This window comes from Leuresthes tenuis, unplaced genomic scaffold (assembly GCF_036924035.1).
Source record: "Leuresthes tenuis unplaced genomic scaffold, fLeuTen1.0.hap1 SCAF_14, whole genome shotgun sequence".
Lineage (NCBI taxonomy): Eukaryota > Metazoa > Chordata > Actinopteri > Atheriniformes > Atherinopsidae > Leuresthes > Leuresthes tenuis.
Genome location: NW_027325368.1, coordinates 34,176,234 through 34,320,412, shown reverse-complemented (window position 1 = coordinate 34,320,412; position 144,179 = coordinate 34,176,234). Strand labels below are relative to the sequence as shown.

Genomic DNA, 144,179 nt, shown 5'->3' with positions numbered 1-144,179 from the left:
AAATTGACGACATGCTTGTGGAAGTTTCTTGTGGAACACGTTTGTTTGCAGCTCTCAACATCACGTCTGGTAATTTGGCTTTCTTATTTGCTGAGAGCTTGTTTGGTGTGGCTGTGATCTTTCGTTGACAAGATGTTGCTGCCACAGTGATGTCATGGTACTGCTCAATCTTCGATGGATGTTTCCTCTGTAGATATAAATATTATCTCAGGTTCAAACATTACTTCATCCCATCACTGTGATTAACAACAAAGGAAAACACATTTAAAAAAAATTATTTAACCACAGTAACAATTTGAGCTAATCTTTGGTTGTTTAGCATAGTATAAAATAGTGGTAAATTGATAAATAATAAATTATATTGATCAACTGATATATCAGTCTAGCGCAAGGGTGTGCAACCTTTATCATTAACTTTTTATCATTTTGCCCCCTCTTCCACCAAAGAAAACTAGTCTGGAGCCGCAAAACATAAAGCAGCGCATAAGCTTTTGTTTAATCTGACCTTTTACAACAGAATACAAAAGCCAGAAGAGTTGTGTAGGCCTACTTTGAAATAAATTAAACTTTGAACTATGCAGGCCTATTTGAATCCTTCCCATATTTGCATAAAATTGAAATAAAGACTATCCCACTTTAATATAAATAAAACATTAAGCTGCAGCTTAATGTTTTAAAATATTTTTATGAACAATTCTTTCATGTATTCACTGTCTGTGAACAGCTTACTCCTCCTTGAATGAATCTGTCCATGCTGAATTAAACGCTCTATTTTCTTCTGAGACTTTTCTTTTTTTCAATTTACTCATGGTTAGCTTACCCTGTAAGCTCAAGAAGCCACCTGCAGAGTGTGACACTTCAAGATTTACAGGTATAAAATAGAGAAAACCAAGTATAGGTAAGTGCTTGATTCAAGAATATCAAATGTTACAATCTGTGGGGATGCCAAACCCTCACACTCTCCTTACCAAGGTGTCATCAAGTGTTAAAGTTTTACAGTGTTTTCAATCTGTGTTTTGAATTTTTCTGCATAATCTCTCTGGATGTTCTGTTTATTTAGTGTTTTGCAGTATTTCTCTGTCTGAGGTCTCAAAGTGTTTATTTGCATTCATATATATGTAAGAGGATGTTCATTTACCACAAATTCAAGAGACGGTTGAGAGAATTAAGGGAACCTGGAGAGTCAACGTTGATTTGATCTGAACTGTTCCATGTGTTGTTTCTTGCATTAAAGCGTTAATACTGACATTCTCATGCCAACACCATAGTCGAGGAGAGCCCTTTGAAGACATTGCCGGTTATTTTTGATTTTAGAGATTTGCACAGTATTTACACAATGTGCCAAGAGGGAAGGAATGAAAAGGATAAAACGGTTGATTACTTCATGACGAGTGATTTCATATCAGGTTTCAAACCTAACCAGTAAACCCATCACCTACTTAATACACTGATCCAAACATATTGTATGTCTCTTGCATCAGATCACAGAATACAGGAACACCAGCATCATCATCAGCTCCTCAGACAGCCTGCCTCATGACCTCATCAGCTTCTACACCCGCTTCGAGACCACCAGCGACATCAGAGGGAAAAGTCACTAAACCTGGCCCACCAACCCCCCTGCCTCTCCTCCACCAACAGTATCCTCTGTTGAGGATAGCCCGCTTGTGAAAAGACGTTTCCCCTGAGACGCAGAATGTATATTATAGAAGAGAAACACATTTCAGGACCGCTGACTATCATCAAAACAGACATATCCTGTGATTTTTAGCCTCCTATTTAATAGAGGTGGAACAATATCTGACAGTAATTTTCTCAGCTGTCCAGATGTGCTCCCACTGTAAAGGGTATAATATAATCATAGAAAAGTGTGTGTCGTGTGTTCTGATGATACAAGTCAACAGTGTAAATCTCGAGCATGTGGAATATTTTTTATATTGATAGAGGGACAATATTTGACAGTACAGTACATTTTTGAGGCTGTGGTGGTTCTTTAATAGTTTACTGTCTAACACACATCTGGTCTTCTATGATGACACCACTATTTCCTCAAAATAAGTTGCCAGTGAGTGTGGTTATTAAATTTATTTTCCTCCGCTCAGTCTCAGGACTAGCTACCATTTTGCAACAAATCACATTCTACCTGGATAACAAGTTAAAGATAATGCTAGTTGTCCTGTCTACAATCCCTATTTACCTGTGATTGAGAATATGGTAAATGGACTTGTACTTGTATAGCGCTTTTCTAATCTAACTGACCACTCAAAGCGCTTCAAACACTACACGCCACATTCACCCCACTCACACACACTCATACAGCACGTCTTAAGATACACATAACTACGTGCTTTCTAACCATCCATACACACATTCATACCCTGATGGATACAACGTGGGGTTCAGTGTCTTGCCCAAGGACGCTTCGACATGTAGCCGGGGAAGCCAGAGTCGAACCACCGACCTTCCGATTGGTGGGTGACTGCTCTTCCTCCTGAGCTACAGCCATATGGGGTGCACACTTGACAACACCGTTCTGCTTAAGACATAACTAATGGATGAATGGGGAAATCCCACTTTCTAAATTTCAGAAACTGGTGTCTATTGTTCGAAAGTTTAAAAACTGTAAATGAAAGAAGTTAAAAGTGGTGAACTCTTGACTGTATCAGCTTTTCACAGTAGATTATCAAGCAAATTCACACAACCAGACGTGTGTTGTTAAGCTGCTCTCAATGTACTGTAGTGAGATTTTTTGTTGTTGTAAAGAATTACATTTTGTTTCTTATGATCTTTTTTCCTGTGTCAACATTTGTGAAATTAAGGTTTTCTTTAAATATGCCACTGTCCTATCAACATTTGCAGGAGTGAGAAATGTCCCAACAATTAACCACTTAAATACATTTTTAAAAGTACATCATATTAACTTTGAAAATGGTAAGAGACTTATCAAGGTCTAGACTGAATCCAAACTGGAGTTTGGATATCACTGTTGTCATGAAGTAGCGCATCACTCCCCCTCCGACAGCAACATCACCTGAAATGAAATACTGAAAATAACACATCATCAATTATAGAATTTTTTGGATTCCATTCTCCAATATAACAATTCCATACAAGATACTTGAGTGGTATAAACTTTACTGATACATTTATTTTACAAACTTTATATTACTTATCAGCAAGAGTGCAATGAAGTGGACATGTCCATTCTTGCTGCTGTTTGGAGAATGAAAGAATGTCCCGTTCCTTGTCCTCTTCAGAGTCCCCCACATCCCTCCTCATTCTAAGTGGTTTCCCTGTTTGATGTTCCTTTAGCAGCTTCTCTTTGAAAGCTTTGGCAGCTTGAGCTGCTTCTTTAATAAGCTTCCATTCTAAACAAACAACAACACTAAAGTTATCTATTTCAGAGACATGTTGTGAGTTGGGATGTTACCTGCAGATACAGATATCCTCTCAGTTTACGGAAAAGGAGGAAAATTCTGTCCATGTCAACATGAGACCCATCACCTTCAGAATCTGTCACAAAACTGAGTTGACATAAAAACAGCATTCTGAACTAAATCTAATTACATTAACAGTTAGAATATATAACCCAGATGGGCGCACCCCCACCACTGCCTTCACCAGTGGGAGACCCACGCCTGGACGTGGCGTCTTGGTCGCCATGGATCTGGCCGCCCGCCAGACGGACCCAGCGTTTGGTCCTTCAGAGCCACTCCCTCCCACCCTATAGGGATGTCTGGTAGCCATCCTTGAGGGGTGGGGGGTTCTGACACGGTTTACGTTCTGTTTCATGTCTTGCCTCATCATTTCCTGTTTTATTTTGAAGAATCACTGACTTTCTCCTCTCGTTTCAAGTATCTTCCCCTTCCTCCCGTGTCAAGCGTCTGATTGTCTTCTCTGATTCCCAAAGTGTTTCCACCTGTTCCCCTTGGTCCCTCATGTGTTCAGATAGTCTGCGTCTCCCTTGTCTTGTGCCAGTATGTTGTCTCCTTTCATGAGCTACATTACCAGCCTTGCCTTGAGCCATAGTTTGTCACAGTCATAGTTCCATGAGCCTGCAGTGAGCGATCCTCCTGCAGAGCTATCTTGATTTCTTATTTATTCATAGTTTATTTATTAATAACGGTAAGTTTCATAGCCTTGTTTTGTTCCACTTTTTTGGAGTGTTTTTGTTCTTGAGATCCTTTTCACCGCTGTTAAAAGTGTGTTTAAGTTTACAATTAAAGTTTCATAGTGCCTCTGTTTTTAAGAGCGTCTTTTGTTTAAATCCGCCTCATTAGGAGAGCGTGAGAATTTGTTTGTTACTGTTCATAGCTTTTCTGTTTTCCTCCTGGCATGGAGAGTTTTTATGTTTGATAACTTTCATGCACTCGACCTCACCCATAGTTACTGAGGAGAGTGCTTAGGACTTTCACAGCCTTTCTTTTGCTCTGCTTGGAGATCTTGCCCTGCCTGTTGTCGCAGACAGTTGCGTCACATCGGTCCCGATCAAGGTCCCCGACTTATGTGTGAATGCAAAATGAAACAGTTCCACTAGGGAAGGGCACTTCTTAGAACTAAATTCGAGGTGGACAGTTCTTAGAACTCTCTGTCCAAATGCGCCTATTATTTAATGGTGTATTTAATTTTGGCACTTTTAGTCCTCCATAAGAACAGACTGTTAAACTAATTGCCTCAGTTTTACAGGTATTTGTTTGCTATAAAATCAAAACCTTGTTTCAATGTCTCAGAAAAATGCAGTCAAAAGCCATTGAGTAAGATAGGTGATTAGCTTGCACTAGGTAATGTTAGCCTTAGCCAATGGCTTCCACATATGATGAAAAGATAAATTAAATAACTTCAGTAGTTTGTGTGACATATTTTTTGCTAACAATGTGTTTTGATTTGCACAAATTTAAAGGGGATGAGAAAACGTTTAGTCTCATACATGCTTAGCAGTCATCAGGACAGCCAGACAACACGTCGCCTCAACTTTGAGAGTAGCATTTGGTACAGAGAAAAATCATGTGGAAATGTAAGTTGTGTGAGATTTCTATTTCTATGACAGTGCAGTTATTGAGACATTACAGACTATGTCATGGCCAGTATTCCACAGTTTCAACGTTACCTTGCCTGTACAGCAAATGCATATGTACATTTATAGCTATGAGACCTGGTATGTTGAGGATCTGCGCTGCTGTTAACTATCAAATCAAAGTAAGGGCTATACACTTACCTGTGTATGCCAGATAATTGACCAGATACTTTTTTTGCCAAAGTTTCAGACCAACTAATTCTCATAACTAAACATTTAATTCCAGTGTCATTCAGTAACAGAGCAACACCTCATCCAGCAGCTGACCAGTGTTACTGCTGACCTGGAGGACAAACATTTCCACATGGACTGTCTTGGATACATTAGACTGTACATTTAAATGATATTTTCAGTTTTCAACAAAGACTTCACAAGATGTTATAACAAAGGTGGATGGATGCAATATGACAATGTACTGAATTCTGTGAAGTAGAATATTTTAAAGAGAGCAGTTGTGGTCACTTTGCTTTTTCTTCTTGTATTACAGATTTCCTCAACACAGAGCAAAATGGAAACAAATGACATTTTGAAACTTAGGGTAATTTTTTATGTCAATGCTGAGAGGCTTATTTTGCCGCCTTGTCCTAAGAGCATAAATGACCTCATGAGGTGAAAAACAATTTGAACTTGACTTATGACTTGCGCCTTTAGTTTCAAGACCCAGAATTTGACAATGCCCTGTGCCATTTAGTTAACACAGAAGATCTGCCACCCAAGGCAACCACTAAGGCAGTGTTTTTTTCAATTCCGGTCAATGTTTTCTATGTTTCCCTCCTCCACCACACCTGATTTAAATGATCAGCTCGTCATCAAGCTCTGCAGTGTCCTGATAAGGAGCCATTTATTTGAATCAGGTGTGGTGGGGGAGGGAAACATCAAAAACATGCAGGGCAGTGGGTCATGAGGACCGGAATTGAGAAACACTGCATTAAGGTGTCACAACCGGTGGCGGGGGGGTTGTGCGTGACGTGGTGGAGAGAGGACCCAGATGCAGATATCAAAGAAAAATTTGATTTATTTACAAAAGAACAAAAAGCATGGCTGAGCCGGATAACATGAAATCTAAACTGTAGAGCAAAACAACAAGACTATGGCAGTGGAGAAATGTGAGGTAAAAACCTGACCTGACAAACCTGAAGAACATGGAAATCGTGGCGTGTGGTGAGGTGAGGATTTTGCACCGAACTGAAGAGAACCTGGAAACTAAATACTGTGGTGAGGTAATTGGAGATGGGATGCAGCTGTGAAACAAAGACAGGTGACTTGAGTGAACCTAATGATCTGAAAACAAGACATGATAAAAAAAACAAAACTCAAGACATGACATGATGAGAGCGAGATTTCGGTGCGGAAGGATAGTTTGGTGGAGTGCGGTAAATTCAAAAACAACACGAGAGGAAAAAAGTGAAATAAGGAGTGTTTAACATCATCACTAGAGTATAGAAGGTAGGTAGAAAAGTAACTTACGGAGAGTAGAGTGGGGGATATCGGCCGACGGCCTGTACAGGTCCGGTAGCGATATCCTAGCGCTACTTTTGGTAAGCGGGTGTAAAATGGAGGGGGATAGAGAGAGTTGTAACAATACGGAGATGAGTGAAGAGGAGTTTGAGATTGATAAAGAGGGTGGTGAGTGGGAGCAAGTAGGGAGAGGAGGAAGGGGTAAAGGGGAAAGTGGGAGAAAGAGAAAGAAAGAAGATAAAGATAGCGTAGAAGACACGGAGAGTGAGGGACAGGAAGATGAGGAAAGGAATAGGAAGAAGGGAAACCTTAATGTTGTAGTGAGATTTGAAGGTGAAGGGGGAGTTAAAAAAATGGATCCATTAAAAATTACAAAAATAATCAGAACACAAGTAGGGGAAGTCAAATACGCTAAAGTGTTAGGAGATGGAAACTTGCTAATCGGGTGCAACACAGATACACAAGTGGAAAAAGCTCGGAAAACGGTGAGTGTAGGAAAAATGAAAGTTACAAAAACGGTGAGAGTTGGAGAGCAGAGAAGTTTTGGATGTACGGGAGTGATAACAGGGGTTCCCCTTGGAATCAGTATGAAAGTTGTAATAGAAAACATGAGAGTAAGAAATACGACAGTTAAAGATGTTAAAAGAATGACAAGAGGGCCTGAGAAAAAAGAATCAGAAACAGTGGTTATAGAGTTCGATGCAAAAACTATCCCAAAAGAAATTTATTTTGGATTTATGAAGTATAGTGTTAGAGAATTTGTCCCAAAACCAATGAGGTGCTTTAACTGTCAAGAGTACGGACATATTGCTAGCAGGTGCACAGGGAAAAGAAGGTGTGCAAGGTGTGGAGGGGACCATGAATATGGGAAATGTGGGACAGGTGTGAAACCAAAATGCTGTAACTGTGGAGGAGAACATAGTGTAGCATACTGGGGATGTGAGGTTATGAAGAAAGAGATAACAGTGCAGCGGATGAAAGTGAATGAGAAAATATCGTATGCTGAAGCTGCCAGGAGAGCGGGAAAGGAGGATGATAAGCAGAAGCATAGAGAGAAACAAGTGGTGACGGATGTTGGGCAAGAAATTGAAAAGAAAATGGTGGAGGAGAAAAAAAGATTGGTGACATTTGTAGCAGGGGTCATAAATGCGACTGCAGATGTTAAATCTAAAACCGAAAGAATACAAATCATAGTCAAAGCAGCAGTGCATGATCTGGGTATGAGAGGGATACGATGGGAAGAAGTGAGAGACGAGTTAAGTGTTCAGGCCAGTCAAGATTCATCATGTATTGGATAGTATTAATAATAATGATAATCCTTCAATGGAATGCAAGAAGTCTAATTGCTAATGGTCAGGAATTTAAACAATTCATATATAGTCAGCAGGAAAAACCAGACATATTGTGCATACAGGAATCATGGTTAAAACCAAATTTAGATTTTATTATCACAGGATACGTGGCAGTCAGAAGGGACAGGGAAGAAGGCGTAGGAGGTGGGTGTGTCACGTTTGTTAAAGAGGGCATTCCTTACAGGGTTATCGATATAGGAGTTGAGATGGAGACTATTATAATAGAAATATGGATAGGGAAGAGAAAGTTGGCAATAATAAATTTTTATAACCCATGCAGGAAGTTGGATATAAAGAAACTGGAAGAAATGGGGGGCAAGAGCAATGGAAATACAGTGTGGTGTGGAGATTTTAATGCACATAATACATTGTGGGGGAGTGAGAAAAATGACAGTAATGGAGAAATAGTAGAAGAAATGTTAGATGGACAGAATCTGGTTTGTGTGAATGATGGAAGAGGGACAAGGATAGATGTAAATACTGGGAAGGAGTCGGCTATAGACCTGACAATAGTGACGAATGTATTAGCACCACTGTGTGACTGGAATGTGTATCAAAAAGGGACCATAGGAAGTGATCACTACCCTATATATAATAAAATAAATATAGAGACAGTACAGGACACGGAGAGAGTAGGGGGAAGATGGATCTTAGAAAAAGCGAATTGGATAGAGTTTACAAAGGAAAGTGAAAAAAATCTGGATCGGGTTAATGATAACGTGGAGGTGGAAATGATGGAGAGAGACATAAAGCAGGGGATTATATCAGCAGCAGACAGATGTATACCTAAAAGTTCAGGGAGAAAGAAAAACAAGTTAGTACCATGGTGGGATGAAAAATGTAAACAAGCAATAAAAAGTAGAAATAAAGCGTTTAAATTAGTTAAAAGATACCATAACTTTCAACACATGATTCAATATAAGCAAGCACAAGCAATGGTAAGGAAAACAATAAGACAAGCAAAGAGGTCGTATTGGAGGAAATTTTGTGGATCGATTGGGAGCAAAACTAAGATAGGAGAAGTATGGGGAATGTTGAGGAAAATGGGAGGGGATAGGAAGGATTGGACTTATCCAGTCCTGAGTTCTGGAGAGGAAGTGGCTATAACTAATAAAGAAAAGGCGGAATTAATGGTTAAAACTTTTGTTGCGGTGCACAGTTCAAATAATTTAACTGAGGAGGGAAGAAATGGAAGGAAGAAAAAGAGAGACGAATACAGGGAGGTGTTAATAAGAAAAGAAAGTAGAGAAAACGAAATAGATGTACCATTTACAATTAGAGAAATGAAACGAGCAATAGAGAATACAAGAAGGAGTGCGCCAGGCAAAGATGGGATATGTTACACTATGATCAAACATTTAAGTGAGGGGGGATTAACAAAGATATTAACATTATTCAATAAAGTCTGGAAAGAGGGGAAAGTACCACGAAGTTGGAAGGAGGCAATAATAGTACCAATTAGGAAGCCGGGGAAAGATCATAGTAAGACAATAAATTACAGGCCCATAGCACTAACATCCCATATAGGTAAGATAATGGAAAGAATGATAAATGAAAGAATGATGTATTATATAGAAATAAGGGGATTGGTAACTAGACATCAGAGTGGGTTTAGAAGAGGTCGGAGCACTATTGATCCAGTAGTATGCATTGAAGATGATATAAGAAAAGCACAAGTAAATAGAGAAACAGTGGCAGCAGTGTTTTTTGATGTGGAAAAGGCATATGACATGTTGTGGAGAGAGGGATTGCTAATTAAAATGCATCGAATGGGAATTGAGGGAAACATGTTTAACTGGACTATGGATTTTTTAAATGAAAGAGTTATACAAGTTAAAATAGGGTCGGAGGTGTCAGAGAGCTATGTGGTAGAGAATGGCACACCGCAGGGGAGTGTGATAAGTCCCACGCTATTTACAATAATGATAAACGATATATTCGACAGTGTACCAGCAGGAATGGGAAGATCTTTGTTTGCAGATGATGGGGCGTTATGGAAGAGGGGAGGCAACATAGATCACATAGTTAAGAAACTACAGGAAGGGATAAATCAAGTGGAGAAATGGGGAGAAGAGTGGGGTTTTAAATTTTCAGTGGAGAAAAGTAAAGTAATGTTCTTCTCAAAAAAGAAAATTAGTGAAAATAAAAAGTTAAACTTGTACAGAAAGAACTTAGAGAGAGTAAGCAGCTTTCGATTCTTAGGAATGATAATGGATTCTAGATTAACATGGAGGGAGCATGTGAAGGGAATTGTAGAGAGAAGTAAGAAAGTATTGAATATTATGAGGTGTTTGGCTGGGTTAGAGTGGGGTGCTGATTTTACAGCATTAAAATATATATACATAGCATTAATAAGGTCTAGAATAGATTACGGTTGTGTGGGATATGGATCGGCAGCAAAATCAGTCCTCTCGCAAATAGATATAATTCAAGCCAGAGCATTAAGAACTTGTCTCGGAGCAATAAAAACAGCACCAATATGTTCACTACAGGTTGAAGCAGGAGAAATGCCATTATGGCTCAGAAGAAAACAGCTAATAGCCAACTACTGGGTAAATTTAAAAGGACACAAAGAAGAACATCCAGCAAAGACAGTTCTGGAGATGTGCTGGGAAAAGGGGAAGGAGGAAAAAACGAGTTTTGGGTGGGTCAGTGAGGGTTTAGCAGAACAACTAAAAATACAACATGTGGAATTCAGCCCAACAGTTCTTTGGACAACAATACCAAAATGGATGCTACAAGAAACAAATGTAGACTTAAACATGTGGAACATCAAGGAAAGAAATAAAACAGCAGATATAGTGCAGGAATTTTATAACTATGTGGAGGAAAAATATAGAGAATATGTGTATATATATACAGATGGGTCCAAAGAACAGGCAACAGGAGTAACAGCAGCAGCAATGGTGGTTCCCATTTATAATAAGACAATTTCAAAAAGAACATCAGATCATTTAAGTATATATGCAGTAGAATTATGTGCAATATTGATAGCAATTGAATGGATGGAGGGGGTGAGGGATAGGAGAATAGTTATATGTAGCGATTCATTTTCATCACTCTTAAGTATTAAAAGCGGAACAGCAAAAACACATCAGGAAATTTTATATGAAATACAGTTAAAAACATCCAGGTTAATGCAACAGGGGAGGGAAATAGTGTTCATGTGGGTACCAGCTCATGTAGGAATAAATGGAAATGAAAAAGCAGACAAAGCTGCTAAGGATGCAGTAAAGAAAGAGGTGGTGGAAATGAAAGTAAAATTATCAAAAACAGAAGGGAAAAGTTTAGTATGGAAAGAAATAAACAATCAGTGGAATCAATATTGGAAGAATCAGGAAAAAGGAAGACATTTATATAAATTACAAAGTATAGTAGGCGAGGCAGGGTGTTATGGACAGAACAGAACAGAACAAGTCATTATTAGTAGGATAAGAATAGGTCATTGTAAACTGAATAATACACTTAAGATAATGGGGAAACATCCAACTGGGCAGTGTAGCTGTGGGGAGAAAGAAACAGTGGAACATGTGTTGATAGCATGTCCCAGATATGGAAGGGAGAGGGAAATAATGAAGATAGGGCTGCAGAGGGCAGGAATAACAGAATATAATTTGAAAAACATAGTAGAATCTGCTAAGTCTAAGGAAGGGAGGAGAATAACAATAAGATTCTTGGTAAATACTGGAATAATTAAAAGAATATAGAAAAGAAGAAATAAGAAGGGAAAAAAAGAGAGAAATTTAGTCCAGTAGATGGCGGCATATGCAACACCAAGGATGCCAGCTGCCATTAAACATCAAAGAAGAAGAAGAACATGACATGATGTAAGGTGGTTAGATTAGTCTATTCAGATTTGAGTTTGACCAGTACAGACGACACAGTGTTGCACTCTGATATTACTGATATTACAGATTCACCATAGTGTCTTTGTCGGTGGCCAGATGTTTTCACTGTTCCACCATTCTCCTATGAAGTGGATCAGGAAGGTATCAGGTTGACCGGAGTTCAAAAACACAATATACTGGATGCTATGGCTGCTGAAATATACAAAACTAAACAGATTGGCAAAGCTGCAGAGGCACTTGTGTGCAAACACCCACACCTCAAAGAAAGTGGTTCAAAATCAGGATATGATGGGTGGAAGGACAGCTTGCGCTTAAAAATGGGCAACTATAGAACTAAATTGAGTGGGGCAGGCATAAAAGACGTTGCTGTGAATACAAATATCATCAGCTGAACCATAGATCTGAGTAGGAGGGCAGTGTTTTTGAGCTTCCATTGACAAAAAAAGTACTTTTAAACCCTGCTTACTAAAGATATATAATACAAATAGGTTATGAAACACATTCAGATGACTTAAATATGGATGTGCAATTCAATGTGGAGAAAGAGTTTACCTTTTTTTCCCGCTGCTGGTCTTTTCCACAATCCAGATTGTTGATTAAAACCAAACACGTGCTGCTGAATGACCGATCACTCACATAGATCAGAAACAAATTTATCAATTCGGCTCATTACATACATAAAATCTTTGGTCCAGTTACAAAACAGAAATTTGTCTTTTAAGCAGATTTAATTATTTTTATTTTTATTTATAGATGAGAATAGTTAGATGGGTATACTGAACATTTTTTGCTCTGCAGGATGAGCTGGAGGCAACCCAGGGAGAAGCAGTGGCTCTGGTCAACGATGAGGAGGGACCAGCTGGAATACCTTTGGAATCACACCACTTGTCAGTTATCCTCTAGGTTCAGGTGGTAATGTCTCACAGATCTTGGCCTGATGCACTTGTGATTTTGTTTGGACTTTTCTAAGCGCTCCATTTGAACTACCCTGAGAAGCTGAGTGGATTCTTTGAGTGTATCCAGGTTGTCCTCTTAAACCTTGATGATGGTAGAAAGCAGCTGAAGTTGCAGGCCTTGAGAAATGAGCTTGAATGAAGTGGTGTAGGTTTTGGTTTTTCAGGGCACATTAGAAAGAATGTTTTATCTAAAAAGCTCGTCACTGATATGTGTTGGATCAGGTGCTTCACTTGAGGAAATGCTGTTAGTTCAAATTGGTAGTTTTCACCATTGTGATTTCATATGGAATTTGTTGTATTTTCTGTTTTCAACACCATGTAAAATGATCTTCCATTTTGTATTCTGCCATATTATTTTTCCAGTAGATTTCTCCCTTTTTCAGTGTTAGTTTCTAAAACTCAAATCAGTCAGCCTCTACTTTGATGTAAGGACCATTAACAACTTCTTTCACCTAAATGACATATTTAGAGGTTTTTAGAAGTCTGTTTTTGACAGCATTATTGCATGTGGTAGTTAAATTACAAAATAGAATAACATTATGTTGTAATTCAAGTTGAGAAATCTATACAAGGTCATTATGAAAAGAGAAGAAAGTGCTATTAGTGGAATTACAAAACAGTTTTTGTGTTGAAGATGTGAGGATCAGCTTACTTTGAGGCTTAGCATTTTATTATGTAATGTCACTGTTTTATATACCATTTTGCAAGTGCCTTGTAATGTTAATAATACCCATTAGACAATTGGACATAAACCTCAGATTTATTTTTGGGCTCTAGTTTCCTTAAAGCTGACCCTGCCATTTCCAAAGATTTTCACAAAGTAAGCTGGTTGATAACATTTTTTAAAGTAGCTTGAATATGGACTGAACATAAATTCAGTACTGTTAATGAGCTAAATGTCGAAAATTAAAGTTAGGACTGACTTGAAAAAGTTTACAGGATTGTTGTTCATTTTGGACATGGAAAATGTAATGTTCAGTAATGAATTTAATTTCTTAAAATAAATGGTTAAAGTTGTGTAAAATATTGTTTAATTTGTGTTCATTCAACTTAAACTGTTTAAGGCAATCAGTTTCCTTAAATTAACTGAGTAAACACTGCAAAGCAATGAGTTGTCACTGGAATGTAAAGATTAATCCCAACAAAGATAAACAAAGCAAGCTCAACTTAGGTGTAATAATTTGTGTAAAAAAGACACTTAAGTTAATGGTACTCAATTCATATGAGTATGAGTACCATTAACTTGCCAGACAGACCTGGTAATCCCAAAACGAGTTGTGAGGCATATCCACGAGGTCTTTAACTCGCACCTTCAGGAGGATTTTGGGGGACATGGAATCTAATGGACCATGTTTAGTACCTTCATTGTGGATGCTGCCTCCAAGAGATGTGGCCTGAAGTTTGTCAGTGCCTGTCGTGGCGGTAACTACAGGACCTGCTGGTGGACCCAGGAGGTGAGGGAAGCCATCAAGCTGAAGAAGCAGCTGACAGATACCAAGCAGCTAACAGGGCTGCCATATTGGTGGTTACTGAAGCTAAAACTCGGGTATGGTAGGAACTTGAGGAGACTGTGGAGAAGGACTTGTGGTTGGCTTCAATGGTGTTCTGGCAAACGATTCGATGGCTCATAAAGGGAAAGCAGGGACTTCCCCAGGTTGGTTTGACCTGGTTGGAGAACTGCTGACCCAAAGCATTTTGAGGATCTCCTTAATCCGGCTGGCATGTCCTCTGTTGAGGAGGCAGAGTAAACACAGAGAAAGACTCATCCATCAGCGTGGTGGAAATCATCAAGGTCGTTTAAAAAGGTTCCCAGAAGCTTCCCATCCTACTACAGAAACCAGGAAAAGACCCCATATATAATAAAGGGTAGACACTCATCCACTAACACTCGCAGGCTAATTAATCTCATAGACTATTCTACTATCAACAACCTGGAAACCACAATAGTCTCTCTAGATGCAGAAAAGGCATTTGATCGAGTGAACTGGAAATTCTTATTTGCAGCATTAAACTAATTTGGGTTTGAGTCATACTTCATCAGCTGGATAACGATATTACATAGCGCCCCAAATGCAAGTGTCAGGACAAATGGTCAAAGTTCTCCAAGCTTCAGTCTGCAGAGAGGTACAAGACAGGGTTGCCCACTTCCCCCCACACTTTTAGCTATTTTCATCGAACCTTTAGCAGCTTCTATCAGACAAGATAGAAATATTAAAGGCATCCAACCCCAAAATACTGAGCATAAAATTAGTCTTTATGCTGATTGTGGTGGAAAAATGATTATTCAGGCACTGTTAAGGTATAAAGCACTCAGGCAGGTTTATTGGACTGTTCTTGTACAAGAGAGAGCAAGACTTCAACACAGAGTACCTGTGTCAGAGTGTTGCTCTGACATGCAGTTTCAGTGCATGTCGTATTATACCTGAACACAGGAGAAGGAAAAAATGTCTATGTATCAAACTATGTAAGCTAACTTCTTCTTATCTCTTGATTAGCTGGATGGCCTTGAGGAGTGGCAAAACAGAATGAACAATGAAATACAGAAATGTTTGATGGGAAACATCTTATACCTCTAGTACCTGGGAAAGAAGATTCAGTCTTATAAGTGATGCCTGGGAAAAGGAGATTCAGTCTTATAAATGACGCCTGGGAAAAGGAGATTCAGTCTTATAAGTGATGCCTGGGAAAAGGAGACTAAGTTTTACAAGAGACAAAAGATATATTTTGCTGGAACATCTTGTGCATCTAATGCCTGGGAAATAATATCAAGTCATACAAGTGATTTAAGCGTGATGAGACATAAGCATAATGCTAAATAAAACACACTTCCCTCCTTTTGATTATAGTAAAACCCCTTTTACTTTAGTATACCTGCGATCACTTTACAGTCAGGAAATATTAGGTATTTAGACATAAACATTTCCTCTAGGCTCTCAGATTTAATAAAGCTAAATTATGTTAAACTTTTAAAGACAATATAGATAAATGGCCATAAAACCATCTGCTACTTCGTATAAGTCACTAGATTCATGTATCTCCAAATTTCTGTGGAAAAACAAACCACCACGTATTAGTTTAAAAACCCTACAGAAGACCAAAGACAGTGATGACTTGGATTTAACCAATTTTCAATACTATTTCTGAGCCAATAGGTTATTAAGTAGATCAAAATGGCTTAAACCTAGCCCACTGGATGAACCATGGATTAATATAGAACAAGCATTGTGTGATCAGCACCTCTCTGACAGCCTGGTGGGAATTTCTTAAAATAACAAAGTCTTCAATTGTCCCATGTAAGCTTACACCCATCTGGAACAATCCTGACATCCTGCAAAACAAAAGAAAATGCTAAACTTTACTCTGTGGAAGATCAAAGGAATCAAACATCTGGAACATATGATCCAAAATGTAAATTTTATTCAATTTGATGAGCTCATATCTCAACATGGGATAGGCAGCAATAAATTCCTAGAATATCAACAATTTAAGTCTAGAATAACTAAAAAAATATCCTCCACCAACCAGACTTACAACTCCCGATTAGGGTAGCAGAATTTCTAAGCATCTGCACCCCAAAACTACTATCAAAAATATATAAATTATTGTCTAATATAGATGACACAATTTCTCTACCATCTTCAAAATTGGAGGCAGATTTATCCATCAGTTCTAGTCATAGCTTCTGGCCACAAATATGTTTTAACACCTTCAGAATGACTCGAAATCCTAATTTACAGCTCATACAATACAAAATCCTTCATAGAACACACTATACAGGACAAAGGATGTTCAGGATGGGTCTGACACACTCAGACATCTGCTCACATTGCACAGATAACACACCTGATGATTATGCACACGCTTTGTGGTTCTGTGAGCCTGTCCAGAAGTTCTGGCTTGAGTTCTGTGCGGACCTATCAACATGGCTAAAGTGTAGCATCCCTGTATTGCAAAGAAAACTATTCTCATGAACTGGAAAGCGAAGAACAATCTGTGTATTAACCAGTTTAGAAATGTTCTTTTAGATTATATTAGCATGGAAACAATGTCTGCCTCCTCAAAACATCAATTGGCTGAATTTAATTCTCTCTGGTCCCCTCTGATTAGCTTTATCACATAGTAGTGGTGGTGGGTTGCTGTCCGGCCGCTCTGGGCGGTTGGGTGTGTGCTGGGGGCGCTGTGTGGCTTTGGGCATCTGGTGGTCTCTCGGGTCGTGGGGGCCGGGTTGATCATTGTTGGGGGGACTAAGTGTCTGGCCTGGTTGGCAGTTTTGGGGGCTTGCGGGTGGAGCTGTCTTGTGGCGTGGTCACTTAGGGGCCCTGGGGTGGTGGCCGAGCCACTCTGGCATTGGTGGTGGTGCTGGGCCTGGGCCCTGGTGTCCGGGAACTGCCTTGTGCCTCGAGGGTTGCCCTGGACACGCCACAGTGTGGGTGGGTTGGTGTGGGTCCTGGAGTTGGGCTGGTTGCTCTGGGGCCTCCGATGTGTCAGCAGGCTTTTTTTTTTAGGGTGTTGTGGTGTGCGGTGGGGTGTGGCTGTGCTTTTCCCCTGTTGGAGGCAGCCTGGGTGATGGTAGGTCTTAGGCCCGGGCTGCTGTTGGGACTGTGTGGTTTGGTTGTTGTTTTTTTTTTTGGGATGGGGTCCTTCTGGGTGCACAGTAGCTCCCCGAATATGGTCGCTGCAGGCCCCAGACCTGGTGGACGTGAGGCCCTCCTGCCCTGTGGCTGCCTGGGGCGGGAGTGGCCGGGAAGAGTAGTTGATCTGCTGGTTCAGGGCCTGTGGTGGCTGGGGGGCTGCTGGCCCCCGGATGTGTCCACTGCGCAGTTGAGGGAGGGGGAACATGAGCGGATGCGTGTGCTGTGCTACTGTGTGTGGGTGTGTGTTTATTTATTTTTTTTTTTTTCCTTATCTGATTATGTGGTTACTGGGACTGGGACTTGCTGTCCTCTGGCCTACTTGTGCTGTACCTGATGGGGGGCAGCATTTCCTCTCCCACCTGTGGGCACGTCTTAACTCCTCGGGCTTTCTGGGTTCTTTGCTCTGTACACTTATACACTCATAACTAAGCACAGTTATTATGTGGGACCTGTGCTATATGTATTGCAAGTTCATGCACACACACACACACACACATTCATTAGCCCAGTAGCAGGCTCGCTAAGCAGTTGTTGTGTTGTCATGTGGTTTCACGTCATCTATCCACAGTTGTGTTGTATATGATTGCTGCTACTTGTGTTTTTTTTTGTTTGTTTGTGTGTTTGTTTTTTTCTCTGCTGGTCTGCTTACAGGTGCCCCTGGTGGCTCTGGATTCCCTACAGAGCCCATGGAATGTCTTCTGTTTTTACAGGTGTAGCAGCTGGTTGTCTGATTTTTCATTCATGATTTTTCACATGATGAGATTAACTCCATTATAGCTATAGTTTGGTTCTGCTCCTTATCTGAGGGTAATTATCCTTGGATATATGGCGGTGAATGAATCGAATCACTGGCAAAAAGCATGTCATACCCCAGTACGATAGGTGGCGCTGTCCCCATGTCAGCTATCGCTAATAGAGCCACTTCCTGTTGACGTCTTCACCACCAACAACAACAAAACTCAGGCATTCGAGAAAGATGGTGAACGACGAGCAAGATGAAGCTACGTCCCTCTACATTTCGTTTATGATGAGCTGGTTATGGCACAGACGCGATGCACAACGGCGCATTGTATCCATCGCGTTGTTTATTTCTTTCCAACGGCGGCGACAACAGTAATATCGTCTCCTTCAACTTCCAGGTGACGATCGTGGGAAAATATCTTTAGCATGCGCAGAACGCTCGATCCGATCCACTGTCGTCTACATGCATGTTCAGTGTACATTTGGATCGAGTTATCCCGGGGTCTTAATTCGAACGCAAGTAACCCGATCCGATTCAATTTCTTGTCAGATTAAGGTGTCTGCATGAACTGAGTAAGTCAATCTTATTGTAATTTAGCCATTAATCCGATCTGATGGCACGCATGTAACCGCACTGACTGTTTTCTCTGATTGTTTCTTTCTATTTCTGTTCCTCTTTCCGTGCTATTACATGCTAAGTATTGTAATAAGAATAAATAGATAGCAGTTGATGGGGACCGGAGAGTGTGTTCCAACACTACTCAGCCTCCCCTGGAAACATTACTCCAGGGTGTTGGAGAGGAGCACCCCCCCTTTTAATTATTTTGTTTTATGCCAGTCTGTTACAGCTGCCTCAATTATGCTTTTCTATGTTTTTTTTGTCACCTGAAGACGTAAGGCATGTTACCCTTGAGTGTTCTCCTAAGTCAGTCACAAAGCTATAAGAAGAACTGCACACCAGTTGAAGATTCTGACTTTGGAAACAAACTCTGCAACCTGACAGACATCAAAGATCTACCATCTGATCGAGCAACATTGCAAATTTTGTTCATACTGCCAGATCCAGTTTCTGACTCCACATTAGACACTTCAAGCTTGAGTTCCCACAGTGGTTCTTCATCAGTGGAATGGCCAGGTCCTTTTGTAGTTCCATCTTTCTGTCATGATGTTGAACTTCAGCTGACTGCAGCAAATGATGCCTATGCAAGGGACAGAACAGTGATGGATATCCCCAAAAGCATCAAGAGTGAGATATTGGTAAAACTAGCTGACATAATATCCAAAACCACTGCCTATTAGAGAACAGTATGAAAGTGGAGCTACTGCTCTAGTAGCAAAGCACTCTTATCTCAGAGAGCATGGTTCTGCTGGAGGACAGTCTTGCTGGGTATTTAGCTTGAAATTCAAGGTGGGCAATTACCGTCAGAGGTTGATCGCAGCTGTTGTTGTCAATAAGAGAAAAAGAGGACAGGCTGACAGAACAGCAGTCCAAAAATCAAAAAAAGGGGGAGATCCACTATTTGCCAGATCCCTCAGAAGGAGTTAGTGCAGTTACATCAGAGGAGAATCAAAAGATCATGTTTCTAGAGGTGCAGAAGCATGATCCAGACCTGCTCCAAGATGAATTGATGACATCAATTGAGCTGAACTGGAAGGCAAAGCTTTCGATTTACTTATCCAACTTTGTCCAACCCTCACCAATGATCTGGATAGGGGCCAAAAGAAGGAGATCACAGATACAAGCAGCTAAAATGGGTTTCCTTCGGACTGTGGCTGGGCTTAGAGATAGGGTGAGGAGCTCGGACATCCAGAGGGAATTTGGAGTAGAGCTGCTGCTCCTCCGCATCGAAAGGAGTCAACCCAAACCTTTTAGAAGCAGGTAAGACATGTTGTGGGGCAGTGTGTGTTTATATCAGCGACACACTGTACCAGAATGCCACAAACACTGTTTTCAGCTGGCGGAGTTCATCTTCATCAAGTGCTGACCCTTCTATCTACAAAAGGAATTTACATCTATTCTACTCGTAGCTGTTTACATCCCTCCTGGTAACACCAGGTATAGGAGCGAGTCAATGAATTAACTCTACTGATCCATCAGTGAACAACAGACACCACAGCCAGACGGGTTCCTCATCACAGCAGACTTCAATCATGCAGATTTGAAGATTTTATCACCCAAACTACATCAACATGTGAACTTTCCAACAAGAGAGTACAACTTACTGGACTTGGTGTACACATCCTGAAAGGGAGCAGACAAAGCCTCCCCTCTCCCCCACCTTGGTCTCTCTGATCACATCGCCATCATGCTGAAACCTTCATACTCCTGCACTTTACTACACCATTTGCCGGTTGTCACCCCTGTTGTTGCCAATTGTCAGACATTGTCATATCTGCTGTTGATCATTTGCATGACTGTCTATGCATATTTCACAAGCTACTCTATTTTGCACATCCTCTCTCTGCATTACCATTACTGTATTTACACTACTGCCATACTGTACATAAGCTCGATATTCATTTTTATTTCATTATTGACTTTCTTTTACAATTATATTCTTCTTTGATACCTCAGATTCTTTGATACCTCAGGTTCATTGCAAAATCCTTCTGTCACAACCGGGGGACTGGGGTTGTGCGTGGCGTGGAGGAGGTAGGATGCAGATATTTTAAAGGGAAGCTGATTTATTTAACAAAAGGAACATAAAGTGCGGCTGAGCAGGATTACAATAAATCTAAAGTGTGAAACAAAACAAACAAAATGTGACTATGGCTGTGGCTATGAATAAACATGAGGCAAAAACCTGACGTGGAAAACCATGAACAGAAATGACGGTGCATCAATGTTGATGAGGATTTTGCAATGAACCTGAGGGAACCAGGAAACTAAATACCGTGGTGAGGTGATTGCAGATGGTATGCAACTGTGAACAAAAACAGGTGACATGGATGAACCTAATGACGTGGCAAGGGTGACTGGGGAAAACAGCAAAAACGAATGACTAAACAGAAAACTGAAAACAAAACTATAATCAAGACAGGAAAATCAAAAACACAAAACCCAAGACATGTCAGACTGTCACTTCTAAGTACCTTGGAGAAGAGCTTTTAAGTCAGGAATCCCTTTTTATCTTAGAACTGATTTAGATTATACCCACAGCTGTTCTTGATTTATCACCAACTATCACATTTCTTAGAGCTTGGGTAAGCACTCATTCAATTCAATTCAGTTCAATTTTATTTATAGCGCCAAATTACAACAAATGTCATCTAAAGACACTTCAATAATACAGTCCAATTCAAGCCAGTTCTAGTTCAAGTTATTGTAATCATAATCCAATGAAATCCAAATAATTTCAATTAAAATAATCCAATTCATACATACAAAGTCAATTCAAAAACAATATCCTAACTAAAGAAACCAACAGATTGCACCAAAACTTCTCTTCAGTCCAATCTCCTGTCCTGAGCGTGCCTGAGGAGACTGTGGAGAGAAACAACTTCATTTTAACAGGAATAAACCTCTGGCAGAACCAGACTCAGGAAGGGCGGCCATCCGCCTCAACCAGCTGGGGTTTGAGTGAACAGAAAAGAGGGGACAACAAACACCATAACACCATTCAAAGGATATCTGTTGGAACAGGGAAACACAAGTTAATAACCACAATAATGTCACATGTACATAAAATCATATGAGAAATTAAACAAGGGGGAAAAAGAGAGCAAAGTGAGGAAAGGTGTAACATAAGATAGGTGACTATAGCAGCTTAACTATTCAATGTTTCAGGCTCACCTGAGTCATCCTTAACTATAAGCTTTATCAAAAAGGAAAGTTTTAAGCCTAATCTTAAAGGTAGAGAGGGTGTCTGCTTCCTGAAGCCAAACTGGCAGCTTATTCCACAGAGAGGGGCCTGATAACTGAAGGCTCTACCTCCCATTCTGCTTTTAGGGGCCTGATAACTGAAGGCTCTGCCTCCCATTCTGCTTTTAGGGGCCTGATAACTGAAGGCTCTGCCTCCCATTCTGCTTTTAGGGGCCTGATAACTGAAGGCTCTGCCTCCCATTCTGCTTTTAGGGGCCTGATAACTGAAGGCTCTGCCTCCCATTCTGCTTTTAGGGGCCTGATAACTGAAGGCTCTGCCTCCCATTCTGCTTTTAGGGGCCTGATAACTGAAGGTTCTACCTCCCATTCTACTTTTAGAAACTCTGGGAACAACAAGTAAACCTGCAGTTTGGGAGCGAAGTGCTCTGTTAGGAAAATATCTTACAATGAGATCTTTAAGATATGATGGAGCTCGGTCATTAAGAGCTTTGAGCACTCAATAGGTTAATAACAACCTGGTTGCATAATAACAAACTTGTAACTTGGACATGGCATTCCATGTTATGAATTCATGTGATACAATAAAATAATAATTTTCCCAGTATATTCACCCTGTTTATGCTGATTATCAATCACACGTCATCATAAAACAAAAGTAGTAAAAAAGCATGTGGATATTATATTATTGTCTTACTTCTTACAATTTTAAATGTAATTTATAGGTTATTACACTTGTGACATGAAAGTTTTGGCAATGTCCACCTTTTAGTGAGAGTAATCTGAATTGCCCAATAAAGTTAGTTGAGTAGATGGAGATTTGCCATGTTGTGGGCAGAAAGCATCACAGGGCTTTGAAGCCCAAAATCAACAAAGTGAGTATAGAATTCTACGCCATGATTAAAGGAACCAACGCAGTCCATTTAATTAATCCTGAATCATATCTTTAAACAAAGCGTGTCGTACAGCAGTCATACTTTGTAAGGCTTGGTGTGTAGTACCACTATCAGTGGTCTTCTTCAGTACAAGTACAACAGGAAGTACCAATTATAGCACAAACTCTTCCTTGTGAGGCAGTGAGTTGATCCAAAACCATTCTGTTTTGAAGAGAAACTAATCTCTTGGTTTCACATGTGACAGTTCATTTTCAATTTTCCGTACCACTCATCGTGTTCGTAAGGTTTACATCTGCTGTCATAGACTCATTTGATGTACAATACAATGTCATTAATCGGTTTGAATAATTGGTTTGAACAGATTCTTCTAAAAAAATCTGTTTGGGCTGTGTTTGTTGTACATGGTTCAGTGCAGGTTTGCAGATAGCCCTAGATGGACATAAGGCTTTCACACTTTATGTTTTTTGTCTCATCTTAAAACTTTAATTCTTTAAGAGAGTTAGATTATTTTGTTTTTATTTTCATCCTATTAGGTTTCTTTTCTTTATTCATTCTAATTTTTTTAAGTTTTTGTCTTTTATATAGATTTTTATGATGCCTCATTTTTTTTAAACGAACTGGATAAAGTCTAACTTCAGTTTTTAGTTTTTATATCAAATCCCCCTTTCGAATATTAGCTAGACATTGTTTTGATACTAAGATTTTAGCTTTAGTTTTCTAAAATGTTTGTGTAGCTGGTTACAGGATTAGATAGTGGCTCTGGACTCAAGTGTCCCGATGATGTATATCTCAGTTAATTAAATAGAAATACTTATTTTGGAAAGTCTTGCTAAACTATGATTGATCTACATGCCCCACTACCACATTGAAAATCTAGTTTACAGTTTACTGGACAAAATGCAATCAAGACAAAACATGTCTGTGATGGACTGGCGACCTATCATGGGTGTCATCCTGCCCGATGACCACTGGGATAGGCTCCAACCCCCCCAGGTTACAGGCAACATTTGGTTGTCTGTCAATGCATCTCCAAATACATATGTAGCCTTTGCCCATTCTCGGTTGTTGTTAACAAAGGTTGTATTCTCAACTAATAAATTCATTTTGTTGAAAACAGCCAGCATCCTTAAATGATGATCTTAATTTCAGCATTTTGCTGTATGTCTTGGATCACTGTGTGTGAACAAAGAACAAAACAGATGATCACCAAAATGAGACCATTCCTCATCTGAACTTCAAAATCGATATTGTACTCACTTCCTTCAACGACACGTCAACAGTTTAAAGTTGATAGGAAAAACGGTTGTCAAGATAGATAAATAGAAACAAACCTGCAGAGATGCATATATTTATTACTGCCATTGTATGTTTTGATATTTGATATTGTGCAAGTGTTGTTTGTAAGCTGATGATATTTTGAAGCTAATTTCATTCAAGGAGCATAAAAGGAGAGATTAAATAATGTGAAAATTAAATGAAAAATTATTTTATTTTATATATTTATATTTCACAAAGGAAAATTGCATATCCAAAGGGAAATTATATTGTATGATATAGCAAAGCAGTTTACCCAGCTCTGACTGTACCTTCAAATAAATATATTGAAACAAAGCGTTGAAACATTTAAACATACATGTAAAAATACATATTATAAACATAAAATACAAATACATATTTTGAAATTCCTTACCGGAAAGACGGTTTTGGCTGAGGTAACTTTGAGGTTTGCTGCAGCAGAGAAGAGCAGAGCAGAATCAAGGTGGAGGAGTGTGACGGACTGAAACGATTATCGACACCTAGTTACACGAAGAGCAGTGAGACTGGAGGGTGCCTTTCCTCTGAAGATCGCATACATTTACACACCAGAAATAATATGTATCTTGACGTTGATGTCTACACACAAAGTGAACACATTTGACGGAAACCATACCTGGACTCGTATAAGGACACATTTTCTTGAAGACCAGAAATCACGGTTTTGGTGTGAGAGAAGACACATCTTATCAGAAGGCTCTGACCCTTAAGGCACACTTCGGCATTCGATGGAGGTTCGCCTTTAGGGGCTTGAGGACGAAAAGGAAAACAGGAACGCGCTAAGCATTTAGCAAAAATTACGAGGGGAATCAAGTATAGTTCACTGTCTCCCGATAACGGGAGAGACCACCGGCTGCTCGTGATGTCTCGTGGCAAGGAGCGACTGAACGGCGGTACAGAGACCAAGGACAGCGTCACTCTGCTTCCCTGCTTTTATTTTGTGGAGGTAAATATCTATCTATCTATCTATCTATCTATCTATCTATCTATCTATCTATCTATCTATCTATCTATCTATCTATCTATCTATCTATCTATCTATCCATCCATCCATCCATCCATCCATCCATCCATCCATCCATCCATCCATCCATCCATCCATCCATCCATCCATCCATCCATCCATCCATTTTTTAGTCTAAATTCTCCTCCTCTTTGTCCTGTTTTTTCACCCTCTGCAGACTCCACATGATTTCTTTTGCATATAGCAGTTATTCATACAAACATTTTGAAGCCATTATTTAAAAAACCCTGAAGACGCTGTAGTCATTCAATGATTAGTATTACACAGTAATGGTCACAAGTTATGGTTTGGCCTACCTGAGATCTGTGTTCCACTGACTCTTTCACTGTTACTGTTTTTCCCTGTTTGACTAACAGCCCTCCAGTAGGTTCAACAATATGTTTTTCTTTCAGCATTCAGCAATATTATTTATATTATCAATAAGATATCAATATGTGCTGCACAGTATGTTGTTTCGGTATCAAAGTCACTGTGTGCACACGTGCAATAGTTACATTACAGATCATGAAAAGTCAAGTAAGTTAACTCAGGTATATCATCTTGTTTGATTTTGCTTTTCATGGTGTAGTATAATACCATATGACGAAAAGTAACAGTAATAATAGTAAAAACAAAGTCAGGACAGCAAAATAAATCTGCTGGAAGGCAGAAAAAAATTACAAATTGATTTTGAGATAAATAGAAATGCATTTCATTCCTACAACAAAAAAAATAAAAAAACAGATAAACTCACATTTCCCAATTGATTAATAATAATCTGCCCTCTTATTCTCTTGATGAAAAACTAATTAATCCCTCCAAATCCACACTGGCTGAATTTCTCTCCACGAACAAATGCAACAAAGTTACAAATGTCCTCCTGGAAAAATGTTCTAATACTGCAGATGATGAATTAACTTCAAGTATATGTCATCCTTTTACCAAAATATTGCCACAAGCTCAAGGTTCACATTCTCACCTGTAAATCCCAGCGATCTGGAAGGTGTCTGTAATCCTTAACTATAGACATGCATCCAATCTTCTTTATCTAAATAAATTGTTTGAAAGAAATTCTCTAAAAACAACTGTAGGAATATTTTTTGAATAACAACCTTTATACTTACCACCCTGTGATGGACTGGCGACCTGTCCAGGGTGTACCTCTCGCCCGATGACCACTGGGATAGACTTTTAGTTCTACTAGATCTCACTATTACCTTCTACACTGTCGATGAAGACATTTTGATTTGAAGACTTTATGATTCAGTAGGTCTGTCAAGTCAGTTTCTGGTTTTCAAATCAACAAAAAGAAAAATTCTCTCTGGGGTTTCACAAGGGTCAGTTCTTGGTTCACTTCTCTTTATCCCTAGCATGCTCTCACTTCATAATATCATAAAGAATCATATTATATATTACCATTCATATGCAGATTATATACAGTTGTACTTATCTTTTTCATTTGATGTGACCTCCGTTCAAAAACTCCTAAAATGTATCAGTCATATTAAATGCTCGTATGTAAAGAAACTTATTAGAACTGGAGGAGACGAAAATTTTATCCTTGTAGAACTTTCCACCCCTTAAGATTATACATGTATATATCTAAAGCTAAAAAGTTTTTATCAGAAACTAACTCGTGAAAAATGTCATGTCATTCATTCATTCATATTGAACTGATTGGATTACTGCAACACTTTATTTGCAGGAATATCAAAACAGTCAGTAGGATCCAAATTCAAATCTTCTGAGGGTGCTTTCAGGGGCTTCGGTCCAGATCTCTGGAACAAATTATGTTCTCACCTGATGTCCATTACAGTTTTGTCTACATTCAAAACTAAACTCAAAACATTGCTATTCTCCCAAGCCTACAAGTATTGTGTGTTTGTATGTATGTTAACCTGTATTGCATTTTCACGTGTAAATTTGTTATGTGTGTGGTTCTCTCATACTTTGTCTATGTTCAGCGCATTGGGTTTACATGTAATGAATGTGCTATATAAATAAAATTGCCATTGTCAAAAAGAACAACATAATTCAATTTTATTTGGAGGATGTCTTAGATACTTCCTCTAAAATCTTTTATTTTTTCTTATTTATTTTCTCTTCAAGTGCTTTGAGAACACATGTAGAGAATTGACGATATTTTAATAAACTGAATTTTATTGAATTATTCTTCTCCAGTTATTCTTGTTCACCTTTTGAAAAATACATTATCTTCAAGCTGAAATGGAAAACAAGGCTAATTATAGTCTTGAGTATGTATTGAGATCAAACATGTAAATTTGGGGTCCTGGCAGGTTAATAACCAAGTTTTCTTACTGACAAATAGTTTACAATGTCCCACACAGCTCTGTTTAAAGATTTCAGTTATGCAGTACCTGTCAAATTGGTACAAATTGGCAAATGATGATTACTGCAGAAAAGTAAAATATCTTTGAAACTCATCAAGTGCACTACTTTATACTTGCTGCACACTTTGGTGTGCAGAACAGGTGTAATTTAACTGATGGAGGGGGTTCTGGAAATAATTCAGGTGGCAGAGTTTTTAACTAGTTGCAGTTCATGGATGAACTTGTCAGGTAATAAGTAATAGCAGGGATAGCAGTACTGTTGGGTATGAGAGACGGGCGCAGACATGAGATGTTACGTAGATGAAGTAAGTGACATTCCCTATGTGGGACAGGAATGATATAGTGCTGTCAAGGATGACACCCAGACTCTTAATGTGGGGAGAAGGGGAAACTGAGGAGTTGGGTTTAGTGGACAGGTAGAGCTGGGTGTCATCTGTGTAGCAGTGGCACTGAATGTCATATGTCCGGAATATATTGCCAAGAGGGAGGAGGTAGATAAGGAATTGGAGAGGTCCAAGCACAGAACCTTGGGGTATACCAGAAGGGGGGGAAGGGGGTATAAATTATTTGATTTGGACTGCGTACGTTCAGAGAGATATGATTCAAACCAGTTCAGGATTTTATATAAGCCAATGACAGCTAATCTGTCAATGAGGATGATGTGGGAGATTGTATTGAAGGCTGCACTTAAATCGAGGAGGGTGATGATGGTAAAGAGTAAATGGACTTGTACTTGTATAGCACTTTTCTAGTCAAGCTGACCACTCAAAGCGCTTATAACACTACATGCCACATTCACCCATTCACATACTCATACAGCACGTCTTAAGTCTGTACATAACTTATGTGCTTTCTAACCATTTATACACCGATGGATGCATCGGTAGACAACGTGGGCTTCAGTGTTTTGCCCAAGGACACTTCGACATGTAGCCCGAGGAAACCGGAGTCGAACCACCTTCCGATTGGTGGGCGACTGCTCTTCCTCCTGAGCTACAGCCGCCCCACAATGGCAGTGGCATGAGGAGGTCATTGGTGATTTTGATAATAGCTATTTTAATGCTGTGAAATGGGCGAAAACCAGATTGGAATTGGTCATCCAAAATATTGAAAGAGAGGGGATCATGAACCTGAGATGCAACAATTTTTGCCAGGATTTTGGAAAGGGAGATTTGAGATGGGATGAGGGTTATTAAAATCAATAGATCATCATAGCACCAGTTTTCTTAAGAACTGGAGTTACAATAGCTGATTTGAGAGATGATGGAACAATACCAGAGAAAATAGAAGTTATTAGAGGGGTCAGAGAAGTAGGGAGAGTATTGAGCTGGCAGGTAGATAGCTTAGATTTGTGGATGAGGTCGGACATATAGAGCTATTTGTACGTGGCTGTGGTGGGACAGCCACGTAACTTGGTTTATACTGACAAAATTCAGAATTAATTACACATTTTTCCCTGTTCTCATTTTATTCCAGCCACAGCTGCTCTGTCTGCTGCATGTTTTGTGTTACACACTGCCTCACCATTCTGCCAACTTTCTGGCTGCTAGGCAACATAGCCCTCTGAATGGAGTGTATTTTTATATCTCTGTGCTTAGGGCTATAGACATTATGAGGAGGAAGGAACATTCGTACTGGAACTCACTTTCCTCTGTGCACAATGCGCACAACAGGCTCTGGTTGATATTTCTTTAAAATGATCATCACGTATTCCGATTGTCAGCAATGCATCATGTAGTGAATTGTGGAGGATTAAAGCACATATATGATGTCTTTCTTTATGAATTAATTCAGATCACTATTGTTGCCTGTATATGTTATACTGTACATCATATGTCACATACCGTATATTATATATTTGTATATGCATCAGCACTGATGATGTATATACAAACATTTCTCTTGGAGCTACAGTAGTTTGATGTTATTTTGGTGCAGTAAATTGAGGCAATGGGCTTGCAACACAGTGTTTTTACATCCTACAAACAAAGTGTCCTGGTAGTGGTGGGAGTAGCTTATTGTCTGGAACACTTCATCATTGATGAGAGCATTATTACACTTTTGATGTGCCACTGTTAAAGATATTCAATTGACACACAGAAAAGACAGACGCTGTTGCAATCTGTCTATATTTGAAAAGCAATATATAACAAGTGCTACAGCCTTCCAGCGAAACAGAATGCTTTTTTCTCATAGTGTTATGTCCTTTCACCATAAAGAAATCATGTCATCCTACCAGGCACATTGCATTTTTCACAAAATTGTGGATGGGAGCAGTTTCTTTTATAAAGTCAGACAAAAAGCAGAAACTGTAACTGTAGCAACTGTAGGTCAGTTGCCTTTATGCACCAATTTCTCCTGTTCAATTGACTGACATGCTGTTAAAAAACAATGCAGGGCTGCAGCTAATTATTGAATCAAGCTAAATCCTGCATCAAGGAGGAAAGTTTGGACAGTGCTGTTATTTAACAAACAGAGCACGATCTGATGGATTCCGTTGGTCAAGTGATCATAAGCCACCATTTAAACAAATAACCCACTGTTACTGTGCATGCTGATCTGTTATTATGACAGCAACAGTTCAGACTTAATAAATATTGCTAGGTCCAACCTCATGACATTGCCATTGCAAAATGTTTTCCGGGTAAAAATGAAACAAGGTGCTAATTTTTATGTAACACCAGCATTTTCATTTTCAGTTCCCATCAGATCAATGGAAAACAGCGCATGACTGAAAAGGACATTAGCATGAAAATGTCTTTTTATTAAGATCTACAGTACGAGTCAAAGGTTTGGACATCTTCTCACTTAATGTTTTTTCTTTTTCTTCATGACTATTTACATTGTAGATTCTCACCGAAGGCATCAAAATTATGAATGAACACATATAGAATTATGTAGTAAACCAAAAAGTGTGAAATAACACTAAATGTGTTTCATATTTTAGAATCCTCAAAGTAGCCACCCTTTGCTTTGTTGACAGTGCTGCAAACCCTTGGCCTTCTCTCAGTGAGCTTCATGATGTTGTTACCTGAAGTAATTTTCAATTCACAGGCGTGCCTTGTCAGGGTTCGTTTGTGGAATTTCTTGCCTTCTTAATGGGGTTGGGAACATCAGTTGTGTTGTTGATGGTCTCTACATGCATGGTTCCCACTGTGAAGTATGGAGGAGGAGGTGTGATGGTGTAGGGGTGCTTTGCCGGTGTCACTGTTGGGAATTTATTCAAAATTGAAGGCACACTGAACCAGCATGGCTACCACAGCATCCTGCAGCAACATACCCTCCCATCCGGTTTGCGTTTAGTTGGACCATCAGTTATTTTTCAACAGGACAATGACACCTCCAGGCTGTGTAAGGGCTATTTGACCAAGAAGGAGAGTGATGCAGTGCTATGCCAGATGACCTGGCCTCCACAGTCACCTGACCTAAACCCAATCGAGATGGTTTGGGATGAGATGGACCGCAGAGTGATGGCAAAAGGGCCAAAAAGTGCTCAGCATTGACTATTTCAGGTGACTACCTCATGAAGCTCTTAAAGAGAATGCCAAGAATGTGCAAAGAAGTAATCAAAGCAAAGAGTGGCTATTTTGAAGAATCTTAAAATATCAAAGCGTTTTGAGTTATTTCACGCTTTTTGTTTACTACATAATTTCATATGTGTTCATTCATAATCTACAATATAAATAGTCATGAAAAAACAAAAAAAAAACTTTAAATGAGAAGGTGTGCCCAAACCTTTAACTGGTAGTGTATATTTGAAGTGGTTAGTGAACATTAACAAGTTGTACAATGAGGAGGCATGATTGAACAAGATTATGTCTGTTATGTAATGCCATAATCTATTATTAGCTGTATCAAGTTTGTACAGATGAAGCCCCTCTCATCATAAAACAAGACAAGGTAAATGAATAAATAGATAAACAGACAGATTAGACATTTTAGATAATTTTTGATATCAGGTTGTAAGGTCACCAACAAAAGTATATGGGGCCAAATTACAGGTATGACATTTTTAGACAAGAAAATATAGGTTTAGGAACCAAGGGCAGAGACTGGTGCAGAATGTCAAAGTGTTTCCTTTTTATTATTATTATTATTCTCAATTTTTAAGACCAATAAAATAAATAAATAGCAGGTAACTCTAAGATGATTAAAACGATGAGAAAAAAGTTTGGGCTTGAAAGCAGTACCTAAATAAAAACAGCTTTGTTTTTACTTAAAACAAGATTAAAGATAAAAAATAAACACAATAAAACTGAAAAGGGTAATGGTCCACAGTTAAAAATGTCCAAAGGCATGTATCAAAACAGAGTACTAGACAAGGACACACTGATGGATGTTGTTGTGTAGTCCCATTATCATAGTCTGCCTCATTTATAAACAGTAGGGGAAGACTAGCCTGGGGACGGTTAGGATGACAGTAGAGACAAGTACGAAGAATGGCTATGTGAGTAAAATAAATAAAATAAAGGCAAAGGTAACTTCAATGATTGGCACATGTTTATTCAAGTGCTGCACATCCCAGAATATTACATAGTAGCAGAAGTTTGATGGACCGGGAGCAGCAATGAACGTACAATGGATTCCTCGACTGTACCTACACCACACATGGAATGGGATTCCCCTAATCTACCCAATGCATGACAGAGATTCATTCAACATGTGAAACTGCTATTCTCCGGCCGCTGCATAACAAAGATGAAGAGCACAAGTACAGTTAAATTGTTTGTGGCTCGGTGGTAGAGGCAGAGATATTTACAATATTACAAATGATATTACAGTTGAGGTAGACGATAAGGAGGTGCAGAAATAGCAGCAAAACAAGCTCCAACAGAATAATATAAAGACTGTGTGGTCAGGGATGAAAAATAATTGCAGCCTTTAAGAAAGAAGGAGTATCAGACTTATTAACAGAACCAATGAACATGTCTAATCAGGTCAGACTAATGCCCAGCATTCTCCTCCTTTCAACGATACAGACCCCACACCTTACCTGTAACTTTCCTGTCACACGTTTATAGTGTCACCCTGCACCTCAGTGATCAATCTTAACTTAAAACAAATAATTCTAGAATGCGCCTAACACTAAGCTGGCCTGCAAGTTGTGGTAGGTCCGCTTGTTTTTAGTCAAAATTTGTATTTTTTTGTGATTTATTCTGAGCAACTTTTTTTGCACAAAAGTTTTTTTAGCATTTTTTCTTCTGATTTGGAATCTGTGCTGCTCCATAGGATTCTTGACGTATTTTTTAAACTGTCCAACATCTGTGATGATGAGTTGCCGTGCCAACGCATGACTTTTCTTTTTACCAAAGCTAGTAGCTAATTGAGCTTTCCAAACAAAGCCAGAAATAAGACACCAAATCCCTGACAATTTAAAGAGGAAAAACTGTGGGTGTTGGGGAGGAGCTGGACAGAAAAACAGGTGGAATAAGGCAAATGGACCAGGTCTTCCTTCGATATTATTGGGAAATAGTTTGGAACGCTCAGGAAGGCACAAAAATTATATTGAGGACTATTAAAAACAGTTGAAAAAGAAGACAACAGAGTGCAAAGAGGTGTACAGAAAAAAGCTGGAAAGCAAAATAATGTAAGAGATGAAAAAGATCACAGGCTTTAAGGTGAAAGCGGATCAGGCGAATGGAAGTCTTGACAGAACTGATGAGCATGTATTTCAATAGGTTCAGCTCAGATCAACACTCAGCATACTCCTCTCCCTCCTCCAGCAACCTTCTCTGAAACCTTCTCTGCCTCCCCTCCAGAGGCACAATACATCTTATGTAAGTGTCTAAGCAGTCAGGTGAGGAGGCAGCTGGAGAGACCAAAGCAGAACAAGGATGCATGTCCATATGGTGTTAGCCCTGGGGTATTGGGACTTGTGCAGAACAGCTATGTGGGATTCTACAACACCTCTTTAACCATAGCCTGTTAGGAGAAAGTAGCAGTGTTGTGGAAGGCATCCTGCTTTGTTCCAGTACCTAAAAAATGTCAATTGTCTGTCCTCAATGACTACAGACTGGTTGTCTTAACATCCCATATATTGAGAGTCCAGGAAAGGCTAGTATTAGCTCACCTAAATGAGCAAATAAAAACATTTCAGGACCCACTACAGTTTGGTTATGTTACTTGAGTTGGTGTTGAAGATGTCATTTATCTGCTTCAGAAAGCCAACTCTCATCTGGACAAGGCAGGTGGTGCAGTGAAGATCAAGCTGTTTTATTTCTCCAATGCTTTTAAACACAAGTCAGTCCGCTCTGTTATGTAAGAAGCTCCAGAAAATACAGCTGGATACCCCCACAGAATTATCTGGATTATTGACGACCTGACAAATAGATCAGTTTGTGAGACTGAAGGGTTGTGTGTGGTCAGTAGCACAGGAGTACCACATGGGAACTTTAGAGTACAGTCTACAGAGCACAGTCTACAGAGCCAAGAGCCATTTATCTTGGCTCTGTACACCTAAGACTTCCGGTATAACTCAGACTCCTGTCATCTCCAGGAATACTCTGATGACTGCAATTGTTTGGTGCAGGGAACTGGTTGATCACATAAAGAACAACACTGACACCCCCTTAATTATAGCTTAATTTTAAGATAAAATATATTCTAAATTGAATTCAATTTAATTTTCATTTCATTAATCCAACTTCCACAACATCCTCAGTATCAGGAAATCTTTCTCTAGTAAGCATAAGAGGCAGCTGGGGAGACTTGACCAGATGGTATCAGCTTCAGGGTGCTAAAATCCTGCGCAGATAAACTGTCTGGGATCCTATAGCACCACCTCAGTCTTAGCCTGGTTTAGGAGAAATCTCCTGTGCTGTCATCTGCAGAAATACCCAGATGTCTCTGCAACTGTGAGGTGTGTTGATGATGGACAAATAGCTAAATACAGGGATCTTGTCGACCACTTTGTTGCATGGTGTGGAAACAGTAGCATCATCTTGAATGTGAACAAGACAAAAGAGATTAATGTGGATTTTAGGATGACCAGGATTACACCAAACACTAATTCCATCCTGGGACAGGAGATGGAGGTAGTTGAACACTAAAGATATTTGGATGTGCACCTTGACAACAGACTAAACTGGAAATGCAACACTGACCAATTAGCCTCTTCTTGAGGAAGCTTAGGTCATTGAATTTTCAGTATTTTCTATGTCTGTGGAAGAAAGTTTAATCTGCTTTTAAGTAATCTGTTAGGGCACCAGCAAGAGAGCTTGTGACTCAAAGAAACACTTCTGTGTTCTTAAATATGCTCATAATATAATTTCCCACGGTGACAAATGTGTAACTGACAAATTCAGGCGACAATACTTGTTAATATCTCATCCAACTTGTGCTCAGACTGAAAGCAAACAGAAGAGCTGTAAACAGCTGTCTTAAAGCACCTCCCTCCACTGATTTTTAGTGATTATTGTAAATCCTCTGATCATTAAATGAAGGAATGAATAAATAAATAAATGTAATACATCAGCAGATTGTTTTTCATGTTGCTCACCTTTTCAAAGAAGAAAGAAAGAAAATTTTCACAATCCCTTTTTTAGGTCATAGAGGTGGTGTCATCAGTCCTTGACTAGTTCTAGGCATTTGAACATTTAGTTTATTCATGAGGTTAGGAAAAAGACCACATCTTGTATAAGTCCTCAACTTTTCTTCTTGCCATGTAAGTCTGTTTTTCCAGTGCTAAATTGGATGATAACTTTGTAATCCATTGATCAGAGGTAGGTTCCTGAATCTCCTTCCATTTTAAGGCAATTACACTTTTAGCTTGTAACAGACAGAAATGAATTAGTTTACATTCCTTTACAGTCACTGGGAAATCCTCAATGTATTTGTGCAACAAACACATCTTAGCTTCAACTGGAACAACCCTTCCTGTCAGTTTTGAAATTATGTCAAGAACCACTTTCCAGAATATCTGCAGTTTTTGACAGCTCCACATACAATGTAGCAGGGTACCAACTTCTTCCATACCTTTGATGCCGTAGTCAGGAATATTGGGATTAAAGTGGGGCAATTTAACTGGTGCGATATAAGTCCTAAGCAACCTTATATACTGTAGGAGTTTGCATCTTGTATATTAAAGTTTGAGTTTGGGCCAGAAGACATTCATCCTCCCAGTCCTCAATGCTGATGTCTGACAGTTGATCATTTCCCCATGCAGATAGATAAGAGAGAGACTTTTCTTTAGAACCTGCTAATAGTAAACCACTGCCATCTAAGTGATTTATCATGAGTTGTTCAATGGTGGATAGTGAGGATTCCAAAGTGATTTTAATTTGGGATTATATGCAGCTTCTTAGTTGCTTGTACTTAAAGTGATGTTTCCCAGGTAGGTAATTGTGTGAATGACATTACTTCATCATAAAGATCTGTTATTTTGCTTAGTCCTCTCTTCATCCATTGTCTGAATCCCATGTCACGCCTCCCAGGAGTGAAGTTTTCATTTACCCATATAGGTGGGAAACAAGATAGTTTGGGGGCGTCATTTAAAAAGGTATGGGCTTCAAGCCATATTGTCAGAGTGTTTTTGAGTAATGGATCTTGTGTGCGTTTTCTGAGTATTTTAGCAGAGTGCCAATTTATTGTGGAAGTGGATGCTTCTGACTCTGGGGTAGGGGCAGTTCTCTCCCAAAGAACAGAGGAGGATGGTAATCTACATCCCTGTGACGTTTGACACCCTCAGAACAAATTTATGATGTGGGTAACAGAGAGCTTTTGGCCATCAAATTGGCATTAGAAGAATGGAGACATTGGCTTGTGTTACCCAAACAACCATTCTTGGTCTGGACTGACCACAAATACCTAACCTACCAACAAAATGCTAAGAGACTGAACTCAAGACAAGCTCGTTGGGCCCTGTTCTTTGGTCGTTTTGATTTCTCTATTTCCATATCGACCTTTCTCTCCTAATGTTAAACCTGATGCTCTGTCTAGACAGTTTGCTGCTGAGGAATTACAGAAGTCAGTTCGTATCCTGCCTCATACCGGCCAAGTGGGGGGAATCTCCTGAAAGTCGGAAAACCAAATGCGCCCGAGGATTATCCTCCAACCCAGATCCAAGAGACGGTCCTCAGGATTGCAAGTATGTTCCTGCTTCTGCACCTTCTGCAGTTATCCAGTGGGCTCACACTTCCAAGTTTGCTTGCCACCCAAGTATTCAAAGATCCATAACACTGGTTATTTCTGGTGGCCTTCCTTAGAATCTGACACCCGAGAGTATGTCAGAGCCTGCCAAGTCTTTGCTCGCAACAAGAGCAGCAGCTGTCCACCGTCTGGTCTATTACAACCTCTACAGATTCCAAGCCACCCCTGGTCACATTTCTTTGGACTTCGTCACTGGGCTACCGCCATCATCCAGTAAAACCACTATCCTCACTATCATCGACTGATTCTCTAAAGCTGCACATTTTGTTCCCCTAGTTAAACTACCCACCTCCATGGAGACTGCAGACCTCCTGGTTCAACATGTTTTTCAGCTCCATGGCATTCCATCTGAGGTCGTCTCGGATCGGGGACCTCAGTTTACCTCAGAGGTATGGAGATCCTTCTGCTCAACTCTAGGATCCAAGGTCTCCCTCAGTTCTGGCTTCCATCCTCAGTCCAATGGGCAAACTGAACAGCTGAACTAAGAGCTGGAGGCTGCCCTATGCTGCATGGCATCTTCTAATCCCACTACTTGGTGTCAGCAGTTATGCTGGATGGAGTATTCCCACAACTCACTCTCCTCTTCAGCCACTGGCATCTCTCCGTTCAAGGCATCCTTAGGTTATCAACCACCTGTTTTTTCTGAGGAGGAGAGAGATTTGGATGTTCCGTCAGTTCAGCACCAGAAAGGACTCGCCGCACCTGAATTCACACTAAGGCAGCCTTACAACATACTGCTGAATGCAATCGGTGTCAGGCAGATCGACACCGTCGACGAGCTCCCCAGTATTCTCCAGGCCAACATGTATGGCTATCTGCTAAAGACATTCCTCTGAAGGTTTCTCATAAGAAACTGGCTCCCAGATTCATCGGTCCCTACGAAATAGACTGTCATCAGCTCCACTGCCGTCCGGTTGGAATTACCTGCCACTTTTCGTATTCACTCTACTTTTCATGTCTCCCAGATCAAGCCAGTTTCTTCTAGCAGGCTGTGCCCCCCGGCCGACGCCCCTCCACCTGCCCGGATCATAGACAACCATCCTGCATATACAGTCCGGAGGATTCTGGATGTCTGATGCAGGGGTCGTGGCCAGCGGTATCTGGTCGACTGGGAGGGATATGGTCCTGAAGAACGCTCCTGGGTGCCTCACCATCACATTCTGTATCCCTCCCTCATCCCAGAGTTCAACCATTCCAGAAGGGGTGAGTCTTCTGGCTTGCCTAGAGGCAACCGCTGAGAGGGGGATAACTGTCAGAGTTGTAGACTATGTGTTGCAGGTGGGGCAGAGCAGGTCATGAAGAGTGTCAGGTGGAGTCTGTGAAGCTCCTGCAGCACACCTGTTGCTCATCTACCTTCATCAGTCTAAAGACTGGCTGGAGCCACAGACGACGCCAGATTGTCTTACTACCCTTGTGATAAATCCGGTTCCCGTTTAACTTTCTTAACAAAGATATCCCTCGCTCCTTACCTTTGCCTTCTCTTCCAGTTACTCCCCGTTGAGATCTTCGTTCCTGGAATCCTGTTGGATTATAACTCCTTTGATTTTTTTTCATCATTCTACTCCGTATCTGCTGCCTCTCATGCCTGCTCGTCCCGCCTGCACCTCTGAACAGCTTCACACCATCTACAACTCTTGGTACCCCTCGTGGAAACAACTAAGAATCCGTCTGCTTCACATTGCGGATTCCCCTTGGACTTTTTTAACAACCACTCTCACTATAGTGACCCACCAGACCAGAATCACCTGGAAACCTGTTTACCTATAAATCATTGTAAATAAAACTATTCTCCGTATTACTCAGTCTCAGTCTGCTCTTGGGTTCAAACCTTATTTGTGTATGTGGCTACCAGCAGCCATGACGTGAACATTGTTGCTACTTCTTGGTTTTTATGAAGCAGCCAGCAGAGTGACGCTTTGATTTTCTTCAGCTTGTTTTGGAGTTCAACTAAAGTTTCAAACCTAGTCTTCTTTTCTTTTCTTTTTTTTCCCTTGTCCTGTCCAGCATTTTGGTAGCAGAATTGTAATCTGAATACCTTTTATGCCAAACAGATTTGCTTTGCCATGGGAAGCTTTATAAATGTAAAGCTCCCCTTGATGCCCATCAACCGCCCATTTATCTATTTTTGTTTACATTATATTACATGTAATAGAGCTGAACCAGACCGGGGGACAAGGAAAGAAGAAGAGTAAACAGGACAAAAATAGTCTTCTAACTTTCTTCAAAAGTTAGAAGGTCTAGTTAGAAGACTAGGTCTTCAAACCTAGTCTTCTAACTTTCATACAGTTTAACTTACAGAAACAAATTATACCTTAAAATGTAGGGAATATGTCCTCTTTCAGCCAGTGTTACTACCAAAGAGATGACATTTATAGAATTTCAGCTATAAGCCTCCAAGCAAGGGAAAGACTTCAAACGCCTCCATTGACTCCAGTAAAACCACATCTTCCAGAGCTTTCACTCCATTGAAATAAAAACTACATTACCGCGTCCCTCTAACCCTTCTGGTGCTCACATTGTTAAGATTATTTTCATGGCTCTTATAGATTTCTCTGTCATAGTATCAAGGGTTGCAGGGTGGTGTGGTGGTTAGCACCGTCACCTCACAGCAAGAGGGTTCCAGGTTCCATCCCTGCCTGGGGCCTTTCTGTGTGGAGTTTGCATGTTCTCCCCATGTATGTGTGGGTTCTCTCCGGGTACTCCGGCTTCCTCCCACTGTACAGAAACATGCATGTCAGGTTAATTGGTGACTCCAAATTGTCCGTAGGAGTGAGCGTGCATGGTTGTTTGTCTCTGTGTGGCCCTGTGATGGACTGGCGACCTGTCCACCGTGTATCCCGCCTTTCGCCCGATGACTGCTGGGATAGGCTCCAGCCCACCCGCTACCCGATTGAAAGTATAGAAAATGGATGGATGGAGTATCAAGGGTGCTTACAGCGCTTACCTTCAGCCATCTTCTCCTCCTTGTCCATTTTTGTGTGTGTGTGCTTGTTAAGCTGCAGCTGTTTACAAACATTCCTATAAGTGCGAGGACATCTCTCTTCCACTCTACTGTTACATTTTACACAGCAGCCATTTTAACAGTTGCTAACTTGACCTTTGACCTTCTTCATAGAATACTGTGCTGATTAAGAATTCAGCAACTGGTTTTCTACTAAAATGGAAAGGTTTTAGCATGGTCAGCTATCCCCATTCAACTTATGAGCATTCTCACTGCTGTTTCACAGGAACAGCTTTTTCTAGTTTTAGTTTCATTTTCACCTTAAAACTTATTAGTGCAAGAATCATGTTTTGCTCTTCATTGTGTGCATCAAACGTTGAACATAACCAGAGTAGTTCACATGTACTTCATTTGGGGAAGTGCATGAGGGTTTTTTGGGAGGGAATAGAATCTCTGTGTCCTATTTCAGACACAAATGACTACTAGATCAGAGTTAAAAAATCTCTCGCTGGAACACAACAGGGCTGAACAAATTGGTAAAACTGAAACGGGCATTGAATAGGGTTAAGCAAATGAAGGCTAACATAATTTTCCTACAAGAAACTCACTTGGTTGAAAATGATATGAATAGATAAATTATATATATATATGTATATATGAAAATTATATAAAGAAAAACAAATGGCCAAGGCAAGTTCATTCTGCTTTCTTTTCATCTTGCACCAGAGGAGTAATAATATCAATTCATAAATCAATCCCTTTTAATCCATAATTGGCGGTGATTTTAATTGTGTGAGACCTGAATCCTCACAATAAATAAATCCAGTAGAAGAGAGAAAAAGAAAAAAAAAGCACATAAAAACTGGAATCCAGAGTCTAGCTAACTCTTATTAGCACAGTAAGCAGTAATAGATGCTTGAAGGATATATACCTCTCAAGCTTATGTGTAGTACGGCTTCCATATTTCAAAACGAATATTTATTCATTAAATGTATACAATGAGGATTTTCAAAATAAGGGTATCCATATAATGAATAGAGAGGAAATAAAAGACAGTTTGTCCAAAGCACAAATCCTCCGTGGTATAACCATAGTGATTTTCAGATGTTTAGTTACCTTATTTACCTGATGTGCTGTTGACGGCGGCGTAAAGAAGTTCAGAAAAGTAACGCACCTTATTCTGTTTTCTGGGTGCTGTATTTTCACAGTCTTTACAGTTCATAGGTCTGGGCATTGAAGACCGGTTCGTATTAACCTGGCTGACCCGGTGCGCCCACTCAATTACTGGGGTGGGGGTGACAGTGTTATTCAGTACCTTGGGGAGCCAGTTTTTCAGAAAACTGCACATGTTGGGGCTTTCGGTTTTCTCAGGAAAACCTGCCAGTCTCAGGTCTTCTTGTTCTTGAGTTTCATTGCGTAGTATCTCCATTGCTCCTTCCAGTTGTTTAACTTTTTTCTGGAAAGTGGTGACATCCTCCTCTGTCTGTGATATTCTCTCCTCCATTTTTACCAATTCTCCTTGAGTGGGACAGCAGATCTCCCTTGATGCTGTTAATAGCCTCCAGCATGTCGGCTGACTGTCGGCCGAAATCCCGCTTCTGTGAAAGTATCGCATTCAGTATCTCAGTATTTGATAGCACAAACATCCTTGTGGTTGTCAGTAGCATCATGGCTGGCTTTGGTCGTAGCTATGTTGTTTTGTGCTCTTGCCTTCGAAGATTATTGTCCAGGTTTAGAGTTTTTTGGTGGCATATTTTTCCAAACAAGGAGTTTAAGTTAACTTGTTTTTCAAGTACTTTTTCAGAAAGTTAGTGACGAGCCCAGTTACTGTCATACATACCTCGGAAGTCCCCCACAATCCTCATTTAAAAAAAAAAAAAGAAATAAATCGGGTGGATTAGGAGTAATATCCTGAATGGTGTCAAATAACAATTTGGGATTATCTCTGCTCTTTGAAACCAGGTTTGAGAAATAGGCATCTCTAACATCTCAAACTGAGTTGTTGAAAGAAACAAAATGATCCTTTAAGTGAAGTAGATGAATGTGTTAACGCGTTTTCCTTTGCAAGCGCTCCACTTCTCAACAAGAACACTTTAAACAGTTGTGACGCCCCGGTTATTCTTATGGTGCTCTAAGAACACAGATTTATAATTCTGTCTGTCCATAGGTAGATCTACCAAAATGGATTGTTCTTTTTCCCGAAGCGCCTGGGCTAGAAAAGGCCCAATCCTCAGCAATCTATCTCTCTCTCTCTCTCTCTCTCTCTCTCTCTCTCTCTCTCTCACATCCCTGCCATACACTCTTTTTGTTGAAACCACTAGAACCATGTCATGAAGTTCATTGACTCATGTACTTGAATACAATGCTTTATTGGGTTCTAGTAGCATACTTGAACAGGCACTAACAACTTGGCTAAACTCCAGGTAGCTGTATTGTTTTCCCTAATTCTACGCCTCCCTCTACGGTTAACATACTCCCTCATATACGCACTTGGTCAACTAGACTAGAAAAGCGCTATACAAGTACAGTCCATTACCATATACATTGCTTAGACTCCAGCGACTCCTAGTGACCAGAACAGAACTGCAGGTAAATCAAACATATCTCCCCCTTTTAGCTTACCCTCCAAGAGGTTCCCAAATAACCACTAATTAACATATCAACACAGCTTCAAAAATAAGATAGTGTTTAACAAAATATTAGCTTCTACTCAATAAAGCATTATCAAACATATCAATTTTCTCAACCAACTCAGAACACATTTGAGACGTTTTAACTCATTGTAGCTCAAAAAGCACAATCCTTTACTTTTGAATGATCGGGACCTTCTGCGGGATGAGAGAGGGGCCAGTGTCACCAAGGTGATCAGCGTTTGAGTCACAACTCTCTTCAGGTGTAACCTGGGTTGCACACTGCCTCTTCTTGGATGTGTCTCCTGTTCGTTCATGCAAGTGTTTCCTGTTCAGTCTGCACGTAATAGGATCTGGGCTCTGGTGCCTTGGCAATAACCTTGGCAGGAGTAGTTCAGCCCTTTTCTCCATCCAGTTTGACCTTGACCCTCTAGCCTGGCCGCAGCACACGTAAAGGTCTTGCAGAGTGACGTCTGTTATAGAAGAAACGACAGGAGTCTTTACTTTGGTAATCTTTCGCCCTGACATTCTGATAGTTAATTGAACCAGGCCACAGCTGTTTTGGCTAGATAGGAACCGTTGCCCTGATTTGACAACCAGTCATCAGCTGCACTGGACTCAAACAAATGACAGGATGTGGAGTGGCTCGATAGAAGAGCCAAGTGAGGGTCTGGTTGGCACAGAATACGTTTAGCTGTAGCAACAGTCATTACCGCTGCACTGTTAACTTGCGGATAGTGGGAACTAGATGTCACATATTTAAAGTTGTATCACTGAATCGCCTTAATTCAGCAGAAGTAAATTGGGTACTATGATTGGTTACTAACTCCAACGGGATCCCCCACCTGACAAAGAATCTTTTAGGGCATGAAATGACTCGTTTGCTGGTTGTGGTAGAGGGAAGTGCAATCTCAATACCACGTGAAAAGTAATCCACTATCACCAGATATTGTTTACCACTTTGATTACAAAAGTCAGCTGCAATTTTCTGCATCCCTTTTCAGTATTAGAATATTTCTGTCTCAGTCAGTCAGAGAGATATAGAGAGAAAGATGTATATATGTATTTATATATATATATATAGAATATATATATATCTATATATATACACATATTTCTCTCTATATCTATGTATGTATGTAGATGGATGGATGGATGGATGGATAGATAGAGTCTGGGTTTGGCGGTTGCCAGGACAACGGTACTTGTCTGACTGCATTGTCCCAAGAGTAAAGTTTGGTGGAGGAGGGATTATGGTGTGGGATTGTTTTTCAAGAGCGGGGATTGGCCCCTTAGTTATAGTGAATGCTTCAGCATACCGAGAGATTTTGGACAATTTCATGCTCCCACTTTGTGGAAACAGTTTGGGGATGGCCCCTTCCTGTTCCAACAACAATGTGCACAAAGCAAGGTCTATAAAGACATAGATGAGCGAGTTTGATGTGGAAGAACCTGACTGGCCTGCTCAGAGTCCTCAACTCAATAGAACACCTTTGGGATGAATGCAAGCCAGGCCTACTTGTCCAACATCAGTGTCTGACCTCACAAATGTGCTCCTGGAAGAATGGTCAAAAATTCCCATAAACACACTCCTGAACCTTGTGGAAAGCTTGCCCAGAAGAGTTGAAGCTGTTATAGCTGCAAAGGGTGGGCCGAACTCATATTAAACACTATGGATTAAGATTAGGATGACACTTCAGTTCATATTGACATGATAGTGTCACACAGTTGCTGCAGATCTGTCGGCTGCACATCTTTGATGCAAATCTCCTGGTCTGGTATAAAAAGTCGATCGTGGGGCAGACTGAGGGAGCTGGATTATGAGAACCTAGGACTCCGTTGTGAAGGGGTCTGGAGTTCTGGCGTTTTGCGGATCCGAGGTATTCCAAATTCTTGTGATCAGTCAGATCTAAAAAAGGTTTCTTGGCTCCCCAAAACCAATGGCACCACTTCTCTAATGCCATTTTAACTGTCAGAAGCTCTCTGTCTCTGATGTTATGATTTCGTTCTGCAGATGGCAAGAGAAAAAGGCACACAGATTTTGGCACGTTGAGAAAGCACCGCACCCAATCCGAGATCTGAAGCATCAACCTCTACAATGAATTGACGCTCTGTATCTGATGAATTTTCGATAGAAGTTAGCAAAACCAAGGAAGCATTGCAGAGCCTTACGGTTTTCAGGTTCCAGATAATCTCTGACTGCCTCCATTTTAGAGGAATCAAATGGAGATCTGATTAACAGACAGGATAAAGCCAAGGAAAGAGATTGTGTGGGCATGAAACTGGTGTTTTTCTCCTATAACATACAGATGATTCTGGAGTAGACGTTGCACATGTTCCACATGTTCGATCATAGTCTTCATAGAAATAGAAGAAAATCATAGAAAATCCAGATGGCGAAGTAGATGAATACAAACTTGTTCAACATGTCTCCTAACATATCATTGACCAGGTTCTGAAACACAGCGGGAGCAATTGTCAACCAAAAAGGCATGACAAGGTAGTAATAATGTCCTACAGGCATGTTAAAAGCTGTCTTCCACACATCTCCTTTTCTCATTCTGACCAAGTGATAGTCGTTGGCAGATCAAGCTTTGTGAAGATGGCGGCCCCCTGGAGAAGCTTGAATGCAGAAAAGATGAGAGGTGTTTGTGTATCTTGACGATATTCTCATCTTTTCCAAATCCCCAGCTGAACACAGGATTGATGTGCGCCAAGTGCTCCAAAGTCTTCTGGAAAACCGTCTGTTCATTGAAGCCCAGAAATGTGAATTTCACGTTCCTTCTGTGACTTCTCGGCTACATCTTTCAGGACGGGCAAGTAAAGACAGATCTGGAGAAAATACAGGCGGTGGCAGAGTGGCCCACTCCTACTAACCGTAAGCAGCTATAAAGGTTCCGTAGGTTTGCTCATTCCTACCGCCGTTTTATCCGCAATTACAATGTGATTGCCTTACCATTGACACAACTAACCTCGATTAAGATTCCCTTCCTCTGGTCTCCTGAAGCAGCCCAAGCCTGTGAACTACTTAAAGAAAGGTTCACTACAGCACTCATTCTCTCTCAACCAAACAAGCATCAATTTGTCCTGGAGGTGGACGCTTCTGATTCTGGAGTGGGAGCTGTGTTGTCACAGAGGTCGGACACAAAGGGCAAGGTCCATCCCTACTGTCACAATCATGCTTGGCTGTTTGGATCTGAGTCTTAGGTGAGCTGAGCAGGTTTTCCTGAGAGCCTTGGACAGTGCCTGGATTGCTCCTGCCTCAACACCTGTTCCTCATTGGTACTCATTAAGACGTCCTTATAGGAGCTGCGGGAGCAACCAGTCTTCGGCCAGATCGTCCCACTACTTTTAGTGGCATATCGGCTCTACATATGATTCCTCGTATAGTTCTCTAAGTATCTCTAACTATTCCCTGTTCTTCTAGTATCTACCTGCCTCACCTGCTCTTCCCTCGTCCTGGTTTCCTTGTACCTGCCCCATCATATCCTGGACATCCCAGCCAGCCATTCTCAACAACCTATCTACTCGCCTCACCGCCAACTCGGATCCAAAGCCAACACAGCCAGCACTTTCCCCTCAATTATGGACTTACTCCCTCACATAAATTCTCCACTGTCTGGATATTGAGCTACAGAACTTTTCCCCTGAGATATATTAGCAAGAACTGTAGCCGGTTCCTTCTCAGGTCCAGCTAGGTCAAATGTATGGCGCATTTCCTCTGAGAAACTTTTAAAGTTGCATAGATAGTCGATTGATGTGACCATTCTGAGGTACCCCACTAACGTGCTGGACCCGACAAAAAGGAGATAACATATGCTACCATAGCCTCTTCTGTGGGAAAAGCAGAGGGTCACAGATTGAATTGCAGCTCACACTGAAATGGATTGCTCAAGAACTGGACATGGAAAAAAACATCATCATCGTCCCGAGGGCAGGACCGACAACAGCATGTAGAAAATTAGATAGATATGGACAGGAAGGTCAGCACCATCACACATTAACTTCTGGAGGGACACTGTAATTTCATTGAGGACTGTACAGTGCTATCCTAATAATAAACCGTGGATCACCAGTGACATCAAAGACCTCCTGAACCAAAAGAAGAAGGCGTTCCAGGACGGGTATAATGAAAAGTGGGGGAGTGTTCAACAGGATCGCAAAAAGATATTACGTCAAGCTAAGGTAGAGTAGAAGAAAAGGATAGAGAGACAGCTGGAGAGCAATAGCCACATTCGGACAGAGATGTTCTAAGAACGCAGTTCTAAGACCTGTCCACCAGGAATTTTGTTATAAGAACTGCCCTTCCCCAGGGAAACTGTTTCATTTTGCATTCGCACGTGAGTCAGGGACCTTGACAGGGACTGATGTGACGCAGCCATCTGCGACAGACGTGTTACTTTAGTGCCACTCAACAACAAAACAAAACAAAACCTGCGAAAAGTAAGGATAGAATAAACAACACCATCAAGAAGCTAACATGGAGAGCGAGGAGGCCACCGTGTTCATGGTCTGCATGACGGTGATATTATTCATGGACGATCACATCAGGCGTCTAAGATGGAGGCTGGAAGAGCGCACAGCGAGAGTCAGGAGACGAAGAATCATGCAGCGGGCCATACTTCTTCCTTTCATGGAGGAAAGAAGGAGAGCAGAGCGCTGCAGACAAAGGAGACGACGTGTAAGTTTAACTTATTAAACATGCGGCGGTTGTGTCCGTGTCGTATGAGTTCCTGGTTCATATGTGAGAGTCATCTTCTTTGACACCATATGGCCTCTCGTATTGAAAAAAAAGCTTCTAGGTACTGCCAGACCACAGTATATCAGGATGGGGAGATGTGTTTCTGGAACGCTGGAATGCAGTACTGGGGCTCCACAGGGTACTGTTTTAGCTCCTTTTCTTTTCACTCTGTACACATCGAACTTTAGATACAACTCAGAGTCTTGCCACATACAGAAGTATTCTGATGATACGGCTGTTATGGCATATGTGCGTGGTGGACAGGAGGGGGAGTACAGGAACCTCATGGAGGCCTTTACTGAATGGAACAAAAAGAGCTGTCTTCTCCTGAACACCAACCAAGACCAAGGAATTAGTCGTAAATTTCAGGAGATCTAAAACACCATGCTAGTCAGTCTGCATTGAAAAAGAGGATATAGAGATTGTACAGTTCGACAAATACATTAGGGTGGTGCTTCATAATAAACTGGAGTGGTCTGCCAACATAGAAGCAGTGTACAGGAGGGGCCAGAGCCGTCTCTTCTTCCTGAGACGCTCAGGTCCTTCAATGTCTGTAGTGATATGCTTTGCATGTTTTATCACACTATCACTGAGAGTGCACTGTTCTATGCTGTTGTCTGCTGGGGGAGCTGCACTACAGACAAAAACTGTAGGTGCCTCGACAAACTGGTGAAAAAGGCCAGTTCTGTGATCGGTAGGGAGCCGAGCCCTCTCAGAACTGTGGTGGAGCGGCGGATGAAGAGGAAGTTATATTCTATGATGGTGAACAATAAACACCCCCTTCACAGCAACCTGGCAGGACAGAGGAGCAGCTGCAGTGAGAGGCTTATCTCACTGTGCTGCAGGACTGAAAGGTTCAGGAGGTCCTTTGTCCCCACAGCCATAAGGCTTTTTAACTGCTGACATGTTCTTCTCACAATAATTAATTCATTATTTTTTTGTTCTTATATACAATCATTCTAAATATTTTAATTGAGCTACATGACTATTTGAATTTCTCCCATGGGGGATGGATAAAATATTTTTTATTCTATTCTACTCTATGTTCGACTCTGTTCTGTTATTAACTGCTGACACAGGTGACCATATTTTGAGTCAAGGAATGGGTTTAACATCCTGCCTCTCACCCGATGACCGCTGGGATAGGCTCCAGCCCCCCCGCGACTCGACCGACGGATTAACTGAGCTGAGGTCAACTGGTACAGATAGCAGATATGAGAGGGAGAAAAAAGGTTCAGATTAGCCTGTTGCCTTTGCTGCTGCATTACCTGCGGAGATAGGACCAGTAGATGAAGTGTGAGCTTCACACTTAACAACAGCCTCTTGCAATAGAATTGCATCAAGAAGGGCTGAAATGTGAGAAAGCCTCTGTGCTTCCATAATGTACCAAACTCATGTACTACACCAAATGCATAATATCAATTAGTGTTTAAGTTGACAATTTGACCTTTCACTTTCTTACATGCCTCGGTGAGAGCAACCAACTCTGCTGCTTGTGCTGAAAAAATGTGAAGGAAGCCTCCCACTAAAAAGCATGTTATGTCATGTAACTACAGCAAAACCAACCTGGCTAGCACCCGTCTCAGGTGACCGCCAGGCTGAACCATCAACAAACAACTTTTTAAGACTGCATTAGGGAGGGTCGTATCTGTCAGATCTGGTCGTGGGGTAAATATTCGCTGTAGGATCTCAACACAGTCATGTGGTTCCCCATCATCTACTGTAGGAAGAAGAGTTTCAGGATTCAAGACATTACGGCATTTGATCTTGACATTAGGTAGTTCAAGTAATGTGTTATGATATCCACCTCTGTGCAGACAAATGAGATGAGCATGTATGATGTGAGAGACAGCATGAGGGACCATAAGTGTTACATTAGAATACCCGACAATACCACGTGATGCTAACACTGCTTTTTCAGCAGCAGCTACTGCCCTCAAACAATGATGTAGACTGGCAGCGACAGGATCAAGCTTAGAAGAGAAATAAGCAAACGGCCGAAGTTTTACCTCCACGAGGCTGGCACAATACAGTCATAAATTGGGTAAACGGCAAGTTGAGTCTTGCCAGGCCCAAGGTTGGGGCCTGAGACAAGGATGTCTTCAAATCTTCAAATGCTTTTTCTGCATCAGTAGTTCAAGTTGATTTATCATGTGCACTTAATGTTTTCATATGGACCATTAAGGAAAGGGGTACCTGCTTTTATGAATAATTAGGGATCCACTGCCTACAATAAGACGTCATTCCTAAAAAAACTCATAATTAGTTTTTTTGTTACAGGCTTTGGCAGCTTCTGTAATGCAGCGACTCGATTGGGAGAGAGAGATTTACCCCTCGACATGATCACGTGTCCCAAATAAGTCACCTGTTTTTGTGCAAACTGAAGCATCTGTCTACTGACCTTGTGCCGTTGTCTGCCAAATGTTTGAGTAGCGCCACTGTATCGTTTTTACAAGCCTCCTCTGAAGGGCTGCAAATAAGTAAAGCATCAACAAACTGTGCAAGGGCATCCCCCCGGGAGAGATGTAAACACCGCAGCCTCTCATTCAGAGCTCTATTAAACACGGCCGGACATTCATGGCATCCCATCGTGCATCTTGTTCACACATATTCTCGCCTGTTAAAAGTGAAGGCGAACTAGAACTGACTGTCGTGTTCATAGGTGGAGCCTAAGTGGGTGGTTCGTTTTGCCAGAGCACCCGGGCTATAAAAGGCCCAGCACTCAGCAATCTCTCCCTCTCTCATCCCTGCCATATACTATTTTGGTTGATCTTTGGCTTGTTCTACACACCAGCTATCACCGCATTACACTGATCAGGCATCCACACTTCCATCCATCCATCCATTTTCTATACCCGCTTAATCTGTCGGTCGGGTCGCGGGGGGCATCCACACTTACATTACTGAAATGCTGATCCTCAGATGTTTATTTATTCATAGCTTATCCTATATTTTTATACAATAAATGATATTGCTTGCATTTTGCGTATCCTTTCCCACTTATGTCACGGCCTACTAAGCTCGCTCGTGACACGGTGAATACTATAATTTATCCAAGGAGAAGTCTTTGAAACAGAGTCTAGTCTCTTTTATTAGGACAGACTTTTATTTAAAATGGAAAGAGGAGTGATTATTAAAAACCTTTGTTGAGAGACCAACATAAGTGGATGAATAGATAAACAGAAACGATAATATAAATGATAAATATATAAATTGAAAGTATCAGAAAATTTCCACATGGCAAACAAGAGAAATACACAAGAAGAAATAAGTTAAAACAAATACAGTGATCAAAAATAAAAATGTCTTCAGAACAAATACAGTTAATATTCAAACCCAAAGTCAAAACAAGATCCAGTGTGTGACTTTTGGTATCTGTGGGGGCAGACATATGTTAGGTGAAATGAATAGAAAACATAATCTTAATAAAACCTCTAAGAAAAAGGTCAGAGTTATCATAAATGTGTATGTTAAAATCTATAAACATGCTGTGGTAGCACTGTTGTGATCAACAATATTAGGTATAGTAACAATAGATATAGCAATTCTAATAGACAGAAATATAAAGAAGAAGGTACACAAGACACTCGGAAAATACTAATAAAACTGAAACCCATGCATTGATGACAAGGGAGTGATAGATCAGATTTTTGATATATGCAATCACATAGTGAGTATTCCTCACTAGTTGTGTTCCTTTTCAGCCTGCTTTAAAGATGATTATGGTCATCTGATGACATCTCTACTCGTTTTACATGAATATTCGCATATCCAGGGTTGGAAAACCTGGATTGATTGATCAAGTTGACAGGCAGCATGTCTTTGCAGGATCTATATTGTCAATGTTCGTTCAGCCAGATAACAAGATGATACCCCAGATATGTTGAACCAGCTTTGTAGAACAGGCTCCCAATAAGAATCCAAATTAACTGATCGTCAGTTAAGTTACATAAGTTACGTCACAAAATGTAACAGAAAAATACTAGGGGAGTAATTCACACATAACATTGATATGTTTAGTTCCCAGCAGACTCATGGAAAGCAATGTCAATGGCACAGTACTTTGATTGCTTGCATTTACTTCTACAATAAAAAAAATTAAAAAAATTTAAAAAAGTGTCTATTTACTCATTCTAGTAATTATGCTGATATTACTACACGAATGCACTGGTTTCATTTGTTTTTTAATACTGGTCTTCATTATTTGCTGCAGCTACCCATCCTGATCTCCTCAGTCATCAGCCTTTATTTCCTGGAGCTGACTGATATTTTCCAGCCGGTGCATTCTGGTTACAGCTGTAATGACCGCAGTCTGTCATTGCCCTACATTCTGTCCAGACAGGAAGTCTGCCCATTACCTCTGCTCTTCAGCTTGGCCTTCACTGCCCCTACAGCCACTGTAAGTAAGCCTTCACCTTTTCAGTCTTCACACTGGTCATCACCGTTGTTACATTTTGTTAACCCACTTTCGAGGACTCGATTAAGGGAAAAGTCTCATTAAAGATGTTTGCATAACACAGTGATTACAGCAAATGCACCTGTAACTGTCACAGTTTAGGTTTTTTCTGTCACAGTTTATGTTGTTTCTGTCACAGTTCATGTTTTGACATTTATGTTTTCGGTTTCTTTGTTAGGTTTTCAGGTTCTTGTCATGTTTCTCCCCTGTCACGTTAGGTTCACTCATGTCACCTGTTTCATTGTTCACAGCTGCACCTCATTCACTAATCACTCCCTCCACAGCATTTAGTCTCCTGGTTTCCTTTCACTCTTTGCAGAATCCTCACCAACCCTTCATGTTGCGATCACAGAAGCTAAGTCTGGTTTCCTGCCTCATAGCCTTGTTAATTTAATCATAGCCATAGTCATAGTATTTATTCCATAGGGTTGTTTTTTTTCCATACTCTTGTTTTGTTTTCACAGTCTTGTTAATTCACCATTTAAATATTTTTGAATTCGGTTCTGCTGGGCTTTTTGTTCTTGCTCCCTGTGTTGGAAATAAACCTTTTGAACTTAAAGAACTGCATGTGGGTCCTACCTTCCACCGTTCCTGACAGTAACCCCTGATTACTGGACATATTAAATCAATGAATAATAATTTTATTTACATTACTTGATTTATATTTAGGTTACATGATTTCGCTTTCTAAAGCGCACTTCACTCTGCGACACACCCTTGTCTGTGGGGTTGTGGAATTGCCAATCAGCAGTAAACAAAGCAGATTTCATTATGGCTTATGCCAACCACCTGTCTCTTGACATCCTGGCTCTCACTAAAACCTGGATTAAGCCTGAAAACACAGCTACCCCGGCTGCACTTTCAACCAACCACACCTCTCGTACATCTGGGAGAGGTGGTGGAACGGGCTCATTTCCAACAAATGGAAATACACCCAACTGCTACCTGAAGCTAAATACAATACCTTTGAATAACACGCCATCCTGGTAACTGCACCGGTCAAAATCTATATGATTGTCGTATATCGCCCACCAGGACAACTCGGTAACTTTCTAAATGAAGACACCTGGCTCTCTTCTATCCCGGAGCATGACTGTCCCATAATTGTCCTTGGTGACATGAACATCCACCTTGACAGTCCTAACTCTTCTGATTTTCTGACACTAATGCACTCGTTTGAGCTACAACTACTCAGCAGTCCTCCGACCCATAAAGCTGGCAAAGTGCTAGATCTCATTTTCACAAGAAACTGTGCCACAGAGGGCCTGTCTGTCACACCTCTGCATTTCTCTGACCAGTATTTCATTCAGTTCAGAGTGAGTCTCCCCAGAAGACCATCTGCTTCTACCCCTATGGTTTCCTTCCGCCGCAATCTCCGCAATCTGTCGCCCACCCACTTCTCCTCCGTTGTTGCCTCCGCTCTTCCAACCTCCAGCACATTCTCCTCCCTTCAGGTTAATGATGCCACGGAGTCCCTTTGCTCTACACTGAGCTTATCTCTGGATAGTCTGTGTCCTCTATCCACCAAACCCTCCCGATCCTCCCAGTCTCACCCCTGGTTTAATGATACTCTCCGAGCATTGCGCACCAATCTCAGAGCTGCCAAAAGGAAATGGCACAAGTCAAAAGATCCTGCAGATCTAGCTAAACTCCAGGCGCTACTGTCATCATTCGCATCCAGTGTTGCTGATGCAAAAAAGTCTTTCTACATCAACAAGATTTATAGCACTACTGACACCCGGAAACTTTTTTCCACCTTCAAAACTGTACTTAATCCTCCGCCACCTGCTACCAATCTAACAGCAGACACCTTTGCCTCATTTTTTACTGACAAAGTGGCAGCTATAAGCAAACAGTTTACAGAACCTGGTACCAAAAAATCTGCATGCAGAAGTCCTACTGCATCATTTTCCTCATTTACCCCTCTCGCTCAGAGCAGTGTGTCTAAACTTCTCACATGTAGCCGTCCTACTACATGCCCGATGGACCCTGTTCCTTCTAATATTCTCCAATCCATTGCTCCTACTGTAACTGCAGCTGTCACGCATGTGATTAATGCTTCACTGACATCGGGCACATTTCCCACCACATTCAAGCAAGCTCAGCTTATACCGCTGCTCAAAAAACCTTCCCTCCCTCCAAATCATGTGGAGAATTATCGGCCGGTCTCTCTCCTCCCGTTTCTGTCTAAAATCATTGAAAGGGCGGTCTTTAAGCAGGTCACCGATTACCTCTCACATAACAACCTCCTTGACCCAAACCAATCTGGGTTTAAAAGTGGACACTCCACCGAAACGGCTCTGTTAGCTGTGACAGAAGCCTTAAAGGAAGCCAGAGCGACAGCTAAGTCCTCTGTACTTATCCTGCTTGACTTATCAGCTGCATTTGACACTGTCAACCACAGTATCCTTTTGTCCATACTCTCTAGCATGGGCATCACAGGGAGAGCACACTCCTGGTTTGAATCATACCTCACCGGTCAGTCCTTCAAAGTATCCTGGCTTGGTCACACTTCTGCAGCGCACCACCTCGCCACAGGGGTCCACAAAGGTTCAGTACTGGGACCTCTTCTCTTTGCCATATACACCAACTCACTGAGACAGATCATCCGATCACATGGCTTCTCATACCAATGTTATGCTGATGATACCCAGCTCTATCTGTCATTCCCACCTGATAACCACACGGTCTCAGCACGAATCTCAGACTGTCTCTCTGACATATCAACATGGATGAAAGCCCATCACCTCCAACTTAACCTCCCAAAAACTGAACTGCTTGTCTTCCCAGCCAAACCAACCATACACCACAGCATCTACATCCAAACTGAATCCCTATCTCTTGCTTCATCAAAGGTTGCTAGAAACTTGGGTGTCATGATTGATGACCAACTAACCTTTAAAGATCATATTACCTCGGTTGCGCATTTGTGCCGCTTTGCATTACTAAACATAAGAAAGATCAGACCATACCTAACCCAACATGCCACCCAACTCCTGGTGCAGGCCATGGTCATCTCCCGCCTTCACTACTGCAACGCTCTCCTAACTGGTCTCCTAACTGGTCTCCCAGCCTGTACTCTGAAACCTCTGCAGATGGTCCAGAACGCGGCGGTGCGTCTGGTCTTGGATCAGCCTAAAAGAACACGTCACCCCTCTGTTCATTGAACTCCACTGGCTGCCCTTAGCCGCCCGCATCAAATTCAAGTCCCTGATGTTAGCTACAAAGAGCTTAATGGAACGGCTCCATCTACTTGAATGCTCTTGCAAAGGCTTATGTCAAAACTCGGTCCCTCCGTTGGTCCCAGGATTGTCGTCTAGCAGCTCCTACACCACTCTGTTCATGTGTCGTCCCACGATGGTGGAATGACCTCCCGAGCGCTACCAGAACAGGGGCGTCCCTGTCTATCTTCAAGAAGCTCCTGAAAACCCAGCTCTTCAGAGAGCATCTCCTATCCCAGCACTTACCTTGTACTTCCCTCCCCCCTCTATCTCTGCACTTTATCTTTCTGCTCTTCCTTCTATGCCTGCACCCTATCTCTACTCTGTCCCCTCTGACAGAGTCGGACTCCTGGGTTCCTTCTATGTAGCTTATTGTTAGCTTTTTATAAAGCTGTTATATCTTCATTTGGAAGTCGCTTTGGATAAAAGCGTCTGATAAATACAGAAACATAAACATGATTTAAATGAATAAATAATAATTAACAAAAGACATACATTTCTATATTTCCAATGTGACCATAACAACAGTCCCCTGATATAAAAGGTTGTGTAGACCAAAGTGCCCTCACTCTCAGAGCTGCACCTTGACAGACACCCAGACAGACTGAGTCAGAGACAGACCAACAGAAAATAATAAGAAAGAAAGAAGAAGAAACCCCTCCTGGAACAGTAATAATCCTGCTGTTTTAAATCAAAGACCCTTGGTGAGTCAAACAATACCCCGTCACAAAGTAGCTTAGTGACTGTCAAGAAAAAGAAAAAAAAAAAACCTTGGCAAGCTACCAACGGCTAATGTTACAGCCATTTGCATTGTTGCCGGTTGCTGGGATCAGCTGACTATCAGCTGATCCAGTTTGTAAATATGTAAATATAGATCCATGTGTTTTGGTGGGTTTTTTTGTTCGTAATATTAATAAGATAAAAAATAATATTACAATGATAATATCATTTATAAGGTGTATTTTAGCTACCAACGGCTCATTTTAAATGTTAATGACCACAGCCTTAGCATTGTTGCCGTGAATCAGCTGACTATCAGCTGATCCAGTTTGTAATTCTAGATAGGTGTGTTTTGTTTCTTTTTACTCTATATTAATAATATCAATAATATAATAATTATTATTATAATTATAATCAAATGATAATATAGAATCATTTAGGTGTGTTTTAGATTTATATTGATTATTTTCCTGGCTTGTGCTTCCAAGGCCAGGAGCTTGTGTGTGTGTGTGTGTGTGCTGATCGTGACCCTCCTCATCATCAACCCTCAACCCCTTTCATCATTATCCCCTCATTCTTTATGAACAACATTCAAATTATTCAGTTCAGCTGGTCAGACAATACAGTCTGAACTGAAGTGGCGAGCCAAATCCAACTGAACCTGGACTGTCAGAGAAGTTGATTTTGTTTATTTGTGATATATTATGATTGTATAACCTACTGTTACTGTTGAAAGTATTTTTATTTATCTTTCTTTATTGTTTTGATTGAGAGAGGCATAAGTTAAGGAAACCACCTGTCAGTAAGATACACACTAAAATAGGATTAAAAATACAGAATTAGAATTAAACTAGACAATTAGAATAATAACTAAATTAACACTAAACTAAGAATTAGTCATCAAATTTAGATACTTACCTGACAGGTGGATTTGTAAAGGAAAAGAGGGAATAGTTTGTGTATTTTTGATTTTGTCTTATGTGTAATTATTGTATAGAAACCGAGAAGAAGATAATCAATTCATATTAAAATAAATTACAAGTTTCACTTTTTTTTTATATAACACAACAGTGATCTCTTGTTTGTTGTCTTTTCCTACTCACACCCATTTCTCCCAAGTGAATCTAATCTTCTGAATAACTGGTACACATCTAAATTTAGATTTTATTTATTTTACATTAATAACTGGTTCTATTATTTAACCAGGTGTTACACACCTTATAGGGGAAGTTAATTTGTTTTAAAATCTTAACCTTATTTCTGGCATAAAATACGTTCATCTTCTCACCAATAACAGTTTGGTGAAAGTCCTTTGAACACTATTTAGATCACTCGAGATCCACGTATATCCATATAACGGGAGTGAACGGGGCATAGACCATACAGCCTCTAAATAAGGTATTATCTGTCTCTATTTCACCAATACTTTAAGACAAATAAATGAATGAACGCGTACTATTGCACTGTTAGTTCAGAAATGCGTTGTTGTTATTGGGGGCTATCGGGCATAGACATAATGTACGTAGATGCCTCATAGACTGATGCTGCCTATTGGAGCTGACCTTTCAGCGTGTGCCATCTTGCCATCCCCCATTGCATTTATTTCGACTGAGGAAGGTGTATATTTCCAACTACAAGGTTTATGCTTATGTTATGTTTATGTTCACGACGTTTTTATCCAAACAAACTTAATATTAACAGATTATATATTATTATAATGTTATAAGATATAACAAGCTATATGAAAAGCTAACAATAAACTACATAAAAGGAAACCACTAATCAGACTCTGTCAGAGGTGACACTGCTAGACGACAATCGTGCAACGACCGGAGGGACCGAGTTGTGACATAAGCCTTTACAAGAGCATTCAAGTAGATGGGAGTCGTTCCATTAAGCACTTTGTAGCTAACATCAGTGACTTGAATATGAATTTAAGGGTAGCCAGTGGAGTTCAATGAACAGAGGGGGGACGTGTTCTTTTAGGCTGATCGAAGACCAGACGCGCCACCGCGTTCTGGACCATCTGCAGAGGTTTCACAGCACAGGCTGGGAGACCAGTTAGGAGAGCATTGCAGTAGTCAAGGCGGGAGATGACCATGGCCTGCACCAGGAGTTGGGTGGTATGTTGGGTTAGGTATGGTCTGATCTTTCTTATGTTTAGTAATGCAAAGCAGCATGAACGAGCAACCGAGGTAACGTGATCTTTGAAGGTTAGTTGGTCATTAATCATGACACCCAAGTTTCTAGCAACCTTTGATGGAACAAGAGATAGGGATTCGGTTTGGATGCAGATGCTGTGGTGTATGGTTGGTTTGGCTGGGAAAACAAGCAGTTCAGTTTTTGGGAGGTTAAGTTGGAGGTGATGGGCTTTCATCCATGTTGATATATCAGAGAGACAGTCTGAGATTCGTGCTGAGACCGTGTGGTTGTCAGGTGGGAATGACAGATAGAGCTGGGTATCATCAGCATAACATTGGTATGAGAAGCCATGTGATCGGATGATCTGTCCCAGTGAGTTGGTGTATATGGCAAAGAGAAGAGGTCCCAGTACTGAACCTTGGGGAACCCCTGTGGCGAGGTGGTGCATTGCAGAAGTGTGACCAAGCCAGGATACTTTGAAAGACCAACCAGTGAGGTATGATTCAAACCAGGAGTGTGCTCTCCCTGTGATGCCCATGCTAGAGAGTATGGACAAAAGGATACTGTGGTTGACAGTGTCAAATGCAGCTGATAAGTCGAGCAGGATAAGTACAGAGGACTTAGCTGTCGCTCTGGCTTCTTTTAAGGCTTCTGTCACAGCTAACAGAGCCGTTTCGGTGGAGTGTCCACTTTTAAACCCAGATTGGTTTGGGTCAAGGAGGTTGTTATGTGAGAGGTAATCGGTGACCTGCTTAAAGACCGCCCTTTGAATGATTTTAGACAGAAACGGGAGGAGAGAGACCGGCCGATAATTCTCCACATGAGTTGGAGGGAGGGAAGGTGTCTTGAGCAGCGGTGTAACCTGAGCTTGCTTGAATGTGGTAGGAAATGTGCCCGATGTCAGTGAAGCATTAATCACATGCGTGACTGCTGCAGTTACAGTAGGAGCAATGGATTGGTATGTGGCCCTGTGATGGAGTGGTGACCTGTCCAGGTTGTACCCTACATCTCACACAATTACAGAGTGAGCGACAGACTAAGTGACCGTACAAACTTTGAAAATGTTCTCTCAGGATACTGAGATATGACGCTGCTTTGAGGCCATAGACTGGACTGTAATACTTATGTGTAGAGAGTTTTAGTCCCAAAAGGACTGTGTGGCGCTTTACCAATAAGAAACCCTTGATTGCCAGTGACCAGAAAAAGCTGCAGAACATGAAAAAAAAGCCCTCAGGAATATGGACAGTTATGCAGGACTGCTTAAAAAGAAGAAAACAAGAAAGCTTACAGAAAAAAATCAAGCTTCAGCAGAACAGTGTGAGAGATGTATTATCAGGGATTAAAAATATCACAGGCTTTACAGTGAAGGGGAATTAGACTGATAGAAGTCTTAACAGAGCCAATAAACTGAAAATGTTTTTCTCACCTCACCTGCCCCCAACACAGACCTCACACAATGGTCTGTTGAAGAAGTAGCTGAAGAGAGTGAATCAACACAAGGCTGCAGACCCAAATGATGTCAGCCACAGGGTCCCGAAGACCTGTGTGGAATGGCAATGTGGGATTATACAGCACTTTTTCAATCTTAGCCTCAAATGACTCTGTAGTTGTTTGGTGTATTAGGGATGGACAAGAGGCTAAATACATGGAAATGGTCGATCACTTTGTGGCATGGTGTGGAACAACAAACCTTTTCTTACATACAAAACTAAAGAGATGATTGTGGATTTTAGAAGGATCAGGAAAAAGCCAAATTTAGAGAAGAGTTGGAGGTGTGGAGGACTACAGATAACTAGGAGTTTACCTGGACAACAGACTAGACTACAAGAAGGGGAAGAACAGACTATACTTAAGCTTAAAATACAGTTGCTGTTAACTATGCGTATGTGTTAATCATGGCTGCCTCATGTATCTTGCGTTTGGTGTGTTGGTTGTGCATGTCCTCAGAAATTAACATCACGTGTACACAAGCTGCAATATGTAGGAGATGGGTAGGGGGTGTGTTAGCCTACTTTTGTTTTGTATCGTCAATATCGTCTACAATACTGCAACTGTCACTTTTTCTGTCATGATCTTAGGATCAACAAAAAGCTAACCTCTTCTATTCACCCCATATTTACCTTTTATCACTATGCTTCTGCTTACATCCTGTAAACCCGGGAGCAGCTAACCTTGACCCCTTGTGGAATCCTCTGGTAACAAGCATACTACACAGGTGAGTGTACGAGCAGTAACGCTGAGAACAAAGACGTTTACGTGATCGCGAGGTGAAATAAGCACTGTATTTTCAGTCTCAGGGAAACTTAGGTTCTTCAGTATTTGCACCAAGATGTTGCACCTATAAGTCTGTGGTGGAGAGTACAATCTGCCTTACACTGGGGCGACAGCATCAGAGCCAGCGATTCAGAGAAACTAAATAAACTGTTAGAGAGGGCTGGGTACTGCTTTGAAGCCCCTGGAGCTAATTGAGTTGGATAATACTGCTCACCCTCTACATAACATGCTGCTGTGTGAGTGATAAGAGGCATCCTCAGCTGTGCTGCAACACAAAACCATACAGGAGTATGGATTTCTTTTTGAGCATTATGTTGGCCTGCGGGTCCAATGAGGGTGAGGGTACAGTAGGCCTCTTCAAATCATGGCCCGCAGGCTACATGTGGCACAGAACCAACTCTGAAGTGGCCCAGCCTATGGTCCTGCCATAATGCAGCGCTCTATTGTGTTCTGAAGTAGTGATAGTAGCATGATACATATAACAACATGTTGTCATCAACCCAGAAAAATAAAATTAACAACCAAAATCATAGGTTTAACCCCGCCAGGATTGACAAATACTTGTTTGTCTTTTTTACTATCACATCCAAACACAAACATGTTTAATTTACATTGAGTGCGTGGTGATCTTTAGAGATTACAATGTGTGGAGGCATCTGTAGCCAAATTATATATATATAGCCGGCACACGGGGCACCAACAATATATATATATATATATATATATATATATATATATATATATAGCAGACACGCGTAGCGTGATGTGATAATTATTTTACCTCTTGTTGGTCACCACCTTCAATCGAAGGAAAAAGACAGAATCTTACGATTCTGGTATGTTAAATTAATAATCAATTATTAATTAATAATTAATAAATTCCAATCTCATATAGTCGCTATTCGTGAATTCTCGTTTTGTTGGACTCACACATACGTAAAGAACAGATACACAAAAGCCGGTTGATTTTATATATGTATATATATATGAACCATCCATCCATCCATCATCTGCCGCTTATCCGGGGGTCGGGTCGCGGGGGCAGCAGCTTGAGCAGAGAAACCCAGACGTCTCTGTCCCCGGCCACTTCTTCCAGCTCTTCCGGGGGGACCCCGAGGCGTTCCCAGGCCAGCCGAGAGACATAGTCTCTCCAGCGTGTCCTGGGTCTTCCCCGGGGTCTCCTCCCAGTGGGACGTGCCCGGAACACCTCCCCAGGGAGGCGCCCAGGGGGCATCCTAACCAGATGCCCGAGCCACCTCATCTGACTCCTCTCAATGCGGAGGAGCAGCGGTTCTACTCCGAGCCCCTCCCGGATGACTGAGCTTCTCACCCTATCTCTAAGGGAGAGCCCAGACACCCTGCGGAGGAAACCCATTTCGGCCGCTTGTATTCGCGATCTTGTTCTTTCGGTCACTACCCACAACTCGTGACCATAGGTGAGGGTAGGAACGTAGAATGACCAGTAAGTAGAGAGCTTCGCCTTCTGGCTCAGCTCCCTCTTCACAACGACGGGTCGGTGCAGAGCAACACTGCAGACGCCGCACCGATCCGCCTGTCAATCTCCCGCTCCATTCGTCCCTCACTGTGAACAAGACCCCGAGATACTTGAACTCCTCCACTTGGGGAAGGATCTCATATATGAACCATTTATTAAAATGACATGACCAAAGACATGAACCTTAAGACAACAGGAGAAATGCTTTGAATATGGATGATTATATAAGAAACACTTAGTAAATTAAAAAGAACTAAGGGGAGGGGATGGATGGATACCGGAATCATTCAAATAATCTAGGTTTGATACTATTTGAATTTAAAAGCTAACAACTTGGGTTGATTTATCATTTTAACAGTGAATTCTCTCGACACCCACTGCATACTGTCTGAAATGTAAGAACAGGGCGGATCTTACGGTTAGGTCAGCTCCGAACCACAGGTAATCACCAGTGGGTTCAAGTGGGTCTCTCTCGGTTCCGCGTCTCGCGGCCTTCGTTGTGGTTGACTTTCGGGGACTGGACCCGTCGCTTTCCTGTGCCGGAGGGCTTCTGGTAGCTCGGAAGACGAATGGCTGGTGTACAGGAATTCACCGCAAATAATGATAAAATTGTCCAAGGGTGGAGTTGGTTTTGGTTGCCGACCAACTCTGATGAGGTGAACTTACATTCACACTAGATTGACAAAAAGGTTGACAAGTTTAACGCTGGCTCTCTTGGTGAGCGAAATGGTGCGGCAGCATAGTTTAAAACGTGGATGACAACGAAACGATAGGATGATGGACGAGCAAAACGCAAAATGTATCTTTCTATCATATTCTTCTCTTTCTGTCTTTGTTCGGACCTTCTTCTTCCATCTCATCTTCCTCTCCTGCCATTTTCAAAGACTCTCCACCAGACTCTCATTCCATCAATCTTAAAACTCTCTGCTCTTCATCTTCTTCTGTTCTATTCCGACTTTCTTCTATTTTTTTTTCATCTTCAATCTTTTCAATTCTCTACCATCTTCAATCTTCTGACTTTTCCTCGAGGTTTTTGGAGTTTTATTTGCGGAGGTGGGGCATGATGTAGGCTCACGCTACACTTTAAGCCAATAGTATGCCTGAAACTGTCGTGACGTCTGCCTGGACGTTATTTGTGAAACGACCTATTCTGGCCGTGTATCAAACATTGTGGACAAAGGAACCATTTGTTCAGAGGATTCTAAAAACACCATTACTTGTGAGGATATAAAGGTTAAACATATAGCATAAACTTATGATATAAAGACATAAAAACAATGTAACATGTGATTATGCGTCTCAAAATTCAGATTAGATTTATTGTCATGCATACACATGAAATTTGCCCTCTGCTTTTAACCCATCCAGGTTGGCACCTGTTGACTCACATGCCATACACTGGAGTGGTGGGCAGCCATTCACAGCCTGGGGAGCATGGGGGTAGGGTGCCTTGCTCAAGAGCACCTCAGCTGTGACAAGGAGCTGAACTGCCACCCCTCCAGCTGTCACCAATCTTTTGAGTGGTGAGAGTGGGAATCAAATTGCTGACCTTCAGGTTATTGGACAACCCACACTCACCACTGTACCACGGCCACCCTACTACAGATGGATATCTGTAAAGTTATGACGTATGAATAACAAACCAAACAATGTTATCTTCCTATGTTAAACATGGAATACAATAAGAAACATTGGTTAACAGTTGCATTATTTCATATAAATGTCATATGCAAGTGGTTGACTTCATTTTGGGTTAAACTATTCAGTACAACGGACCACTAGGGGGCAATGTGGCTCCATAAGCTGATTAGTCATTTTCCAAAATAATGACTTTTGCGTATCCTTACACGTACGATCGTGAAAAAGGTATTAAAATGCAGCTTGTAATATCACTGAGAACATGAAAGAACTTGTACAAAGATATAAAGCACATTTAATACAGCTTCTAGATTCAGCTGATAGTGAATCTGGGTGAAGTTATTTCGAAGGTTCCATAAGTCTGACTGTCTCTGGCTTGGGTCAGAGTCAGGGCAAACTGTCACCATAGTTTACTTTGACCTGGTATTTCCACACTGACCATCCCCACAAAAGAATGTTGGAGTCATTTAAAGTCTTAAGTTTGTATTAAATGCCATACTTGAGTTCGCTACACATCACATCAAGAAACACCAGACATTCTGATTCTGCACAAACTTTCCTGAGGGATGACAGGATAGAACTGCAAAAGAGCAGAGTTCGATTGCAGCTGTACTGATGAGTACAGAGTACAGTCGTTCATATCTGAGAGAGCTAATGCAGAATCCCTTCGTGTTTCCTGGATCTTGGCAAAGAAGAAAAGGCCATTTACCCATTTACAGACTCCAAAACAGTGAAAGACTTTATGCTGGCTGTTGTAGATGAGGTGATAAAACAAGTGTGACATCTGCCATCAAAAATGTACCCCAATCCGACATTTCAAACAAATGTGTTTGAAATGCAGTTGGAAGACCTGAAGAAAGCTGATGTTATGTCTATGTAACAGAGTTATGTGGTCATTAATTCCACTTGCTGTATTTAGTTTATATTTGTATAATTTCTGTCACAGTCTGTTCAAGTCAGTTTATGTTTTATTAGTCACGTTTTCAGGTTCTGTTCTGGTCATGTTTTTGCCACCTAGTTTCACTCACATCATCTGCTTCATTGGTCACAGCTGCACCGCATTCACTGATCCCTCCCTCCACAGTATTTAGTCTCCTGGTTTCCTTTCAGTCATCGCAGAATCCTTACTAACCCTTCATGCCACAGTTAAGGGAAGTTGCCGTTCTCAGTCTTGTTTTGTCTTGTTTTATTTTTCATAGTCTTGCTTTGTTATTTCATAGTTTAGTATTTTTGATAATCCAGCTCAGCCGCCCTTTTTGTTCTTGTATTTTGCTCCCTGCTTTTGCAATAAACCTTTTTGTTGAACTAAAAGAGCTGCATCTGGGTGAGCCAGCTATATGACCAGTACATATTGCGTTTCCATTCAGTCAATAAAGATCGTCATGAAAAGACAAGTCAGTCTTTTGTCCATCATTTTCAACACGATGCAAAGTTAAGAGTCGGTATGTTACTAGGACCAGCCAACCTGAAGTCCAGCTAAGCTGGTTACATCTATAGGAGTGGATAAACAGACAATACTGACACTGCACAACTGTGCATATGTGTCCGTTTTTCTGACGACAGTTGCTTCTGAGAGGAACTGCTTGGCTTACTCCCAAGTACTTTCATTGTTTTACTATGTGCTTATTAATTTGCCTGTGTCAGATCTGACCAAATTCAAAAGGGAAAATGAATAATCATTACTTGTTTCTCAGTAGACTAGTTGTTTTTCTTTTACCTGCTACTTACTGGCCAAAGACAATTTCTGGCCCTGTTAAATTTCTTGGTTTAAAAATCCGGCTCATGTGAAGATGTTATTGAGTTGCCCTGGTGTACAGTCTGTGAAGCTGACAGGGGAGGAGAATGTTGAATGTTGTTCTGACCAAACTCTGTTGAAAAACAATTTCAGTTAATTGGCTTTGTCCAGATATCCAATAGTAATCACATTTACATGACAGCAGAAAAACTTTGTGTAATTTTGTGTTCTGTCGGTCTTATATAATGCATGTAAATACATTAGTACAACTGAAATTGTATGAAATCAAGCTTTACAAAAACGAGCTAACAAACCCAGCCTTCCATTTTTTGTATTTTTTTTCTTTTTGTAAAAACAGCAAAGTTCTTAGTGAATGTTAATACAGCCAAATTCCCAATCAAGGGTCGCTCATTCACAAATTTTTGTTACTTTTGTCATACTGCCAAACATGTCATAAATTGTGGAAGTAAATGGGCCCACTAAAAATGTACTACCATTATTACAATGCACTACAGGTAACAGCAATTTTTCTGTTTCATGGCAAAGAATTCAAAAGAACCAGTCACATTCATAAATTCAAGGCTCTTTTGGACCTTAATGGTCCCTTAAGAGTTGGTGGGCAGCTCAGAAATGAGCTTTTTTACATTGGTGAAAGACTTCTGTTTGTCGGATTTAATACTAGGTTGCAGATGCCACAGTACCCGTTCAGAAATTTCTCTTGAAATGTTTTGTTTGATGGTGGATAAATGCTGTTGCAGGACAACAGGAGATGGTGCATTTGTCCTTGCATAAAATGTCTCCTGAATATATTTTACTTATGCTGTAGTTGACTGTTTTTTACCTTTTGGAGTATAGTGTGGAAGGGAATATTATAAAGTTTTATGGTGTTTATAATGTGTACTCCAGGAGCAGCACACATTAAAATGCCATCATCCCTTAGTATGGACTGATTCATCAATGTTCTTCATTTTCTTTCAGCCAGACGTGGTCAAGTAAAGATGATCTGACAATGTAACCAATATTGCTGGAGCCCAACTTGTGTTAAGTGAGGCAACTGAAAGCTGTAATCAGAGTCAGCCCCACAATACACTCATAATGAAAGGGATCAAGTGGGTCATTCTGCCATAGCTGGCTCACACCACAGAAGTGTATGGGAAAGATTTGATAAGCTCAGGGCGAGAAGTTCTCAGTTCTATCCTTTATATCAAAACAGTTAATGAAGAGGGTCTCCAAGCAGTCATAAATAGATAGATACTTTATTCATCCCCCAGGAAATTCAGTTTTATGTAGAGCTGAAGCATTTCTTAACAGTAGTCTAAATATCCCAGAGGTTTCTACACATTCAAATTACCCTGAAGCACTTGTCCCAACCACCTACAGCTTCTGAAAACTTCACCATCTCTGCCACCACTACTTTATCAACAGAATGATTTACAGATATACTGTAAATATATATTGCCTCAGACTGGGGCAAATTTAGTATAAGTTAGACATACTATAGAAAAGATTGGTCAGAAAATATACTTCCCAGTTGAAAGAATAATAATTAAAAAAAAAAAACTCAAATGCAGATTTATACCAAGTATCCTTGTTAAGGATCTAGAAACTCAGAATTCCTGGTTAACTGGAAAAATTGTTTAGACAAATCGAATGATGACTAAGACGGAGTTTCTAAACGGATATATCCAAAAAGTTTAATTTTAAATTGTTGACAAGCCTGAACTGACTATTGTGGTTACACCTTGGCCACATGTATTTAAACCAAAAGGCAGCTATGCCTTGATGATTAAGGGTGGTAGTAAAGATTGGGATAGATAGCTACCCTATTGATTCGAGAGAGAAATAGTCGTAAGACAAAAAAATGCCATATGCTTAGCTGTAGTTGAACAAGTTGAAGATGTACATTGCTTAACTCTTACTAGTGCATATTTACCATTAATTACCTACTTTAAACATTTTTAAAACATAATGTAACTGATCAGTTACTACAGTCTCTCTATATAGTTACTCTAGGTGGCATTTCTTGTGCTTCTAGTACTACAATGAGGAACCTTGAAGTTTGTTTTTTTTTTACCAGAATTTATCATTTGATGGACATATAAAACAGGTTTCTAGGACTGCTGTCAGGATCTCGGATTTAGGACACAGATGCAGGATCAGGTTCAAAGCACAAATGTTTTATTAAATAAATAAACTCACAGAGGGACAGAACGAGAACTCACAGGGCAAAAGAACGGCTATGAAACGCCTAAGCGCTCTTCTCAATAAACTAAGGCAAAAAAAATTAACATATATAAATTCACTCCACACTGGAAGGAGCACAAAAGGCTATAAACGTTAACAAAATAAAGACACGGAGGCACCTTTCCTCACTTGGCTCTCTTTTTCCCCCCTTTTGTTTCCTCATAAGACATTATGTACATTTGGCATTATTGTTGTCATTAACTTGTGTTTCCCTATTCCAACAGGTATAATTTGAATGGTGTTATGGTGTTTGTTGTCCCCTCTTTTTCTGTCCTCTCAAACTCTAGTTGGTGGAGGCGGATGGCCACTCTTCCTGAGTCTGGTTCTGCCAGAGGTTTATTCCTGTTAAAAGGGAGTTGTTTCTCTCCACAGTCGCCTCGTGCATGCTCAGGACGCTTGACCGAAGAGAAGTTTCGGTGCAATCTGTTGGTTTTCTTATATAGGAAATTGTTTTTGAATTGGCTCTATATAAGAATTGGACCAATTTTTAATTGAAATAATTGGATTTGATTGGATTATGATTACAATGACTTAGACTCTAATTGGCTTGGATTGGAGTGTACTATTGAAGTGCCTTGAGATGACATTTGTTATGATTTGGCACTATATAAATAAAACTGAACTGAATTTAATTGAATGTAAGATTCAAGTATAGATATGTGCAAACCTTTCACATTGAAAGAACCTACTAAGCCTCATAAGCACCTTTTGATTGATAGCACTTGCTACACCATCCATCAATCCATCCTTTTTCAATACTTGTTTAATCCCATTTAGGGTTGCAAGACGACTGGTACCTATCGAAGCTGCCACCTGCTGGTGGTTGGAAACGTCACTTTGTTTCCACACCTCGTATCTGATCGAATTCCTCATACAGATTTATTGGTAACGGCTTCACACCAGGACGTGCGCACGTGCTCGGGCCCGATCATTGCTGCTTGCAGCTTTAATTGATGTTAAAGTTCTATAATATCTGACCCAAAGGGAGCATATACAAGTTAAACAGAAAAGGTCCAAGAATTAACACCTGGGGGACTCCACAAGTCATGGCCACTTACTCAGATTCATAGCTGCCAATTGTAAGAAAATAACGCCAGCCTTCTAAGTAGGACCTGAACCAGTTAAGGTCCGCTCAAGACAGTCCAACCCAAGTTATCAAGCCTGTGCAACAGGATTCTGTGATCTACAGTATCAAACACAGCGCTGAGATCCAACAGAACCAGGACTGAAACGTAACCAGAATCAGTATTCAAACCAAACTAGGTTTTGAGGAGGCAGACATTGTTTCCATGCTAATATAGTCTAAAAGAACATTTCTAAACTGGTTAATACACAGATTGTTCTTCGCTTTCCAGTTCATGAGAATAGTTTTCTTTGTGATACACAACACTGTGAGGACCATGTGTGCTGAGTTAATTTCCATGTTGATGTTGTCTAAGTCACCCAGTCTGCACAGTGTGGGGCATGCAGGGATGCTACACTTTAGCCATGTTGATAGGTCCACACAGAACTCAAGCCAGAACTTCTGGACAGGCGCACAAAACCACAAAGCGTGTGCATAATCATCAGGTGTGTTATCTGTGCAATGTGAGCAGATGTTTGAGTGTGTTAGATGTGTTCTATGAAAGATTTTGTATTGTATGAGTTGTAAATTAGGAGACATTGTGTCATCTATCTTAGACAATAATTTATATATTTTTTATAGTAGTTTTGGGGTGCAGATGCTTGGAAATTCTGCTACCCTAGTCGGGAGTTGTAAGTCTGGTTGGTGGAGGATATATTTCTTTGTTATTATAGACTTAAGTTGTTGATATTCTAGGAATTTATTGCTGCCTATCTCATGTTGGGATATGAGCTCATCAAATGAAATAAAATGTCCATTTTGGATTATATGTTCCAGATGTTTGATTCCTTTGATCTTCCACAGAGTAAAGTTTAGCATTTTTTTGTTTTGCAGTATGTCAGGATTGTTCCAGATGGGTGTAAGCTTACACGGGACAAGTGAAGACTTTGTTATTTTAAGACATTCCCACCAGGCTGTCAGAGAGGTCCTGATGTTAATGCTTTTGAAACATTTGTGATTTTTTACGTTTTGACGAATAAGTGGCAGGTCAGAGATTTCCAGATTATCACACAATGCTTGTTCTATATTTATCCATGGTTCATCTATTGGGCTAGGTTTAAACCATTTTGATATATATTGTAACCTATTGGCTAAGGAATAGTGCTGAAAATTAGGTAAATCTAATCCACCACTTTCCTTGGTCTTCTGTAGGGTTTTTAAACTAATACGTGGTGGTTTGTTTTTCCACAGAAACTTAGACATGCATGAATCTAGTGACTTAAACCAAGTAGCAGATGGTTTTATGGGGATCATTGAGAACAAATAATTAACTTTTGGTAGAATCATCATTTAATGGTTGTAACTCTCCCTATAAGTGATATGGGTAATGACTTCCAACGAGACAGATTGTCCTCTACTGTCTTTAATAAATGCACATAATTTAGCTTTGTTAGCTCTGAGAGCCTGAAGGAAATGTTTATGCCTAAATATCCAATATTTCCTGACTGTAAAGTGATCGCAGGTATATTATGGACCCTACAGTTAATGGGCAGAACTGTGGTCTTAGACCAATTGATAGAGTAGTCAGAAAGTGCTGAGAATTTATTTATGAGTGTGATCGTGTGAGTGAGAGACATTTGAGAGTTCTGAAGGAAAAGTAAAACATCATCAGCATAAAGACTTATTTTATGCTCAATATTTTGGGGTTGGATGCCTTTAATATTTTTGTCTTGTCTGATAGCAGCTGCTAAAGGTTCGATGAAAATAGCAAAAAGTGAGGGAGAAAGCGGGCAACCCTGTCTTGTACCTCTCTGCAGACTGAAGCTTGGAGAAGTTTGATCATTTGTCCTGACACACGCATTTGGGGAGCTATATAATATCCTGGAATGTATTTTTAAATAAGGCAGCTTCTCCCCCACCTTTCCTCCCATTTTGGCATTTATCCATAAAACTAAAATTTGGGGGTGCTGTTTCATTAAGAACAGCAGCACTTGTGCTTTCTGTTAACCATGTTTCTGTCAGGAAAAGAAAATCTAAATTATGTGAAATAATGAAGTCATTAACTAACAGTGACTTATTGGACAGAGATCTAATATTAAGTAGAGGTAGCTCTGTGGGGTTTACTCTGGTCTCTGTTGTATTCTGAGTTGTACATGGTACCGTTAACAGAATAGATAGATTCACCCAGCAAGTTGGCTGTTTTCGATTCTTTCTGTTACTAACTAATACAGGAATCCTACTGGGTCCCAGCTTGTTCTCTGAACAGCTGTCAGTAGTAGGACTACTATAGCAGGGACCCTGAACGCATCATGGCATGTTATGTTTGTTTATATTCATGTTTATTGTGTTTGGCAATTTCATTCACCAAATCAGGTAGAGGGAAAAATATGCAAACACTCAATCATGAGGGAAAAAAAGTAATCATGAACCAAAAAACATGAGCATATTACTTTGTTGCAACTTTTGCTTTTTCTGACTCCAAGCATAAAAAAATGTCTCCATCAATTAGGTTCCATCTTTTTTGTATAGCCATTGAGAGATCAGCTTTTTTTCTACAGAAATGTTTGAATGCGCTTTAATCAATATGAGGTACATTATCATCCCAACAAATGGCTTCATCATCACCATACAATATGTTCAAAAGAAGGAAGGAGAGGTGTCAAAATTTCAGTGTACATCTGTTTAATTTACTGTAGAGTTAATGATTACCATCTCCCCTGGTTTGTTTCCTAACATAGACCTCACATAAAAATTACATTAAATGATAAAAAAATTATATTTGCTTTCTCCAGTTATTTATCTTTATGTCTCACTTGCGTTGCATCAAACATAAGCTCTGGCATTGTCTTCTTGCCCAATGCATTTTCGGAATTAATCACTGAATATAACCTGTACTGCTTCTCTTTAGCCGACTGTAACCTTTTTTTTCCTGTAATGTATTTTCACTGTAACTCTTGGTCCACTTAGTGTTATGTTATCTTCTAACCATATCTCACAGTTCCTCAAGTAGAACTTTTTTTCTGTCAAATTTCAACAATGTCATGTATCAGCAACCATATATTATCCTGTGATTAATACATATTGCATTAAGCTGATTGAGGAAAAAAAAATTGGAAAAAATCCACTCTTTTCTCCATCTCTGTGTCTGTAGATTCTGATTGGAGAAGCTATTCTGTACTGCTATCTGTCCAGGAGGTCATCAGCCACACAGACTGAGGCCGATATCAGTGCTGCGGGCTGTAATTTCAACTCCTACATTCGCAGAGCTGTACGCTTCATAGGTGGGAGGACAACTGCTTGTTACCCACAGCTTATTATTAACATCTTTTTTGTAGGTCTGGAAGAACCACACAAATAGAAATAGATAAAGAACAAAGCACTTCGTAAGTAAATTGTTGGCTGTGCTTCTTACTATCATTATAAGTTAAATGTAATAGCAAATGGAATAAACTGAATAAAGCAAATATTATAAATAATTACTGATCAGAATGAGACACACATGATGAATTCCAGGTGTACAAGTTGACCATTTTGTATGATAATCAACTCCAGAGTCTAAATGTAAATGCTTTCTTTCTTACAGGTGTACATATTTTTGGCCTGTGTGTGACAGCTCTGATAACTGACATTCTTCAGTTGTCCACTGGTCAACATACTCCTTTTTGGCTGGATGTGTGCAAGCCCAACTTGACCTACATTAACTTATCTACTTGTGATGAAGCTTATATTCTTGAGGATATCTGCTCTGGACAAGACCTAAGGCTCATCAATGATGGGAGGTGAGTGATTTACTATGGGCAGGTATGTCAGTTAACAGCTGAGAATGTCAGAGGATACTTGTTTCAGTAAAGATGTTTTTTTCTTATATAACCTAGTTTGTTATACAGTTAGGGATAAAAAAAAAACAGACAAACAACACACTCTAACACACAAGGTATAATCTTGTTTTGTTTACTCGTCATGTAATGAACACTACATATATAAAACTATCTAGTGCCCCAGAACAATGCCAAATTTTTGAGCACTACTTTAAAGGCATAGCTTTTTTCATTGATCAGTATGATTGTACTCTTGGATTGTACAGAAAGGGAAATACGTTATGAAAAGGAAAGTCTACCAGTGCATTACAGCTGCAGTATCTCATTGAAATACTTGCAGAGTATGACTTTTGTCATCTTAACCTATATTGGGTTTCTGCCACAATTACATACAGATTTGTGAAAAATAAATTATATCCTTTTTGAATGCTTAAGTCTTATGTATTAGGACTTTATAAAGTGTCAAATTATTAGTCAAAGGCAAGCTTTATTTACTCACAGAGGCTGGTGAAATATTTGATCCCCTTTGCACTTTTCATGTTTGTGTGTTACAACCTGTAATGCAAATGGATTTAATCTACAAAAAAAGGTCCATATAGGTGAAGTGAAAAATATGTATATATTCTGAAAAAACAACAAGTGAATGCCCACATCTCTATTCACCCCCTCTGTTTTGAAGATCATCCATACATCCATTTTCTATACCCGCTTAATTCGTCGGTCGGGTCGTGGGGGGCTGGAGCCTATCCCAGCAATCATCAGGCAAGAGGCAGGGTACACTCTGGACAGGTCGCCAGTCCATCACAGGGCCACACAGAGACAAACAACCACACTCACACTCACTCCTGAGGACAATTTAGAGTCAACAATTAATCTAACATGCATGTTTTTGGATGGTGGGAGGAAGCCAGAGTACCCAGAGAGAACTGACACATACATGGGGAGAACATGAAGACGCCACACAGAAAGGCCCCAGCCAGGAGTTGAACCTGGAACCCTCTGCTGTGAGGCAACAATGCTGACCACCACACCACCGTGCAAACATGCAGTTTTGAAAACCCTAAATAACAATATTAAAAAGTGGATTACTACTCACTACCTTAATCATACTCTTGACCTTGTGCTGACTTATAGCATTGAGAGTGAACAGTTAAAAGTATTCCCTCAACCCTGTCTTATCTGACTATTTTTTGATAACCATTGAGTTTACTTGGTATAATTCACAGCTGCATGCGTTAAAGCAGACTGCAAGAAAGCTGGAGAGACGGTGGCGTTCCTCTCATTTAGAAGAGTCTCAATTAGTCTGGAAAGATAGTTTAATAACGTATAAGAAAGCACTTCGTAAAGCTAGAACTGCTTATTATTCATCACTGATAGAAGAGAATAAGAACAATCCCAGGTTTCTTTTCAACACTGTAGCCAGGCTGACAACGAGCCCAAGCTCTTTTGAGCCATGTATTCCTTTAACTCTTAGTAGTGATTATTTCATGAGCTTCTTTACCAATAAAATAGTATCTATTAGAGAGAAGATTAATGGAATCCTTCCCACTATTACAGCTAATGTATCACCAAGTACAGCAGCTTAAGAAGTATCTTTGGAACCTGATTTGTATTTCGATTGTTTTGGTCCAGTCGATCTCCCTGAGCTAACAACAGCAATAGTCTCTTCTAAAGCATATTTTAGACCCAATCTCAACCAGGCTTTTCAAGACAGTTTTCCCTTTAATCAACACTTCCATATTGGATTTAATCAATCCGTCTTTGTTGACAGGATATGTACCTCATGTTGTCACTGGATAGTGTAGTGGTAAGATTGCCACCTTTCATGTGGGTGACCCGGGTTCAAATCCCCTGCATGAAAGGTATTACCTCCAGTAGTGGTCCTTAGGCAAGGCCCCCTCTGCCTACTTGTAAGTTGCTTTGGATAAAAGTGTCTGCAAAATACATAAAAATGAAACAATGGTTGCAGCACAACTTTATGATCATTCAAACAGAAATAATCTCTTTGAAGAAGGATTCAGAGTGCATCGTAGCAAAGAAAAAACACTGGTGAAAGTTACCAATGATCTCCTCTTAGCCTCTGATAGCGGACTTGTTTCTGTGCTTGTCCTGTTGGATCTCAGTGCTGCATTTGATACGATCGATCACAGCATTCTGTTACAGAGACTTGAACATGTTATTGGGATTAAAGGAACTGCATTAGGCTGGTTTAAGTCACATTTATCTGATAGATTCCAGTTTGTTCTTGTAAATGAAGAATCTTCCTCACACATTGGAGTAAGTCATGGAGTTCCTCAGGGTTCTGTGCTTGGACTGATTATTTTCACTTTATACATGCTTCCATTAGCTAAAATTATGTCATAGATTTCCCTTGCTATGCTGATGATACTCAGCTGTACTTATCTATGAAACCAAATAGGTTGGTCAGACTAAAAGCATGTCTTAACGATATAAAGACCTGGATGGCTCGGAACTTTCTGCTTCTAAATTCAGATAAAACTGAAGTTGTTGTCTTTGTCCCCGAGCGCTTCAGAGGAAGTCGTTTCTCTCCCCAGTCGCCTCATGCATGCTGGGGATGGGATATTGGACCGAAGAGAAGTTTCGGTGCAATCTGTTGGTTTCCTTAGCTAGACAATTGGTTTTGTATGAATTAATTGGACCAATTTTGAATTGAATTAAAAGTGTAGAAACCTCCTGCAGAACCAGATTCAAACAGGGCAACCATCTGCCTCAACTGGCTAACTAGCTGGGGAGGTTGAGAGGATAGGAAAGATGGGTCATCAAGCACCATAACACCAGGCCAAGAAAAGGAAAGATAACAAAAAAAAAGAGCATAGGGAATGGTCGAGGGAGGGGAACACTGGAAAACGAGGGCAAGGTAAGGACACGAAGAAACTCGCAATGATAAACGCACTGGAGTTGGCCTAATTACCACAATAATTGCGAGACAGTCTGGAGAAGACTTGTGTCAGGAACCTCAGACTCAGGACACAGGTGCAGGGTCAGTTTGGATTCAAAGATATGTTTATTATAAACTCACAAAGCACAGCAAGGCAGGGCGAGGATCTCCAAGCAGAGCAAAGAAAAGGATGTGAAAGACATAAGCACTCAACTCTGCAACTGTGGGGAAGGATGAGCGCAGCTATGAAATCTACAAAACATAAACCGCTCCAACTCAGTAGGGAAACAGAAACGCTATGAACAATTTAACTAAACAAAGACACGCTCTCCTAATGAGGCGGATTTAACAAATGATGCACTCTTACAAAACAGGGGCTCTATGAAACTTTAACTATAAACAAAAATCTCTCCTTGAAAACGGAAGAACAAACAAGGGTATGAAACTTACCGTATAGAATAAATAAAATATGACTAAGAACAAGAATAAATTACAAACAAGATAGCACTGCAGGAGAATCACTCACTGCAGGCTCGTGGAATCTGTGAGTCGAAGTAAGGCTGGTAATGAGGCTCATGAGTGGAGACAACAAACTGGCACAAGACAAGGGAAACGCAGACTATTTGAACACATGAGGGACCAAGGGGAACAGGTGGAAACACTTAGCAATCAGGGAAGACAATCAGACGCCTGACACGGGAGGAAGGGGAAGATACCTGAAATGAGAGGGGAAGGTCAGTGATTCTTCAAAATAAAACAGGAAATGACGAGACAAGAAATTAAACGGAATGTAAATCGTGACAACTTGTTGCTCCTGCAACTCCTATAGTATATATCATCTGATGAGGGCAGATAGGAAGCAGGTGTGACAGCAGGAGCAATCCAGACTGCGTCCAGGGCTCCCAGGAAGCCTGCCCAGCCCGCCTAAGACTCAGAAAACAAAACAACAACACAGCCAAGCATAATCGTGACAGCTTCAGAAAAGCAAAGTCGAAACTCCTGAATCTTCCATCTATTGTCAACACAGGGCTATAAGATATCTAGGGATTCAAATTGATGATTATTTCCTCCTTCACTCCTAATACCCAATAACCGGTGAAAAAGCTTAAGTTTTTCTTTACTTTTTCTTTGGAATCAAATCTCGTCTCTCCTTTGAGGCCAGGAAGAAACCTGTTGTCATAACATTTATGTCTGTGTTGGATAATGACTATATGATTTACATGTATGCATCCCTGCAATCCCTTCATGCCTTTGATACTGTCTACTAGAGTACTGCATTGGGCTTGGGATCCCGCGGCCAATGTCACATGACAGCAGATAAAAATAAAAAATTAAAAAAAAAATTAAAAAAAAATAGACAGCAGATCCCAAGATTGTTGGTCGGAGAGTGCAACTTAGGTTGGTACTAAAATCAAGGCTGGAGGGCATGAAACTAAAGAAAAGAATGGAAAATCAGACATATGGAAAAGCTTTCAAATGCTTATTGTTTTTAATAGCTGTGCAGATATTTGGACATCTGATTAGCGTTTGGCCTCAGTTTACATGAGCATTTGTGATTCAAAGCTGAGAGATTTTCGTTGAATATGTTTTTATTTTTTCTGCTCTTGTTCGACTGAAATAAAACTTTCAGTGGATATAAACTTATTTAATCGTATAGTATATCAATTAATAGGTCTGCAGATACAGGCAGTGTTGGACACAGATATTGTTGGTGCTGTTGGGAGTTACAGAGACAGACAGCGGGCAGTAATGGTCAACAATTCAGCGGGAGCGAGATTAAATAAATAGTCCTGCGCAAGGCTCTACTGTCTACCATGGAGCACTGAGGTTCATTGCAAAACTTAAAACACTTACACACCACTGTGCACAGTGTGTTCGAGTTGGATGGCCTGCCTTGTCCCTCTGTGGAATAACACATTAGCAAATTCTCATTTATAAAGCTTTTCTTGTGCTGCTCCCAAATTACCTTAAGAACTACATCTTTCAGGAAAGTATAGAAGGGTTATAGCCTCCTTTCAAAAGAATTATTACTTCTATCTATTTCCAATGTCTGTACTGAGAAGGGGAAAAAAGCGTTTAAACATACTGCAGGAAGGCCCGCCTCAGAAACCAGTACCAGAGCCTGCTTCGCCATCTCCTGTTCTAATGCCAGCTTATGAAGTTCCTGTTCCAGTGCATATAGTACAGCTCCAGGAAGGGCTGTTGTATATGTTAACTATCTTTCCAGACTTGAGATTCTTCTAAAAATAATGGAATGTCAGTTTCTTTCCAGCTTTCTTGAGGTCTGCTTACAGCACACAGCTGTGAAATAAACCAAGGAGCCAACCTTCTTTAATCAATTACCTCCTTTTTTAAGAGGTACAACATTGTCCAATTTTGTAATCCCTGAAGCTGTAGCTCTGTCAACAATGTAATCAATTCCTGTAGGACTAAAGTTATGTAGCTGCTAGCTGTTGTATCAGCACTTAGCACTTCAGAAAATGATAATGGAGATTATTCAATAGTCTTGGCCTCTACAGTGACCTTTTTTGAGGTTGGATCTGGCCATGCTGTATTGAGCCTCATTCCCAGACATGAATGCAATGTTTCTCTCCTTCAGCAGGACCTGGACTTCCTTTGTCATCAAGGGTTTCTGGTTTGGATACATCCGGATGCACCTATTCATTGTGACAATGCCGACACAGTGGAGGTTGTAACTGAACATGGTGAGGGTGTTTTCTTCCAAGTCACTGTTTAAAAAAAACATCCCAGTTGGTGTTTCCAAAGCAGGCCATAAACTGCGGTGTGGAATCGTCAGGCTGGATTTTGACAGGCTTTATTGTGGGGGATGCTTTTTACCCAAGTGAAGTGTATGCAGGTATCAGAAGCAGAGACATGTGATGAGTGAAGCCCAGGTGAAGTAGCTGTAAAAGCCTGTCCCAATGTTTGATGTTGGACTAGTCTTTTTCTAGAGTATTTACACCATTGGTGGCAGAATTAATATGTTAGCTGATAGGCGTTCTGTTGGAGGCTGGTAGCACATACACAGTCGTCATTATGACAACAGTAGACTCAGGGAAAAGGTATGTGGGTCTGCATTTAATGGACAAATCCTCCAGTTCTGGTGAGCAATTACTATCGATAGTAGTGAGGGTGAAACTGCTGTTTCTGTTATGGCAGAGGACTGTGCACGCTGCCAGCTTGATGACTGTGTGTAACATGGGTGGGTTTAGCCAAGTCTCTGTTATCAGAAGAATAGAACAGTCCTGGAGTCTTTTGGTGCCACCTTTAGCTTGAGTTCATCCATTACGTTTACATTATTACAGAGGAAGACCCTGGGATGCAGTAGTTTGTTTTACCACCTCCTAAACTGTGTAAGGATTCCAGCCCTGCAGCCTTACTTCGGCCTCAGAGAGAAAATAGGCTCCCTTCGATCAAACTCTTTTTGACAGGTGACCCTTGACCTCTTATCGATCAATCAAATTAATATGACAGGTGACCTTTGTTTGACATCCGTTTGCTGACATCTAGGCATATGACTTTTGACCTCTTATCGATGGATCAAGCTATTTTGACGTGTGACCTTTGTTTGACATAGATCAGCCATCTGTTGAGGAGGCCTTTGACATCTAAGGAAGGGGGAGTTTATGGCTAGGGTTAAGAATGATTACAGCTAAGGTCAGGAGGTTGTGAGAAATATATTAGTTGAATGTTTAAATAAGAGAAAGGGTTAGGGTTAATAGAAAAGGTTAAGTTGTAGAAGCGGTCAACATTTTAACAGCTTCAAAGACCGGTCCCTATAAGGTAAAGATGAGAAAATAATTAGATGTGTGGGGGGTATTGTTCGACCCCAGGGGTTTCGAGTAAAGGATAAAAATCCTGAGACAGTCAGTGTGTAGAGAACGACTTTGGGGTGAAAGATAGCTGATTCAAGATGCCCAGGACAAGAAGCAGAGTGAGTGTAGAGGAGAAATCTACACACTTCAAAACTTCAAACTGATCTTTTATGATTTTGAATCCTTAGTCGGTCAGAACGATGTGCATGTCCCCTTTCTGGTCTGTGCAAAAACGCTGAAAGGTTTCGAGTGGTCTGCCTACGGATTGGATTGTGTCAGGAAATTCCTCCTCCATTTCAGGAGACCACGCTACCGTGGATACACGTTTATTGCTCACAACGGACGAGGTTATGATAGCTATCTAATCCTTAACGTCATGGTGCAACTAGGTATGAAGCCCTCTCTCATCACACAGGGGAGTAAAATTCTCTGTTTTACAGACTGTGATTATGGTTTGAGATTCATCGATAGTCTGTCATTCCTGGCTATGAAACTGAGTACGATGCCAAAAGCATTAGGTTTCAGTGATCATACCAAAGGTTTCTTTCCCCACACATTCTCTTCAGAACAGAATTTGAAATATGTGGGGCCTTTACCTTCACCGAGTTACTACTCTGTAGAACTCATGAGCCCCAGTGAGCAGGGAGAGTTCTACAGATGGTACGGAGGAGTGTGTAAAGATACCTTTAACTTTCGTGAACAGAGCATGCTTTACTGCAAAAATGATGTAGACATACTCTTCAAGGGGTGTGTCAAATTCCGCGAGCAATTCTTTAACGAGACGCACGTGGACCCCTGAAATGCATCACGATCTCGTCGGCCTGTATGAAGGTTTTTACCGCCAACTTTCTGCAGCCTAAAACCCTGGCTATACCTTCACCCGTTGATTACAGTCAGCAGAGTAAGACCTTCTCAAACGCATCCATCCAGTGGTTGGAGTGGTTAGCATTTAGCAGCCTCGGATATTTCAGCCGGCACAGCTCTGCCTGCTTGATTATCCATCTTTACACAGAATTGAAAATGGCTAAGAGGGGATAAGATATTTACTTATATATATATATATATATATACACACATTTACTTTACTTCGAAATCACATTCAAGTCACAATTAATTTTCTGTATAAGAATCATGCTACTTCTCATGAATGCCCGAGCTCTTGATGTTTCACGTCGGATGGTAGCGTTTGACGTGGTTCCGTGATTGTGAATGTTTAAAAAATAAATAGACAAATAATAATAATAATAATAATAATAATAAATTTAAAAAAAAAAAAGTAGAGAAAGAAACTGCACCTCTGATTAACCCTTGGACAAGCGAGAGCCTTGAGCGCACTCTAATGCTCCGTTGATTCTTTACCACGGACCTCACAGGAAGTACAACATCAGATTCTGTCAAATTGAAACACAGTTTAATAGCATAAAAATAGATAAATAAATAAAAAGCCTTGCTTAAGTATACACTATGTGAAATTTGCATAGATGTTACCATGTAATGCACCCGTTGAAAACAGCAGGGAAAAGTGGACAGAGCAGTAATAATATATCAACTGGCTTATTTTACAGAGGGTTACACACTGCACTTCAGATGACTTCTACTGAAAAGGCTGCGCTCTTTTAACCACTACCCCTCCCACCCTCACTCTCTCCCTATGCGTCACATCCGTGTTGATGACGTATGACGCTTACGTGCACACGTGAGAAAACAAAAACAAAGAATGATGAGGTTTTTTTTAAACTTACCCCGCAGATCAGGCTGTTTAGCGAGGGGTCCTTCCTCTCCGCGAACAAGGCCCAGCGCCTCGAATAGCTGCGCCGATATGCAGCCGAGTACATCGACAGCCTGTGCCCCCTCGCCCGCAGCCGTCTCGTGTTGAAGCCACTCACTGGCGACTCGGGCCGCGGTATTATTCGAGGGGAGAAACGTATGCTCGGTGGTGTGTGTAACACCGATGATTCCAACTGCCCGTCCTCTGTAGTAACACTCGGACACTCCGTTGAAAACTGATTGTTCCGAACAGGGAGCAGTCTTCGTCGTAGCCGAGATTTATTCAGGGAAAGTCCGTTTCCACCGATGGAAGTCAAATCTCCCTCAAACACGGCTGGGTTCTTCTTTCGAGGAAGCCCTATCTCCGCACTGTTTAATAAATCTGTAAACAGTTACATCTGATGTTATTTCATTGAAACATTTCACTTGTTAAAGGTTATTAAAGTTAAAGAAACATACCATACCATAATCGGCTTGCGTCAATATGAAGTCATCCAGATCCTCCGCGTCCAACTCTGGAAATTAACACTCTGTCATGATGTGGTAATATAATTATACACGCATTCGTATGTTTATCATCAGATCTTTTTACTCACTGTTGAATAGTCCAGAGAGGCCCAAAGAACCGCCGGGTGGTTGTGTATGGATGTCAACTCTTGTTTTCCGTCCTAAAAAAAGTTTTTTTGTTTTTTTTTTTTTTTACTATTACAAGTACTGACCTAAGAGATTTAAATATTTTAAAAAATTTAGAGGAGACTTTTGCGTACCAGAGTCCATGATTCCAGTCCTGACGTGGTTGAGTCCCCGAGGTAAATGCCTGAACCATTTTATATAGTCTTACATCCCCCTCCATAGAAATAAGGGAGTGCTTTAAAAATTTCTTGAAGTGCTAATTTCAACCCATTTGCTCTTCACACTTAGTCTACATCCATCCTACGGTTAGTAACAGATGTATTGAAACTGTTTACTTGTGGACTGAGACAGCGACACTTGATTCTTTCCCACACTGTACTTTGCATTCTTATGACCCCTGGCCATTTGTTCCAACTGTTCAGTGCCACAGTATGATACATTCTTGTGACACTGAACGGAAAGAACAAATGGCCAGTCAGGTAACAATACAAGATGCATCATGAGTGCAAACTAAGAGGGTAACCTTTTTTTATTTTTATTTTTTTTTTTATTCTTTTGTGTGTAATTTAATCCTACCTCTATTTGCTATAAACACCCCATTCTCCGTTCAGTGTCACAGTATGGTGCATTCTTGTGACCCCCCTGACACGTTCACCCTCATGGTATGAGCCAGAGAGAGCCAGATGTCTGTTACCTCCCCCCACCCCACCCAAATCCTTGTAGTGCTGGCAACACCTGGCAAAAGGAGGACTTTCCGGCACCCTGAGCCATACTCATGCGAGACTTAAAATGTTGTCTGTTTCCCACACTGTACTTTGCATTCTTATGACCCCTGGCCATTTGTTCCTACTGTTCAGTGCCACAGTATGATGCATTCTTGCGACCCCCTGCAGTTCAGTCTCATGGTATGAGTTGATCAGTCAGAGAGAACCAGATGTAAACTTTATGGGCAACCTGGTCTATTAGTGAATTCTCTGTAGATCAACCCTTGATACCATATGCACCATGAGTGCAAACTAAGAGGGAAACCTTTTTGTGTAATTTAAACCTACCTCTATTTGCTATAAACACCCCATCCTCCGTTCAGTGTCACAGTATGGTGCATTCTTGTGACCCCCCTCACACGTTCAGTCTCATGGTATGAGTTGGTCAGTCAGAGAGAGCCAAATGTCTGTTACCCCCCACCCACACCCAAATCCTTGCAGTGCTGCATTCTTGCGACCCCCCACACATCTAATTATTTTCTCATCTTTACCTTACAGGGACCGGTCTTTGAAGCTGTAAAAATGTTGACCGCTTCTAAAACTTAACCTTTTCTATTAACCCTAACCCTTTATCTTATTTAAACATTCAACTAATATATTTCTCACAACATCCTGACCTTAGCTGTAATCATTCTTAACCCTAGCCATAAACTCCCCCTTCCTTAGATGTCAAAGGCCTCCTCAACAGATGGCTGATCTATGTCAAACAAAGGTCACACGTCAAAATAGCTTGATCCATCGATAAGAGGTCAAAAGTCATATGCCCAGATGTCAGCAAATGGATGTCAAACAAAGGTCACCTGTCATGTTAATTTGATTGATCGATAAGAGGTCAAGGGTCACCTGTCAAAAAGAGTTTGATCGAAGGAAGCCTTTTTTCTCTCTGGCCTCCTCTCTTTGTGACACCTCTGCATCCTGCCTATGGGGATAACAATTGATGAGATGCCTGGTGATACTGTCAAATGTGCCAAAACTATATATCTAGAATAAATAATTGACCAAACACCAGCATAAAATTCCACTGTTGAGGAATGGGCTGACACAGAAACTGGGATTCAAAGTGGCATTTAGACCACACCAAGTAAAAGACAGTAGACTAAAACCGATAATTGCAACAAACGAATAGAAAGTGATAGGCTAAAACCTATGAAAAACCCAAGGAGTCCTTCAAAGTCCAATATGCAGTCCTACGCCGAGTGGGTGCGTCCGTGGAGGTCCCTTGTTAGCTCTTTGTAACCAAGTGACGCCCGTGTCCTGTCTGTCCATGGCCTACCACTGCTCCTCGGAGAACAGAAGGGAGTACTTAGTTTCCAACAACAGTCATAGAATCAACGAATATGATAAACACTTAAACAAAAGACAAGGACGTCTTTGTACGTGTTCAAAATTGTGCTGCCGCATTTTGTACTAATTGAAGGTGTGACGGGGTTACCTGGCTAATTCATGTAAAAAGAGAGTGACAATAATCCAACCGGGAGGTTATAAAAGCACGGATTACTGATTCCAAGTCGTGTTTGGAAAGGTTTGATCTTAGAGAGACACATCAGATGAAAAAAGGGTGATTTAACCACACTATTAACGTGATTATCAAATCTAAGGGCAGCAACTATTACACCTTTTACTTTTACTCCTAAGTTGGTGACACTAGACCTGAAATGTGGGGTCAGAGCAGACAGATCAACACAATGGGCACTGGAAGAAAAATTGGGACTAAATAAAACCCCTTCAGTTTTACGTTCATTAAAACTCAGAAAGTTAAGAGCCATCCACGACTTCCAAGACAGTCAAGAAGGGACTGAATAGAGTGACTGCTTCAGACTGCCTGAGAGGGAAATAAATTTCACAGTTGTCTGCATATAAATAGAAAGAGATCCCATTTTTACATAGGACAGTTCCCAGTGGCAACAGGTACAGGGGAAAAAGAATAAGCCCAAGAACAGAGCCTTGCGGCACACCCCATGGAAGGTCAGCACTGGAGGTAGAAAAACCAAACCTCACACAAAAGCTTCTATCAGAGAGGTACAACTTCATCCATTGCAGAGCTGAGGCTGTGATTCCCACCCATTGCTCCAGTTGTGAAATCAGGATACTATAATCTGCTGTACTAAAGGCAGCAGTAAGATGCAAAAGTACAAGCAGTACATGGTTTCCACTCTCAGTTGCTAAAAAAATTTAGTTAAAAACGCTTTAAAGAGCTGATTACTGTGGTATGGCCTAAAACCGGACGGAAATACCTCACACAGTTTGTGCTGATCCAGGAAGTCCTTCAGTTGAGTGTAAACAATCTTTTCCAGTACTTTACTCCGAAAAGACAATTTGGAGATAGGTCTAAAGTTGGCTAAAATAGATGAGTCCAGACCAGGTTTCTTTTGCAGAGACTGAACAACCGCATGCTTAAAGTCGTTTGGTACCTGGCCAGAAGTCAAACTGCTATTAATTATGTTGAGAATATGAGGTCCCAGCGTGGGGAAGACTTCCCTGAGCAGACCAGGAGGAACAATGTCACAAGGATAGCTAGATGTTTTAGTGCAGGACACAAACTTTTCTAAACTAGAGAGAGAGAGATGTGGTGGAATTGGTCAAGCAAGCCTGAACAAGACACTAGCATAGACGGGTCATGAGAAGGCAATGAGATCAAATATCTGATATGAAGAACTTTATCCATAAAACAGAATCAGAATACTATATTAATCCCCAGGGGGAAACTATTTTGTTGCATCTGCACCTATTTACAGAATATGAAAAGGAATAAAATATACAAATAATAGTAATAAAACTAACGAAGCATAAAAAAGAGAAATATATAGAAATGGAAAAAAATACTTAATTCATCCTCCAGTGGGGGAAATTCAAATTAGTCGAGTAGCTCAAAAAAATTAAATACATTAAATAAATATTTACAATGATTTCATACTAAACAATAACAATAATAATAATAATAATAATGGTGATAATAATAATCATTGACGAAATAAAATAAATAAATTTGAGAAGAACATGTCAGCAGTCACTATTAAAAAGCCTTATGGCTGTGGGGACAAAGGACCTCCTGAACTTCTCAGTCCTGCAGCCCAGTGAGATGACCCTCTCACTGCACTCCTCTGATCTGCCAGGATGCTGTGGAGAGGATGTCTATTATTATCCAAAACAGAATATAATTTCCTCTTCATTCATTGCTCCACCACAGCACTTAGAGGGTCTAGTCTCCTGCCTTCAACAGAACTGGCCTTTTTTTACCAGTTTGTCCAGGCGTCTACAGTTTTTGTCTGTAGTGCAGCTCCCCCAGCAGACAACAGCATAGAACAGTGCCTCTCAGTGATAGTGTGATAAAACTTGCATATCATATCACTGCAGACATTGAAGGACCTGAGCCATCTCAGGAAGAAGAGACGGCTCTGGCCCCTCCTGTACACTGCTTCTATGTTGGCAGACCACCCCCCCCCAGACCACCACCCCCAGATATTTGCAGGTCTGAACAGTCTCCCCTCCATCAATGCAGACTAACTTGTATGGACTTTAAGATCTCCTGAAGTCCACCACCACTTTGAACACTACCAAAACCAAAGAGGTTCTCCAAAGTCTTCATGATATGAGATGTCAAAGCCACCGGTCTGTAGTCATTCAGCTCCACTGGTTGCCCTACTTTGGACACTGGTATGAGACAAAAAGTTTTCCACAGCACTGGGACTTTTGCCATCTGAAGGCTCATATTGAAGAGCCTATGAAGAGGGATTGCTAGTTGACCAATACAGTCCCTCAGAAGTCTTGGAAAGACTCCAACTGGGCCTGCAGCCCTCCGTGACTGAAGTCTCCTGAACTCAACTCCAACCTCCTCTATAGTTAGACAAAGAGGTTGTAGCGGAGGGATGATGACAGGAGAGATGTTGCTATCAATTTTAGAGATGGGGGTGGGGGTGCAGCTGGACAGAGGAGGGTAAGTGGTGGGAGTTACTGCAGAGGTGGAGGTGCAGCTGAATTGAGGAGGCCAGGCAGTGGGAGCAGCCACAGTTGTGAAAATGCAGATTGGCTCAGGAGACCTGGATGTGGAAGCTGCCACAGATGTGGAGGAGCAGCTGGGCTCAAGAGGTCTAGTGGTGGAAGCTGCTGCAGAGGTGGAGGTGTAGCTTGACTCAGGAGACCTGGTGGTGGAAGCTGCTGAAGAGTTGGAGGTACAGCTGGAAAGAAGAAGCCTGTTGGTGAGAGTTGCTGCAGAGGTGGAGGTGCAGTCAGGTGGAGGAGGCTTGGCAATGCAAGTTGCCATTGAGGTGGAAGTACAGTTGGGCAGTGGAAGCAGTATAGAGGAAGTAGCTGTAGTCGTGGGGGTGGAGGGAGCAGCAGTATAGGTGGAAAAAGCCACACTATCAAACCTGTTGTATTGGTTGAAAGTACTGGCTTTGTCCACATCACATTCCAGTTTTTCAGTCTTTATCCAGTGATGGCCCTCATGCCCTTCCACACCTCCTTGGTGTTATTGTTCTCCAGCTGTCTCTATCTTTTTCTTGTACTCCACCTTAGCTCGACGTAGTGTGTTTTTAAGCTCCCGTTGTACACTCCTCCACCTTTCTCCATCCCCATTCTGGAACGTCATCTTTTTTCTGGTTCAGGAGGTCTTTGATGTCACTGGTGGTCCATGGTTTATTATTAGGATAGCACCTAACAGTCCTCACTGGAATCACAGTGTCCCTACAGAAGTTAATGTAGTCAGTGATGGTGCTGACCCTCCTGTCCACGTCAACGTCTATTTCTTCTTCCTCCAGCAGTCCAGCCCAGTCTGTGACATCAAAGCAGTCTCTCAATGCATCACGCGCCTCTGGTGACCACTTCCTGAAAGATCTGGTAGTAACAGGAAGTCTTTGTACACAAGGTCTGTATGTGGGTTGTAGTTAGACCATGCTGTGATCAGATCTACCCAGTGGTGGAAGAGACACTGCCCTGTAAGCCTCCTTCACATTAGCATAAAACAGATCTAATATCTTTTCTCCACATGTTGGACAGTCCACATACTGTACAAAGCCAGTCAGGCAGGAGGATAGAGAGATGTGGTTGAAATCTCCTGTGATTGCAATGAATGCCTCAGGATGCTGGGTCTGTATCCTAGCAATGGCGTCATGGATGGCCTCACACGCTGTTGTCTGTGCTGCCCCCCGTGGAATGTAAACAATGATGACGACTGTATTTGGGAACTCTCTGGGCGCATAGAACGCACGGAAACCAACTGACAGCAGTTCAATATCTGGACAACATACCCTCTCCTTAACGGTCACATTGCGGAGGTTAACCCATCTCTGATAAAAAAAAACAGGATAATACCCCCACCTTTCCGCTTACCGCTCGTACTCCGGTCACAATCCGCTCATACGGCTGTGAAGCCGGGTATGTCCACACAGGAGTCTGGTGTGTTGTTTTTCAGCCTGGACTCAGACAGATCAAACTGCTCTCCTTACACAGCCGTTGGTTCCGCACAAGCACCTCTGGGTCATCACACTTGTTAGGTAGCATTTTAGCATTTCCCATAATCACCGAGGGTAAAAAAGACTTGTACCTCCACCTCCTGTTGTCCCTCTTTGCCTTTTGTTTTGCTCCAGGTCTGCATCCACGGTACAGCTTTTTTAGCTCAGTCGTAATTGGATGTTTAATTCCATCACCAATCCTTGACAGTGCCAACAGTTCTTCTCTTGTGTACACTGTCTGGTACTGGTAGCAGTGCACATTGTCGAAACATAAAACAAAATGTAAGTAAAAAGCAGATCACTAAAAATCACTAAAAAAGTTAAGATAAAAACTAAAAATTACATATAATTATATTAACGACAAACCAAATTGAGAGCTACACAGACTTGCTGCCGATAAGGCCGGCGCATAGCAACCGGATATAGCAAATTGAAATACAGCAAAAATATAGCAAATAGAAATAAAAATAAATTAAAAATAAGTAGACACTCTTATCTAAATATAGCAAAAATATAGCAAATAGAAATAAAAAGAAATGAAAAATAAGTAGACACTCATGTAAATATTTACAGTTATTGCACAAAGAAGTTAAAAAATCTGTTACGTCTTATTTGAGGCTTCCAAAGGGACAAGTTCATTCACATTTAAAACAGATTTCAGTGTGTTATAAAGAACACAAGCTTCATGCAAGTTAGCAGCAATAATCTCTGAGAAATACTTTGTTTTCGCAGCCTTAACTGCTTTCTGATAAGAACTCCAGCTTTTCTTTAGCATTTCAAAAGAGACTTACAGCCGGTCTTTCTTCCACTTTCTTTCAATTCTAATGCACTCTTTTCTGATGACCCGAGTTCTCTCATTTAACCAAGGCTCTGTCTTTGGCTTTGGCCATTTTATCCTCATGGGGTTAACAGCATCCAGAACAGACTGACAAAGTGAGTCAAAATGACAAAGTATCTCCTCAGTATTGGTAGACACTGGGGGTTGAGATACCAGTTGACATAATCCCCCCCACTTTAATGCTGGTCGTCTTGATCTGTTACTCTGGACGATAACTATCTGGGGCCATGCCATGATTGAAATGCTGAGAGCATCTAAGCTCAGGCTCATCATTAGGTATTGTTACAGTTCCTCCCAGTATTCCATGTGTGCGGATATAGACGTCACTTCTGTGTTTGCTTTGTAGTCCGATGAGAGCGAAACACAGCTACACACACCAGAAAACTACAAAAAAAAACTCCTAAAAGAAGAGTTCAGAGTTGCTGCGTCTGTTCCCGGCGCCACCTTGAAAGTCTTGAAAAAAGTGAAAAATTTAATTAAATTAAAAAAATTTCTAGGTATGTTTCATGAATTCAGAATGATCAGCCCCTAAGTAAAACTGTTTTGTATCTCTTACATCTGCTGTCTGGTCTAATTTCATGCAAATTTCAGTGTGCAGGTGCCAAGCTCTGATTGGCTAACACTCCAAGAGCTCATAGAGGATTGGCTACCGAGAGAAAGGCGCTCCTTTAAAGAACTGGGATAACGACGGCGGTCTCACTCATCTCCCTCTTCTCCCAACCAGCCACTTTGTTAGCACAATCATGTTTGGGTGGAACTTTATATCTTCATAACTTAAAGTTTGTAGGGGTGGGCTGCCATATTATTTTCATTAGCTTTTCTCGTGTTTTGTTATACCAGGGAGGAAAGGAATTGTCTTTTATTTAGATTTTCTTTGTTTAAGTCATTTTACCCCCGGCATAGATAGCTTTGTTTGTTTGTTGTTTGGGCCCTGGCCATCTATTTCTCATAAATTGTAAATACACCTTCATGCTGGTCATCTAAACCATATCTCCGTGACTGCCTGAGACCTGAGGAAGATGGGTCATTTTTATGTTGTGTCTTGATTACCCCTAGACAGGGCATAACATGAATTGGGGGCTTGCCCCATGTTTTTTTTCAAGATTCGTAGGAAGATTTTTTTCTCTGGTTGGCAGTTGTATTTTGGTGTGTGGGGAATAATTATGGATTTTTGTCTGGATACCTTTGTGGGCTCTCCTACATGGGAGAAGTTAGAATACTGTAGGAAAGCAGATTTACTTCTTGTGGCTAACTTTATGATATTCCAATGTCTTACAGTGCTCGAAAAGCAGAGTTAAAGCAAAGTGTTTGTGACGTGCTGGTTGACAAGGGTGTGTTATCCTGAACTTCTACAGCTGTGACAGAGGCTTAGCTCTCCGTATAATGGAGGCGGAGACTCGAAATAAAGAGCTGGAAGTGCAAGCTATACATCTGTATCAGAGCTCTTGAACTTAAAAAAAAGATTCACCGGCCATTTCTTCAGTTGTGTCACTGCATCAAAGCATATCTTTCTCTGCTTCTCATGTTTAAACATAAGTATGCACATTACATTCGTTCCTCAGTTTTGTGACTTTTCATATTTCATGGCTTTTGAGCGTATAGCCATTGCATTAAACTGGCTTGTTATTACAATGCAAACTTTTTGGAAAAGCCAAAGAAGTTTGTGCTAGTTTGACAATAGAGGAAAGTTTGGATTATGAAGTTCTCAAGAAGACTGTTTTGCAAGCTTATGAGCTTGTCCCTGAAGCATATCGCTAAAAGGTTAGAAATGTTGAGAAAACTGCCAACTTTTTTGAGTTTGCACATGAAAAAAGTCCCTTGTTTGATAAATGGTGTTACCTGTGTAAAGTCAAAAGTTGAGGATTTGAGAGAGCTTATTTTGCTTGAGGAGTTAAAAAAATATTTATCAGCGTGCATAATGATCTACGTAAAATTAGCAGAAAGTTTCCTCACTTACTAAACCAGCAAGGCTGATGAGTTTGTTTAAACTCACAAGAGTTTTTTTTTTTTTTACCAGCCATTATACTTCTGTAACCCTTTTACACCTGGCTCTTGTGGTAAGGGAGTGATTTCCCAGTATAGAGCAAAAATTATAACATGAATAAATAGCCTATACAAAAAATGAAGCGAGACACTTGTCTGGCTTAGACAACATTAACAATTATCTGACAAGAAATGTAATTGTTTATAACGTTCCTCTGGTGATTACCCTTGAACTTTTGCTTCTCCTGTGTCGTGCGATTTGATTGGCTGGTTTGCACGCAGACGGCGTGCTAGATTTGACGTTCACGTTAGCAGTGGTTGGTACGTGCATAGCGCCATCGCTGCTAGTTAGAGAGTATGTAGAGAGTAATGGACCGTTTTCTCATACCAAAGAAACAAGTGAGCGTGGACGATGGTGGTGGCGGCGATGACGGTGGACGCACGGACCTTCTAGCGTTAGGGCGGAGGAGGAGAAAGTGAAGACAACAAACCTGGAGAATGAGGATGATGGGGAAGATGAAGAAGGGGCGCTAATAGGTGAGGCGTACAGGCAGTAGATGCGAGCAGTAGTTGAGTCACTGCAGATTACAGCTTGTCAAACGATTGAACAGAGAGGACACAGAGAGGGTGAAAAGTCCACCAACAGAGGTCATTTACTTGAACCGTTAAATATGCTGCAAACGTTTGACAGTACTGTGTCAAAGAAATTATCTAGTGGACCTGGTAATACTAAATATGTGCGTCATGATATTCAGAATGAGCTGATTGATGTGAGCAAAAAGAACAGATATTTTCAGGGCCTCCGGAGTCAGGACACAGATGCAGGGTCAGAGAAGCCATTACACTACGCACTTTAAAAGTCAAGGCCAGCCCTCACTAAATGCCTCTCAACTTCTGGTCTACCCAAAGTTATTCTGACTGACCAAGGCACACATTTCATGTATAAATCATTTGCACAGGTTCTGGGTGAACTACAAATCACACATCAAATGTCCATCCCTTACCATCCAGAGTCCCAAGATGCACTAGTTAGTTTTCATCCGACTTTAAAGTCCATGATGCATAAATAATGCCCTGACTCTGATAGTGGGATGAGGTTCTTCCTCTTCTGTTTGCTGTGAGAGAAGCCACACAAGAATCCTTAGGATTCAATCCTGCTGATTTGGTGTTTGGTCACACAGTGCAAGGTGCCCTCTGACTCCTTAAAGAAAAATGGCTATCAGAATCACCTCTAGTTGAACATAACTTGTTGGATTATGTCTGCAGTTTTCGAAATCGTCTTTATCATGTAAATCAGTTGTCTCAGGAATATTTGATACAAGTCTAGTCTAACATGAAGTCCCATTACGATAAAAAGTCTGTGATCAGAATTTTTCATCCAGGTGATAAAGTGTTGGTGCTGTTTCCTTTGCCTGGATCCATTTTGTATGCTCAGTTTTCTCGTCCATATGTGGTGGAACGGAGAATTAATGATAACAGTTATGTCATTCGAACTCCTGATAGAAAACAAAAGTCTAGAGTTTGTCATATCAACATGCTCAAGCATTTTTTCTCCAGGGATTGTGGTGCAAACTGCGTTTCGCTTGACACTCCTGCCGTCCCAGTCCCTGTATGTGCTGTTCAAACTTCATCTCATCCTTTAGATGATGGCTTAATTGAAAAGAGTGCTGAAATGTCAGTTGATCATTCTGAAGTGTTGGGTAACTTGGAATCCTTCTCGTCTCATTTCTCTCAGCCTGCACGTGATGACATCATCCATTTGATAAAGGATAATCTGTTACTTTTTTCTGACCATCCTCTTCAGACATCTGTGTTGTCTCATGATATTGATGTTGAAGGTCATAACCCAATTAAATACATGGTTAAATCAGTAAAGCAGGCCATGATGCAACAGGAGGTCATTTATATTATGGAACATGGTCTTGCAGTTCCCAGTAATGGTGTGTGTAGTTCTCCTTGTGTGTTAGTGCAAAAAAACAGATTATACCCATTTCTGCACTGATTACAGAAAGGTCAATGTGGTTACCAAAGTGGACTTTTTTCCTTGTCCCGGGATTGAGGACTATATGGACAGAGCGGGCTCAGCTAAATTTGTGACCAAGCTGGACCTGTTAAAAGGTTATTGGCAAGTTTCATTAACACCCAGGGCTTCAGAGATATCTGCTTTTGTAACCCTTGATAACTTCCTCCAATAAAAAGTTATGTCTTTTGGGTTATGGGATGCTCCCCCCACATTCCAGTGTCTTATGCATAATGTGCTGTCTGAAGTAAAAAAAAATTGTGAGGCCTATCTGGATGATGTGGTTGCCTCTTCTTCAACGTGGTCAGAACATTTAGAAAAGTTGTCTTTGGTTTTTAGCTCTTTCTGCAATGCCTCTCTCACCATGAACCTTTCCAAATGTGAATTTGGAAAAGCAACGGTTACTTACTTGGGAAAGCAGGCCGGACGGGGTCAGGTGCATCCGGTTACTGCTAAGGTACAGGCAATCATTGGGTCCCCTGTCCCACAGACGAAAAGAGCGTTACGCTGGTTTCCCCGAATTTGTGGTTATTGCCAGGGGTTTTGCAAGAACTTTTCTGATGTGGTTGCTCCACTCACAAGGTTGGTTAGTCCTTTGAAACCATTTCTTTGGTCTTCTGATTGTCAGGCTGCTTTTAATTAAGCAACGGTGTTGTTTAGTGTACCAGTGGTTGTTGCACCAAATTTTGAGTATCCTTTTAAACTAGAAGTAGATGCTTGCACATGTGGGGCAGGAGCGTTCTTCTGCAAGAAGATGAGCAAGGCATTGATCATCTGGGTCTGCAACTTTTCAAATAAATGTAATAAACATAGGATAATTTACTGCACGATGGAAAAGGAAGCTCTTGCCTTGCTGCTTGCTCTGCAACATTTTGAGGTTTACATTGGATCAAGTTTATAGCCAATTAAAGTTCATACAGACCATAATCCACTAGTTCTTCTTTCACAGATGCGCAATGTAAACCAGAGACTTCAGTTGGTCTCTTCTTTTGCAAGACTTTAATATGCGAATCTTCCACAAAATAGGAGTTGAAAATATACAGGCTGATGCTCTGTCAAAATCCACTTAAATATATATATTTTTTCTTTTGTTTGAATTAAACATTGTTGGGGGATGTTTAATTATTTGGGAAAGGGGATCATATCTGGGTTTTCTATAGCTAAATGAACATCCACCAAGTGTGGGGATTCTATCATTTTTGCCAGGGGTTGTATTTTTACTCCAGAAATGCAAACATGAACTGAATTAAGTCCTGTTCTTGTGTAACTAGACTAGATGTACTAGCAATCAAGGAAGTTGGTAGCTTCAACAAGTGCATAAACCTTGTTAGTATATAGCCTTTGTTGATTGTTCTCTCCTCTATGATAGAAAGGTAAAGATGATATTTTGGGGATCTAGAGGAAAATTACAATACAATTAACTATAATCATCTAGACTACTGTACTTAATGTAATTCTTTAAGAAAATGGTAAATTTGGACAATAATGAATAATATGCTGAATCTAACATGACATGCATTGTAACTACTATTATGGCTGTCTCAGCATACATAATATGAAGAAAAAGGGGGTGGGGAGCTAAAAGTGATGTAAGCTACAGCTGTACATTCATGGTTTCGAATCAAAGTTAGCTAAGTAGTAAGATATGAAAAAAGCTATGCTTATCTTTGGCATTGCATTTTGGCTAATTTCTTTAGCTTTCGACAACGTTCTTGTACTGAAGTAAAAAAAGTACTGCAACCAGCTTTGCGTACATATAGAGACCCACAGAGCAATTTTATAGTTTACTCTTGTGTTACCACTAACTAAGTTGGCTCATCATAAAATGCACACACTACATAGGTCAAGCTCTACAACATTGAGCAAAAGCACACAAACTTTTGAAACAGGAACTTAAGCTTCATGAAAACATTATAGAACATTCTGTACTTTGCTACACACCAGAGTGCTGAGCAGTGCAGTTGCAGGGTGAAATGTTATAATCATAGTAGGCATTAGTAGTAATTTCAAGCTCCTTCAAAATTTTCAGTATTTTCTTTTTTAATCTCAAACGATATTTTCCTATGCATAAAGAAAATTAGAAAATGTATCCTTGAGTAAACAGAATAATTCTGGAAAGCTTTCATCATAAAAGAAATGTGCAAATGCATCGGGAGTTCACAACTGTGGCACTATTTGTAATTACAGAAATAGATATGACCGTCATTATGACTGAGCAATCAAGCGAACAAAGACTGCACATCCAAATCAAGATGTACTATTAGACAGTAATGAATGTGTCATTTCACCTGGACATTAAACATTAGTAAGCAAACGACTATCGACAGGGGAACCAAATATCAACGGGTTGTTGTTGCATATTTGTTATATTTCATACAATGTGTTTTTAAACAGCTGTAGAGGTTACCACTAAATGTACACGCATATCAACACTTAATTTTCCTTGAAAGTCACTTTGCTATAGCAGATGAATATGCAGCATGGCCCTTAATTGATTGAGAACACTAATCTTTCTTTCCTTTATGTCCGCTTAGGAAGTCTTTCCCCTCCCAGCATGCTACGCTGGCTGCCTTTGCTGCTGTCTACGTCTCAGTAAGTGTAAGCTATTCTTAAACATAACTGGAATGAAATTGGTGTAGTAACTGTATTTGTAACCTGAAATTACCCATCAACATAAAAGTCTTCAATGGCTAAAAAATACATGTTACATTTCAAATTGGGTATTTCAGATGTACTTCAACACAGTGCTGACACACTCTGCCAAGCTGCTGAAGCCTCTCCTGGTGTTCTCTTTCGTCATGCTGGCCATCCTGGCTGGATTGACCAGGATCATTCAGTTCAGAAATCACCCTGTGGACGTCTACTGTGGATGGTTACTGGGAGCTGCGATTGCTGTTTACCTGGTAACAGTCAGTTGGTTTCTAAGTATTGTGATAGTTTCTTGCAGTGCAGTAATGTTTGTTTTCAACTGGAGTTTGAATCAGAGCATGATATGCAAGAAAGGTTTGGAAAAACATGAACATGTATGTAAGCAATCGAGATTACATTGTTGTCCATTATTCCACTGCCTAAAACCACTGATCAGAGGTATTTAGACTGATAATCCTCTAAGACACAATGCAAGTTGAGCGGTATGCAGCCTGAGAGCTCCCAGCAAAGAAAACCCTGGAATTACAAACGGCTGTCTTCGTCATTATCTATTACTAGTTACTGCAACATAAGCGGTCACATTGGAGAGTTACTAGCATTAAGTAATTGCAGTTCACACACATTTTCAAATAATACAATGCATTTGTGTAGAAAGTGAAGCGAACTCCAGTGTGGATTAATATGGAACTTAATCTTTGGGAGGTTCATTAACATTCCTGTTTTGGAATGTTGCCTCAACCTCCCCAGTTTAAAACAGATGTTGGGACCTCACCAGCTTTGGAAGAGATAAACATCACTTCACTTTAAACTGACCCCTTAATTTCTCTGATACTATGCCGCTACAGAGACAGACGTCACCTCTATTTAAAACAACCTTTGTCCTTTGGAGGTGATTTGAGGGTGCTCACCCCACCAGACCTTAATTTACCATAAATTGTCTGGATCACCTTAATGTCCTGGTAAAAACTAGCAAATCTATCTGTGAATAAACAACAGAACCCTTTCATGTGAGGGTAGAGTGATCGTCTTAAGACTGACCAAATGTTTCTTTCCCTTCCTGGACATGTAAATCAAGGAATTCCTTAACACCTATCTCCCCCTCTTCTACAAGACAAGAAACAGACCTTCCACGCCTCCCTTTTCTTTACCCTGGGAAAGGGGACATTTTCTTCAGGTTAATTCTCAGATGGATTTTTGAGACTGTGTTAAATATATTTCTTATCTTAGTACAGGTCTTTTGAGGTTTTCATTGAAATCTCAAGCTGCAATTTGATACTTTTTCCAAGATCATATTAAGTTTAATAAGGAAGAAATTATTAATTAAGAAAATTACAGATTTTTCTAAGGACCCACATTGCCATCTAGTGGTCAGTAGCACCAAGTTGTCAAGCCAAAATAATTAGTTAATCAGACATTTAAATTAAATGAACTCTATTGTGAACCGTTTGTTCCTCATTGTGTTAAACACAGGAAGATAACATTTATTAGGTCTTTACTCACATGTGTGTAACCATACAGACAAAAGCCATGGAGTTTTTAGGCATATTACTGGCTGAAAGTTGAGCCTAAACCCACATCATGCCCCCGCTCCCTCACATCAAAGCTGGGATCCTCCAGATGTCAGAAAGGGGGGAAAAAAAGAGAAAAGAAGTTATAGAAAATTAGATTTTTTTTGTCCGATGTCCTCGAGGCCATCGTTTTGTTACTCATCTTCCATGTTGTTTGTATTTGACATACATTTTAACCTCCGCTGCTGTATGTGAATTTACTCTTGCGCAGTCTAACAGGACTAGTTCCTACCAAAAGTAAGGTCTATCATTTTCTTCTTCCCCATCCAATGGTACAGTGATGTGAAGAGATGCCATGTTAAAAATGACATATTCCTTCAAAAGTTGTTAGCCATTTATCTCTACATATATATACATTTTTACAGTGACTAGAATTAGGACCCCAGCTTTCCTATATATTTCTCAATTTTCTTGCCATTACACAAAGCTATGGGTTGTTTCCCATAACACAATACCAACTCCACGTGCAATTAAGGTCTTATAACACAGACTTTTCCTGTTGTACTTCAATGTTTATGGTTTCGGTTTTAGTTTTCGTAAATAGTTAATAGGTCATTGTTGAATGTGTCTTTATGTAACTTTGGTCAATTCCAATGAGAAATGAGTGAGACTGATTAAGATTAATTGTAATTTTCCTACTGTTAAACGATGGTGCCCCTGTTATCAAGGTTTCTTTAATTTTATAGTGAGCAAGCTACAGAGGAAACTTCTGCAATGCAGTAAATACATTAAAAGAAAACTTTTTTTGCAACAGGATAAGCTTGAACTCTTCCTGAAATTGTAAGTCTACAGACAGTACACTTTTCCGTGCCATAATCAAGGCTCTTCATAGATCCCAGACACTATTTAAGTTGTTCATTTTCATTCATATTGTCATGATCCATTGAATTTGAATTTTCCTATGTTCTGGATCTTTCTATGTTCTGGTTTCCTTGTTGGTTACTTCTTGTTTTATTTTGTAGAGTTTATTTATATATATATAAACTGGTAATGTGCACCCACACTAGTACAATACCTCCCACACACCATCACCCTTCAGCCCACGTTGGATACACAGACATGACAAACTGAAGAAGCTACACACACTCGCACACCAATTTACACAGCCCTTTTCAACAGTCAATAGATGTGTGGGGCTGCTCTCCAGAGCCATAACTTTTCATCAGATTAATTTGAATCACAATTGACTTTTTACTATACATACAAAAAAGAAAAAAAAACAATATGTACACACATACATACAAGTGTTAAATAAGACACACAAATGCACAAGGATTTAAACGCTGTCTGTTACATTTCTGGTTACTTCACACTGCTTAAGCCACTTTCACCCAAGCACTGGAGCACTGAATTGTTCAAGAAATCTTACAGTCAATGTACTATACATTGAGTCTAGGGTAGACCTCATTGCAATATACACTACCAGCCAAACGTTTGGACACGCCTTCTCATTTGATGTTTTTTAATTTTAGTGACTATATACATTGTAGATTCTGACCGAAAGGCATCAAAACTATGAATGAACACATATAGAATTATGCAGTAAACAAAAAAGTGTGAAATAACTCTAAATGTGTTTCATATTTTAGATTCCTAAAAGTAGCCACCCTTTGCTTTGCTGACAATGCTGCAAAACTGCGGCCGTGTCTCAATGAGCTTCATGATGTTGTCAGCTGAAATGGTTTTCACTTCACAGGTGTGCCTTGTCAGGGTTCGTTTGTGGAATTTCTTGCCTTCTTATTGGGGTTGGGAACATCAGTTGTGTTGTGCAGATATCAGGTTGGTACACAGCTGACAGCCCTATTTGACAACTGTTAGAATTCATATTGTGGCATGAACCAATCAGCTAAGTAAAGAGAAACAACAGTCCATCATAACTTTAAGAACTGAAGGTCAGTCAGTCCAGAAAATTGCAAAAACTTGCTGAAATATGTCCCCAAGTGCAGACACAAAAACAATCAAGCGCTACAATGAAAATGGCTCACATGAGGACCGCCCCAGGCAAAGAAGACCAAGAGTCACCTCTGCTGCTGAGGATAAGTTCATCTGAGTCACCAGCCACAGAAATTCCAAATTAACAGCACCTCAGATTATAGCCCAGATGAATGCCACACAGAGCTCCAGTAGCAGATACATCTCTACATCAAATGTTCAGAGGAGACTGCACGAATCAGGCCTTTATGGTCAAATAGCTGCTATCAAACCACAACTACGGAAAAACAAAAAGCAGAAGAGATTTGTTTGAACCAAGAAACACAAGGAATGGACATTAGACCAGTGTAAATCTGTGCTTTGGTCTGATGAGTCCAAATTTGAGATCTTTGTGCGGTGAAGAAAAGATGAACAGATGGTCTCTACATGCATGGTTCCCACTGTGAAGTATGGAGGAGGAGGTGTGATGGTGTAGGGGTGCTTTGCTGGTGTCACTGTTGGGAATTTATTCAAAATTGAAGGCACACTGAACCAGCATGGCTACCACAGCATCCTGCAGCAACATACCCTCCCATCCGGTTTGCGTTTAGTTGGACCATCAGTTATTTTTCAACAGGACAATGACACCTCCAGGCTGTGTAAGGGCTATTTGACCAAGAAGGAGAGTGATGCAGTGCTATGCCAGATGACCTGGCCTCCACAGTCACCTGACCTAAACCCAATCGAGATGGTTTGGGATGAGATGGACCGCAGAGTGATGGCAAAAGGGCCAAAAAGTGCTCAGCATCTCTGGGAACTCCTTCAAGACTGTTAGAAAACTATTTCAGGTGACTATCTCATGAAGCTCATCAAGAGAAGCCAACATGAATAAGTGTTTTCCAACACCGAATACTGTTCTCGCCAAGTGTTAACCAATTGCTAGAAACATTTTTTAAATGCAATCTGTATTTTTGCTTCCCCAATATTTACCAGAAATCTCCAATTTTGAAATTATAATTATAGCCAGCTCTAGCTCATTCCCAGTTCACAATTTTATGGTCTCCCCTGCAAAAGGGTGTGAACAATTTTGTAAGACGCTGTCGGGTTGAACTATAGACACTGTATTCAGAAATGTAGTAAAAAATAGACGATTATATAGTGGAGCAGCTCAGAGCAGATTTTAAGCAGAATCGTGCATTTGGTGACACAAGTATGAAAATGGGCATGGGCAGTCTCCATGAGTCACTTGACCAGAAAATGCTCACAGCCAATTGAGATTTCAAGATGGTAGCCATTTTTCAAGACAGCTGCCACCTTATTGGACCATTTAGGCTAACACAAGCATGGAAACTGACACGGGCATGTAAAGAGCATGTAGAGTCATTTTATTTTATAAGTTTTGGATGATGCCAAAACAATGTCATGCTATGAAAAAGACCTCTAACAATGAGGCATGAAAACACTTGTGTTCATTTGGTGATTACAGGTAATTTAGACTAGAGTGAATATCTGCACTATCAGGGCACACTCAGTTCTAACAGTTATTCACATTTTTAGTTTAGTTCTCTAGTATTGTTTCCCACTGGCTAATTACCAGTGAGAGAGATTTTTAGTTGAAGAGTTACTTTGTAATGTCAGCACCTCTACCCTGGTTCCATGGCTGTGTCAGTCAGAGCTGCTGTTGCCTCTGGATCTGCCGATATTACCATTCAGACCTAATTGCTCAATTCTTTTTTTGGTGCCCTATCCATTCAGCAACACAGCTGTGTTGTTTTACTAATCTTCCTTTTTGTTTTCCCTTCCCTTAGTATTCATTTGACAACGTAACTGTCTTGTTTGTTTAGGCCTTAAAAAAACCACTCTTGTGACTGTTGTGGTAAGGGAGCTTGTGTAGTTCACTGAACCCTGAGAGCTATGCTGTTAGGAGGCACCTCCTGGCAGGTTTTACCACATCAGACAGGTCAAGGGTGAGGAGTTAGACAAAACACAGTCAAAGAACACTCTTGCCCTTTTTAGGAACTCAAATTAACATGAGAAAATATATTATTTAAAGATCCAGGTGGTTCTCTCCGGGTACTCTGGCTTCCTCACACTGTCCAAAAACATGCATGTTAGGATAACTGATGTCTCTAAAATTGTCCTTGGGAGTGAGTTGGTGGTTTGTCTCGTTTGTCTCTGTGTGGCCCTGTGATGGACTGACAACCTGTCCAGGGTGACCCGCCTATCGCCCGATGACCGCTGGCATAGGCTCCAGCCCCCCCGCGACCTGACCGACGGATTAAGCGGGTATAGAAAATGGATGGATGGATAGATCCAGGTGGCAATCTCAGAGAATAGCTGCCATTTTCAAATTTCAAGTGGCTGGGAGCATTTTCTTTTCAGGTGACTCATGGAGACTGCACATGCCAATTTTCCATGCCTATATCACCAACCAAATAATAACAGATAACTGTTTGATCAAGGTGGCGGCCATTTACTTGAAATTTCTGTGTCTGGGACAATTTTCTTATCAAGTGACTCATGCAGACTGCTCATAACAATTGTCATACTTGTATCACCAACTGCACGATTGTAATTACAATCTTAAAGGTTGAATTGTACATTTTATTTTTTCTACTACTTCATAGTAGGTGCTTTGTGCTTTCATGTCTATTTCACTCGGGTGGAAATGCTGCTACTGTAAAGTAATTTCCCAGTTTGGGATGAATAAAGTACTTCTATTCTATTATGTGCTCCACTAATAGTACAATTCCTGATTAACAAATTAGTTTAAAAGGTTATTTTTTCTTTTTTTTCCAAATCTGAAAATTTTGCTGTTATGCTAACTCTTGTTGGTTGGGTCTATGCTGAGAGATGTATCATGTTTTTCTATTAGTATCAACTCTCAGCCAAAGGGACAGCCTGGCAGCGTCCGCTTTTAATAAACAACAGAAGGATTCCACTGAGAACACAGAGAAGCTGAATGACCATCAGTGGTTTCCTTATTGGATGAGTGTACTGATGTTGATTATACAACCAAGTGAAGTCATGCCAAAATGCTCAAAATATAAGATGAGTTTGAATAAAACCACACTGTTATTGGTACTTTATAACACAAATGCTCATGTGTTTGTTGCATGCCACTGTGTATCTTACTGTCTGCATGTTGTATGCAGGGTGTATATGCAGTAAGCAATTTCCAGCCAAGTGAGGATGGCTCGAGAACTCAACCACTTCCTCCTACTCTGAGAGAGCCACCTCTGTCCTCCCTATCCAATGTCAACCAATCTACAATTAGCAACAGTCACCAAGGTAAAACCCTCCATGCCAAGTGTCTTTTAAAGCTCTCTCAAGCAGTTAGTCTCCTAAAATTAATTATTCTGGATTCCTAAAAATTGTATCTATTAAAGTTTTTGCCATGACAAAAATAAATGAATAAATAAATAAAATGGCCTTAATTGCATGGTGCCATCTTTGAATATACTAGTCTACCTCCACCCACATCTCAGCCTCTCAGTCACTCAAAGTGTCCTCAGAAACTGGAAAACTCACTCTGCTACGGTCATATTACAAAGACTGCCCCAACCCAAACCAGTCCAATTTTTCATTAAATTCACTTGGATGGAAATTCTCTGGTAATTACAGCAGATTTTATATGAACCTCATGAGATCTTTTGAACTGAATTAATAAAACATTCTAATACTACTCAAATCTAACCTGAGATGAACACTTTGACTACCTTTTGTTGTCCTCTGATAGGCCATCACACCCTGGCTTCCAGCCAACCAGAGCCCATCATTACAAGGACCTCTTCCCACACTTTGTCCCCCGACCAAACTGGGCCCATCATGACGCATGGCTCCTCCTACCGAGAGCCGTCTCTGAGCAATCTGAAAAGAGCCAGTACTGAGGTGGAGGCGATAACTCCATCCAGTCCACTAGGCAACCGTGACAACATGATGACCTTCAGTAGCAGCACACTGCCAAGGTAGTTATTTTCAACAAAAGTCTGTAACATCCACAATACTTACATGGCATAGACAATTTATCTTCTAGTAAATATAATTTTTATTCAAGAAAATTAAAATTATTCTACCAGTGCAAACAAGTAAACTTTACCAAGTGGTCTAAAGATAAACAAAAGTATAAATGTAAACAAATCGATATAAGTTAAACATCTTTATTACTTAGTTTTAGTGTTTAAGACACTCAAATCTGAAAAATACGGTCTGCTATTGCTTTTAATTTCTGTTGCATAAAGTTTATTATAAGTGTAGTCTACTCAATATTGGCTGCAGCACTGCAAGATGGTGAAACCCTGGGCACTTTTCTGTTGATATTGTTTGCATTTTCTTTAACATGGCAAATGGACTGTACTTGTATAGCACCTTTCTTGTCTTATTGACCACTCAAAGCGCTTTTCCTCAATACGCCACGTTCACTCATTCACCAACACACTCATATAGCGCACAATATAGTGCTTTGTTCGAAGCATTCACACACATTCATACATCGATGGACTACAGGCAACATTGGAAACATGGGGTTCAGTGTCTTGTCTGAGGACACTTTGGCACGTGGCCGGCCTGGAGAAGCCAGGAGTCAAACTATTACTCTTCCTCCTGAGCTACAGCCAACCCATTAAGCCAGCAATGTGTGGATTGCACATTACATAGGAGTATAGAGCACACCTGAATATAAGCCACACTCTCTAATTTTAAAAAGAAAATCCATTTTGTACTTCTATAGGCCGCACCGAATTATAAATCGTGGGTGTCCACATTGTAATACGAGCCATTTATTTTGCACAGAAAGATGTTACACGATTTTTAAACTTTTAATTAAATGTGTATGGTTCATAAACAAATACATACTGCAAATGGTTTTTTTCCCGAACAGTAACATAGATTGTTTTAACTTAAATACCTATCGGTAACGCGCAAATACCGTTTTAGTGTAGTGTTTTTTTTTGTTGTTTTTTTCCCCAACAGTGCCTGTAACACGGCTGGTTATAAAAAGAAAAATAAATTTAAAATTTTTTTTTAAAAAGACAGCAGCCTACCAGCAAAAGTAATTGATCGCCTTCTTCATCTTCCTCCTGCCATCAAACCATCAAAGTCATCGTCTTCAGTGTCTGAAATGAACAGCCTCAGAACTTCGTCACTCACTTCAGTCTCTTCGTTGTCGCTCTCATAATCTCATGTCAGATTGATCGCCTTTAATTTAAAAGCTGCATTATCTGCATTTCTTCGCTTGTTTTCCATGTTGAAGGTGAGTACAAATGACCGATTTACAATAATTTACTAGTGTAAGTGCGTTTGATTTATTGTACAATTTCATTGGACCACTGTGAACTAGTCGTTAATTTTATTGGTCTAATGTTACGAGGCAAAATGTTTTTGGCGGAATGCAAAAAAACATTTGCTGCATCATAAGCCGTGGTGCTCAAAGCCTGGGAAAAAAGTAGCGGCTTATAGTCCAGAATTTACGATATTACATTCATTTGGAGACTTTTACAGTGCTTTTGCCTCCAGATACTTGACACAATTTCAGGGACAGGTACACTCTAAACTTTCCTAAATAACTGATATTGTGATGTGAATATAATGTGATGTTTTTTTACAGTGCTCAAAAAAATAAAGGGAACACCTAAACAACAACAAACAAGTTAGGAAGCAACGCCGAATGTGAATCAATTTCACCTGCTGTTGTTCAAATGGAACAGACAACAGGTGGAAATGAGAGGCAGTTAGCAAGACAACCCTATAAAGGACTGGTTCTCCAGGTGGTGACCACAGACCGTTTTCATCCTTTCTGGCTGATGTTTTGGTCACTTTTGCATTTTGTCAGAGCTCTCACCCCTAGAGGTAGCATGAGGCGCTGTCTACAACCCAAGAAGTTGCTGAGGTAGTGCAGCTCATCCAGGATGGCACATCAATGCATCTGTGGCAAGAAGGTTTGCTGTGTCTCCCAGCACAGAGTCCAGAGCATGGAGGAGATACCAGGAGACAGGCCAGTACGCCAGGAGACAGGCCAGTACACCAGGAGACGTGGAAGGGGCCGTAGGAAGGCAACAACTTAGCAGCAGGACCGCTACCTCGTCCTTTGTTTAAGGAGGAGCTCTGCCAGAGCCCTGCAAAATGACCTCCAGCAGGCCACTAATATGCATGTTTCTGCACAAACTGTCAGAAACAGACTCCATGGGGTGGTATGAGGGCACGACGTCCACAAGTGGAGCTTGTGCTGACAGCCCAACACCATGCAGGGCGACTGGCATTTGCCAGAGAACACCAAGATTGGCAGATTCGCCATTGGCCTGTGCTGGATGAGAGCAGGTTCACACTGAGCACATGTGACAGATGTGACAGAGTCTGGAGACGCCGTGGAGAACGCTCTGCTGCCTGCAGCATCCTCCAGCAGGACTGGTTGGGTGGTGGGTCAATAATGGTGTGGGGAAACATTTCTTTGGAGGGCTGCACAGCTAGGCACCTACCCGTGACAGCCTGTTCTCTAACATGACAACCCACCAAACAGTCTTCAACACTACGAACATGCACTGAATTATACAGATAAGATGCTTGGCTCCTTCCAGAGACCAAGAAAAAAAGAAAAGGTTGCTTTCTCTCTATGAACAATGGAAACGGCATATTCACAAAGTAAAGAAAAAAGTGAAGTGATACATAGAATTAGCTGTGGACTCTCATTGTAGAACTATAAGTGTTAGTTTTATAATGAACATGTAGTATGGAATTTGATTGAATTTTGATTTGAATTTTATGGCAGAGCTATTGATAAAGAATATTTAGATCTGGAAAGGCATTGCTTACATGAATCGCTCCACCATGACTAAAATCAATCTATGTATTTGCCTCTTCTTTTATTAAAATACATGCAATGCAGATATTTTAAAGTAAACTTGATTTATTAAAACAAAAGGAACACAAGGCATGGCCGGATTACAAAAAAACCTTGTTTTGAACTAATGACTATGAACTAATGGACAAGAACAATTGAAGACCAACCTGACAAACTTGATAGAAAGTGAGGATCTGGCAACGTGACTGGGGAAACCTGGAAACTAAATACTGAAGGGAGGTAATTGGTGATGCAGCTGTGAACAAACACTGTCAGCCACAGCATCCTTTTGTCCATACTCTCCAGCATGGGCATCACAGGGAGAGCACACCCCTGGTTTGAATCATACCTCACTGGTCGGTCCTTCAAAGTATCCTGGCTTGGTCACACTTCTGCAGCGCACCACCTCGCCACAGGGGTCCCCCAAGGCTCAGTACTGGGACCTCTTCTCTTTGCCATATACACCACCTCACTGGGACAGATCATCCGATCACATGGCTTCTCATACCAATGTTATGCTGATGATACCCAGCTCTATCTGTCATTCCCACCTGACGACCACACGGACTCAGACTGTCTCTCTGACATATCAACATAGATGAAAGCCCATCACCTCCAACTTAACCTCCAAAAAACTGAACTGCTGGTCTTCCCAGCCAAACCAACCATACACCACAGCATCTACATCCAAACTGAATCCCTATCTCTTGCTCCGTCAAAGGTTTCTAAAAACTTGGGTGTCATGATTGATGACCAACTAACCTTCAAAGATCACGTTACCTCGGTTGCGCGTTCGTGCCGCTTTGCATTACTAAACATAAGAAAGATCAGACCATACCTAACCCAACATGCCACCCAACTCCTGGTGCAGGCCATGGTCATCTCCCGCCTTGACTACTGCAATGCTCTCCTAACTGGTCTCCTAACTGGTCTCCCAGCCTGTCCATCGTCTTCAAGCAAGAAATGTAGTCGTAAAAAAATCTTGAATAATTGTGACTGAAAAACACTTAAGGGGAACTCCGGTATTTTTAAACCTAGACCTTATTTCTGGCATGAAATATGTTCATCTACTCACCGAGAGCAGTTTGGTGAAAATCGGCATCCTTCAGAAGATATTTATATTCCTCGAAATCTATATAACGGAGTGAACAGGGGCATTGAAAATACAGCCTCTAAATAAGGCATTATCTGTCTTTATTTCACCAATACTTTAAGACGAATCTCGAGGAACTTAAATGATACAGTCCAATTCAAGCCAATTAGAATCCAATTCATTGTAATCATAATCCAAACTAATCCAATTCGTTAAATAAAAAAATTGTCCATATCATAAATACAAAGCTAATTCAAAAACAATTTCCATATAAGGAAACCAACAGATTGCACCGAAACTTCAATCTCCAATCCTGAGTATGCCTGAGGCGAAACAGGAAGAAACCTCTGGCAGAACCAGACTCAGAAACGGTGGCCATCGGCCTTAACCAGCTGGGATGTGAGAGGACAGAAAAGAGGGGACAACAAACACCATGACACCATTCAAAGGATACCTGCTGAAACTGAGAAACACAAGTTAGTGACAACAATAATGACAAATGTACATAATGTCATATGAGGAAATAAAAGGGAAAAAAATTAAAAGTAAAATGAGGAAAGAAGTGTCATAGGAGACACCCCAACAGTCTGAGCCTATAGCAGCTTAATTATGGGATGTTCCAGGATCACCTGAGCCATCCCTAATTCTAAGCTTTATCAAGAAGGAAAGTTTTGAAAGAGGTTGTCTGCTTCCCAGACATATACTGGCAACTAGTTCCACAAGAGAGGGGCCTGATAACTGAAAGCTCTGCCTCCCATTCTACTTTTAGAAACTCAAAAGTAACCCTGCAGTTTGAGAGTGAACTTCTCTGCTGGGAAAATATCTAACAATGAGATCTTTAAGATATGATGGAGCTCGATCATTAGGAGCTTTACATGTTTCTGAATTTAACAGGGAGCCAATGAAGAGAAGTTAAAACTGGAGAAACATGATCTCTGCTGTTAGATCTCATCAGAACTCTGGCTGCAGCATTTTGGATTAGCTGGAGGCTTTTCAGAGAATATGTGGGACAGCCCAATAATAAGGAATTACAGTAGTCCAGTCTTGAAGTAACAAATGCATGGAGCAGTTTTTCTGCATCACTCTGAGACAGGATGTTCCTGATTTTAGCAATATTACGAAGGTGAAAGGAGGCAGTCCTAGAAACCTGTTTTATATGTGCCTCAAATGATAAATTCTGGTCAAAAATAACTCCAAGGTTCCTCACTGTAGAACTAGAAGCCAAGGAAATACAATCTAGAGTAACTATATAACTAGACAATTTCTCCCTGAAGCGCTCAGGTCCAAAGAGAACAACTTCAGTTTTGTCTGAATTTAAAAGCAGACAGTTCTGAGTCATCCAGGTCTTTATGTCTTTAAGACAGGCTTGGAGTCTGACCAACCTGTTGGTTTCATCTGGTTTCATAGATAATTGGGCACCTGGGGTCCGTTCCACAAAGCAGGTTTAGTGAAAACTCTGAGTTTATTAACCTTGAAATGAAGGAAACTCAGAGTTTTCCGTTTCACAAAGGGAGGTAACTCAAACCCCCCCCCCGATACGGGGGACTGCAGACGGGCAGAACTAAAGGGAAAGTAATCATCATGCTACAATCTACCCCGCCTTTTTGTATTGCTGTCCTGACGATAAACTAAACACACATAAATTTGTGTATCACACAAGGCCTTCAGCTCACTAGTGCGCTCCACAACGGCACGGGTGCTTTGACGTGTACATGTGTGCAGTCTGTTATGTTTGGCAGTCCATCAAAGGCATTGGACTTGTTATATACAGAGCCAAATTAACCTTCAATTAGTGCATAATTTAAGTCAAACAGAATAATGTCAGCATAATTATGGGGTATCATTTATGTATTTCTCTATGATTGCTTCAAAGTGATTAAATATACAATCCTTTAGTCAAGCAAACTTGATTCGAATAACAGCAATAATAACTATTTTACGAAACTTCTATGACAGGTCTGGATCACTCATGAATTCTGTTCGTACCTGAAAGAAAACTTAGAAATACGAAAACATTGGTGAATGTGCAAATTCTCTTAAATAACGCACAACTTAAGAACATATCTGTTCGTACAAACGGTTCTTGTATGAGGCCCATTATTTTTATATTTCATCTTAAGTTGCTGCCAAGTGCGCTTCTCCCCCGTGGGATTGCACCTAAATGAAATAAATTAAAAGGCTCCCATTCAAGCAGTTTTCCCCCGTAATATTATTGTGATTGCAAAAGACTGCATTTAAACTTACACACTGAACCGAGCAGCAATGTTCTCCCACGCTGTCTCCCTCTCTTTTGCATCTGCAGCGGTGTTGCACTTTTCTCTAAATACGTGTTGAAACTCGCCGTACAAGCACATTAAGATTTCAAATTCAAGGTTGGTGAAAAACGTAGCCATCCTCTTACCTGTTGCCATGGTGACTCGACGAATTGGGGCTCCATTGATTCTAGTGTGGCAAGCATGAGGTGGGGGAGGAAAGAATGCCCCAATAGTTTAAAATGAATCAAAAGCCAATAACGCCACCCCGGGTTGTAACCCAGGGAAAGAAACACAATGTATGAATAAAGTAAATTACTAAATCTAAGCAAATGACAACACAAGTTTGTTACAGTGAGCAGGCAAGAGACGTGTTTCCAAAAAATATACAAAAGTTTATCGAATCACTATTAAAAACTGTTCAAATCTACCAGGTTACCTTACTTGCACAGAGTATCGCGTCTTCTAGGGCTGGGGCGTTCGTGCTCATGGTGAGGGAGGGGAGGAGTGAAGGTTTCAACTTAAAATGAGAGCACCACAATCCACATTTAACATGCCAAACACACACAAGGGCAAAGCAAAAAAAGTTAGTGAATACACATGAGGGGACACCATCACCAAAAAGGGTTCACCAGTGAGGCCCTCAGCACCTGGAATCACAAAGAGGGACAGTTAGTGGGAGACTGAAAATATATCCAAAACAATAAATAAAGTTCCAACACAAATACGAAAAAGGGATAATGGTATCAAAATAATATTATGCAAACTTAACTCATAAAAACTAATCCATTGAGTAATCAGAATAAACTCAAAGATGATTAAGGGAAATCTCCCTTGTCATCCACCTTCTGTTGCTGTAAATCCTGACACCGAGACCTCAATGCCTACGAAGCAGCAGCATGCTATGTCCGTGAAAAACAGCGGTTTGCTGTATCCCCATAAAGCAGTTTGCTGAATTCCCATAAAGCAGAAGCAGCCTTGAACGCAGTGTGGTTCCTCCCTTGTGGTAGTCGGGTGCCGAGCCCTCAGCGTGGCATAGCTCTGGCACCGAGAGGGGAATGAGCAAACACACACTGTCCACCTGCAAGCGCCTGCACATTTGATACAAATTGCCCAACAGCACAAATTGCTCCTTCTTATATACTGGCCAATTAAAGGGAACGATACCGCAGACGGGCAGAACTGAAGGGAAAGTAATCATCCTGCTACAATCTACCCCCCCTTTTTGTATTGCTGTCCTGACGATAAACTAAACACACATGCTTAACTCCAAGGTCTAGTGCAGTAACAGAGTGTGATACAGAACCTTCAGAGGTTGCAGCCCCTGAGACCAAGTCCAAGGACCTGTTTGAATCTCGGCCATAGTGGTGGGGAGGGGAGCAATCTTAGCGACCAGGAACAACACATCATCAGAGGAGGAGGACTCAGAGACTGGGCTGTCAGGGGGAGATGTATGACTAGCCACCGCACAGCCAGGGGACTCTACTCCAACCACTGCCTTTAGTGGTTAACATGCTTGAATTTAGACTGATCATCCTTTGGGGCTTTAGTGTGGACAGCTCCTCCTTCCTTTGGTGTTCTTAGGACTGAATATACTGTGGAGCCCCAGCGGTCTTGCAGCTTGTGACACCATCTGGTACTTAAGTCACGCAAGAAGACCAACTCACCTTCTTTAAATGGTTCACCTCGGAAGTGCTGATCATGCGTCATCTTTCTGTGCTCTGCTGCAGTCTTCATTTGTTGTCTTGCACCATCAAAAGCAATCTGCAATCGGGCCTGATGTTCTTGAATCCACTCATGAACACTTCCACCAATGAGGTCCTGGACTCTGGCCAACAGGAAATCAATAGGGAGTCTGGACTCCTGACCAAACAGTAAAAAGAATGGGGACTCACCAGTGGCCTGATGGGGAGTGGTGTTGTAGGAATAGAGGACTTGTGGGTGACAGGAGGTCCAATATCTTTTTGAGGCAGTGTGTGCAGCAGGTTATGGAGAGTTCAATTAAATCCTTTGCACTGACCATTGCCTTCTGGGTGATATGGAATGGTGTGAGACTTTTTAATGCTATAAAGACTGCAAAGTTGCTGGATAAGTGCGCTCCTGATCCGAATGTATCCTTGCGGGGACCCCGGACTTCGAAAACCACTCCACCACCAAAACATGGGCTACAGTAGAAGGATGTTGATCAGGGGTGGGGATTGTGAGCGTCTATTTGCTGAAGATGTCTGTCATCACCAAGACACTTTCCATGCCATTTCGAGCAACCTCCAGCAAGGTGTAATCAATGGCGAGGATCTCATTAGGTCATTTTGCTCTTGATGAACCTGTGTTAACACCTCAGGAACTAAGGCGGCAGGCAGGAGCAGCTTGAGGATGAACTTAGCGCCATCAGGGTGCAAGATCTGCTGATCCAGGATGTCACCCCTCTTAACCAGCCGGCCCCATTGACACAGTAGGATCAATGCTGGTGAGGAGAGCTGTTGTCGCTTTGCATAACTGGGACGCCGTCCTTCCTCCCAGTAAGTCTGGATTTCCTGAATAACAGAATCAGCCTGCTGCAGGGTGTGGATGTCGTCAGGAGTTTTCTAAGGTAAAACAGTTACAGTTGCTTGCGTTATCACTGTTTTACTCACTTTAAGGGCCTGCTGGAGTGGTTCTGGGAGTGGTTTGCCAAGGAGCATGGCCGTCATATCTAATGGACCAGGTGAGTGCTGATGGGACAGAGCATCTGCATTTCTGTTACTTCTGCCAGAATGATACTTGACCTCGAAGTCAAAAGAGGCCAACTGAGCTGCCCAACGCTGTTTTGTAGCGCCAAGCTTTGCAGTCGCCAGATGACTGAGTGGATTATTGTCCGTGTAAACAATGCAGCGGTGGCCTAATAGATACTCTCGGAACTTTTCTGTCATAGTTCAGTTCAGGGCTAAAAACTCCAACTTCATAGAACTATAGTTCGCCATATGATGCTCTGTGGGCCTCAGGCCCCGGCTGGATGGGCCTCACCTTTCCTTTTTGCTCTTGTGACAGCACCGCTCCAAATCCACCATGACTGGCCTCAAAACTGTGTCTAAACTCCTCCGTCCAGTGCTCAGGGCTCAGCCGTGGGGACCGCTGTCTGGACTTTGTGCCTCCAAGCTCAGTAATCAGTCGATGGAGCGGGCTGCCCGCTTTGCAAAACCCTCCACGAAGCGGCGGTAGTAACTCGCAAAACCCAGGAAAGACCAGAGCTCAGAGACCGTCTGGGGAAGCTGCCACTTGGCCACAGCCTCTATTTTGGATGGGTCTGTGGCAACACCGTTGGCTGATATAACATGGCCGAGATACCGCACCTATGGCTGGAAAAAGGTGCATTTGGAGAGCTTGGCGTTGAGTCTCTCCTGCTGCAGCTGAGCTAGTACCACATCCAGCTGCTGAAGATGCTGCTCTACAGTAGAATAAAACACGACAATGTCATCAAGATACAGAAGAAGTGACTGACCTTCTTGATCACCAATAATCCTCTGCATTAATCTTTGAAATGTGCCAGGTGCGTTACGGAGTCCGAATGGCATATAGTTCCACTTAAACAGGCCGAATGGCGTACAAAACATCGTTTTGGGCCGGTCCTTGTACCCACTGGCCAGGTACATGGTAGAGAACCAGCGTGCTCCTGTCAAGGCATCCAACGACTCCTCAATGAGTGGCAGCGGGAACTTTGACTTCTTTGACTGCCTCAAAATCAGAAGGAGAGACCCACCTGTAGCGCTGCATGACAGGGGTCTCGTCTAACAGAGGAATGTCGTGAGAGATGAGGTTAGTGCAGCCTAAATCACCATCATGAACAGAGAAAATAGGACTGTAGTTCCTAAGGAGAGATCTCATCTTACCTTGCTCTTCATAGAAAGAGAGGACAGATCCTCAATCTGATCTGGCACTGTAGGTAAGGCAGTGTTAGAAGCTACAGTGGCTACTGTGGATGGGACTTCTGCGAGTCCTACAGGGAGGCTGACAACATTCACTTTTTCTAAGGTGCCTAGAACAGTGTGTGGGTACAGCAGTACCTCAACAGAGCCAACATTCACAATGGTTATGTATGCTGTGCCTATAACTACCCTCACCACAGATGGAGAAGCCAACAAACCTGCAGGTATACCAGAGTCAAGGGGTTCAAACAACACTGTGCTATCAGTACCCTGCCCTGAACATGTAGCCGCTACTATCTGCATCCCACCACCTGCAATGTGACAGGCACGCCTACCTCTGACCTTTGCCCTCCCAGTCAGCTCCTGGGGGTCTGCATGGTCACCTGATGACTCTTCTGTAATGCCTGCGTGACAGGTTGTGGAGCCTGGGTGATAGAAGGCAGTTTAATCAGGGACAAACCATACTGCACAAAGAGCTCTTGGTAACATTTCTGGATCTGGATTTCTGGATTCATTCCCAATACACCAGGGGCCTGAGGAGAAGCAAAACCAGGGGGGTCTTTTACCACCAAGACACCACACCATGAAGCTAGTTTATCGCACAACTCGACATCGAGCTCCAAATAGCCCAGTAAGGGATGCTTTTTGGAAGAAGCTATCGGTAACAGTAGAAACCATAGAGTTGGAGTCAATCAAACATGGCACCTTGACTCCTCCCATGGCGACCTCTAAATGGGGACAGGGTGACACCAGCCTGTGTCCATGAGCTAACCCACCTAAGGCAGGGCATGCAGAGCCCTACCCAAACGGTGACTCTGCAGTTTGGTGGGTGCTAGTTTTCCAGAGCTGCGGTGGGTTCTGCCTGCCTAGCAGACGGCTGGGAAATCGGCGTAGAGAACTGAGGGTGGGAAGTACACACACCATCAGTCTCTTGAAAAATGGCCTGGTGTCTGACAGCAGTGACACACCTCGGGCCCACGATGGGAAATGACTACCGGCATGAGGGCGCTGCATATGAGCGAGGGTCTGGGTTAATTGGTTGAGCTGCTCTTGTTGCAGTCTCAACATTTCCTTCAATTCTATCATTTCTGATAAAGGAGTGACACAAGCAACAGAATAAGCACCCTGAACTCCATATTGAATGCCGCTGATGGAAGGGACTGAGTTACTACGGCCTCTGAAGGTGCTGGGCAGACCTTCACGCTCCTAACTGTGGGTTGATGACAAACAAACTGTTTAAGCTCTCGCCTCAGAGTGCTGTCTAACACCTGCTCAACAAACTGACCCCGCAACAGACTCTTTCCATTAGGCTCATGAGGGGGAGGGAAAATTCAAGTAAAGTTTCCCCTTCGCGTGGCTTATGAAAAAAAAACGCTTCATGCCAGGCCACATACGACTCAGAACAGCCATAGAGTTTCTGTAGTATAGCGATTAGTCTAGCTGGATCCCCGCTCTATGCTGGAGTGGTATTTAATTGCCTCCTGTGTTTCTTCCTCTAAATGTTCATACAGAAAGAAGGCCTGATCAGCTGGGGATAAGTGACAAGCCCGCATAAAGGACTGTACCTCTTCAAGCTACTAACTTAGAGCTATCCCTGACCTGATCCCTGGCCCTAAACATGGGGCACTTTCTGTCTCGGGGCACGGACACTAACCTCTCGTACACCTCTTGCGGTAGTGACAGTAGGCAGTGCTGATGAGGTTGAAGGTGTGGCACTAGGGGGCGGCACCACTGAAGCTTGACACAACCTCTCATTGTCAGCCTTTAACTGTGCAACCAGATCTCACAACTCTTACATTTCTTCCTCCATGATTACCAGGGAACTGCTGCTGCTTTGTCTCAACCAAAAAAAAAGGAAAAAACAACCAAAAAAAGCAAACGAACCACAAGGGAACACACATCTCTGCCTTTTTCCTCAGTATAAGTCCTGTCTACCAAGTTTATGTGGCGAGCATGAGGTGGGGGAGGAAAGAATGCCCCTATAGTTTGTGTTTAACTTTACACGGAGCAGACAAGAGACATGTTTCCAAAAAATATAAAAAAGTTAATTGAATCACAACTAAAAACAGGTAAAATCTACTAGTTAAAAAGGTTATCTTACTTTCACAGAATACCGTGTCTTCCAGGGCTGGGGCCTTCGTGCTCAAAATAATATTACGCAAACTTAACTAAAAACTAACTTAAAAACTAATCCATTAAATGATCAGAATAAACTTAAAGATGATTAAAGAAAATCTTCCTTGCCATCCACCTTCTGTTGCTTCAAGTATAAAAAAACCCACAGGATGCTAAATCCTGACACCAGGACCTCAAAGCAGCTGCGTGTTATGTCCGTGAATGAAAAACCGCAGTTTGCTGTATCCCCTTAAAGCAGCAGCCCTGAACGCAGTGTGGTTCGCCTCGTGATAGCCGGCTGCCGAGCCCTCAGCGTGGCATAGCTCCGGCATTGAAAGGGGAACGAGGAGACACACACTGTCCACTTGCAAGCGCCTGCGCAGAGAGAGAGAGAGAGATATTTTAGAATATTACAAAGTAAATGTGTGGTGCTGAGATATTCTCTTTTACACAGATCAACAATTATTCACAATTCGTTACAAGTTTAGAGGGAACTAAGTACCGAGGGAAATAACGCTCGACTCAGATGAACATCCAGATGACCCAGCTTTCCACCAGTACTTAAATGCACCATGCACGGAAGAATCTGTGAGGCTTCTCAGGAGGCGTGGAGTGTATCCATTGAAACACATTATTTCATAACAAACAAAAGGAAACACAATACATTTAAAAGTCAGAGTAGATCAACTCAGAGTTCAGAATTTTTGTTGAACCTGCTGTGTGAAACGGACCCCACCTGGCTTTGAATCATGTAGTGGTTCTGCTGTTGATGCAGTTAATTTAACCTGTGGATGAATGTTAGCAGAAAAGAGAACCGAGCAGCACAACAATGCAACATGTCATCCTCATAATGTTCTACATTCAGGAATTGCCTTTTGACTAATCCAATCCCAGTGTTTATTAATTGACCAATCAAGATGTCATATGAACCCAAATACAAAACCTTTTCTGTCTTCTCAAACCTCAGCTGGTCGAGGCGGATGGCCACCCTTCCTGAGTCTGGCTCTGCCAGAGGTTTCTTTCTGTTAAAAGGGAGTCGTTTCTCTGGACAGTCGTTTCATGCATTCTCAGGATGGGAAATTGGACTGAAGAGAAGATTCTTTGCAATCTGTTGGTTTCCTTAGCAAGGAAATTGTTTTTGAATTGGCTCTATATGAATTATTTGGACTAATTTTGGAATTAATTAATTGGATTTTATTGAATTATGATTACAATAAATTGAACTCCAATTGGCTTGAACTGAACTGTATTAGTGAAGTGCCTTGAGATGACATTTGTTGTAATTTAGTGCCGTATAAATAAAACTGAATTGAATTGAATTGAAAAGACCTGGCCGGTTGACATAAACCATGCTTTAGGATAATACCAAAATAATCATGAACCTGCTGTAAAGCATTAATTAGAAATGCAGTAACATCAAATTATGTTGCTGTGGAAAAAACTAAAAACTATTGAGAGAACATATCAACACAAGACAAAACAGAATGAGACAAAAGACTGTCAGAGAATTTGGGAAAACTTCAGAAGTTTTATTAAACCATCTTTAATTGTTGTATCATCCACCCCCCTGGTGAGACTCATCCGTATGTTAATTCTGCCAAACTCTTCCACTGCAGTTTCTCCTGTGTTGCTGCCTGCTGCAGGACAGAAATGTTTGTGGTTAGATTATATTTGGGGAACAGCATAGCATCAAGAAAGCAGCCATTTCTTCTCAATAAGTAACTGATTAATCTGTTTGGGATAAATATTGTCTGCCTTCTCTTAATTCAGATCCAAGAGTTTAGATCAAATTTCCGCATAGTCTGCTTAATTCTCATAATTTACTTAATGCTAAATTCACCTTAATTCTTGCTACTGGTTGTGTTTCCTGATGCTGAGCTAATCACTAACCACTTTTTTCTGCTCCAGTTGAATCAGAAACCACACTTAATGTGGTACCAACAGTGTGACATCAGAGCTGCATACAGCATCATGTGATGCAACAACAGCTTTTCCATCCAGATTAGAATTTAAAAAACAAAACAATGTTACGACCTTAGACACAGGAGGACTCAAAATGCAGTACTCAAAGAAGGTACGTAAAAAATGCAGGGTTTATTCCAAAAATCAACCATAACACATAAATAAGACTTTTCTCACAGCACAGTTAATTCATCCCATTCTGCACCTCACACTCACCCTTCTTTACATCTATAAGAATATGTTTGGATCAGTGTAAGTAGGTGTTGGGTTTTGTGGGTGGGTTTGAAAACTTATATAAAATCAATCATCCTGAAGTTATCAGCTTTTTTGTCCTTTCCATTCCTTATACACTGTGCACCTCTAAAATGAAAAATAATCAGAAATTACTGAGTAGGGGTCCATTAAAGTATCCCCCTCAACTCGAGAAGGATGACCCAACAAGTGTGGATTTTCATGAAGCTTTTAGTGAAACCGCTCTGTAAGCAGACATAGCACACCATTAACACGTCTGTCTGGGTGTGTTTCATACCATAGCTGGTCCAGGCAGCTTACAGAGTTCTGGCTTGTTCACTTGAGGGAATACTCCCTCTGCTGGTTAGGCACGGAACTAGCACCTTCTTGTCAGTGCTATGTCTTATGGGGATGGGAATACAGTTTTGAAAAATAAAATGTATTATAAAGGAACACAATTATGGAACAATACAATATTATGGGGAGGTGGCTCATCTTCCCCATACACTGGCATGAGAACGTCAGCATTAAAGCTTTAATGTAAGAAACAACTCAAGGAACAGTTCATAGATCATATCAACGTTGGCTCTCTAGGTTCCATTAATTCTCTCGGCTATGCCTTAAATTTCTTCTAAACTCTGTATGAATGCTAACAAACACTGAGAGTCCTCAGCCAGAGAAACTCTGAAAAACACTAAATAAGCAGAACATTAATGATCCAGAAAAATATGAGGAAAAATTCGAAAGACAGATGGAACACACTGTAAAACTTTAACATCTGGTGGCACCTTGGTAAGAAGAGTGTGAGGGTTTGGCATTCCCACAGACTGTACCTGCAACATTTAATATTTTCTAAATAAAGCACTAACATATACTTGGATTTCTCTATTTTACACCATTGGAGAATTTTGGACCATGAATTATTTGGATTGTGTGTTAGCTCCTCCTTCAACACATCACTTTTTACCTGATTTGATCTGATATATAGCTTTTTGCTTTGCTATAACAGCCTGTGGTTTTGCTACCATCACACAGGATTCTGATCATTGTTGCATCTTGTAAAAAAAAAAAAAAAAAGCACTGATAAACATTTTACTTCTGAGGCACTTTTTTAACATAAATTATGTCTTTCAATAGGAGATTTTTGTTGTTTCAGTTTCCTTTAATATTGGAAGCTTCGTTTTAATTGTTTTATCATAATCTACACCGTGGGGAGAACACTGGATTTTTTAAAATTTTATTTTATAAAAAGGATATAAGCCTAATAAATTGTAAGGTGTCTAATTGGGACTGGATAGTGTAGTGGTATGATTGCCACCTTTCATGTGGGAGATCTGAGTTCAAATCCCCTGCATGAAATGTACTATCTCCAGTAGGGGTCCTTAGGCAAGACCCCCTTACCCTATCCGAACACCTGTTAGTCCCTTTGGATAAAAGCACCTGTTAAATGCATAAACATAATTGTGTCAATATTTGTATTTTAATTTCCACTCTAAATTCTGGCCCTGCTCAGGTATCCACCGGGTCTCTCGCTCCACGTTGCAGAGCCTGGTCTTGGTCACACTGAGGATCAGAGTTTCCTCGTGGGCTTCACATAATGACCAAGCTCATCACAGGTCCAGCATGCTCCTGTGGGTCTTTGCACACCTGGTATGGTTCACTTAGGCCCCTCAAGGCTGATATAGATGTCACCCCCCTGAAGTCACTTGTTTTCACTTCCTTCATTCTTTGTGTGATGTTTATGGTCAGATTCACAGTCTTTGGCTCTCACTCTGAGAGTGCAACTGCGATCTGATCCCAGAAAAGCATTAAATTCAGTTCCAAATATTCTGTGGTTCAACATCCAATGACTGCTGGAAAAAATTTCAAAATATGAGTCCCCAAAACTGTACACACTGCTTCAGTGTCATTCACAATCAACTATTTGTCCATAAGAAGCTTGTTCTGCTCTCTCATCGATACTGAACAGAGGGGTGTTCCAAGAAGGGAAAGCCTTCTTTATTCATTTAAACCTATTGATACCTTATTACATCTCCGTCCCACATTTCACAATCACCCGACCTACACCCACCCAGGACCAGACTCAGAAAAATGGGGGACAGGTCCTTTCAGGCTGCTGCTCCACATTTACAATAACCGATAATGTAAAACAACCTTCTGGCTCACGTATTTCCATTAAGTTCATCATCTCCCTCAGGCTTCCCCAATGTTATCGGTGCACTAGACTGTACCCATGTACGTATCCAGGCCCCTGCTGGACCTGTGGAGGCTGACCACGTAAATCAAAAAATTTTTCCAGAACCTAAATGTACAGGTACTTATTGGGGATAATTGTCCATAGACTCTGAGCTGGATTTCTTATTTGGAAAAACACCACATCAACCCCTTTGAGTAATGCTGAGCAATGTTACATTAATGCCCTGTGAAACCAAGCACCTCATCATTGACTCCTATCCTCCATGCATACAGATGATCTGTGATGGAGTTCATTTAAGTTCCAACAATGAGGCTAAATGGCCGCGATCGGTTCATGATTCCAGGATCTTCCGAGCATCCTCACTGGCACAGAGGTTTGCACAAGGCGCGAGAATTTTACTTACCCAAAGGAGTGTACTTTTGAAGAAAGGTGTATATAGCATAGGCATAATTTTGGTAATCTAATGAGAGGTCAGGTGTAGAGGTCATTTTAAAGAATTTAAAGTGCTCGTCCTACTTTATTATAGATAGACATATTAGACACGTATTGCATCAAATTGTCAAGTCTTAACAGATGTATATCCTACCAACATTTCTTATTCTGCAGGAGAGTTCAATGGTGTCCTGCCGAGCATCTGCCACGGCTCCTAAAGTCCTCGGGTTGAAATTGAAATATAGGTTTGAAATGTTATATCTGGCAGAGAGTGAATATTTCTCAGTATAAAATCAGGATTGCACTTTACTACGTTTTGTAGTTGAAGTAAACTTTATTTGATTTTCAACTTTAAGTTACGGATGAATTAATCTTTCTTTTCCAATCAGAGCATCTCAGATCCTTGATTATTTAAAATGTTCTAAAATTTCTTTTCCCAGTTTGTAAATCTGGTTGAGTGGTATCTCTATGACTGTGAACACTGTTTTTATTACTAGCTCTCTGGTCCACTGTGGCTGTTTTTAAATGTGCTATAAAAATAAACCTTGACATGACTTGTTATGACTCAGACTCACTGCAGCTGCCTTTAAATTTCTCTAAGTTTACTTCTTCCTCAATATCAGCTTAGTTTGATGATTAAAAAGCATCTGCAGCTGAATGTTAGAATGAAAGGTGATCTCACTGAGCGAGAAGCAGAGGAGAAATATTTAGATCAGCTCTAAAACGATGGCTAAGATGCTTTAAGATGATAACAAGCTGTCTGACATCTGACTGTCTGGCCTTGCTGTTAAATCCTGATATTTTCACATGTATCACATGGTTTGACTGTCTGGTCTCAGAGCTGCTTCAGGTGGAAATTATAAAGTCTCTTTTGTTCAGACAGTTTTTCTGTGAAAGGAGCAAAGATTTGAAAAGCTCTGCCTGTTTATCTGAAATCTTCAGAACATCAATTATTCAAAAAAATTAAAGTAAAAAAAATAGTAAATCTTAATTCAGCAAGAAACTTGTACTAATGTCTAGTTTTGTTGTCTAATGTCTGTGTTCTTAGCTGGATTTATTTTGTACATTTTATTGCTTCTTATCTCTTCACTGTGATACTTGCATTGAGAAGCTGTTTTCAGATTATCCATGTACTTTGGTATCTCTCTTAATCATGTACAATCCGCCAGTCGGGTCGTGGGGGGGCTGTAGCCTATCCCAGCAGTCATCAGGTGAAAAGCGGGGTACACCCTGGACAGGTTCAATTCAATTCAATTTTATTTATATAGCGCCAGATTACAACAATTGTCATCTCAAGGCACTTAATTAATATTGTCCAATTCAAGCCAATTGGAATTCAATTCATTGTAATCATAATCCAATTAATTCATATAGAGCCACTTAAAAAACAATATCCTAGCTAAGGAAAGCAACAGATTGCACCGAAACTTGTCTTCAGTCCAATCTCCCGTCCTGAGCCTGAGGGACTGTGGAAAGGAACGACTCCCTTTAACAGGAAGAAACCTCTGGCAGAACCAGAACCAGGAAGGGTGGCCATCCGCCTCGACCAGCTGGGGTTTGAGAAGACAGAAAAGAGGGAAAAGAGGGGGGAAAAACACCATAACGCCATTCAAAGGATACCTGTTGGAACAGGGAAACACAAGTTAATAACCACAATAATGTCACATGTACATAAAATCATTTGAGAAATTAAACGGGGAAAAAGAGAGCAAAGTGAGGAAAGGTGGGACAGATGAGGCCCCCCAGCAGTCTAAGCCTATAGCAGCTTAACTATGGGATGTTTCAGGATTACCTGAGCCATCCCTAACTATAAGCTTTATCAAAAATTAAAGTTTTGTCTGGAGGAGACTTTCTGCTACAGATGTGCTCTCCCAGCTGGAAAGATGAGGGAGTGGGTGTGGGGGAACGGCTTTTTAGAGTAAGTAGGAGGCAGCATGTGACTCATAAATTACACTATGAAAATTGCTTTACATGTTGAGCACAATAGATGAGCCTTCTTCTGTGTATGTATGAGTACTGCATATATCTGTACCCATCCACTGTAATGGGGAGTGAGAAGAAAGCAGCATACAGATCAGCAGAAAGACAAACTTTCATCTCACTCACACACCCTTTAATGCACAGCAGCATTAATGCTATGGAATATTTGCAGTTACGGTAAATGGTAAACGGACTGTACTATACTAAATTGCATTGCTCTAGTCTTGTTGAGTGCTTAAAGCACTTTTACACGACAAGCCACATTCACATACACACTCACAGTGTTCCTATCACACACAGATGGATGCATCCAGTGTCTTGTCCATAGACTCTTCAGCATGTTGTCCGGGGAAGCCCAGAATCTAACCACAAATGTTTCGAGTTGCAGATAACTGCTTTGCCTCCCATACCACAGCCACCTTAAGCCGTTCATATATTGTCCCACATGCTGATGTTACAGAGATTGTACTAAGTTGGAAGTTGTGAATGTTGCAGACATTTGCATTCTCACATGCCACCAATTCAGAACATCTGCACAACATTTCAGGACTCCAGTGTTTTCACTGTAAGTGAAAAAAAATATATATATTCTTATCGTTTAAGACAATTAAAAAAGATGAACTGGTTATCAGCATGTATAAGTTATGTTTCTTCCTTAAAAATGCTTTGTATCAATCCTCTAGTGTGGCTGTTAATTTTAATTAAATATATTTTTATGTATTGCATATTACTAAAATGACTATGGTCAGCAGGGAGCATATGCAAACATGACATCAGTCTTGCCAGAGTCTTCTTTTTTCGTGTTGCTCCTATAGTTTCTTCTTCTTCTTTCTCAGGTCGCACGGAGGCTCCTCATTGGATGAGGTTCGCAATTCACGCCGTCATGCCTCCATTCATGCCTCAATGGACTCTACCCGATCAAAGCAGTTGCTTAGCCAATGGAAGAATAAGAATGACAACAGGAAGCTGTCCCTACAGGTGATGGATGGAATAAAGCCTGCCTCATCATCATCTCCTCAGAGGAACATGGAGTTACGTTGTTCCTCTGAGCCTTCTGCTATGGGCCTGGAGGCAGAGCTCCGCAGTGGAACCCATATGTCTAAAGCCACAGGCCAGGAAGCTGAAATGTGTGCTGGGGCTCATATTCCTGCTCAATACATAAAACTGGCAGCTAACTCTGTGCCTGTAGCCAATAATAATCACCTGGCACTGAATGGAAGCACTGGAATGGTTGCTGGAGCAAGAGTTTGTGTTCAATCCCGACCTGGATCCTCCCAGCTAGTTCATATTCCTGAGGAGGAAAATCCCACCAGCAAAGATCAGGAGAGTGAATCCGAGGATAGCATAATGGATGGAGGTGGGTCGGTGAGGGAAAAATGGCTAAGAGGAGCTGAGAAAAGCACACTTCCCTGCAGGCCACTCAGTGCTGGAGGACAGCCTCGTCTCATGCAGGTTAATAATTAATTTGTTTTAGCTTCTTAAATACCATCAATCCTCAATCTGTTGTCCATCTAAACAAAGCCAATCCCTTATTTCAGTTCATTCAAGTTATTTATTTTTCCAAGGACTGTTCAGTGAGCCAGAAAGCTTTTTGTAGCCTATTACTCATTTGATGATTTGTTGATATTTGTGTCTTAATCTTTACATTATTCTATACATAATGCCCAATATGTTTAATCTAAAATCGATTTTTGTTTTACAATTATGTCTTTATCAATCTTTGAGATGTACTGACCTGATCTCAATTACCAGATTAGGGTCTGTTCAAGGTGTTTTTCATTGATCAATGTCTCGTTCACTGAGTTCACATTACTTTGATTTTGTGTTGTTTTACAACCATTACATTGCTTTACAAGAAGTACGTAGCTAACTAACATAGAAATGCAGACATGCATTACAAAAGCTTTTTATCAGTATGTCAGTGATCATATACACGGAGCAGTAATTTGCCCACATAAATACAACAGATGGAATCTCCCTATTGCTGTTCAGTGTTAGTTGATACTTTAAGTATCTCAGCAACATTAGTAACTGTCCACATTTAATTGTACCTTTGTCATTTTTCAGGTAATAGCCTTATCCAAACAGCAAGGTCTCCTTCACTGTACTCGGTCAGAGGACAGTGGAAGTACTATCAGCTGCTCTGGGTCTATTCGGTACCGAGCTCTAACAGACCAAGATCCGTCACCACCAGCCTCTACCACTGGAGCAGTGGGAGGAAGAGGTCTGTACTACTCTTTCCATTATCAGATTCCATATAAAACAAATTTTTCTGAGATTATGTAAAATGTTTGCAAATATAACCATTGAATGTTGCAGAGAAATAGCCCAAAAATCAAGTTTAGGGAAATGTGTTTTTGATACAGTTAGAAGTGTGCTTTCAAGCTGACACAATGACAGCATAATTGTACTTAAGTGTACTTATCTTGCTATTTTAGGGGGATTGGAAAGAACTGGCAGTATAGTTCGAGTTGAAGCCCACCCAGAGTCTAGACAAAACAAGCCAGTGGTGAAACCTCCGAGCACTGATGGAAGTGGCTCCTGGCGATGGAAACCAACAGAACAACGAGCATCCCTTCGCCAGTCAACTTACACTCTCAATGACCTGAACAGACACACAGATAACTGTGATTCTCTGAGAGATGGTGGGTCAGTGGATGGGAAGAGGAGTGTGGTACGGACTGAATCGGATGGAGGGGGAGGAGGAGGAATGTACACCTGCCATCCACATATTGTGCACCCTTTGCACCCCCTACATCCAAATAATCCTAACAATTTCCAGCACCCCAGTTTTAGTCCTAACAATCCCAATAACCCAAATTTCAACAATGTTCACCCTAATTTCAACCCCAGCTCTACCAACTCCAACATGCCTTTCAGCCTTACTGCCACCTTTGCTTCTCCTTTTCACCCCCACCCTCAGGCTATTACTACTATCAGGGTCACCCCTGTGGAGGGAACAGCTGCGAGCAGTGATGGAGGCTCAGACTGCCAGTCATTGGCATCCTCCAGTCGTGAGTCGACTCTGAAGAGGAAGGGCAACAGCAACACTGTCCATGATATGGATCAAGGGCCCACACCTGAACTCCACAAAAACCATCGCCCCTGTGATGACAGCTACCACCTTGGCAACGAGAGCAACAACTATTTTCATGAAAACCTCCGAAGTTTTCAAGAAAACGCAACCCAACCCAATTACACCAACCGGCAGATGCAGAGCGTTTTTGGCCGTCCAAGTCCAACTCCTCCCCCTACCTTACCACGCCCCCTCCTGACTCATACCCCACCTCCTAATCTAGGGTTGGCCTATAAAGAGTGATGGTATTCAGTTCATCCATCTAAATGCTGTGTTTTTTGTTGTTTTTGTTTTTTGATTTTTGTTTTTTTTTAAAGAAAAGAAAAGAAAAAAAATCTCTTGACCAGTTTGAGATTACATTAGTTGTACGCTGGGACCAATATTTCAAACTCCAAAAGGGGGCCAAAAGTGATAGACAGTGGAGTTTAAACCATCTATTACCCAGGATGAACCATTATGGGAAAGCCAAAAACGTCTCATTCCCACCCTCAGTATCTCTAATGGCCAATTAGACTATAATATCTGGCAATTTGTGCCCACAAGCATCATAACTGGTTCTGTTTCCAGCTGAATACATTTTCTTACTATGTATTACAGGTTTATTAAGTCCAAATAGCAATAGGCTCCAGAATTATTTTGACTTATAGACCTTATATAGTTGCTTTATTCTCCAACTCATCCATGACTGAAAATTATAGTAAAGGCTCAATCTGTAAGGAGGCAATTTGAATCAGTGAGTTTTTATCTGCATACCTATTTTATCATGGACTGCTGGAAAGAGTTAATGACTTTTTGTAAATCTTAGAAAAACACTTTGTTTTCTTGGCACATGGACAATGGGCAAAATAGATTGATGACCATTTAAGTCAACTCATCAAGAGAAACTGCAGGGTTTGGTCCGTCCCATATTTTCTTGGCAACGAGGGTGGTTTCAGGCCAATGACTGTTGTCATTTATAGATACATATTCCCGTTTTCATACTGTCATTAATTACACTTTAAGGTTGGAGTGTAAACATATACACTTACACAAAGCCTACAACTATTGTGTGTTTGAACATATGTGAGGCCACAAGGGAAGTCAAGCCTGTTGTTATAGTTACACCTGGACTATAGTGCAGGGTGCTATCTGGGCAATGCTGTAGGTCATGATGGTGTTGTTAATGTGTTGGCTAAGACTAATATTGTGGGGGATATATTGTGTTGAAATATGTTGTTAAACAAATATTCCTTTCTTTTCCCTTTACACACTGCATTTAAATGGTATGCAGTATGTCAATTTTCCTTACTGTGTCATTGGTGCATTGTACATGCAGCATGTACATCTGAAAAACAAAAAAATACATACTTATAGACCAAAGACAGAAGAAAATTAAACATTTTGGGTTTTTATTGTTTGGATTATTTCATGATTCATAATTTTAGTGTTATGGGTATGACATTACATCATTAGGGCAGCAATCAGGAAAAACTATATAATTTTTGAGACCACTTGTAATACTGTAATACTGCTATTTGACTGTATTGATGATTTTACAAAATGTTGAAATTACAAAATCCAAAGTTATTTAAACTAAAGTTAATCAAAGTCTAATTGTACAAAGATAGTATAAATACACGTTTTCAAAAGTTGTTTCAAGTAAAAAATGAAAGAATCAGATACATTTTCAGTTGATATTGTTGACATTAGAGGATGTAATGCACCCATCTTACAAGACAGATTATTGCAACAAAAATGTGAAGTTTGCTAAACTGTTGCAGTTCAACTAGATTTATTTGGAAGTATTACAAATTAAAGGTAGAATCTTACAGTTAAAGGTTGTACGGTAATGCCCAAGAATCATATCCTAATTTTAAGAAGAAATCAGAACATTACAAGTAATGTAATAGTTAATTATAGAATGTCATCGTAACTAGAAACTAAAGTTATTGAAAATAAAATGTGATATAGTAAGATAATCTTAGAAGTTTAGGTTATTGCAGAAAAATACATAATTTTGGTAAAAAGAAGTCAGTTTTTCTAAACTGTTATGTTTCATGAATGTTGTATGGATGTTTGTATAAATTAGCATTGCTCTACTTTCCACAAAGAGGCTTTTTTTTGCCTCCATAATCCAAAATAGGGGGCAATTTTTTAAATTGTATGACACTGGATCAGCAACAATCTTTGGACATGCTTGTACTGTCCTTCACTGCTTGCTGCAGTAAAATGCTAACATTAAAGTTGTACAATATTTCTATTTTTATCTTTGAAATATAAAATGATGACTTTGTTTAATTACATTGTGATTTTTCTTCAACATAATGTGGGTGTTGCAAGTTATATTGTAATAATGATTTAATTAGTTTAAAATTCCCCCATCCCCTTAGCACCCCTTACCCTATTACTGGTACTCTCAAATACCGTTGTATTGTTGGAGTACAAAGGCTGACTCTAACTTTGCTGTAGTGTTTTGCGTGTGTGGTTAAACTCATCAAGTGCAAATAATTTTTATGTTTCAACTTCATTAATATAGTTTATGTGCAAGTGCTAGTGACTGGCTATTTAATAAATATTAGTTGTTTTTATATTGTTTGATTAACTTTGTGCCAAAGTGCCATCAAATGAAAAGAATTGTGGCTGTGGGCTAGTCTCATATAGAAGCATTATATTAGCAGAGGATTGTAGTAAAGAACTCTCAACAGACTTTTTTTGTACATTTCAGCGGAAATATGGAGATAGTTTAGTTTGGATGGTATAAAATTTAAGTTACTGAAGCTTAATGACTTTGTAAAAATGATAGCAGAATACAGTGTTTCTTTACAGCTTCTGTTTTATAGATATTTAAACAGCGAGCATGTATATTTCTGTACATTTTTGCTTCTGCAACAATGCAATGTGCTATTGAATTTGTAGGTGTAGGGCCATGAAGATTAAGCTAATAACAGTGCTTTCAAGCAAAAACCATGATCAGTCAAAAATAAAAACTGACTGTTTGATGAGAAGGATTTCAGAGTTTTAGTGGCCATTTTTTAAATAACCACTGTGCATAGTTATTGTGTTGCTATACAAATTCATTATTAGCAAGGAGTTACAGCAAAGAACAAACATAACAAGGTTTAAAGTGGTATAAAAGTTGTAAAGACCTTGTCATAATATGATTTAATGGTCCTGTTGTGATATTTACTTTTTGATGACTTGACAAAGCAGTGTGAGAGGGATTTATTTCAAGTAATGTTGCTATTAGGCTGACCACTTTGAATACAACTGCATGTAAAGGATAATCTTGAAAATTAAATAATCACGATAATTTTTATTTTCGTAGGACAGAATCAAAGAAAAGAAGCAATTATGGATTTTTCTTACAGCTGCAGTAGTTGGAGCCTCTGAGATTCTTGTACAGTTAGGTTATTCTAGTCAAACTTTAGCTGGCAGTGTTTTGATTAATGAAGAGAGTACTTTGATATATAGAGAATATTTTCTGTTAAGTTAGTTTGTATGTATTCTAGATTTGCCATTTGTTACTTGCCAGAAACTTTGTGGCTGTGCCATAAAAAGGAAGCATAGTCACTGGTTCAAAGACCATTTAAGGTTTTCATGGTTAGAAAGTTTTTATACAACAGTTTTATCTATTGTACCCATATTTTATTTATTCAGACCAGACTAAGAAGTAGTTGTGATGTGTTTTGGACAAAGGGGCATGGACCAGCATTAAATGTTGGCAATATTCAATACAGCCAGAGCTGAACAATTCTGTTTCAATCCAAATTGTGTTTTAAGAGTGCTATTTTCAAGTTAAATCAAATTGAATTGTGTTCCTTGTTTGATTTTAGTGATACAAGAAAACATTTTTTTCTGTTATTTTTCTTTCAAAGCACACATCTCTCGACACTACCATTAGTGATGAGCAGTAGAATGTTTATTTGAGTAGTTTGAAATGTCTGACTCAGCAGGAAAATTCAACTGAGCAGTATTTTTCCACATAGATAAATAAAGATTATAGGTATTATTTTACTTCCTGGACTCAATGTGGATTTGTGTAAGATCCCCTTTGGATGGGATAAGCATACGCTTGTGTGTCATATTGGTCTATAAAATTCTGACGCATTTCGACATACAAGCCTTCCTCATTTATAGTGGACTTCCATTGATAGGAATCCTCAACTTTTAAAATGAAATTTTCCACCAGTAGCACCCTACTTCTGGAAATCTCAAAAATGGGTGAATGAACACAAATACACTAAGAGAAGGGTATCACCTAAGACGCCATTAAGTTTGTTTGACTCTATGAGGATGACTTGTCTGCTGAAACACATCAGCATTTTTATGGGTCAGTATGACTATGTCGTGGAAATAAAGGGATTTTAAAGTGGTTCTAAAGAAGAGAGCATTGGAGCTTTTTAACATTTGAGGATCATAGATGAACTGAGTTGGATAAGTAGAAGATGTGCATATTATGTAAGTCTGAAGACTGTGTCAGTTTGCAACTTCTAACAAGATTTTTTGATCATTTTACACATCCAAGAAATCCTTTCAGGGGCCTACACTTAACTGAATCTGATTTACCTTCTTGAAAAAATTGATTTTCTTTTGACACAAAAATGAAGGCTACATGTATGCTCTTAATCTTAAAAAAACAACAACTAAGAAATCAAATTTCTTTGAGACTATGTCCACAGATATGTTATTATGCTGTACAATACATGTAATAATTGAGGAAGAGTTGTAGATTATCACAGCATATTTCCATTTTCTGGACATTGTCTGGTCTTTAGCATGACTATGTTTTACTGAATAATGTCATACATCATAATTGGAAAAGAAAGTATCCACATGCATGCAGAAATATGAACTGTAATCAAATGCATTTTTTAAAAATCTTGTTGTTGTAAAAGGCACAATGAGGGATAATAATTCCAGATAAATACTGAGTACAAGAATCTGTACAAATACTTGAAAGTGAATAGCTTAGTTTCAAGGCATACATGTGTATAATTTTATACATTAGTAGAAGGACAGTTGTTTTAACTGAATAAAAAATTTCCCCGGTTTTAACAGCTACAGTGTAATGTAAATCAGAAATCAGTTGTAGAGGAAACACTCAGTTGTCAAAGCATACCGATCATGATTTATTATGTGATGTCAAATGCGATTATGAAAAGTCTCGTAGCCTTGGTTGTGACGGTATTTTTAACCTTTCCATTTGAGAAGCAACACGATTACTGAATTTTGAGTTTCTAACACTGTTAAACTTGAAATTAGTGCTACAATGAGGGATGATATGAGAATTCTGAAAGCACAACTCAAATAATTCAGAATCATAAGATCACTGTGAGAATTGAACTTCGGCCCAAACATACCACCCTCTGCCTGAATCTCTGCTGACATGTAACTCGAGTAAGAAGATGACCACTACAACCTCTGTGTCCAGTGTATTTGTGGACACCAACATGGTGTTCCTCATATCTCATATTCATTGACTTAGTGAGCCTTTTCATTACATAATGTGGTACCTGATCTTTGCAGATACAAAAGAATGAGGTTTGGCAGCCATGTCTTGAAGGTTTAATCTGCTTGCACCTACACACTTGGCCTTCTGATACTACCTTTTCTTCTGCATTTAATGGCATGCTGGTTGAAACAATTCTGTGTGGTAATAGGTTTAACCAGATGATGGACATTTATCCTAAAATGCCAGAAAACACTAAGATTTAAATTACTTAAAGACAATTGAATTACTTCCATATTTCTAAAAACCTATGATTTTAGTCTTTTACCTAATATTTATTGATAAGACACAGTATATAGATATCTTTTTTTTGTCTACGTGAACTATAAGCTTTTATATATACTTGCTAAATTTGATATGTATTACCATGACAACTGTGTGCACTCATTTGAGTGAACAGTCTTTATACTTTACAATCAGGCCTATAATGAGCCAAGACATAAATGTCATATTTTATCATAATCTTGGAAACCTGTTGCATTCTACAACTGTTGTTTTAGGGCCTCAAGAGCTGTCGGATATGACTAAACTGGTGCCAGTTTGAGTTCAGTTAATTTTTTTCAACAAATTTTCAACAACTTTGTGGGGGGTCATCTCTTAAATGTTATTTTGATCTTATTGATATAGTGACCCATTACAACAGCTAAGCACATGGATGAACTGCTCATCTTAGTAACTAGCTTTGGCAGATTATCAGGGGGGGTTTATGGTCTCGCTGGGATATTTGAAAGGTTAAAAGATAGTCCACGCTAGTTGTTAAAAACGATGGCACTTTGTTTTCTTTCTTTTTTTTTTTGTTGTTTTGATGCTATAAATTTGTCTCATTGGATTTTTGGTGTAGGTTTATGTATGGTTTCTATTTTTTCTATCACATTTATAATCAGTTAAAGATATGAGCTAATAGCTGGTTATATGACAGATAATGGTATTGCTTTCTAGTTTCTATCGCGCCAAATAAACATTTGTGGCTTCATACGCAATAGTATGTTGTGTATGAGAACCCAGACTAAATGTTTGAGTTGATAGCTGGGTGGAAATGCAAGTCTTGCCAAATCTGCCTGAATTCATCACAAACCGCTGTATAGGCTATAGGCCATTGATATAGTCTTAAATTGATGAAGAAGACTGCCTTTTTTATGTAATAATATAGCTCTTTCTGTTAGGTTTCAGTAGACGAAACCCAGGCCTGACATTTGTTTAGTGTGCAAGACTTACTTACAGTACAATTTATCAGAAAATTATTCTTGAAAATGCTGCTGTCACATTAGAACCTTGGTAGTACAGGGACAGTGTTATTATTCTCATTGTTCTTTTGTTCTCAACCCTGATCACGTGTACACAAATCAGTTTATTCTGAAAGCTAGCTAGTCATGAGAAGTTCTATTTTCTTTTTTAAGTACTGTATAAGACTTTTACCTTGGAAGTTTGGGACCTGATCATCAATCAAAGTTCTAGATTATACAATAAATGTATGGAACATTAATATGTACCTCAACAAATGGTTTCACAGGTACTATATTTCTTGTTAATTCTAGTCTTCTCTGTAAGCAGCATTGTGAATGATAAAATATCTAAAATTTCTAAAAGAAATGTCATGTTTTGCGGACAAAATTCAGTTCAGATTCAGTAATATTTATATATACTTGTAACTGAATTGTACAAATCATTCTCAGCATGTTTTTATGCTTATAAGTAATATTAAACAATATACATTCCAGCATGCTCTATCTGAAGGTATAATACATTCACAAAAGAAAAATGTTTACTTCGAGATTATCTTTTTAATCCACAGACAATGGTAACTGAAACTTAAATATTTTATGACACTGAGGCAGGTTGGGAAGTGTTCCGATACCAATTCCATTTATTTTTTGTACATTCTCAGAATTATGAGGTAGTTATTTTTATTTATTTTTTGTTAACTGCAGAGTGGTTGCCTGAACAGTTTTAATAATTTACTTGTGTGACATTTGAACTGACCCTGAACACATATTCCAGTGACAGTGTACTGACAGTGACAGACATCTTAAAGTTTCTGTTTTGATGTAGTGTTTCTGTAATAGAATAAAGGTTTAATATCTAACTGCCTGTTTTTCTCAGTTCTTACCTTTACTATTGCTCAGAAAACATACCAGAAGACAAAAAAAAAGTCAGTATTTGTTGACCCTGATGTACAACAACCACCGCAGCTGCACTGTTTAACCTCAACTGTTAAGCCATTAATTCTCTTCACGGGTTTATTATGTGGAGAATTTCAAACATTACACATGCTTAACTGCTTCTCTCTGCGGTTGTACTCCTCACAACAAGAACCAAGTCTTTGACGGTGGAAGATATTTTATCTGATGAAGCACTCCATCTTTCTGGTATTCAGTAAAATTCAACAAATAATTTATGCTTACATACATTATCTCAGGGAATTTTACATTAAGAAAACAATATTTGATTTCCTTGAGGTGAGCAACTCACAATACTGGGAAGAAACAACACACTTTCAAGAGGATTTCAACTCCATTCAGTTTTATTCATATAACACCAAATCACAAATATCATCTCAAGGCATTTCAGAAATATAGTCCAATTCAGGTCAATTAGAATCAAATTCATTGTAATACAATCACAATCCAATAATGTAAAATTAATTAACGTCCAAAATGGTTCAATTCATACAGAGACAATTAGGAAACAAAACAGATTGCACTGACACTGCACTTCGATTCAGTCCCCTATCCTGAGCATAAACAAGATGATAGTAAAAAGAAAAAACTGTTATGGGGCTCCGGTTTCTGATGTGTTATTCCCCTTTTCCCTTGTGTGCGTTGTTCTGTCTCCCTCTGCTGAGGGCCTGTGTGAGTGCCCAGTGTGGGTGTAGGCATGACAGCTCTCTGCTCCAGCAGGTTCTCTTGGCACAGTTGCTCTCCATCAATTCATCAGCTCAGCAATTTATCTACCCTGGTCTCACTGCCACTGATTACCAGATTGTTGCAATCCTTCAAGTTGTTCTTGAGAGAAAGTCCGTCTGGAGACCTGTTGCCTCGAACCTCAGAGCCTTTGCTGTCATCCCGGAAAATTCAAACCAAGTGACACCTGTGCACATCAGCACGGAGAAGTCTTCTGAAAAACACTCACCTTGTGTGTCTTCAACATCCTTACCTTCTGGAATGTATGCTGGTCTGCCTTCTCCATGAAGAATTCCAATAACCTGAAACCTTGCCTGTTTGCCCGCTCGCTGAAACCAAGATGCCACAAAAACACAGACCCCCCCAAGACACTGAACCCACGTTGCCTACCAATGCATCCATCGGTGTATTACTGTGTGTGAATGTAGTAGGAAGCACTGTGTCGCTCTCTCTGGACTAAGACATGCTGTGTGAGTGAATGGGTGAATGTGTCATGTATACAAGCACTATGCAAGTACAGTCCATTTACCATTCCACAAGAGAGGTGCCTAATAACTGAAGGCTATGCCTTCCATTTGTAATGTAAAATTAATTCTTATATGCATTGTATTGAGTGTTACTGTGTATGACCTGCAAATGACCGAGCTGCAAGGTACCACCCTGTCCTGATTTTCTGAAATCCCTCATTACAATGATGGGCTTGTTATAATGAGATAGTTACACTTTAAGGGGGACAGGGCTAAAGAGAGATGACGTGATAAGTGGACAATATAACTGTGTTTTTACCTCAGTGGTCAGAGCAACTCTGTATTTTGTACCGTGTTGTTCTCTCTTGCAAGATATTATTATTAAAGCCTCTTATCTCCTCAGAAGAAAATAACTGACTCTGTGCATTACTGAAATTTCCACCACAATTTTGGCATCACAAACAGGATCCCTCGGCTGATGTCTCTGGACTGGACCGCAGTGCATGGCCAGCCTGGACTGAAGTAGCTGTTCTAGCCTCATACCTCCAAGGCCTTTTCGGAGAAAGAGGACTGGCAGGTCCGTTTCCTGAATACCAGCGCTGGGATCATTTTTGAAATATGATAGTCTGAGGCGGTAAGATTGCTTTATATTTTTATTTTTAATAAAAGAGGGTTTCCCGGTTGTGTCATTGGTGAGACAGAGATTTCACAGGTAAGTGAAATGTTTGAAGCAGTTCAAAGTAGTGTGACTGATGTACTCTGAAGAAGTGTGTGTACAGATTAAGGTCCTCATTGGACACGTCCTTTGAGTGAAGGAATATATTCCCCCATTCCAAGTCCGAGAATGGGAAACAGTAGGTCTCAGACTTTTGACCCTCCCGGGGGACCTAAGTATGATGAAGTGAAAAAGAAATATGGTCTAGAGAGTGTAAAATGGACTAGATATTGGCTAGAAAATTGGGGTTTTCCACCTGAAGGTTCTTTTAGTATGTTAGAAATAAGAAAATTTGAAGAAAAGTTTTGCAAATATGAGAAAGAGATGAAGAAGAAATAGAAAGAGGTTAAATATTGGGAGCAGTTGGAGGAATGTAAGAAAGGTATAGAATGTTGAGAAAAAAGAAAGGGTATTAAGATAAAGAAAGAAAAATGCCGGACCAAGACCTGGACGCCTGCAGCAACAACACAACATCAGTTACATCAGTCTGATGATGAGGAAAAGGAAGAAGTTTGGTTCACCAGCGTACCTGCCAAAGACCTTTTAATGCAAGTGACAAAAATCCTTTCCCCTCAATCTGGACTTCTAAACGTGAAGTCCTGGAGATAAACGTGAGAGAAAACAAAACCAGATCCAAACCATGGCTATGGTTAAAGTTGCTGGTCCCACTGGACCATTACTGGTTTATCGACCCTGGACTGAGACTGACATCATGGAAGCATCACAATGCTTACCGGATCCAGAGAATTCTGGACCCCGTTTCGTTGAGTTGCGAGATTTCTGCGCACAATTCCGCCCGACTGGGGTTGAATTGCGTCGCATATTGGCAAAAAAGTTCAAACTGACCGACCTCTGCAAAATAGAGGCCAGTTTGCCACAACCGGACTTGCGACCTACCAACAGTGAACGAGGACATAATGATAACGTTTAATATGAAGCAGCCATCCAAAGACTGTGTCAAGCCATCGCCACTCAATTTCCAACCAAAATCAATATGTCTCACATCTACACCTGCAAACAGAAACACGGTGAAGGGACTGATTTTTGTACACCGCATCCTTGAGGAAGTCAGCAAGCACAGCGGTCATCAGAGACCAAGGGATTTGGGTAATGAACCAGGACCATGGGAGAGTATTGCATGCGATGCAATAATTAAAGGCCTCATGCCAGATGTCGCCACTGAAGTAAAGAACATTTACGTGGGATGGTGTGAGGGACGTGGACGTGGGAAAGGAGGTCAAAAACTGGACACAAGAAGGACTGTCCACAGCTGAGAAGTGATAAAATCGAGCAAAAGGCTGACTGAGGGTGGGAGGCAGGTTCCAGACGTCATGTGCCACACACACATTTTTCCTGCTCTGTGCAATGAAGAAACGCTTGCCGACTGTGATTCACGTAGTAAAGCTTTGCATGCTATTTCCGTCCAAGAGCAAAGATATTTACCTCAGCTAATAGGAACTTATGTTCATTTAACATCTGAAGCCTACAAGGCTTTTCCAACTTTTCAGCTTATTGTTAAGGGGAAAAAAGTAACATTTAGGGTTGACTCTGGGGCCTCATGACCCACTGCCCTGCATGTTTTCGATGTTTCCCTCCTCCACCACACCTGATTCAAATGAATGACTACTTATCATGCCACTGCAGAGCTTGATGACGAGCTGATCTAAATATCTAAATAGCTTCAGAAGGACACCGACTTTTGCCAAACTGTTCTCGGTGAGTAGATGAATGTATTTCATGCCAGAAATAAGGTTTAAAAATACCAGAGTTCCCCTTTAAAGCATCTTATCTCCTCATAAGAAAATAACTGACTCTATGCATTTCTTAAATTTACACCACACATTCTACCTTTAAACATTCTACCTCTAAACTCTAGGAACCACAAATTGTCATGACTATGCCTGGCTGTGGTGTTTGGGTGTGTTGAGTTACAGGTTGGGTTGAGCAGGATGCAGTTTTCCTCTGGTTGGAGTCTGGCCGGCTCCTGCATACACATCTGTTCTCCATCTACCCTTGTTAAGAGACCTTAAGGACTTTTGCTGGATTATCTTCATGTTCCATGTGATAATCAAGTCTTCTCCGAGTTTCTTTTGCATTCTAGATAAGAGTTACTTACCTGTTAATCCTGCTTCCTCAGTATTCCCTGCTTTCTGGTTTTATTCGCTTTCCATGGTTCAACTTGCTTCTAGCTCTTCAAGTCATTTTCCTGTAAACAACCTGCACTGGATCTACTTACCCCCTGCTCACCCTGATGCTTCTCCAGCCTTGTCCAGTGTTCAGTCGCCACAGCCTCCCCCAAAAATTCCACCTTCATTAAACTAAGTAAGGAAAATCAATATTACAAAGACATTCTGGATTCAAGTTTGACAAAGACCAATTACTATATCCGTCTTTCATGGACTCAACTTCCTGTTTGGATTTCCCTTCTACTCTCTGAGCATATTCATCTGTGAAAGAATAAACTCTTTTATAACATTTCTTGAGTCTGCTTTGGAGTCTGTTTAACTAAGGCTTTTCGAGCGATGAAACAAATAGACCTGCAGTCCTGGGCCTCTTGTTTTGTTAGTGAGATCAGAGAAGCTGCTGAGCAGGGCAAGAAATTCTTTTGTATTTGTTTTTTTGTTATTTAAAGTAGAGATGGTGTCAACATCATAATAATAGACAATGATAGAGACGGTCCTACAAGGTTTCTCACAGTAGTGGATGTAAAGGTAATGCCATTCAAGGCAAGAAAATGAGCAGTTTTTTCCAGAAGGGTAGAATTTGTGTTTCATTTTTAATTTTGCCTAAATGTAAAAGTAGGACATTTCAGGTCATCCAGGCTATTACGTAATCAAGACATTCTTATTCTACCGAGAGTTATGCACAAATACGGATTTTGCTATAAAATGAATTCCTTCTATCAAACTTACCAAAAAAATGCGTGTCCTTCTTACTTACCCACTTCTGATCAAGTTTCAACAATAAACAACGTTGTATTACTTGGTTTGATAAAGAACAACACTTAATCTTCAGCAATCTTGCCATATCCATATGGCTCATTCATTCATTCCTGTTGTCTCCGGCTGGCGTAGAATGTTTCATATAACCAAACAGCACCGCAACTTTAATGACCTCCGCTCTCTAAAACATACTTCACTCTGTGACACTCCCTTGTCTGTGGGGTTGTCAATGCTACTGTGGTAAATCAGGGATGATTGCCTTCAGACAGCCTATGTGTAAATAATGCAGGAAGAACTCTGCTGACACAGACTTGATTGAACACAAACCTTTATTGCCAACCATGTGTGTCTCAGAATTACAGAATGATGCATCAAATCTGGAGAGATCTTCCAAGCCAAGTCCCCGTCACCAGGCGCATAGCCAGAAGATAATGTATACATCTGTAGTGAGGTTTCCCTGGATGCCTTCAAACCTTTGGAATGTGTTTTCCTCCAAATGTCCATATTTGACTAGATGCATTTCTTACTTACACACACACACTTTTTTCTGATGCTCTTTTCGAACATCTCTTAAGTATTAGACACCTCACTTACCCGGCTGCACTTTCAACCAACCACACATTCTCCTACACCTCTCGTACATCTGGGTAAGGTGGTGGAACGAGCCTGCTCATTACCAACAAGTGGAAATACACCCAACTGCTACCCAAAGCTAAATACAACACTTTTGAATACCATGCCATCTTGGTAACTGCACCAGTTACCTTCATGATTGTCGTATATCGCCCACCAGGAACACTCGATTACTTTGTAGATGAACTAGGCACCTGGCTCTCTTCCATCCCTGAGAATGACTGCCCCATAATGGTCCTTGGTGATATGAATATCCACTTTGACATTCCTAACTCTTCAGATTTTCTGTCATTAATGCACTTGTTTGAACTACAACTGCTCAGCAGTCCTCCGACTCACAAAGCTGGCAAAAAGCCAGACCTCATTTTCACAAGAAACTGTGCCACAGAGGCCCTATCTGTCACACCTCTGCAGTTCTCTGACCATTTCATTCACTTCAGAGTGAGTCTCCCAGGAAGACCCTCTGCTTCCACCCCTTTGGTTTCCTACCGTCGCAACCTCCACAACCTGTCACCCACCCACTTCTCCTCCCTTGTTGCCTCTGCTCTTCCAACCTCCAACACATTCTCCTCCCTTCAGGTTAATGAGGTGTCACGACCAGGCTTGTGAGCCATGACAAAAAGTGGAGAACATACACTTTTAAAGTAACTTTAAACTGAAAATTACTTTATTAATTTATAAGTACAACCCAAAATCACATAATAAAGAAGTCTGTAATCTGTAAAGTCAGTAATGTATGCAAGGATGTACGTAAATGAGGTGTGGTGATGATAAAACAAAGAAATACAAACCCAAACAGGGCACAAGTGGTCAGAGAGAGAGAGAGAGAGAGAAAAAAAATGTGAATGAGGAGCCAGCTAAATAGTCAGCTCCACCCCTCTACCTGAAATGAGCCTGTAAGAAAAACAAGCAAAGAAGGACCAGAAGTGAGGGTGGAGTCCCTCTGCTCTACACTGAGCCCATGGCTTAATGATACTCTCCGATCACTGCGCACCAACCTCAGAGCGACAATTGTCATCTCAAGGCACTTAAATAATATAGTCCAATTCAAGCCAATTGGAATTCAATTCATTGTAATCATAATACAATGAAATACAATGAATTAATTTCAAAATAATCCAATTAATTCATATAGAGCAAATTAAAAAACAATATCCTAGCTAAGGAAACCAACAGATTGCACCGAAAGTTGTCTTCAGTCCAATCTCCCGTCTTGAGCCTGAGGGACTGTGGAAAGGAACGACTCCCTTTTAACAGGAAGAAACCTCTGGCAGAACCAGAACCAGGAAGGGTGGCCATCCGCCTTGATCAGCTGGGTTTTGAGAAGACAGAAAAGAAGGGGAAAAAACACTTTAACACCATTCAAAGGATACCTGTTGGAACAGGGAAACACAAGAGATTAACCACAATAATGTCACATGTACATAATATCATTTGAGAAATTAAACATTGAAAAAAGAGATCAAAGTGAGGATGCAAAAGTGTTGCGCTCCAGCGCCGGCCACAGCTCTGCGCACAGTTCCAGGAGTATGGCCCTCAAAGCGGCTGATGAGCCAGTTGTTATCATGTGCCAGCAAATCCTCTCAGTCTTTGAAAACACAGGGAAAAAGAGAGAAAAGTGAGGTAAGGTGTGACAGATGAGGCCCCCCAGCAGTCTAAGCCTATAGCAGCTTAACTATGGGATGTTTCAGGATCACCTGAGCCATCCCTAACTATAAGCTTTATCAAAAAGGAAAGTTTTAAGCCTAATCTTAAAAGTGGAAAGGGTGTCTGCTTCCCGGACATTTACTGGCAGCTTATTCCACAAGAGAGGGGCCTGATAACTGAAGGCTCTACCTCCCATTCTACTTTTAGAAACTCTGGGAACAACAAGTAAACCTGCAGTTTGGGAGCGAAGTGCTCTGTTAGGAAAATATCTTACAATGAGATCTTTAAGATATGATGGAGCTCGGTCATTAAGAGCTTTATATGTGAGAAGAAGAATCTTAAATTCTATTCTGAATTTAACAGGGAGCCAATGAAGAGAAGCTAAAACTGGAGAAACATGATCTCTCCTGTTAGATCTCATCAGAACTCTGGCTGCAGCATTTTGGATCAGCTGGAGGACAGTTCTGAGTCATCCAGGTCTTTATGTCTTTAAGACAGGCTTGTAGTCTGACCAACCTATTGGTTTCATCTGGTTTCATAGATAAGTACAGCTGAGTATCATCAGCATAACAATGGAAATTTATGCCATGCTGTCTGATAATGTTACCTAATGGAAGCATGTATAAAGTAAAAAGAATCGGTCCAAGCACAGAACCCTGAGGAACTCCATGACTTACTCCAACGTGTGAGGAAGATTCTTCATTTACAAGAAGAAACTGGAATCTATCAGACAAATATGACTTAAACCAACCTAATGCAGTTCCTTTAATCCCAATAACATGTTCAAGTCTCTGTAACAGAATGCTGTGATCGATCGTATCAAATGCAGCACTGAGATCCAACAGGACAAGCACAGAAACAAGTCCGCTATCAGAGGCTAACAGGAGATCATTGGTAACTTTCACCAGTGCTGTTTCTGTGCTATGATGCACTCTGAATCCTGACTGAAACTCTTCAAACAGATTATTTCTATGTAAATGATCACAAAGTTGAGCTGCAACTATTTTTTCAAGAACTTTAGACAAAAAAGGGAGATTGGATATAGGTCGATAATTAGCCAACACTTCTGAATCAAGAGTAGGTTTTTTAAGTAAAGGTTTAATTACAGCAACCTTAAAAGTCTGAGGTACATATCCTATCAACAAAGACCGATTGATCAAATCCAATATGGAAGTGTCGATTAAGGGGAAAACCTCCTTGGACAGTCTGGTTGGGATTGGGTCTAACATACAAGTTGATGGTTTAGAAGAGACTATTGCTGTTGTTAGCTCAGAGAGATCAACTGGGCAGAAGCTGTCTAAATACAAATCAGGTTCTAAAGATACTTCTAAAGCTGCTCTACTTGATGATACATCAGTGATAATAGTGGGAAGGATTCCATTAATCTTCTCTCTGATAGAAACAAGTTAAAGGAATACATGGCTCAACAGAGCTCAGACTCTTTGTCAGCCTGGCAACAGTGCTGAAAAGAAACCTGGGATTATTCTTATTCTCTTCTATCAATAATGAATGATAAGCAGTTCTAGCTTCACAAAGTGCTTTCTTATACGTTATTAAACTATCTTTCCAGACTAATTGAGACTCTTCTGAATTAGAGGAACGCCACTGTCTCTCCAGCTTTCTTGCAGTCTGCTTTAAAGCAGCAGTGAATTATACCAAGGAGCCAACCTCTTCTGACTGATTACCTTCCTGTTCAGAGGGGCAACATTGTCCAGTGTTGTACGCATTGAAGCTATAGTGCTGTCAACAAGAGAATCAAGTTCTACTGGAGTAAATTTTAGGTAGCCGTCCTCTGTCATATCTGCACATGGCAGTGAAGAAAAGGATGATGAAATCAACTCTTTAAATCTGGTTACAGCATTCTCTGACAGACACCTTCTATATGTAGAATTCTTCTCAGAAACCGTATAGTCAAGTAATGTAAATTCAAAAGTTATTAAAAATGGTCAGACAAGACAGAGTTATGAGGGAACACTGTTAACTGTTCACTCTCAATGCCATAAGTCAGCACAAGGTCAAGGGTATGATTAAGGCAGTGAGTAGGTCTGTGAACACTTTGAGAAAATCCAATAGAGTCTAATATAGAATTAAAGTTAATATTTAGGCTGTCATTTTCAACATCTACATGAATATTAAAGTCACCCACTACAATGACTTTATCTGTACTCAGCACTAACTGGGATAAAAACTCTGAGAATTCAGAGAGAAACTCAGAATAAGGGCCAGGTGGACGATACACAACAACAAACACAAGAGGTTTTTGTGATTTCCACTTTGGGAAAAACTGAGAATCAGAGATTCAAAAGAGCTAAAACTAATCTTGGGTCTAGGACTGATTAGTAACCCTGATCTGAAGATAGCTGCCACTCCTCCTCCTCTGCCTGTGGTTCTAGGAACATGAACATTTAAATAGTCAGAGGGAGTTGATTCATTAATGCTAACATGATCCTCCTGCTGCAGCCAGGTTTCTGTAAGACAAAATATATCAATATGATGATCACAGATCAAATCATTCACTAACAGAGACTTCAAAGGGAGAGATCTAATATTCAGCAAACCACATTTAATAGTTTGATGTTTTTGTTCAGTTGAAGGGGAACTCCGGTGATTTTAAACCTAGATCTTATTTCTGGCATTAAATATGTTTTTCTACTCACCGAGAACAGTTTGGCGAAAGTCGGCGTCCTTCAGAAGCTATTTAGAAAACCTGCGATTGGCGTATATCCATATAACGGAGTGAACAGGGCAGGGACGATGCAGCCTCTAAATAAGGCATTATCTGTCTTTATTTCACCAATACTTTAAGAAGAATGAATGAACAAACGCATACTATTGCTCTGTTAGCACATAGCTACTGTTATGTGGCTACTTGCAGCTATAGGAGAGCTAACAGAGGGATTTCTACACACACCTCTACTGGGACCACTTCATCCACACGCATGGCTGCAGCCAGACAGTCAGACTGTGTAAGAACTTACTCATTATCTATGTAGCATCAGGATCCTCAGGCTATTAGGTACTCCTGCGATATTCTTAGCCAAACCCAAGCATCTACGTTGCCTTTAGGTCATGCAAAATATAGTCACAAGTCGACAACTCTGTGTTAGGGCAGATATTCTGTTCTTTTTAAAAATACAGTTTACTAGTTATTGCAGAACCCGTGGAAACCACCTGAAACTGTGTAAAGACACTCCAGGTAGGTTCATTTTAGTACACTACAGAGATTTTTGCTCGATTTCTCCTGGCCTTTTCCACTACATCTAAGAGATCTGAACACATGTTACCAGTTTTAAAATCTTGACACGGGCTTCCAGTCAGTCACAGAATAGGTTTTAAAAGACTACTGATGGTTTAAAAATCCCAGAACGGATATATGATTTGTGATATGTGATATATTCAGATAATATAAACCCAGCAGAGCTCTTAGATGTTTCTGTTTCTGTATTTATCAGACGCTTTTATCCAAAGCGACTTACAAATGAAGATATAACAGCTATATGAAAAGCTAACAATAAGCTACATAGAAGGAACCCAGGAGTCCGACTCTGTCAGAGGGGACAGAGTAGAGATAGGGTGCAGGCATAGAAGGAAGTGCAGAAAGATAAAGTGCAGAGATAGAGGGGGTAGGGAAGTACAAGGTAAGTGCTGGGATAGGAGATGCTCTCTGAAGAGCTGGGTTTTCAGGAGCTTCTTGAAGATAGACAGGGACGCCCCTGTTCTGGTAGCGCTCGGTAGGTCATTCCACCATCGTGGGACGACACATGAACAGAGTTTGGATTGCCTTAGGCGTGGTGTAGGAGCTGCTAGACGACAATCCTGGGACCAACGGAGGGACCCAGTTGGGACAGAAGCCTTTGCAAGAGCATTCAAGTAGATGGAGCCGTTCCATTAAGCTCTTTGTAGCTAACATCAGGGACTTGAATCTGATGCGGGCGGCTAAGGGCAGCCAGAGGAGCTCAATGAACAGAGGGGGGGCGTGTTCTTTTAGGCTGATCCAAGACCAGACGCACCGCCGCGTTCTGGACCATCTGCAGAGGTTTCATAGTACAGGCTGGGAGACCAGTTAGGAGACCAGTTAGGAGACCAGTTAGGAAACCAGTTAGGAGACCAGTTAGGAGACCAGTTAGGAAACCAGTTAGGAGACCAGTTAGGAGAGCGTTGCAGTAGTGAAGGTGGGAGATGACCATGGCCTGCACCAGGAGCTGGGTGGCATGTTGGGTTAGGTATGGTCTGATCTTTCTAATGTTTAGTAATGCAAAGCGGCATGAACGAGCATCCGAGGTAACGTGATCCAAGGACTCAGGTCAGCTGGTCCAGTCCAGAGTCCAGACTAAACCTGGAGAAGCAGCATTTAGCTGTTATGCTGCAAACAAGTGGAACAAACTGCCAGAGGAGGTTAAACTGTCACCAAATGTAGACATTTTTAAATCCAGTTTAAAAACATTTTAGTTTCTCATGTGTCTATGCATGAAGTCTGCACAGTATCTTTTAACTTATCTAGACTGATGCTTGTTTTTGATAATTTTGATTTCATTTTAATTTTAATTTCTTTCCATTGATATTATTTAATGTATTTTTAATGCTTCTTCCACTCCCCGCTGCAATGCTTTTATTTTATGTAAAGCACTTTGAATTGTTTTGTACATGAACTGTGCTTTACAAATAAATTTGACTTGACTTGACTATAGTGATGCTGACTGGGAAGGAGACACCACCGACAGATGCAGCACAACAGGTTACTGCATAAGTCTACATGGCTCTTGCCTTTACGATGCAAGAATGTATGTATTTAGAACAGTTATTGGAAAGTATTGCTTGTTACAAATACACACAGACAGTGGTGTACGAGGACAACCAGGGAACAATCGCTTTAGCCAAAAACCCTGTGAGTCGACAGAGGTACAAACATGTGGATCTCAAACATCCTTTTGTAAGATCCATTGTAAAGGAAGGGAAGGTGTGTCTGCTGTATTGCACTACTGTAGAAATGGCTGCTGATATTATGACCAAACCTGTTTCTTGGTCAAAACTGAGGAAGTTTACAGACATTATGTTTGGTGTCTGAAAGAGTGGAAGAGATCCACACCTGTATTGTAGTTTACAATGTAATTTGTGTTCGGATTTATGCAACGTGAGTACAAGTGGGGGTGTTAAGAGATTTTTATTTATGCACTCAAGTTGTAAATGTATTGTAGTAATGTAATGTGTATTATTGCTTACTTATAAGCAGTATTTGATTTTCACAGGTCAGGGACACATGATGCATCATCATGTTCACGTTCAGTGAGCGCGCCCAAACCACA

General features: G+C 40.6%; 1 protein-coding gene across 1 annotated transcript; it reads left to right on the top strand.

Moving 5' to 3' along the window:
- The first annotated feature begins 24,485 nt into the window (after positions 1-24,485).
- Positions 24,486-131,636, top strand: LOC140268308 (phospholipid phosphatase-related protein type 4-like). The gene is made up of 11 exons (XM_072363110.1): positions 24,486-25,039; positions 51,120-51,305; positions 71,046-71,175; positions 71,478-71,673; positions 94,416-94,473; positions 94,611-94,784; positions 101,165-101,300; positions 101,749-101,977; positions 121,845-122,460; positions 123,076-123,232; positions 123,447-131,636. The coding sequence occupies exons 1-11, from the start codon at positions 24,956-24,958 to the stop codon at positions 124,325-124,327; spliced, it is 2,847 nt and encodes a 948-aa protein (XP_072219211.1). The 5' UTR covers positions 24,486-24,955; the 3' UTR covers positions 124,328-131,636.
- Positions 131,637-144,179: the final 12,543 nt, after the last annotated feature.

Bases quoted from the DNA above. Each gene is read 5' to 3' on its own strand.
- LOC140268308 (XM_072363110.1), top strand. From the start codon at position 24,956: ATGTCTCGTGGCAAGGAGCGACTGAACGGCGGTACAGAGACCAAGGAC. The intron at 71,674-94,415 runs GTGAGTGATTTA...ATGTCCGCTTAG, and splicing joins AGGCTCATCAATGATGGGAG to GAAGTCTTTCCCCTCCCAGC. The intron at 94,474-94,610 runs GTAAGTGTAAGC...TGGGTATTTCAG, and splicing joins TTGCTGCTGTCTACGTCTCA to ATGTACTTCAACACAGTGCT.